General features: G+C 35.8%; 3 protein-coding genes across 5 annotated transcripts; 2 read left to right on the top strand and 1 right to left on the bottom strand.

Annotated features, from left to right (window-relative positions):
* Positions 1 to 2,320: 2,320 nt before the first annotated feature.
* IFT74 (intraflagellar transport 74) lies at positions 2,321 to 83,150 on the bottom strand. 3 transcript variants are annotated; one of them, XM_033123038.1, is made up of 20 exons: positions 83,092 to 83,150; positions 76,721 to 76,850; positions 73,291 to 73,426; positions 71,476 to 71,524; positions 66,955 to 67,053; positions 66,733 to 66,793; positions 64,677 to 64,736; positions 63,421 to 63,482; positions 47,195 to 47,333; positions 46,229 to 46,291; positions 34,913 to 35,056; positions 33,086 to 33,126; positions 31,046 to 31,125; positions 18,316 to 18,369; positions 16,912 to 17,009; positions 15,949 to 16,075; positions 8,289 to 8,452; positions 7,380 to 7,505; positions 3,871 to 3,931; positions 2,321 to 2,539 (listed from the first exon to the last, which is right to left on the bottom strand). In XM_033123038.1, the coding sequence occupies exons 2-20, from the start codon at positions 76,838 to 76,840 to the stop codon at positions 2,421 to 2,423; spliced, it is 1,803 nt and encodes a 600-aa protein (XP_032978929.1). In that variant the 5' UTR covers positions 76,841 to 76,850; positions 83,092 to 83,150; the 3' UTR covers positions 2,321 to 2,420. The 3 variants fall into 3 exon arrangements, with proteins under 3 accessions (XP_032978929.1, XP_032978928.1, XP_032978927.1); XM_033123037.1 differs by lacking the exon at positions 83,092 to 83,150 and adding an exon at positions 80,018 to 80,176; XM_033123036.1 differs by lacking the exon at positions 83,092 to 83,150 and adding an exon at positions 79,890 to 80,096.
* On the top strand, positions 49,600 to 58,661 carry LRRC19 (leucine rich repeat containing 19). The gene is made up of 5 exons (XM_033123039.1): positions 49,600 to 49,699; positions 54,867 to 54,956; positions 56,176 to 56,689; positions 57,359 to 57,547; positions 58,064 to 58,661. Exons 2-5 carry the CDS (start codon positions 54,876 to 54,878, stop codon positions 58,390 to 58,392), a joined length of 1,113 nt encoding a protein of 370 aa, XP_032978930.1. The 5' UTR covers positions 49,600 to 49,699; positions 54,867 to 54,875; the 3' UTR covers positions 58,393 to 58,661.
* On the top strand, positions 81,953 to 119,518 carry PLAA (phospholipase A2 activating protein). The gene is made up of 14 exons (XM_033123035.1): positions 81,953 to 82,599; positions 89,066 to 89,259; positions 92,154 to 92,254; positions 92,343 to 92,463; positions 94,335 to 94,502; positions 94,921 to 95,056; positions 97,599 to 97,768; positions 101,542 to 101,699; positions 102,388 to 102,607; positions 104,867 to 104,938; positions 112,795 to 112,863; positions 115,737 to 115,838; positions 117,403 to 117,567; positions 118,776 to 119,518. The coding sequence occupies exons 1-14, from the start codon at positions 82,451 to 82,453 to the stop codon at positions 119,339 to 119,341; spliced, it is 2,391 nt and encodes a 796-aa protein (XP_032978926.1). The 5' UTR covers positions 81,953 to 82,450; the 3' UTR covers positions 119,342 to 119,518.
* Positions 119,519 to 122,793: the final 3,275 nt, after the last annotated feature.

Genomic DNA, 122,793 nt, shown 5'->3' on the forward strand with positions numbered 1-122,793 from the left:
GGAATTCAGGAGCGGATGAACACATTTTAGGAATACCACCTGAGTTAATCACTGACCCGGATCTTCAGCCATATTTGTAATCCGGAGTTTACCAAACTCCACAACCTAACCTCACCTAAACTCACACAGACTAAAGGTGAATAATTTACAGTGATAACTATTTACTTCAAGAAAGCAACATGCAGGGGTGGCCGGATGGCTCAGCTGGCTAAAACAAGAGCTATTAACAACAGGGTGGCCAGTTCAATTCCTACCTGGGCCAGTGAGCTGCGCCCTCCACAACTAGATTGAAAACACCAGCTTGAGCTTGGAGCTAAGCCCCCAGTGGGTGGCCAGTTTGCTCAGCGGTTAGAGCGCAGTGCTCACAACACCAAGGGTCGCTGGTTCGATTCCCACATGGGACAGTGAGCTGTGCCCTCCACAACTACCCTGTTTCCTCAAAATAAGACCTAGACGGACAATCAGCTCTAATGTATCTTTTGGAGCAAAAATTAATATAAGACCTGGTATTATTATATTTATCATATCATATTGTGGGGACAGAGCCCCAAAAAGCAGTTTCCAGGCTCTCGGCCTCACATAGAAAGGTGCTGGCTCAGGTAGTAAATGGCCATCGACTGTGATCAAATGGCCATCAGCTGTGGCTAGTTGGCCGTCAGCTGTAACCAGTGAGCCATTAGCCATGAATATAACTGCCGTGGCTATGCTAGTAGAAAATGGGGGCTAGCAAGAAGGTGGTGGTTGAGCCTGCAGGCGGCGCAGTGAGGGTCTAGAATTGTATGGCTCCTGGTTCCTGTGTCTCCAACCCAGCTGCCAGTGACAGTATAGTAGTATGACTCCCCTACCTATGGCTCCGTGGGTGTTCCTTTTTGGCCTCACCATGTCCTGCGTTCTTGTGTGGGGAGTGGGACCAGAGACCCCGCCGGACACCCCACATGACACTTGGCGTAGTCCGCAGGATCCCCTGCACGACACATATCATATCATATATCATATCATATCATATCAGACCCAGTCGTACAGTAATAAGACCGAGTCTTACATTAATTTTTGCTCCAAAAGGCGCATTAGAGCTGACTGTCTAGCTAACTCTTATTTTTGGGGAAACACGATAGATTGAAGACAACGAGCTGCCACTGAGCTTCCTTCCGGAGGGGCAGCTGGATGGCTCAGCTGGTTAGAGCGCGAGCTTTCAACAACAAGGCTGCCGGTTCACTGACGACTGGACTTGGAGCTGGGCTGCGCCCTCCACAACTAGATTGAAGGACAACCACCTGGAGCTGATGGGCCCGGGAGAAACACACAGTTTCCCAATATTCCCCAATAAAATTTATAAAACAAAAAGCAACATTCATGGGTAATTTTGTAATATGTAAACTGTATCTCAATAAAGCCTTGTTTTATTTTAAAGAAACCAATATTCTCGTGTTTCACGAATACTGAGGGTAACCTGAGAAACACGAGAAATAGGAGATCAGAGTGAAAAACAAGGATACTTATAAGGAATATTTTATGAGGACCAAAGTGACTCATTTCTGCCCACAAAGGAGGATACATCTTTAGTTATAATGATGCATCCAAAATCCATACTTCACAATTATATCTCTTCTAGCTTTTCCTTTCAAATGTCCTGGCAATGTTTAGAAACCAATCTACTTAAGTACTGCTACAGTACGAAAGAGGAAATGCTTATACCATGGTGGAAATGAACAGCAGCCATAGTCCAAAAGAGCCCATCATAAGTCAGCATTCCTTCTAAAAAGTTCATGTTTTCCTAGCATATACAGGTGAGAAAATATTTTTAAAATGCAAAGGTCAAAAGTTTTAATTCCAAATCTTTAGGAATAAATGATATACAAAGAATATGTGTTATTTACTTGTGACTTTATATGCCTTAAAACACATCAAATACACCCTATTTGAGAAGTAAAGTTCAAAGCGAAACACCTCCTATTCTTACCATCTTTTGCTAGAAGCAAAAATTGACAAGGTTGATGTAAGCACTGAAACAGAATCACACTATCCATGCATCCCTCTAGAGCTGGCACATGAAAGGTCTCATTTGCTGCCATAGAGGGAGTATACCAGCTAAATGAGTCTCAGTGCCCACTTTCAGCTTGTGTATCTCAGTTCTTTGAGACATTTTTATCACTCACACAAAACAAAAATATCATAAAAGGAGATGATACTTTTCGTATGTAAACTATTTATTAAACTATTATACTATTTAAAATATCACTCATTATACTATTTCACAAAATATCACACATTATACTATTTAGAATATCAAAGAGGCCACAAAAATTACAGCATTCAACAATTTTAGGTAAGACTTCAGGGTAAGCTATTTTATTCAGTCAGCTTGTCTCAAGTGTAACAGCAACAGGATACTTCTATGGAGACTCGCAGTTGGTTTGGACTCAGGTCCTGCTCATGCTATGTAGAGCATCCATGATGCTTTTATTGTAGTCTGCAATCTGCTTGGTCACGTTGTTCATAATTAGCTGGTAATCACTCTCTTGACTCTTGGTTTCAATGACTAATTACATGAGTTAAGGGGGAACACCGTCAATAAAAATACTAATCTAACTGCGGCTCAGAAAGGAACCAAATCATACTAGTATTTTTCTTATAGGAAACTGAAGATGGCACAGAAAAAGCACAATTAGAATATTTTTTAAAAACAATATTTTAACAGATTAAGCATCAATTGAAACCTAAAAGGTCAAGCAAAGCAGATTTCAAAAAAGTTCACTTACAATATAAAGCATTTTTATAGTTAATATGTTATGCATCTCAATCTGATTCTTAGATTGTCTTAGAACAACTGGATGTTCAAAAGAACCATGTTCTCTAGAGTACCATAAACAATTTTAGGCAAGTCGCTAGACTTCACTCTATTTCAAAATCACCTACTTGTTGCTGCACAAACTAGAGTGCTGGACGTTCGCATACTGTGAATGGGAGCCTTTTGCTTTTAAGCAAAGTTGCATGACCACTAGGAATAGAGGCTCTAATGCATGTCATTTGGAGGTAAGCTGTGGTCCATGCTGCTGAGGTGAAGTTCAGCTGTGTCCCAGAGCAGAACCTATGCTATAATGAGTCAGGATCTAATTCTCCAAGCAGAGACGTCCTTGAATGGGTCAAAGAAGAGAACAGAAAACTACTTTGGGGAAATGTTTCTTACAAGCCCACAATCCATGTTCTCAGCAGCTGCTTCTTCCTGTAGTCACACAAAAAGATGAGCAAGAACATGGGACATAGGTACCATCTTGGTAGAAATAAGATTAAGTTGAATTGGCTGAAACACAGAAGAGCTTGAAGGTCCAATTTCTCATGACACTACTTGGTTGATCTCCCTTTGCTGCCCAGATATCCAAGGTACAGCATTAAAAACAGTAATAAACAACTATACAAATATACCTACATATATATTATATATATGGTTATATATAATTCTCCCAACAACTCTATGAGGATACATTAACTGCATTTGAGATGATAAAATTGAGGCTTAAACAAATTAAGTAAATTGTCCAAAATCCATGACCTGTAAGTAGTCAAGTCAAGATTTAAAATTAGATCTACAGACTCCATATCCTGTGCACTTAGTCACTTTGCCACACTATGACTTTGCATACTCTGCTTTCTATTAGTTACTTTGACACACACACACACACACACACACACACACACACAAACTTGGAGAGTGGAAATTCTTATTCTTTTATTCCCCAGGTAGTTTAGCTCAGTGTTTTGTACATATTAGGTATTCAGTAAGTGTGCTGAATTGAATTTCTTCAGTCTGTAAAGAAATCCCCAGGAAAAAAAAATCACTTGGTTACATTCATCTGCAGCTTTAAAGGATACATTCTTTCATCACAAAATTATTTTGCTCATGGTGTTGCCACTTCCTCTCCAAATTTGTAAGCTAAAAACACAAAAGAAAAATGTTGACCAGTGCCCATATTCAAAACAATTATTACATATCCTTTTAAGAGGATAAGGAACAAAAAACAAAACAAAAAAACCCTCAATTTTAAATCTTATCAAATCCTCGCATTTTATTGAGATAAAGCTATGGTAGACGAAAAAGAAATTTAGGAAATACTAAACAATATACTACAAAATACAATGTTGAATTTGACAACAGGTTTTACTCTGTTTATTTTAATAGAAAAATATTAAAAATATTTATTATACCAATGAACATGCCAACTGAAAGACAATTTATGATTTTTCCCTTTCCTAAAAGAAATTAAAAAAGAATGGGACATGATGTGAATCTCTCCTTGAAATCTGGAAGTCTAATGCCACAAATATATATATTCTAACACTGTTGAAGGTTCAGCTATATAGGACAAACTTCCTTATTTCCAGGGCTACATTTCCTGTCTAATTCCACAAGCTGTGATAAGAACAGCGCTGCAGTGTGAAGATTATAAGAGGCCTGGTAAAAAGCTGGCACTGTTACAATAATTTCTGCATCAACAGGAAGCTAATGTGGATATTATATTGATGGTTGCTTCCTCAGAAGACAATTTTACTGTTATAGAATTAAATTGTTTTTCTGATTTAATTAACCTTGTAACTCTAGGTTACGGTCTTTCTTTTTTAAGATGCACATAGTTTTTTCCTAAGCAAAGGACCACCTGAAAAATGACATAAAATGTTTTGTCTTGGCATTTCCAAGAAGTAACGATCATTTTCAAAAATCTGATCATTTGAATCAGCTTTAATAGTGTTTCTTCATACTCGCATGTTAAAATTATTTTCAGGGCATAAGTTCAGGCTTAATGCAGCATCCATCCTATTGTTTCCTCCAAAGAGACAAATGTAGATAGTAGGACGAATCATAACTAATGAATTACGTGGACTTTTTGTGTTGAGTTAACATTACTAAATCAGATCGTGCTCCCCCAGATAGGACCTTGAAATCAATGTGAACATAAGGAAGCAGTCAGCACTTTTTGACAATAAATCTCTAATAACCTTTTGCAAAGTCAAGTACCAAACTTGTCCCCCTTTGTTCCATACAGAGGTGGCCTTCTTACAAAGCAGCAGACCTCTTAAGTGCTACACGAATAACGCTATAAAAGCAACTCTGTGTCACATGGTCAAATTCCTTCTATATTATACATGTGTATTAGAGACTTGCCTTTAAACCTCTGAGGATATTATGAAGTGTAAATCTGTTTGTTCCCTGCAACTTATTTAAAACATCTGTTATAAGTCTTTACATATTGTGGATATTAACCCCTTATCAGATACATGATTTACAACTATTTCCTCCCATTCCATAAGTTGCTTTTACACTTTGTTAATTGTTTCTTTTGCTGCGCAGAAACTTGTTAGTTTGATGTAAGCTCACTTATTTATTTTTGCCTTTGTTGCTTGTGCTTTTGGTGTCATACCAAAAAATCATTGCCAAAACTCTTGTCAAGGAGCTTTTTCCCTAGGTTTTCTTCTAGGAGTTTTATAGTTTGTTCCAATATAAATGTTTAAATGATTTCAAACAGCTAATAGCCACCATTCAAAAACAGTCTGTTATCTAAAATTATTTACAGATGTCAAAAACTAGTTTTCCATAAAGTAGTTGCAAAAGGGAGAGATCGGGATTTGATTTGACCAGCTGGGATTACCAGAAGTCAACAAACAATACAGAGAAGGATTATACACTGTAGCTTATGTTATGAATTCCTGTTTTCAGTTCATGGGCTTAAGAATATGATTAGCTCTTAATGTGGAAATAAACAAGGTAGCCATTGAAGTTGTGTTTGTCAAGTGTTTTCCTTCTTAAATCATCTATTCAGTGGAAAAGGAAGGCCAATATTCCATAAGAAATGTCAATATTTTTCCCTAAGGACCATTTAAGACGATGACCCCATAAACATGTTTTAGGTTTCTTCTCCAGTACCCATCTCTACTCTAAACAGCTGAGGATAATTTTACCACTTATCAGTCTATACCTAGGTTTGCATATTATGAAGTAGAGACAGAATAACTGACTGATACATTTGAATTACATAAATGAGTTATTATTAAGCTTTTAATAGTTGTGGCAAACTCTGATGAGACTCTCCCCCTTTCAAGAAGAATATAAGATATATCTTTTTGTTTTAAATGTTACATCCATACAATGAAATAGCTGATGTCATAAAAATGTCATCAAAAAAGAGCTTGAAAATATTTAAGAAAATAAATGCTTAAACACTGCATGCATACAGTGATTTCGTTTTTTATAAATACAATGTAATTAACATGGGTGTATAATTACACATGGGTGTATAATTACAAATTTTACAAAATGCTATACCAAAATGTTAACAATAATTGTCTATCATGATCATATTACTATATAAAAGAAGAAAAATTGTTAATGCATTTAGCATTAGTAAATCATAATTGCAAATTGTTAATATAGACTAATTAGATACGGGAATGACCACACATGACCCACATACTTCATTTAATGCTCCAACAAATACTTATTGAGCACCTATTATGTGCCACGCACTAGCACAGTGCTGGGGAGACAATGAATGGGACAGATGTGGTCATCTCTGCCCTCTTACAGTTCCCAATCTAGAAGACCTCAGACATTGCTCAGGTAATTATCAGTGGGATGGGTGACATGAAAAGGGGGTTTGTTTGTGCGTCCTACGTAAATCATCAGAAATTTAAATCAAGAAGTTCAAGGATAGGACTGCTTTTTACAGTATTATTTGAATAGTTTTAAAACTAGAAATAACCAAAATGTCCAATAACACAGATTGGTTCAGTAAATTATGCTAAATCCATGTAGTCCAATATTATAAAAAATATATCTATAGACAAGGGAAAGTACTTATAACGTATAGTTAATAATGAAAAGCTTTTAAAATAATATGTACAAAATGATATTATTTGTATAAATATATAAAAACAAATGTGTACTTATATATGGACACATAATATATACACATAGACTAGAAGGACCCACACAAAAATGATAAAAATGATCTCTTCTGGGTGGTGGGATATTAGTCATTAGGGTTTATTTTCTTTATTTGTAGATTCGGAATTAGAAAAGTTTCTGCATCCAAAATGCTTTACTTTTGAAAATTATAAAAGTAATGATCCTAATGGCTTTGCCCTGAACACTGCCTAGCACAGAGCAGGCCTTCAATATAGGTTTACAGAAGGCGAGAAAGCAGAAATAAATTATTTCTCCATGGAGATTGTACAGAAGCTGGCTATCTACAAGGCCAGAAAATCTGGAAGGTAAATAAAGCAGGTGGGGAAAAAAAGAAAGGATTATTTTAGGGTGAAAATACAGATTTAGAGAAGATGACAGACAGCCTAAAAATAAAAATGAATTTCAGAGTCTTTTTTTGTACCTGAGAATGTGTCTCATTTTCTTGCAACTCTGATTTTAGTGTTTCATATTCTATGTTTAGCTTCTCCATTATTTTCTTAAAGGCATTTCTGCGAGTTGATAATACTGTTCTCTCTTGATGCAATTTCTAGATAGATCCAAATAGAAGGAACAAGTGTTAGCAAATATCTAGTAAGCCCATTTAAATTGAATCTGACAAATACTTTCAATGATATTCTGATAAAATTCTACCAACGCCATAATTACTCTAAACCCCGGTCTGTAAAAATATCCTTTGAACTATAAGCTAAATTAATATTAACTGTATTAATAATTAACTGTATTAATAACTCTCTTAAGGCTGTCATATCTATTCCTACTCCACCACATTTATGTTAACGTACATGGCAATGAACAGTCACTGACAAGTCTTAAGTAGGGAAATATAATAAAATCTGCCTTTAACTAAGTTCCTAATTGTTGAAATGCTCTATCCCTTGCTTTTCAATTTTTGCCTTTGGTTTAAAACTTAAATCACTCTAAATTCCTATTATATATGCAAACATCTTTATCTTTCTAAACATATATTAAATAATCAATTGAAAATAAAAAGTTCTATAAACTATATATACCGGGGGTGCCAAAAAATGTAGGCAAGTGGACACTTTGGTCAACGTTGGTCAAGCAGTAGTTGGCCATAATCAGAAGTGTCTGGACACTGATGGTAACCACTTTGAACTCCTGTAACTGCAGGAGTCAAAAGTGACATATACTCATCTTTTGTTATCGGTATATACTGAGTATTACAATTTTAATACAGTTTTCCTTTTTTAAAATGTGTATACATTTGTTTTGGCATCCTCTGTATATTAAATTTGATCAAGAAAAAGCAATTTGAATTATAATTTTGTAATACTCTATTACTGTTTACCTTTTTCTTTTCTTCACCTGATGATTTTAAAGCTGGCAAATCATTAAATGTCTCCAGATCAGTCATCATTTGCTGAATTTTATTTTTTAGAGAATGCTGTTCCTCAATCATCTTACTTTCCAGAAGCTCCATTTTCTGTAGATCCAACTGTAAACGTTGACTATCTGAAACAGGAAATTCAAGTCCATAATTAGTCAAAACTTTATTCCTCTCACCAAAGGAAATGCAATGCAATGCAACCATTAAAAATCATGTTTTATAAGCATACTGGCAAAAGAAACATGTTCACTGCAACCAGTGAGACAATACAAACATAAATTAAGAAAAAAAAATACCCATCTCCCAGGTAACCAACATACCAGATGTATATTAGCCACCCTTGTCTCCATGCTCATATGAACATATATAAGAAGACAGGTTTTTTAAAATAATGTTAACATATATCCTGAGATAAAACCCATTATTTTTAGTAGGTGCATGACATATATACATAGTTATGTGGGGGTAAAGCAAGTTACAAAATATGGTAAAATTTTATAATTACATATACTGTCAATTCTCATTATTTGCGGTAGTTTATGAAGTCACCATAGCACTAAGTTAGCAAATACTGGACTACCGTTCCTAAGGGAAATACAGGGTTAGGTTCCTATGGGCCTTTGCATCAACCGACTAATATAAAACCGCGTTTTATGTGTTTCCGTTTAAACACACTGTATTTATTTGTTGATTCACTAACACTGAACTCACTGCCAATGTATGCCTGAACAAAGCTTATCTAACGCAGGTTTTCTCCATAAGGCACCTCACAGCCTTCTTGTGCCTAGGAAAACTAGTCAACACTTCTGCACTACACTTCGGGGTCATTTTAGATAGCAAAATCACCACAAAAAGCATAAAAATGCGGGGAAAATATACCACAAAAAGGACACATGTTTATGAGAACTAAAACAAGAAGGCAGAGTGTTGCCTTATTCGACCTCTGCTGCGAACACACGTCAGAAAATTCACAATTTTCACCCGTCTACACACGTGCACAAATGATCAAGAAAGTGCTGCAAGTATTGATTTTGGAGTTATAAATTAATTTTCGTGAATAGGTAAGTTCAGAAATACAGAATCCATGAATAATGGGGGCAGACTGTACATATGTTCGTGTTATGGAGCATCTACTATGTGCCAGGTGCTGAGGATATAACGGAAATCAACAGAGATGTTGCTTTTGCTCAAGGAGCTATATTGTAGAGGTAGAACCAGGTAATTAAATAAGCATTTCCAATAAACTGGATAGCTACAGTAGTCTCCTGTTATCTGAGGGGAATATGTCCCAGGACGCCAGTGGATGCCTGAAACCGAGGATAGTACCAAACCCTATATATACTACGCTTTTTTCCCCATAATACATACCTATGGTAAAGTTTAATTTATAAATTAATTTACAAACAATTAATAATAAAATAGAGTAATTTTAACAGGACAATAAGGGTCACTTGAACACAAGCACTGTGATACTAAGACAGTAGACCTGATAACCAAGGTGGCTACTAAGTGACTAATGGGTGGGTAGCATATACAGTGTGGAGACGCTGGACAAAGGGAGGATGCAGGTCCCAGACCGGATGAAGAGGGACAGTGCAGAACTACTCAGACCAGCACACAATTTAAAACTTAAGAAGTGTGTATTTCTGGAATTTTGCATTTAGTATTTTTGGACCATGGTTGACCATGGAAGGCAAAAATCGCAGTCTACTGTACTATGACAAGAGTAACACAGAATGCCATAAAAGCATGTGGTATTGGTCAAAAGAGTTCTCTAAAAATAATGCTTTTTAACTGAGGCCTAAAGATTAGGAATCAACCCAACAAAAGAGAAAGTAAAAATATTCCACAGAAAACAATCAAAATATGCAAAATCTAAAGGAAAGAAAGCACAGTACCTCTGAGCAAATATAAGTTTGATGTGACTAGAGCTCAAGAGTTCAAAGTAGGTGGTGGTAGGAGATAAAACTAAAAAAATTAGAAGGATTTCAGTTCAAAAAGAACTTTTTAAAGCAAGATAGGGCATTGGGACTTTATCCTAAGGGCTATAGCAAGTCATCAATGAGTTATATCAGTGTGGCAGATTTAAATTTTAGAAAGTTCACTCTGCTTGCAATGTGGATAATTAATGTGAATATTATACTATATGCAGGACAATCAGTTAAGTATTGATTCAGTGAAACATCTTAGACTGGTGTAATCACTTTGGGGAATTTTTTTTCATTAAACAATATTTATTAAATGCTTTCTATGTGCCAGGCAAACTTCTAGGCATGGGGGATATAGATACAGATGAAGTGTATGACTATATATATGAAATAAACAGTTATGTAGATGGAAATAAATGAGGAAACAATAGAGGAGAGATCTGGAGAGACTCAAGAGGTATTAGGGATTTGGAATTAATTAAACAGGCAACTAACTGGGCACAGTGCTTGAACAAGGAGTCAACGTTGAATCCCATTTCCAACTTGAGTAAATTAGTGGATAGTAGTGTAGGCAGAAGGAGATACAAACTTTTGTTTGGAGCAGGGAATGACATGATGGGTTGAAGTCCGTTTAAGATCTGTTGAGTTTGAGATACCAAACAGATACAAGTAAAGACTGCTTGAAATTGTCCCACGGGTCATTTAAACTCTTCACTTTTATTTCTTCTTCAAATAGGATAATTTCTATTGATTGATCTTCAAGTTCACCAACTTTTTTTTCTGTTGTCTTCAATCTTCAATTGTCATCCAGTAAATTTTTCACTTGACTAATATTTTCAATTCTAGAATTTTCACTTGATTCTTTATTCTAATTTCTATTTCTCTGTGGGATTCTATATCTGTTCATTTATTATGATTTTATTTTCCTTTAAGTCCTTAATGATGTTTATAAACTTCTAAAGTCCTTTTGTTTTCATTTCAACATCTGGATTATCTCAGGTTCAGTGTATAGTGACTGCTTTTCAACTGACTCACATTTCTCCATGTCTTCACATGTCTAGTAAGTTTTTATGATATGTTGCGGAAACTCTGGATTCTGCTGTGCTTTCAAGAATGATTTTTATTTTTAATGAGCAATAAACTTCACTGAAACGAAACTCTAAACTTTTCTCCTTTGGAGTGGGTAGAATCTGAAGTCTGTGTACTCAGGTCTTTCAACTTCTAGCTGCTGCTTTTTATTCAACGTATACACAGTTGAATAAAAGTTTATTCAACGTATACACAGTTCAGCATGCGCAGATCAGAATTTGAGTAGAGTTTATACAGGCATACTTTGGAGCTATTGCAGGTTTGGTTTCAAACCACTACAATAAAGCAAATCTCGCAATAAAGCAAGTCACACAAATTTTCTGGTTTCCCAGTATATATAAAAGTTATGTTTATACAGTACTATAGTCTATTAAGTGTGCAGTAGCATTGTGTAAAAAAAGCAATGTACATACCTTAATTAAAAAATACTTTATTGCTAAAAAAAAAAGCTAACCACCATTTGCACCTTCAGTGAGTCTTAATCCTTTTGCTGGTGGAGGATCTTGCCTCAATGTTGATAAAAACAGTATCTGAGAAGTACAATAAAGCAAGGTATGCCTGTACAAAGATTTTGGTATTCAGTCTTCTTCTGTGTCTGTCTAATATATAGACAGGCAATGATTAAGTTAGTTAGTTTCTTTATATAAGATTTAGCAAAATTTACCTGCAAGTAAGTTTTATTATCCACACATATTCTCTAATGGAAAAATCAAATACAAAACTGCTATTAAACCTTCCTCTTCTACCTATTAAACCAGAAAGATCATTAATTAAAATATACCTAACCAGTGAAGGTGACACTACAATAAAAAAAAACTCATTCAAGAATTGGGTGACTCTACTTATGAATATAACAATTATCACATATAGTATAAAATATCAAATAGTAAAAGTAAAATGCTTCAAAAGATAATTGATTTAAGAAAGAAGGTTGTTACCAACCAAATTTGTTTTAAGTTGCTATAATTAAACTTGAACGTTTCTTTCTGTCCCTTTAAGAGTCTGAAGACAACCATACTGACGTATGTTATTAAAAATATATGTATGTATATGGACTTAAATGTTATCGAGAGGGTTTTGTTTAGTTAGATTCATATCTCTACTAGGGTTCAAAATAATTAAGATAAGAATTAAAGTACTAAACAAGTTACTGAGGCTTATGGTTTCAATGCTCTAAAGAGGAAATGTACTTAGCTTGTATATTTTGACTGTTTGGTGAAAATAGTTATATAAATCTAACTACAAGTTTAATTGCAAGATATATTCAGGATATACATTTAGGAGCTATAGAAACTGCTTTTCCTAGAGAAAGGGAGAAAATGGTTGGTAAAGGGTAAAGTTTATCTTTCTTTAACAGCAGGTCCCTATGAAAAGCTAAAAGCTTCTCCAAGGGAAGAGACAGGAAGAGGATGCAGACTAGTTCCTTCTGATATGCTATGAAGTTGCAAAGTTTAACAAGCAGTGTGTACACAGTAGCAAAATCTCAGAAGGAACCACTTTGACCTGGGGAAATGTTTCTCAAATATTCTGCCATCAGCGCATTTGTTTATTCCCTGGAGTTTCCTTTCCAAAAATATAAATAAAAACTATTGCTGACATATTCCTTGCCTTTTTACTCATGCAGCACACCAGTGTTTCTTAATCTTTTTTTTTTTTGTTTAATTGTCCCCTTAAGGAGCCTTTTGTAGACTATTTTTCCCAATCGCCTCTCTCCTATAAAAATGTTGTATTACATATGTAATGTGTATCTGTTTATATACAGTGACCCTTTGGAGGGCTACAAACCATAATACCCAAGGTGTTTTTTACCCTCCCCCCAAGAAGTAATTTGCCCCCTTGTGAATTATATTGCCCCACTGAGAAAACAGTACACTAAGAAAATCAGGTTAAGTTCCAGTGATAACCTCATGGGCTGAGGGAGAGGCAATGCACAGAAGGGTAATCTATAATTCGTTATCTCTGAAAAGGGAACCAAAACATTATAAACCTCTTACCAGATACCATAAATTTCCTGTGGGGGATGGTATTAAGGAAAGAGAGGAAAGATAACTTAAATGATTGGTTTAAATTAACACTTAAACATAACTGAGTAAATGAAATTAATTGTAGGGTGTCGGAGAATTCAAACCTAAATAAGGAGAATTTACAGTAAAGTCTTTATCATAGTAATAAACTGGATTCTTACCGCCATTGAAGTCAGTTCTAATTCTTTTTCAACACTATATCTCTGGAGAAAATATAATGACTAGTTTTTAAAAGGAAATGTAAACACAAAGTATAAAAATATGAAAGGAATACAAGGTCCTAGTTATTGAATTCATTTCTGGTATTGATATTTACCTTTTAAAAAATGTATGTTTCTCAACAGCTATTACACAGACAGCTTAAAAGAGGCAAAAACTTGTTGAATTAATATTGACCTTCGATAAATGAAAAACTTAAAATTATCATCTAAAACACAAAGCAGAGGTTTCCTAGATGGAATAATTAAACATAAAATTCTTTAGCTTATAGCACAAAGAAAATGAAGACGTAAATATATTCATAGCTCTCTTAGATAGCCAAAAGAATTGAAAAGAGGATCTCAAAGAGATATTTGCATACCCGTGTTCATTGCAGCACGATTCACAATAGCTGAGAGGCAGAAACAAACTAAAGGTCCATCAATGAATAAATGAATAAAAAAATATAGTATGTACATACAATGGAATATTATTCAGCCTTAAAAAAGAAGGAAATCTTGTCACATGTTACAACATTGATGAACCTCGAGGACATTATGACAAGTAAATAAACCACTCACAAAAAGGCAACGATTGCAGGATTCCATTTATATAAGGTATCTCAAGTAGTCAAGCTCACAGGACTAGACAGAACTAGCAGGGGAAGGGGGAGAGGGGAGTTGTTGTTCAAAAGGCGTAAGTATCAGGTTTGCAAGATGCACAAGTTCTAGAGATCTGTGACACAACAATGTGCATGTAGTTAACACTACTCTACTGCACACTTAAAAATGGTTCAGACGGGAAATCTTATGTTGTGTTTTTTGATCACAATTAAGAAACACTTGTAGTCAAACCAATAGTAGGTAAAAATTAAATTTAGAATTATGCCCAAAAGCTGCTTGGCATATAACTCAGACATACAAATAAAACTATGGCAAATAAACTGAACAAATCTGGGAAGATAAAATATACTTACATGTGTAGAATAACAACAATTGTCCACTTATATCATCCACCTAAATTCAACTGTATATTAATAAGAGCATTCAGTGTGTATTTATAGGTCCATAATCCTTTAAGTAAAACTAGGCAGTTGTGTTTTAGAATGCAGACTTCTTCAGGTTTTAGAAAAGCAACATGCTGCATATATTGACTGTGCTATACTCCCACAGCAGGGTGTGAGGCAGCCTCCTGTCACCAAGCGCATCAACACAGCCACAGCAACAAGTCTGAACAGTCACACCAGGTAGGATGATTCAAGACTGTAAAGAGCTTCAAGTCATTTCAGGTCAGATTGGGTTTTGCTGCCAAGAGCTTTTCAGATTTGGGGATTCCAGATAAATGGATATCACGGATCCATTATTCCATTTCAAGAACCTTTCAACATTACTAAGTTAGCAAATACTAATTAAGTCTCATTCCCCACGATCTTGCTATCTGCCAGAGTAATTACAGGTAGACAAATAAAGACAGTTCATTCGACGACATCCACATGTGTTAAGCATAAACACCCACGGTTGAATCCACTAGTTCAAAAACCAAACATTCCATACAAATTTTTACGTGACTTTAGCCTAGGCTCTTTAAGCTCAATTCTGTATATTTGTTTTCTAATCACTGCCTGCATGATCCAAACGGCAGCCGCGAGTCACATGTCACTTTTGAGCATTTGAATGTCTAGTCCAAATTTAGATGGGTTGCGACCGTAAAATTTCATTGATCATTGTTATATTGATTACATGTTGAAGTGATAATATTTTGGATACACTGGGTTAAAGAAAATATATTATTAACATTCATCTGTCTCTTTTTACTTTTTTAACATGGCTACTAAGAAATTTTAAATTATGTATGTGGCTGGCATGACATTTCGATTGGACAGTGCTGCTCTTTTCTCATGTTAGTCATCATGGCTGCAGCTAATAATAATTAAAACATTACCTCCTCTAGGATCCCTCTCCAAACTACCCAAGACTGGGGTGGATATGAGCCCTGTGTACTTCCCCTGCTCCTGACTCTTCTAACATAACACTGTTTCAAAGTGTTTTAATTGTTTATTTGTCGCTGAACCAGGTTGATAGTTCCTTGAGAAAACAGACTGGATTGTTTTGAAAAAAACACGTCTAGATACCCAAGTTATAGCACAGGCATAGGGCATATTTTTAATAAAGGTTAAATCAATGAGAATCTCACAGTGAAATAGGATTAAGTTGATGTGAATGGTCACTGAAAATTCTGACACTATAAGAGACTGGAGCAATAGGCAATCATAAATTATATCCTCGGTCTTTCAAAACAAAAATCAAAGAGAATAACATTAGGAGACTTTAAAAGTCCCAATTTATTACAGAAAAAAAAAAAAGATGTAGGTTGTTTTCTTACCTGAGGTCAAATTTCTAGCTGTACTTTGTGATTTCTGCATTTCAGTAGATTTAAAATTGAGATCATCCTGCATTATCTTCAGTTCTTGATTGGTGATTGAAGATATTTGTTTCATACGATTTATATTCTGTATTTGCAGAGAAAAATGGAAAAAATTCCACTGCTTTAAGTCTCTAATAAAATTCTTGGAAAACACTGCTAAAAGACTAGATGCTTTGAATGGACATTCTTTTTTGAAATACATCATTCATTATATATGTTTTATAGAAGAATACAGTGAGATTTAAAGTTAGGTTTTCACAATAAGGAAAGACTAAATTAAAATTCAGAATTGTTTCTTTTAAATTTGCTTTATTTCATTGTATAAAAAAATTCAACTGCACTATTGAGGAACTGATTTGAGTCTTAAAACACTAAGAATATTGAAAAGAAACCATGTATTTTTCGTCCCGTGGAATCACACACTAGTAGCTGTTCAATAAACATTTACTGATAAATCAAGATACTCATAGGTATCTCCTTCTTGCAGATTATTACAAGAACAGAATTCCTTGTATTTATAATATAAATTACAGTATGTATAAAATAAATTAACAGTTTCCAGTACAATATATCCAGATTTTGAAGCTACCTGTGCAAATGCTGCTTCTACCAATTCTGATAGATTAACAAAGGAAGAAAATCTTAACCATTACTCTGACTTAGTCCCTCACTTGCTGCTGAATATTGATATTACACATGTGTCATCCTTTTTCCCTACCATCCAACAAATTAGCTGAATTTTGCTACAAAGATAAATATTACTAGCTTAATGAAATAAAATAACAAGCAAGGGGATTTCAAGGAAACAGTTTAAATGAGCAAAGGCAATAGTAACTACTGCATTTGTTGAGTTGTGTTTGGAAAAGGTAACCACAGGGAGAATGCTGCGGACACGGGACAGGTACAGGCACGTGTACTCACGCGACTACCGTGCTCCAGAAGTGCGACGATGCTGGCTTCTAGCTGAGCTTTCCGTTCCAGTTCCTGATGCTTAGTTTCCTCAAAAGTCTCAATAAAACCTGCCGATTGAAAAATATGCTGACAAACTACTGTGGACACAGTTAACAATTCTGATTTGTGGATATTAAGAGTACATTTTATAAATTCAAAGCAAATTTTAAACTGTTAGTATTTAATATTTTATTACCCCAACGATAATTAAATTGCTCAATAAGGACATTTCTACATACTTCCAAACTTTTCAAGCTTCATTGTTATGACCTTAATACAAAAAAACTAAAATTTACATAGGTCCAGAAGTAACAGTTGATAAAAAGGAGATCAGAAAAAATCTGTTTACATAGGATCTCCTTGACATAATTATTGTACACCTATATTTAGCCACTAACTTTACCCCTAAAAATATTACTAATGACCTATTTTATCTGAAAAGGAGTATTTTACTTATAATGCTGCATTAATCTCAACTAAGTTTAAAAATTTATTCAAATTATAAATATTCTAAGAAATCATCCTTTTTCTTGCTAATATAGAATTAGTACATAATTTGCTCTTATTTACATCCATAGTTCTATGGCTCCTCCAAAAATAAAAACTTATAATAACTTAAATTTACTGTTATCATGAAATAATGAATTAATTTTGAGATAATTTTTGGTACTTGCTGAGATTTTAAAGAAATCTTGAGATACTGCTAAATCAGAGTTGGAGTTACTGCTTTACAGCATGCTTCTCTGAAGGTAACTATAAAACTTCAGATTCTAACAAAATGATAATTTTTGAAGGAAAACAGTAATAAATAATATATATCAATTTTGAAAACTTTCTGAACGTACAATATAAGTTTAAGTGAAGATCTTTTACAAAGTCAAGTTAAGGTTTGTTTTTTTTTTAAAGTAAAAAGCTGCAACTGAAGGCTATCAGAGTTACAGTTAGTGACAGAATCAAGTAACAAGATCTGAGATGCGGGCTAATAAATAATGAAATAAATATTATAAAAAGGTAAGAAAGGTGAAAGATATTAAGGATGAACGCAGTGAAGCACGTAAACGAGAATATTCAAAATAAAATCAGGACATAGTCTATAGAATAGACTTTCTATGCAGACTATAAATAGGTACTAGAATTAGAATCTATCCCTTACAAACATTCATACACACATACACATGTGCAAAATCTTTTTAGAATTCTCTACCCATCCCTAAACAATGCTAGACATTTAGTACTTTAAGGCAAATGCTTTGAATGTCCACACTTCTGTGTTAATTAGCCATTATATCTTCCCAAAATGATATCTCTGATTTGGTATAAATGAATAGCTACCTGAGAATATAATATTTTCATTATTTATAAGAATTCACTTACTGTCCATATTTTCCTCCCTTTTTTTTAGCTCCTTGTACTTTTGATTCATTTCACCTGTAAGAGATACAAAATATAACATTAATTTCAAGACGTAGTGCTCTAAATTAGAACTATCTCCTACGTTCTCCATATACCATTCATTAGTCATTGATTATTCAATACTTTCAATTAGGTAAAATTCTTGTACATTGACCTGTAAAGTCTTTCAAAACAGCTATATATGCATGTTTGATTATTTGGAAAAATTAATCTCCTAACTGGAAAGGACTTTAAAGGCTTTCCAATGGTTCTCTATTTCAGTCCCAACCTAGAGCTATTCAACCTACACATGAACTCCTGGTGTTTATGGGAAACGTGCACTCCCAAGAAAGTACATTCCATCTCTGAATAGCTCCCAACAGCAAGCAAGGCAGCAGGGTTACATCCTCCACAGAGCTTAAAGTCTAGGGATTTCACAAGTCATTAAAATTAAAATGTACCAAGTGCTCTCATATGAAAAATAAAGGGTGCTCTAGAAGCACACAGCAAGGACAATTCATCTAGTTTGGGATTCAGGGAAATTTTTTCTAAAGAAGTAATATTTAGGCTACATTAGGAAGAATAAATGAGTAAGAGTTACGTGGAAAAAATGTACAAGAATGAGTTCATAGTCAAAGCATTACAAGTACAGAAATTTGAAGTGAGGGTGATTATGGAAGCACAAGAAACTGAAAGAGTCATATAGCTGAGGCAGAGAATGTAAGTGGAAAAAACATGAGGTAGATTATGAGATACCTTCTAAGAAACATGTTATAAAAGTTTGGACTTCCTTCTAAGGGCAATGGTAAAATTACTAAAGAATTTTAAGCAGGAGAATAATACAATCAGTTTGCATTTCTGAAAAAATATTTCTGGTCTGGAGATTAAAAGAGAAGTAAGATGGCGGTAGTAAGACCACTTAGGAGGCTGGCACAGTGATCTGGGTGAAAGATGAAGGCTGACTGAATAGAGTGATGGTAATTAGGATGTAAGGTTGTCAATACTTGTTTGAGACATTTGAGAGCTAGACTGAACAGATTTCGGTGAGGGTCCGACAGGGAGGAATCAAGTATGACTCCTAGGTGTCTGAGTTGGGTAACTGAGGACATGGTGGTATTAACTGAAAAGAAAAGCAAGTTGAGGCATAAGATGCGCACAGCAGTTTTGGACACGTTGCATTTAATATGACATGTTTAAAAGGGCAAATATCCAAGGCCCAGACACAGGTGGACGAAATCTGACATTTCAGCTGCATAAAGGGACCATCAGTAGAGGTAGATCGTAATTATTTTATGACAACAGGATTTTCAGTGTAACAAAAATTGAGTTTTGGAGATACATGGCTATTTTCTTGGACGAGTGAGACAGCTGCTGAGTGTTTCCAGGGCCCCAGGTAGAGAAAGTGGAATAAATTTGTGCTTGTTCCAATCTGCAGTTTCTTCACCGAAGTCAGTTAGTTCTTAGCATTCTGGAGAAACTAAGGAAGCTTTTTAAGATGACGCCTAGCAAGGATGGAGGGAGTAACAGGCTGGAGATTCCCCAGGGGGTTCCTGATAAGAAGCCAGCATCTAGAAGGGCTTTAGGAAGAAGAGTTTGAAGGAAATGGAGGAGACAACAGTTACAGAGGCTAAAACCTAATGGTGAGCGTGTGTGCCCTGTGTCCTGCTATATGAGGTAGACAGTTTTAACACGTACTGGCTATAGCAGCAATGAAGTTGGGGAGCAGAGGAAGATCATTGGGGTAGCGCTCCTAATTACCTGGAGGCGTGGATTTCCATTTGTATGTAGACTTGCTTGGTAGGAAGTGAGTTCTGAGGACACAAAGGTTAAGGCGAAGCCAGACACCTGGGTCGGCAGGCGGCTTTTTTGCTTTCCGGTCTGAAAATATTTTTTCCAAACTTATTGCAGACAGCCCTGATCCACAGGAAATCTTGTCAAGGCCCCCCCCAACAGGACTGTATGCAAAAAGCTGAAAGTGAATGCTACTGTCTAAGGACAGTATGTACCTAGTGGTCATGAATTCCTAGCCAGGGAACACCCAGAACCAACGGGAAACATTGGGTTCACTCAGGCTAAGGCTTTGGATGCATCAGCAACTTGATTCAACTGCTATTCAGTTGAAAAGATCAACCAGGGTCTCAGAGCATGCTGAAGCAGCATGATCAGTTGTGAAGGGGAGGAAAGAGAATTTGTTACTAATAACAAACTTTGTAAATGATTAAGTTTTAAAAAAATACATTATAGATGGATTAACATTAGTCCGCTAATAATGTCACTGTTCACTTACCTTACAGCAATGTATTTTGAGAATAAATAGAACAGAGAGAAAGAACGAGCGTTTACAGCACATGGGATCTGGAGCAGCCTCTGGAGGGTGGTGTGTATGTGTTACATAACCTATAGGAAGTAGCAGCAAAGCCAGTACCTGCCGACCCTGACCCTCGTGGCATGGCCGCGGTGTCTCAGACAGCCCTGGTTCCGTCGTGGCTGTCTGAGAAGCTGCAGTCGTGAGAGATTGGTCAGGCATTAAGGGATTAGGAGGAGGCCAGCAACCAAGGCTTCACAGGAATTTAAGTAATCTTATCTTTCCTCTTCTAAACTTAAAAGAAACTCCTACACACACTGTTTCCAGGTCCTCTCCTTGCTATTGGACCTCAAACCATCAAAATGAGGCTTCTCCTACAGCCGTTCCAATGAAATTATTCTCAATAAGATTATGTTTTTTTTTACTGATCAAATCCAAGGGACGGTTTCCAATTCTTATCTTACGCTGCAATATTTGACATTATTCATACATCCTTCTGCCTTTCAATTTTTTCCCATATGTTTTTTTTGGGGGATTGGGGTGGGGCTTTTCTGTTTTTTTTTTTCTTACTCCCAGATAATTCCTTCTCTGTCTTATCTTCATGGCTTTATTCTTTTGTCTTCATTTAAATTCTGGGTTCTTCTCTTAGTTAACTTTTAATGTTACATTATATCCAAAGAGATCCCACTTATTCTTATGGTTGAAGAGCTCTTAAATTTTCCCTAATTTTCAGATTGTTTTATCCAATTGCTTACCAGATATATTCATCTGGATATTTGTCAGGACATCCTAATACTAGCAGTATCCCCAAAAATAAACTCATCGGTCTTCCCTCTCAAAGTCTACAGCCCTCGGTATTCCTTATTACATTTGGAAGTCCTCACCATACTCTATCACCCAAGTCAGAAACCTGGGAGTTTCCTCCAGCCTGCTCCCCTCTAATCCATGCTCCTAGTCGCCACCAAATTGAGCTGGAAAACGTGTCTGGTCAGTATCTCCAGCTACACAGCTGGCCAGCTGGATTAGATAGGACAGAGCTGCCACATACCTCAGCAGATTCCCAAGCTTCATAAAACCTTCTCCCATATCACTGTTAAAAAGACAGGTCAGGGCACTAGTGAATGGCTCTACTTTGTGATTTCTCAGTTGGAGGATTACTACGTGAGCTATTTGCGAAAGGCAATGTACAGATGTGGGCAGTCCTAACTAAGGCAGGGTAAGATGGTAGGTTGTTACAAATCTACCCTTAGGTTTGTTATCACAGGAGAGGACATGGGGGAAGCTAATCGTGTATCAGACCTGAGGTGCAGAGCAGGTAAGTGAAAGGGTCTAATGTAGTAAAGTTAAGAATCAGGAGACTAAAGGAGGGGGAAAGGACACACTGATAAAATGGGAGTGATTTCAGAGCTGGCCTCAAAGTCTGAGCATTTGCTGTGATCATGGTTGCACATAATTTATTCCACATTTACTGAGTATTACTATGTGCCAGATAATGTAACAGGTGCTACAAATATCGAGATGGACAATGTAGTTACCAGTCTATACTAGAAAGGCTTATAATCTTTTTGGTGTACAAAAATAAAAAGTTACAATGCAACATAAGTGCTGTAACTGGGGTATGTATGAAGTACTAAGGTAACTAGGTGGGTGAAAAGAGTTCAGGAGGTTTTTACATAGAAAAGTATATCAGCAAGGCACTTTAATAGGTAACGCAGGAATCACAGAAATGAATAAGACCGTTTCCTTCAAGAAAAGTATACTAAAAAGTACCCCAAAACATACCCTATAAATTCAAGCCTTTTTTCCCTTACAGGGAGAAAAGAAAAAAATGGGAATGGACTGCGACTACAACTGGGATATTGTAGAAAGGACACCATTGCTCTCTGATACTCTGTGCGGTAGCTGCCAGTGGGGAGGGGACAGGACCTTCTGGCACTACCAACTCCTCACTGTCAGCACGTGCATCTGACTCTTTTATTGTTCTCCCATCAAATGGTGTTCTCTTAACTCAGGGCTTACAGAGCAATCTGGACTTTTATACTCTGAGAAGTAGTTACGACCTTAGAGAAGGCCTGACTGCCATTTTCCAGAACAGGTAGGTACCCCATCTTCCTCCTGATCAATACCCAACTGGCACGTGCCAGTGACTCCCCCAGCCTCAAAGCCAAGTTGGCAGGCCTACTGATTTAGGAGGTGAAAGGGTCGCAGAAAGCAAATAAAGTTAGAGAGGTGGGGCAAGAATAAACTCCAAAGGACTTTTACACATCCGGGTTCTTTCCTTTCCAGCACGTGGGGTCCTTCTGAGGGAAGCTACGTCTCCCAGTACTTCCGAGTGTTACTTATGTAGCATGGCTTCATTCTCTTTATCATTCTGTTCATTCTACTGAGTGCCAGTTCATCTTTATCCCTTTATCCTTTTATCTGTTTTAAAGTATGATGCCACAGAACTTAAGGTCTGATTCCGAGGAGACCATCACTTCCATAGTCTATATATTCATCTTTTTGATAATGCAAGCTAGGTTTGTACCTGTTCTGGAGGCTATATCACATTAATTCATAGTGAGCTGTTATCTAAACCCCCTCTAACACTTTCACATATTCTTAGTAAGTCAGGACACTTTCTTCTCTCCCGCTCCTGCTTCAATTTTCATTAATTTTGGGGTCCTATTAAATTTCACTCTTTTACATTCAGTTTCTCTCCCCCTACCACCTACTTTTCACATATCATTACAGAAGTAATAAACTAGTTTATTAACTACTGGTATATTAAAATGAGTACATATAAGATTAATGTTTTAAACTAACTTTTGTCTAGGCTTAATCCAACCTACCAATCATACATTCTCTGCAAAATGTTTTAAATTTTTTCAAGATCTGATCATTCTATTTCTATACACACTGGAGGCACTTTAAAAAGATATAATAATTCTCTAAATATGTAAAAGTTAAATTATTGCTAAAAGCCTCATAATTCCTAAAGAAAAGAGAAAGGACTATGCAGAAGTTTGTTTCAACAGAGTAATGTCAAGAATACCAGATGGTATAATGAGTAGTCCTTGACATGCACTAAACACAACATACAGTATTACTTCCTAGTGCAGTGGTTATCGAGCTGTGGCATGCATTTGCACCATTGGGACAGTTTGCTGAGACACAAATTGCTGAGACCTATCCCCAGGATTTCAACATTTAGTAGGTCTGGGGTGGAGCCCAACAATTTTTATTTCTAATAAGTTTCAGATGGTGCTGATACACCTGGTCTGGAGATAATACCATCGTTCTAATGAAAGATATAAAGTGTAGTGTAACCAATCTCCAAATTAAATAAGCAATGATTCATTCTTCCTCATAGAATGCATATTGAGAAACTATGGAATAGCAACATATATACACCATTTGAAATCTCAGATACCAGAAGATAAACCACATTGAAATTAAGTAGATTATTTTGTATATCCTGGAGGAAATGCTAATGGAAAAATACTTCCCAAAATATGTTTTGGGAAAATTGCTGGAAAGTTATTCAAGTTTTAGTTTATAAATTAATAGCATTAATAACAACAATTGATAACATTTATGTACACTTTTTAAAATACATGCTATTCCGAGTCTCTCTCTCTCTCTCTCTCTCTCTCTTTCTCTCCATTCATCTAATTCTCACAATAACCCTAAGAGGTAGGTAGGTACTGTTATTATCTCCATTGTAAAGATGAGGAAACTAAGGTACAGAAAGGTCAAGTAGCAATTCTAAGATCAGTCAGTAAAATATCACAGCCCAGATTTGAATCCAGGCATTCTGGTTGCAGAACCTGTGCTCTAAACAAAATTATTCTGTCTTTATAAATTCTACTGTATCTGACATAACCAAAGAATGAAAGCTTCTAACTTAGGCCCTGGAACTCTGAGTATGAAGAAGTATCCTACAGACAAACCAATGAAAAGTGTTATGTTTTATAGTTTTACTACTCTTGATAGAAACATATAAATTATGGAGTAAATTGCAGAGTTTAGGTCAGTAACCCAATGATCCTATAGCACATTACGTATACTTCTATTATGATACATATTTATCATATTGTAGCAGTTAGATATTTAGAAAATTATGATATGTTGTATTAATAATCACGATATTCGGTTTTACAACTTAATCTTTAGGAAGATACTGTAGTCTTAAGATTGAAGGAATAATTTGTAGTAAGCAATAACGCCCAAAAGTCTTGGGGAGGTATATGATTATATTTTGTTAACTGTATTCATCAAACTTAGTCTGTGTACGTAGACATCCAGAAAATTAGCCCCACCTTGTGGATTATGGTAGTACTACAAATTCAGGCCTTTGAGAACAGTGAATTGTCAGGAAAGTACGTATTACCTTGACTGGAAAAAACTAAAACTGTTAACAACGAGCACTGGTAAGGAAACACTCTCATATACTGTTGTTGGTACAACCTTTTCTAGAAAGAAATTTGCAAAAACAACCAAAATTGTGAACATAAGTGACATTCTATTCAAAATTTCACTTCTAGAATTAAAAAAAAATTTTTTTTCAATTGCAGTTGACAAACAGTATTATATTAGTTTCAAGTATACAATCTAGGTATTAGACATTTATATAACTTAAGAAATGATCACCCCAGTAAGTCCAGTATGCATCGGACACCGTACATAGTTATTACAATATTTTTTACTATACTCCCTATGCTGTACTTTACATCTCTATGACTGTTTTTATAACTGTCAATTTGCACATCTTATTTATCCATTAGAAATACAGACATTAACAAACATGTAGGCTGCAAGGTTGTTTACTGCAGCACTGCTCTTGGTAGTGAAAAATTAGAAACAACCTAAATGTCAACGTGGATACAGCAAATACTATATAACAACAATAACAACAATGGCAGCAGCTAATAGTTGTTGCAAGTGCTTAATATGTGCAGGCACCTTTCTTAGTCTGGCTTTAAAACCCTGACCACTATACTATACTTTTTAGAATGAAGTACATACATCCTCATATGGAAGAATGTACATGATATATAATTAAGTGAAAAGACTCAGTTCAGAGGAACTATTATACATATATTTCAAAAATACATGCTTGCAGATATATAGAAAAAAGTCTAAAAGGCTAAACATCAAACTGTAAACAATGATTACCTCTGAAGATTGTGGTGAGTCTGAGAAGAAAGAAGACGACTTTTTACTTTACATACTTTGTACTGCTTAAATGTTTCACGTTAAGTACATACCAGATTGATATATAAAAAGCACACAACTTAAAAAGTGAATTAATCAGAGTCTTCAAAAGTTGTTAAAAATTTTAAAAAGCAGGAAGGGTCAACCTACATGCTGAGGCTAATTGTACTGTTAATGAAAGCACATGAGAATAGTCATTTGAGGTTAAAACACACACATACAAAAGGAAGTACATTCAAGGTGATTAAAACTAGAAATTCTGGGTAAGTGAAGTTTATTAACTGGTAATTTCTTGATAAAGATCATAGGTTGAACATGCACATCTAATGTAATTCCAATTTCAATCCCCCCATGTCACCCATCCAAAACTCCACTAAAACTATAGTAAGAAGAACTTTTAAAGGTAAAACTCAGCAATGAGGAATATAGAAGAGGAAACAACAGTAATCAAGTTTTTGAAGCTGGAAGCAGATGGACAAGTGGTAGAAATCCTAAACCTAAGCCAGCATTATTGGATAAAGCTGAGAATCAACCCACCTTCAAAAGGCTCTCAGGAATGTTGCATAGATGACTGATCACTGATTATGTGCTCTTACCCCATGAATGGCTTTGTCATATCTTAAAATAATAACACTGTTCTCTTTAGAATTTAACATAAAATAGTGAAAGTAAGTAAGGGCCTGATTTGAGTTCAGTGGACCAAGAAACATTTACTTTGAGAGACCTTTCAATGAGATATATAAACTCTCAACTATTAATTTGTGGTGAGAATAAAAACTTTCTTAGTCAACAATTACCTTCTTAAAAACAAATTACTCGGCTATATAAATAAGTAAACCTTGAGGTAAAAGGATTCTCGTTAAAAATGATGTCCTGTGTTGAGTGAGAATATAGGCTATTATCTATTTTTTATTGTCTTCTTTACCCAGAGGAACAATGCTTTTTCTATTACTTTCCCTTTCTCATACAGAAGCAGCATTTTAAAAAGCAACAATTAAGCAAATATTGAATGGTTGGCAGTTCAGTTGAGAAAGGAGAAATCAGGGTGGGTTTGGGCTTTTCTGAAAAGCAGCATGGCATCTGCTAATAATGCTCTGCTTTAATAAAGATGTAGTTTGTAGAAAAATTCTGACCATATAACAACTTTCAACGGAGTGATTTCTCATTGCTTCCAGTTAGCAAAAATAATAACAACTCCTTCCCCATGAAAATAAGCGCAGTATACACATTTAAACCTAAATATTTTTAGGACCCATATAACAAAATTACTTGATGCATCAATAGAGTAAAACTACTATATGGGTGAAGCCTAGCAAATATGTAACATGATAGAATCAAATCCCCAGGAGTTTAAAAAAAAAGGTAATAATCTTATTACAACAAATATTTTCTGTTATGAGATTATTTTATTTTTTTAAATTACGATACAAAAACTAAGTAAAGATCTGAGAGCGAAGAAGCTCATCTAGAATTGGTCAAAAGTTTAACTGTACTATGAGGATTTTTTTCTGTTTTACTCCAGATTGTCACAGAAACTGAAAACGCAGCATCAAGGAACGATGAATCTTTTCATAGACTAGTCAAATAACAGTTATCTGATTTTATTTAGTTAACTTTGAGACATAACTGCTCAGTGTAACTTTTGTAAATTACAACTTTAAAGACTTATTAAAATGAATAAATATAATGCACTTGAGGAAGTTATTAGATTACAAGGCCACCATTAATACCGAGCAGAGAATATAACTGTACCTTACCCAGTATCTAAGGATGTCTTTGAAATTAGAATGAATTATGCAAACCGTTTTAAAGTATATTTGAAAACTGAAAGGTTGGAGCAACTACTAACAAAGTCAGACATGTATAAACATCATTTATGGTATCATGCTATTTCGCCAGAACTCCTACAAGGCAAAAGGTAGCCCAGCTGGACTATACATAGGTGCCATAAATGGAAGAAGTCAGGTGGCATCTAAGAAATTAATAAAATGGCCAGAGGCAATAAAACTAGAGGCAGAGATACGTATGGACCAGAAAGTCAAAATATTAGGTTGGAGCAAAAGTAATTGTGGTTTAACAGGTTAAAAATAATTGCAAAAACTGCCATTACGTTTGCATCAACCTAATAAATTAATTATCCTTCTCCACATCTTCAGGAGTAGATTACCCACAATTTTGAGTCGAGGACCTCTGAGGATGCAGATGTCAACAAGAAGCCACTACTTTACCTGGAAATCATCAATCCAAGGTAGGAATCCTCTACAAAGTGATGAAACCTTTGCTCACTAATCAAGCTCTCTGGATAAGAGCGCATACGTACATTCAACATAAAGGGCCCAAGTGACTAGAGCCCAACTTTCACTTCAGTTCATTCAACAACTCTTTCCCTGTTTAGTTCACTCCACAAATATGTATTGAGTGTTTATTTTCCCAGACAGTATGTTGATGAAAGAGGTTACCAAAGTGAGTAAGAGACAGCCCCTGTAGAGGACTTACAGCCTAACGGGAGAGACAAGCAGCTGAGTAGAGACGCTAACATAATGTGGTCCATGCAGTGATGCATTCATGCACAATGTGCGCTGATAATGGAGGAGGCACTCACAGAGCCCAGCCCAGAAACAGGATGGGGAGGGAAGTCAGGGTTATTAGGCTGGATAAAGGATATCTAAGCTAGATCCTAAAAGATAGGAAGTTAGTAATGTAAGTAACGCAAGAACATTCAAGACAAGGGAACAGATAGCAGGAGCAAAGGACTGAGTAGGAAACAGTCTGATGTACGGTAAAAGGGGTGAGGTGTGCGGTACCACAAGTACATTGTAATTATTAAAATGTAAGGAGAGAGATGATGAAGGGTGGGGGAGGAGTCTGACAACGTATAGGCCACAATGTAGAGGGACTAGAATGACATGCACAAATTCTTAAATTTCATCCTATAGGTCATGGGGAACTAAGAGGGGCAAGACTGAGGTGCGGAGACCAGTTAGGAGGCTACTGCAAAAGTTCAGGCAAGAAATAATAAGGCTCTAAACTAACCAGGAACCTTCTAATAGGTGACCTTCTAAAACCCCCTTTGCTGTTGTACCAATAATACAGGACGATTACAGGGTAGCAGAAGAATAAAAAACGAATGCATTGATATATTTTATATATATATATACATATATATATATGTGTATACATACATATTTGTATATCACATATATTTTATATACGGGACATGCCAAAAAAATGTATACAAGTAGACACTTTGGTCAACGTTGCTCAAGCAGTAGTTCACCGTAATCAGAAGTGTCTGGACACTGATGGTAACCACTTTGAGCACCTCTTGTAATTGCAGAAGTCAAATGTGACTTGTATTCATTTTTCGTTATCGGTATATATTGAATATTACCATTTAAATAGCTTTTGCCTTTCTTAAAATATGTATACATGTTTTTGGCACCCCTGGTATACTTACATACAAATGTTTTTTGCTACTATTACATTATAGATCGTCTTTTTCTACATTAATCAAAAAGGACAAAGAAGGTTACAAAACAAAAATGAAAATGGAAGCTCAAATTCAAAGCATTCCATTTATCTTAGAACTAGCAATTAATAATAAATTGTTACCTCCATAATGAGTTATTTTACTGGAAAAATCAATTTAATGTTGCTAGAAATTTAAATTTAGAAAGAGGAAAATTATTTAAAATGTATCCTCTAAAGTATCTAAAATCAAGAACATTATCAAATTTCTTAGAATAATTTAAGATATCAATAAAGAAAATCTAGAATACTAAATCTACATAAATTAAAAGCAATAAAATAATTTAATAAAGGAAATGACATGATCATAGTCTTAACAATTTATTGTAAATGTAACTTGCATGTATACCATTTAATATTCACAAACCTTAGCAAGGTAAGACCATTATATTCATTTTGCAGATGAGAAAATGAAAGCTCAGGTAAGTTTACTTCCCTAATAACTGGGCTTTAAAGTTTGTCTGCCTTATGATGCCTCATTTATATAAATAAATAAATTAAAACTATGTAATAAATATAAATAAAACTATGTAAGCATTTCATAAGAATAATTTTAGTTTACAAATGCAGAACTTCGTATCAGAAAGCCAAGATTAGGCTTGGGCAACAGAATGAAAACTTCACGGTGAAAGAGAACTTGATTTAATTATAGACTTGACCCCTTTACTAGCTGTGGGAATTTGAGTAACTTCTCTGAGCTTCAACAAGTACGAGTATAAAAGGGTTTACAGGCTCCAAAGGTTCTTGCAAAGATCAGGCAAATAATCAATAGTAGCTAAAGTTATTATTCATAAATCAAGAAAATGTATAAATAAAACTAATATATTGCATTTAAAAGTCAAGTAAAAAAACAGGAGTAGCGCATGCTGTTTCCCTGCTAGCAGTGTTTCTTCAGCCATAACAGGTACACATACGAGTACACATGCAGACTGTTTACAATACCATACCTAACTCAAAGAATATGTATTATCAATTGTTGATAATCCAACAGCATATTAACTGGTTTGCAATTAACCTGTGATTAAAGTGCCACGAGATTCCCACCCTTCTCTATTTCATTAGAGAGAAGCTGGTTAGGAAACTGTAATACCCAAACTCTTCCCCCGACCACACTTAACTCACAAATCCCCAAGACAGAGTTCCTACCGCTGTAGAACCCAGGCTTCCCCAAGTGTTCTGGTTCCTGCCTTGGCTCTTCAAATCTCACTGCTAGGAAGAGTTGGGAGAGGACCAGAAAAATCAGTACTTGCTACCACTGGGCCCTCTAGAAAATTATTTCTTTCTGGGTTATTTGTGATATTTGTGACATGATCCTCCCCCCTCTCCCCAACTCTACTAGTTACTCCAGTTAATTAATAATTGACCATACTTAGGAAGTATAATTTCGAAATTGCTAACAACTTGAAATCATTTTACTTTATTTTTAAAAAATTGCTTTGCCAAATAAATTCTTATCATTATATAATCATTTTAAGTTATTTCAAGTTTTTCAATCAGCTTAAATAATTTACTATTAATTGTAATATTTAGTACTATAATACTTTGGTATTTTAGTAAAGTTAGTGATATCATAAAGAATTAAATACTAAATCCAAGGTAAATAGTCACTGAGGCCAAAATTAATACTGTATCAATACTGTTATATAACTGTTAATATACCAATAAAAATACCAGCAAAATTACCTTGGTGTTCTTCTAAATCCATGTCAAGTTGCCTTATTTCTTCATTAAATTGATTTATTTTTTCTTTTAAATCTGTCAACCTGTTGAAAATATTACTTTACAAATTTATGACAGATAACACAGGTATTGAATAAAAACATTTAATGATGAGGTTAAGAAATCTTAAATCTTTTCTAAGCTACCTAAACAATATCTAGAAATAACATGCCCTATTCTGAGGATAATACTACAGGTCTAGAAAGATCTAAAAATCTTTTCTAGGTCCTTTTACATGATTCACATTTCGAATGCAAGTATGTTCTGAACATGTTAGGTTGCCTGACTTCAAAAGCAGACTTTCCCAGTCTTCTTTTGAGCTTTACTTACATTAAAAAAGTGAAAAATCTTTAGACAATTTTAGAAAAAATCTTTCTTTCTGTAGGTTTGTATAAACTGAACTAAGTTGGTAAATCAGTATCAAAAAATTAGAAAATTTATCATTGATAGAAGATTATATGGGTTACCATTCTAGCAAAAAGCAGTTGTACTTACTACAAAGCTACAGTAATCAAGACAGTGTGGCACTGGAATTAGATATATATAGCAATGGAATAGAACTGTGAGTCCAGAAAAAAGACCCTGTAGCTACATATAATTGATTTTTTGACAAAGGTGCAAGACAACTAAATGGAAAAATAATATTAAATAATATTTGTTGAAAGAATATTTCAACAAATGGTGTTGGGACAACTGGATATACACAAGTAAAATAATGTAACTGGACTCCTACCTTATACCATATACAAAAGACAACTCAAAATGGATCATAGATATAGATGTAAGAGCTAAACTAAAACTCTTAGAATAAAACATAGGCATGAATCTCCGTGACTTTGGATTAGGTGCTGGTTTCTTAGATATAACACCAAAAGCACAAGCAACAAAAGAAAAAAGTAGATAAATGGCATCATCACAATTTAAAACTTTTATGCTTCAAAGGACACCATTAAGAGAGTGAAAAGACCACCCACAGATTGCAAATCATTTATCTGGTAAGAGACTCATATCCAGAATACATGAAGAACTCTTATAATTCAGTGATAAAAAGATAAATAACACAATCAAAAAATGGACAAAGCATCTGAACAGACATTTCTCCAAAGATAATATACATATAGCCAATAAATATAAGAGAAGAAGCTCAATATCATTAGTCACCAGGGAAATGCAATCAAAACCATGAGATACTGCTTCACACCTGCCCAGTATAGCGAAGAAAGACAGATAGTAATAAATGATGGTGAAGATATGGAGCAATGGGAACTCTCGTACACTGCTGGTAGAAATGTAAAATGGTGCAACTGCTTTGGAAAATAGTCTGGCAATTCCTCAAACAGTTAAATATAGAGTTACTATATAAGCCATCAATTCTACTCCTAGGTATATACCCAAGAGAAGTAAAAACATATGTCCACACAAAAACTTGTACATGAATATCATACCAGCATTATCCATCATAGCAAAAAAAATGGAAACAATCTAAATGTCCACCAATGGATGAACAGATAAATATGACATATCCACATAATGGAATATTAGTTGGCAATAAAATGAAATACTGATACATTCTACAACACACATGAACTTTGAAAAGTTCAAGACTCCAGCCATATATGACCACATGTTATATGACTGCATTTATATGAAATGTCCAGGATAGGCCAATCCACAGAGACAGAACACAAGAGTGGCTATCTAGGGCTGGGGTGGGGGGATGAAAGCGGTGATGGTTAAAAGGTGAGGGGGATAAGGGTGGGGGGGGGGTGACTGAACTGACCTAAAACTGACTGAGGTGAGAGTTGCACAACTCTGAATGTACTAAAAATCTCTGAACTGCGCACTTTAAATATGTGAATTGTATGGTATGTGGTTGAAAATAAGATTGACTGTGGCATCCATATTATCAATGTGAACCACTGAAAACTTACTGTAACAATATGCACCTCTGGTACATTTACAAGGAGAAAAGGATGTAAAACATCCTAGTATAAATGTACTTACTGTCGCTCCATGCTGGCTATTTCCTGATTATCTTCTTTAACCTATAAAGACATAAAAAGAAAATAGTATTGAAGAATTACTCATTGTTAGGCTATCTTAAAGAGAAATTCCTTCAAGGTATGTTATACTAAAATGTCAAATATCACCTCTGTCTTGAAACTTCTTAAAATTCAACCTTTAAGTTAAAAGGAATATAACTAAAGAATTATTCACAAATTTTTCTTTCTTCCTCAAAGAAAGGATGGTGACTGATATTTCCATACCAACCCACAAGGCCCCATGAGGTTAACACATCTTGAGGCCTGAATCAATTTACATAAATATCTGTGATTTCTGAGACTGTCTCTACCCTGTGGCCCCAAGCCCAACACACAAAGTAGGGTTAACAGATTTAGCAATCCTGTTACATCTGATGTTACATCTGAATTTCAGATAAATAATAAATAACCTTTAAGGTACGTATAGACCATGGAATATTTGAAATATACTTATCCTTATTTATTTATTTATTTATTTTTTTAAAGATTTTATTGGGGAAGGAGAACAGGACTTTATTGGGAACAGGACTTTTTCCAAGTCAAGTTGTTGTCCTTTCAATCTTAGTTGTGGAGGGCGCAGCTCAGCTGTAGGTCCAGTTGCTGTTGTTAGTTGCAGGGGGCGCAGCCCACCATCCCTTGGAGGGAGTCGAACTGGCAACCTTGTGGTTGAGAGGATGCACTCCAACTAACTGAACCATCCGAGAGCTCAGCGGCAGCTCAGCTCAAGGTGCTGTGTTCAATCTTAGTTGCAGGAGGCGCAGCCCACCATTCCTTGCGGGAGTCGACGAATCGAACTGGCAACCTTGTGGTTGAGAGCCCACTGGCCCATGTGGGAATCGAACCAGCAGCCTTTGGAGTTAGGCGCATGGAGCTCCAACCGCCTGAGCCACCAGGCTGGCCCACTTTTCCTTACATTTACATGCTTATTCTAAAAAATAATTCTCCGCTTATCTGAAATTTAAGTTTAACTAGTCGTTCTGTATTGTATCTGGCAATCCTGTTCCAAGATCACTCCTCCCCTGCCTCCAATGATCTCTTTCCAAGGAACTTCAGAGATTCTAGATTTTAATACCTTTCTGGAATGATCCTAATACTTAAATATCTCATTACTTGATCCCTAAGTTTCTTCCAAACACACTGGTTTCAATCTAAGACCACAAAAATCTAATTTGTAGGCTCTTGACTAGAGCTGTTTCAAATATACACATGTAGTTCTCCTAAGGGCCCTATAGTTATGGAGTCTCAGCATAAATAATAGGCTAATTACAATTTAGTACTAAATAAAAGCCAGCCTTGGGGTTTTAAGAAAGCTACTGAATACATATGACATGATCTTGTGACATGTTGTGACTTCATAGGACATTTTAATTCCATTCACTTCATTAAAGCACTGAAAATAACAACCACAAAAAAAAGCATTAGCCTTGGGGCACTTCATTTTCTAAAGCCCAAAACAAATAATAGAACAGATCTTTAGTAAGATTATCTAATTATTTACTGACCAATAAAGAAGAGCTTCAAGCTTTCCTTATAAGAATCCAAACCATGAAAAAAAATGGCCAAAATATGCATGAAGACCATATAAAATTAAGATTTATGTCAAAAAAGTTTGTGAGAAATCACTTTTACCTAGACTTTCTTGGTCGAGTAGTTCATATCAATTTAGGTGAAGCTCACTTCTCAGTTTTTTAAGACAATAAACTTAATGATTTCTTCTCTATTTATATGCCTTACATAAAGCATTTACCAAATCCTGACATATTAAAATGAGCATGTTTGTTTTTGCTACCTGCTTAAGCAATCTCTCTCTCTCTTCCATTGGAGAGCACACACTTTTATCTTCTGCAGTCATTTGATCTCGATGGGACTCTAACTCATCAAGTTTTTCATACAGCAATACAGCCTCCTGCTTTACCTGGGAGTGTGCTATTTCCTAAACGGAACAAAAAAAGGAAAAATTTATTATTTTATCAAAAATTATTTTCAAATAAGAATATTTGAAAATATGTATTTTCAAACAAATATTCCTAAGAATAAGGACAAATTTAAACCACCATCATCTTTAAATAACACTCTTAAGTATTACAGTATTCAATAATGCTATGAAGCACATTTCTAAACTGGAAGAATAAAAATAAATCTCTATACTTTCATAAGCTATTTTCACTCTAAGAGTCACAAGAAGATGGTACCTTTTATTTTATTTTCTAAATATAACACCTGAAAAAAGATAAGGGCAATGGGGAGATAATAGAGTCACAATGTATATACAACTTAAACCGCAATATCCAATTCAAAGACCAAAGAACTGATCTCTGGAGGGAAAATATTTTCCCCTGAACAGGTCATATATATGGTTTCCCACAATGTTATCGGTTGAATTGTATTCCCCAAGAAGATATACTGAAGCCCTCATCTCCAGTACTTGTGAATTTGAACAAGTTTGGAAATGGCGTTTTTGCAGATTTAGTCAAGTTAAGATGAGGTCATTAGGGTGGACCTTAATCCAGTATGACTAGTGTCCTTAAAGGAAGACGAAAGGTACAGGCAGAGACACATAAAGAGAATGCCGGAGGACGTCATAGGAATGGCGGCAGCAGGGCGCACTTTCTGAGTTCTCCTCCGGATCTTGTTGCAAACGGGAACTATAACCCATCGAGGAAATTTTCGCTCACCACACAATATAGTGGAGAGATTCGTGGATTGCTTGAAGCTAAGAAATTCTTGGGGGTAAGCTAACTGGACGGAGCAAGGAGAGGAGGAGGAGAAACGGCGTGGGAGCGCCCGGCCGGCAGCGGCGGGAGAGCCCAGCCCCCAGCGGAGCCTCAGCTGGCGGGGGCGAAAACCGAAAACCACGGAGCCGGGCAGGCGCGGGATCCCAGGCGGAACGGAGAGCGCAGAGACCGGGGGTAGGCCCTTTCCCTGCTCCCACGGCTGATTTCTCCCGCCGGGAAGGCGGCGCGCCCTGCGGCGGTCGGGGGCGCAGTCTCCATACCTGGGCCCCTCCCCCCCCTGCTCTCCCAATCCTACCCCGCCCTTCCAGAGACTGGGACTGGAAACCGCGGTGCAGCCCCGCGGTGCCGGGCGCGCACAGGCAGAGCGGAGAGCGCAGAGACCGGGAGGCGGCTCTTTCCCTGCGTCCCGCGGCTGATTTCTCCAGCCGGGAAGGCGGCGCGCCCTGCGGCGGTCGGGGGCGCAGTCTCCATACCTGGGCCCCTCCCCCCAGCCCTGCTCTCCCAATCCTACCCCGCCCTTCCAGAGACTTAAACCGGCCCCTGAACCGAGAAGTGGTATCAAAAGCTCACGCTTTGGGAAGCCTGACGGGCAGCCCTGACCCAGGCAGTCTGGGCAGTGTGCGTGATTTTGGCTGCGCTAGGAGAGAAGAGACGCCTCCACCCCCAGCCACCACCTTTTCTGGCCTGCGGGAAGAGGGCGACACACGGCTGGGCTGGGAGAGTGAAGACCCCTCCATCTCCAGCCCCCACCCTTCCTGGCTTGCCTAGGGTGGGGTGGGTGCAGCGGCCGAGACACACCCGGAGATCAGCAGTGAGGCAGGCGCAGCTCTGGGCTTTCAGCAGATCAGAAATCTCCTGCCCGCACTCACACACACACACTGAAGAGGTGCCTTAAGACTCAAGAGTTTTGGTCACATATCTGGTGGTGCCACTCTCAGTGTGCATTTGTGCAGGCAAGGGCAGAAACTGCACTGATATTGTAAAAACTATCATCCAGACCCCTCAGGCCCACGCTTTTAAGTCTGCAGTCCCAAAGTCTCTCTGGGCAGCAGGTGACCGGCTCTGCCTGCGCAATAAGCAGGGGGCTCCTTGGTACAGCAGAGAACAACCTGGACATTGCTTGGTGGGCTTAGGCCGAGACTGTCGCTGCTTTTTGTATTGCTTTGTTTTGTCTTGTTTTGCTTTGTCTTTATATCTTTGATATCTTTGCCTCTGTCGAGTGGGGTTATCAGGTGGTTTTTGCATATGAACGTATTTGATATTTTTCTTTGTTGTTGTTGTGGTTGTTGTGCTTGGTGATTTGCTTTGTTCTGAAACTGCCCTGCCGGGGCCCAGCTTGTGAGGCACGGTCAGCAGATCAGAAATCTCCCGCCCGCACCCATACACACACACTGAAGGAGTGCCCTAGGACTCACGAGCTCTGGACAAAGGACTGGTGGTGCTCCTCTCGGTGTGCATACGTGCGGACAAGGGCAGAAGCTGCACTGACTTTGTGGAGACTATCATCCAGACCCCTCAGGCCCACGCTTTTAAGTCTGCAGTCCCAAAGTCTCTCTGAGCACCAGGTGACCGGCTCTGCCTGCGCAATAAGCAGGGGGCTCTTTGGTACAGCAGAGGACAACCTGGTCATTGCTTGATGGGCTCAGGCCGAGACGGTCGCTGCTTTTTGTTTTGCTTTGTTTTGCTTTGCTTGGTTTTGTTTTGCTTTATCTTGTATCTTTGATATCTTTGCCTGTGTCGAGCGGGGGTTATCGGCTGTTTTTTTTTTTTTTTTTTTTTTTTTTTCTTCTTTGCTGTTGTCGTTGCTGCTGTGCTTGGTGATTTGCCTTGTTCTGGGACTTCCCTGCCGGGGCCCAGCTTGGGTGGCACGGGACTCGGCATATCTGGGGGCCAACTCCAGACCAAATCGGAGTGCAGCCGGGGTTGACCTGCAGGTCACATACCTAGAGGGGGTTCTCGGCAGGCTCTGGAGCCCATAGAGGCCAAACCACATTGGGGTGGTCAACCCTCACGCAGCAGAGTGCCCTGCGGGGGGCAGAGCCAAGTCTCACGGCAGGTCAGCCCAGGAGTTGACCCCACCTGCTCATTAGCGGGAAGCAATTAAAGATCTTCTTGAACGGGACAGTGTACACAACACAAGACTCACCTTTGGAGCACACGCAGAGGAGGACGACGTGGTGCGAGTCAAATATAAAGGACACATACTACACAAGATAACCTAGCAAGAACTAAGAACTCTAGGGGATCTACCTAATATATCAAAATAAACACAGTCAGCCAGAATGGGGAAACAAAGATACACGTCCCAAATAAAAGAACAGAAGAAGCTTCCACAACTGGAACCAAATGAAGCAGACGTAACCAACCTCTCAGAGACAGAGTTCAGAACACTGGTGATAAGAATGTTTAAGGAGCTTAGAGAAGACATAAAGAAGGATGTAGAAATCATAACAAACGAGCTTAGAGAAAACATAAAGAAGGATGTAGAAATCATAACGAAAAACCAGTTGGAAATAAAGAACACAATTACCGAAATTAAGAACTCACTTGAAGGAATTACCAGCAGGCTAGATGAAGCAGAGGATCGAATCAGCGACTTAGAAGACAAGGTAGCAGAGATCACCCAAACGGAACAACAAAAAGAAAAAAGAATAAAAAACAATGAAGATGGCCTAAGAGACCTCTGGGATAACATCAAGCGCAACAACATGCGCATCATAGGAATACCAGAAGGTGAAGAGAGCAAGCAAGGGATTGAGAACATATTTGAAGTAATAATGTCTGAAAACTTCCCCAACCTGATGAAGGAAACCAACATACAAGTCCAGGAAGTGCAGAGAGTTCCAACCAGGATTAACCCAAACAGGTCCACACCAAGACACATTATAGTTAAAATGGCAAAGCTTAAAGACAAAGAGAGAATCCTAAAAGCAGCAAGAGAAAGACGGAGGGTTACATACAAGGGAACTCCCATAAGACTATCAAATGATTTTTCTACAGAAACATTGAAGGCCAGGAGGGAGTGGCAGGAGATACTTAAAGTGATGGAAAACAAAGGCCTACAACCTAGATTGCTTTATCCAGCAAGGCTATCATTTAAAGTTGATGGAGAGATAAAGAGCTTTCCAGAAAAAAATAAGCTAAAGGAATTTATTACCACCAAGCCAGCATTGCAAGAAATACTAAAAGGTCTTCTGTAAATAGAAGAAAGATCAAAACAACCTAACTACAAATTTAAAAATGGCAATATCTATGTACCTATCAATAATCACTTTAAATGTAAATGGATTAAATGCTCCAATCAAAAGACATAGGGTGGCTGACTGGATAAGACAGCAAGACCCTTGTATATGCTGTATACAAGAGACTCACCTCAGAACAAAAGACACACACAGGCTGAAAGTGAAGGGTTGGAGTAAGATATTTCATGCAAATGGAAACGAGAAAAAAGCTGGAGTTGCAATACTTATTTCTGACAAAATAGACTTTAAAATGAAGAACATACTAAAAGATAAAGATGGGCACTATATAATAATAAAGGGATCGATCCGACAAGAGGACATAACCCTAGTAAACATCTATGCACCCAACATAGGAGCACCTAAATATATAAAACAGGTACTGACTGACATAAAGGCAGAGATCAACAGTAACACTATTATAGTCGGGGACTTCAACACACCTCTGACCACAAGGGACAGGTCTTCCAGACAGAAAATCAATATGGAAACAACAGCCTTAAATGATACATTGGACCACTTGGATTTAATCGATATTTTCAGAACATTTCACCCCAATGCTGCAAAATACACCTTCTTCTCAAGCGCACATGGAACATTTTCCAAGATAGATCATATGTTAGGCCACAAAACAAGTCTTGATAAATTTAAGAAAATTGAAATCATACCAATTGTCTTCTCTGATCACAATGCTATGAAATTAGAAATGAACTACAGGAAAAAAACGGGAAGACACACCAATTCATGGAGGCTGAATAACTTATTACTAAATAATGAATGGGTCAAGCAGGAGATCAAGGAAGAAATCAAAAGATATTTCGAGATAAATGAAAATGAAAACACGACGACCCAAAATCTTTGGGATGCCGCGAAAGCAGTCCTAAGAGGGAAATTCATAGCTTTGCAGGCCTACCTAAAGAAACAAGAAACATCACTAATCAACAGTTTATCTTCACATTTAAGGGATCTGGAAAAAGAACAGCAAAATAAGCCCAAAGGGAACACAAGGAAGGAGATAATAAAGATCAGAGCAGAATTAAATGAAATAGAAACCAGAAAAACAATACAAAAGATCAATGAATCCAAGAGTTGGTTCTTAGAGAAGATAAACAAAATCGACAAACCATTAGCCAGACTCATTAAAAAAAAGAGAGAGAGGACCCAAATTAATAAAATCAGAAACGAAAGAGGAGAAGTGACAACGGACACTGCAGAAATACAAAGAGTTTTAAGAAGTTACTATGAGCAACTATATGCCAACAAATTTGACAATTTGGAAGAAATGGACAATTTTCTAGAGGCGTACAACCTTCCAAGGCTAACTCAAGAAGAAACAGAAAACCTGAATAGACTGATTACCACCACGGAAATTGAATCAGTAATCAACAGTCTCCCAACAAACAAAAGCCCTGGACCAGATGGCTTTACAGGTGAATTTTACAAAGCGTTCAAAAAAGAATTATCACCAATTCTCCTCAAGCTCTTCCAAAAAATCCAGAAGGAGGGAAGACTCCCAAACACTTTTTACGAAGCCACTATCACCCTGATCCCAAAATTAGACAAAGACACCACAAAAAAAGAAAACTACAGGCCGATATCTTTAATGAACATAGATGCAAAAATCCTCAACAAAATATTAGCAAACAGAATTCAGCAATACATTAAAAAGATCATTCACCACGATCAAGTGGGATTCATTCCTGGTATGCAGGGGTGGTTCAACATCCGCAAATCTATTAATGTGATACACCACATTAACAAAATGAAAAATAAAAATCACATGATCATATCAATAGATGCAGAAAAAGCATTTGATAAAATCCAACAGCCATTTATGATAAAAACCCTTAAGAAAGTGGGAATAGAGGGATCTTATCTCAACATAATAAAGGCCATATATGACAAACCCACAGCTAACATCATACTCAATGGGGAAAAGCTAAAACCATTCCCCCTAAGATCAGGAACAAGGCAAGGATGCCCATTATCTCCGCTTCTATTCAACATAGTTCTGGAAGTTCTTGCCACAGCAATCAGACAAGAAAAAGAAATAAAAGGCATCCAGATTGGTAAGGAGGAAGTAAAGTTATCATTGTATGCAGATGATATGATACTATATATAGAGAACCCTAAAGACTCCACCAAGAAGCTATTAGAGCTGATAGATGAATTTAGTAAAGTGGCAGGATACAAAATTAATATTCAGAAATCAGTTGCATTTGTATATACCAATAATAAAACATCAGAAGGAGAAATTAAAAAAACAATCCCATTTACAATCGCTCCAAAGACTATAAAATACCTGGGAATAAATTTAACCAAAGAAGTAAAAGATCTATACTCAGAAAATTATAAGACACTGATGAAAGGAATGAAGGAAGATATAAATAGATGGAAACACATATCATGTTCATGGATAGGAAGAATTAATATAGTTAAAATGTCCATACTGCCTAAGGCAATATACATATTCAATGCAATTCCTATCAAACTGCCAACGTCGTTTTTCACAGAAATAGAACATATAATCCTAAAATTTATATGGGACCATAAAAGACCCCGAATAGCAAAGGCAATCTTGAGAAATAAGAACAAAGTGGGAGGTATAACAATACCTGACTTCAGATTATACTACAAGGCTACAGTAATCAAAACAGCATGGTACTGGCATAAAAACAGACACATAGATCAATGGAACAGAATAGAGAGTCCAGAAATAAATCCACGCCTATATGGCCATTTAATCTACGACAATGGAAGCAAGAATGTACGATGGAGTAATGACAGTCTATTCAATAAATGGTGCTGGGAAACCTGGACAGACACATGCAAAAAAATGAAGTTGGACCACCTCCTTACACCATATACAAAAATAAATTCAAAATGGCTTAAAGACTTAAATGTAAGGTCTGAAACCATAAAATACCTAGAAGAAAACATAGGAAGAAACTTCTCAGACATTACCCGGAGTAAGATTTTTACTGATATACACCCTCGCGCGAGGGAACTAAGAGAAAGAATAAACATGTGGGATTATATCAAACTAAAAAGTTTTTTCACAGCAAAGGAAACCATCAATAAAACAAGAAGGGATCCTACTGAATGGGAAAAGATATTTGCCAGTGATATATCTGATAAGGGATTAATATCACAAATCTATGGAAAACTTACTCAACCCAACTCCAAAAAAACAAACGATCCAATTAAAAAATGGGCAGAGGACTTGAAGAGACATTTTTCTGAAAAGGACATACAGATGGCAAACAGACATATGAAGAAATGCTCAACCTCACTAACCATCAGAGAAATGCAAATAAAAACCACAATGAGATACCACCTCACCCCAGTCAGAATGGCTATCATCAATAAATCAACAAACAACAAGTGCTGGCGCGGATGTGGAGAAAAGGGAACGCTTGTGCACTGTTGGTGGGATTGCAGACTGGTGCAGCCGCTATGGAAAACAGTATGGAGGTATCTCAAAATTCTGAAAATGGAACTACCTTATGATCCAGTAATTCCACTCCTAGGTATCTATCCGGAGAAATCCAGAACTTCAATTCAAAAATCTCTATGCACTCCTATGTTTATTGCAGCACTATACACAATAGCTAAGACATGGAAACAACCAAAATGCCCATCGGTAGATGACTGGATTAAGAAACTGTGGTACATTTATACAATGGAGTATTATGCAGCCATAAGGAAGAAAGAAATCTTACCATTTGCAACAACATGGATGGATCTAGAGAACATTATGTTAAGTGAAATAAGTCAGACAGAGAAAGATAAGTTCCATATGATCTCACTTATTTGCGGATTCTAAAGAAAAGAATAAGTGAATGAACTAATCAGAAACTGTTTGGGAGACAATGAGGAAAAACTGAGGGTTGCTAGATGGGCGGGGGGAGTGGGGGGTGGGGGGGAGGGTGAGGGGATTGGAGGGCAGTCGGTGACCACAGGATGGCCACGGGGTTTGAAAATTAATCTGGGGAACGTAATTTGGTGGTTACCAGAGCGTAAGGGGGTTGGGGGGTGGGGGATGAGGGTGAGGGGGATCAAATGTACGGTGATGGAAGGGGAGCTGACTCTGGGTGGTGAACACACAGTGTGATTTATGGATGATGTGATTCAGAATTGCACAACTGAAATCTATGTAATTCTACTAACAATTGTCACCCCAATAAATTAAAAAAAAAAAAAAAAAAAAAAAAAAGAGAATGCCATGTGATGACACAGGCCGAGACTGGAGCGACGCAGCTGTAAGTCAAAGAACGAACACCAAGGACTGACAGCCACCACCAGAAGCTAGTAGGGAAGGAGAATCCAGAGTCTCAGAGTGAGCTTGGCTCTGCTGAAACCTTGTTTTTAACTTCTAGCCTCCAGAACTGTGAGAAAATTTCTGCTGTTTTAAACCACCCTGCAGCACTAGGAAACTAATACAAACAAGCAGAATAGGTGTTGTGTATTCATTACTGTTCTGCTGTTCACAAAGAGAAAATAAGGGATGTGATAATTTTATTAGATGACTAAAATAACTAGAGGTGGTAGTGGTGTTATTGGTGGTGGTGGTGGTGGTGGTCATGATGATGATGATGAAGAAAAGGACATCTGAAGCTGTTATTTATTGAGCACTTGTTCTGTCTATGCCAGGAACTGTACTCCATGTTCTTTATACACTATTTCTAATACTCACAGCAACTCTGTAAGATAGTGCTATCGTATCTGTTTTATAGAATTTTTCTAAGATAACAGAAATAAAAGTTAATGATGGTATCTGAAACCATGAACAAGACCAAATTTTTAAGAGGGAAGACCACATATTTTTTTTTTTTTTTGAAAGCAAAAGAGAAGGAATCTTAAAAAAAAAAAAAAGTGAACGGGAAATGTTTGAAAATCCACGGGCAAAAGTTTACATATGCCGGTCAAGTAATGGATTAGCCACAGGTGAAAAGGCATGACCATAAAATACAGATAGAAGAAATGCAGATATTTTGAGGTATCCCTTTTCATAATATCTTCCTTTTCCTTTTGCTTAACCATCCTATAGATTTGTTCAAATTGCACCAATAAGACTATTCCTGAAGACTCAAGCTTATGTTGATCCTTCACCTGATTTTTCAAACTTCTGTGAACTGAATAAGTAATAATACTTGAACAATAGTAAGCATGCAGTAGATATTCAATAAATACTAGTTGATTGATATTTGACATGTTTTCTAGAAGAACAAGTAAAAAAACACAAGGAACCTGGAAAAGGTTAAATAGAATTAGTGACTTAACATTTTCTTGGTTTGAGAATCCTGTAAATTATTTAAAACTCCTGTTATTTTGGGCATACGTGTACTGATGTCAAAGAAGACTGGCATCAATACAAACACTAAGTCCAAGGTTATAGCTTACACCTTTTCCTGTGGAAACTAAATTTGCCAAGAGCATTTGACTCTCTTCCATATGCCCTAAAAAAATATTGAGGAATTGTGAAAGCTGGCTGTGTTAATACTAAATATTGTTCTTATTCCTTGAAGCATATCTCTATTACCACAGAGATCCAAGAAAATAAAAATTATGTGTACCCACATATAGACCATCTGATATAAAAACAAAAGTTAATATTTTTAAGCAAACTGTTTTTTATAGCAAATTTCCAAAACAATGATTACAAAATACTCAAGCTTATTTCTTTTGCAAGCTAGGTAACAGCAATCTCGTCAATCTACAATGTTACTAATCTTATCATCACATCTACCTGAATCCATAAGGAAAGGCAGGCAAAGTCTGAGGTATAGACAGTATACTAACGAGCAAAGGACATGAAAAGGTAGTTCACAGAAAAAAAATACATTGGCCAAAAGTATGTATAAAGAGATACTCAACTTCATGGATAAATAAATGAAAATTAAAACAAGATAGTAAGTTTTACCCATTAAACTAGCAAAAATGGAAAAGGTGGATAATGCTCGCTGTACAAACAGGCACTCTTATATGTTAGGGAAAGGAGTAGAAAATGGAACAATCTTTTTGGAAGCCAACTTGGTAATATCACAACATTTAAAAGTGTATAATTATTGACCCACTGCAATAAATTTATCTTAAGATATACTCATGTAACAGCATAAAATGTATGTATTCAGTGCAGAATTATTTATAATTCAAAAAAATATAAACAATCTATCCATCTATAAGACTGTGTTATAGTCATACAGTGTAATGCAATGCGGTAATCTAAAAATAATGAAAGCTGATGTGAATAAATATTTGAGAGAGAATGTTAGGTAAAAAAAACTGAAAACTGCAGACAGCATAGCAAGTGTGAATGCCACGTGAGGTTTATCCACAACAATAAAACCAAGTCAGGATTATAGGATTGTTGTGAAGATTAAATGACAATGCTAGTGATAAATGTCAAGAAATCAAAAAAGCACACAGTAAGCACTCAATAAATGTAAGAGTAACATACAAGAAGCGGAGTACAGCAATTAGGAATAGAGACAGTGGAAATGTAATGGCTGTGTGCGATGTCAGAGGGAAAGTGGACTGAGGGGTTGACACAGTGTGGGGGATCTAAATGATCAATGTCTAAAACTGCTTTGATTTGTGCACCTGAAATTAATTAAAAACACAAAAACAAAACAAAAAAAACCTGCATCAGTGAACCTAAACAAAAAAATAAAATAAAATAAATGTAAGAGTAGTTCTGTCTGGAAAAAGGGGAAAAAACAGGAACTTTTACTTTCATCTTAAAATTTTTTTTTACCACAAACATAGTCTGTGAATTAAAATTGCTTTAAATAAACAAATAAGAAAATGAATGCAAGCTTTTACATCTTTAGTGATGAACTGATCTCTCCTCCCCTTCATATTTTTTTCAGTCTCTTGTTCATGTGTTTAAATTACCACTAGATTTTGAGTTTCCAAGCATACTAAATGACTTTTTTAGTACACAGCAAGTGCCCAACAATTGAATCTAATTTTTTACCAAACTAGGATATTTATGGTCCTGAGTGGAAAAAAGTTATTATACTCCTGTGGGTGAATTGCTAAATAAATATATACTGAATGAGTTATATTTAGCTGAATTATCTTTTGTAGCTGAGTAATATAGGAACCCTTATTTGATTTTATACTTACAGCTTCCAGACTCTCTTTTTTCATGTTCAGTAAATCTAGTTGCTGTTGAAGTGTATCTAACTCCTAAAAAGAAGGGAGAAAAGCATATACATATGCAAGTCACATTATGAATAAATTTGTTTCTTTGCTTCTCAACATTTCAAATATAGATGTGATAAATTTTATAAATATCTTCAACATGTACCTTGTGATTTTACCAGAATTTAACATTCATTATTTCTATTTTTGCCAACTTCTTTCATTATTCCTAAAACCTTTTCCATGATCCACCTCTAAAAATACTTTATAAGCTTGTAAAGGTAGCCAGACCTTTTCACAGTGAATCATCGTATCACTGTAGTCATCATATTAAATATCAGAACCCTTCAAATTGATGTCATTGTTTAAAGTTATTTTTAATTTTAATTTTTTAACCGTGTTTTCTTATCTTTTGCCTAATTCCTTTTTTAAAATTAATTTTTAAATTTTATTTTATTGTAGTAAGAACACTTAACATGTACTTAATTTCTTTTAGGGCCAAGATCTATATAGCAATTTACATGGCTCACTCCTAAGGATAAGACCTTAGCATTGATTCCTGTGCAGGATTAACTATATTTTGATAGCATTCTGGCATTTCTGTAATACTTTTTCTTCAATGTTTCATTGTATCTTATAAATCCTGTCTAAAGTATAAGTTACATTGAACTGTCAATGAAGGACTATGTGGACAAAGTAGAACTACTTTCATTATTGGCATTTGTGGGAACTAATTCTCTGTCACTGGCTAAGGGATACCTGGGCATGAAAGAACACTAACTTGCAAATCTGAGTCTCCACCACAATTGAATGCTGGGAGGACCTTGTTAAAAGTGAAGACTGATCAGCAGCAGGTCTAGTCAAACTCTCAGGGAATGCCGCTGCTGCCCGTATTTTTGGTAGCAAGATGGCTATATGCCTGGTATAAAAAGTAGTGATGAGTATTACCTGCAACAATTTCTCATTTGTGGTTTTCATCTCTATGTACTTGACTTGTTTTTCAGGAGACATATTTTTGATAATGCCATCTGCTGCTTGTTTTTCCTGTTCAATTTCTTCTTCTACACTTCTAATTTGTTTCTCCTTCCTGAAATCAAAATTATGCAATATTCCTTATCATATCAAGAGAAAAAAAATCAGTTAATTTTACTCAGGTCCTGATTTCAATGAAATAGGGTACTTAAATTTATTCAACCATAGTTCATGATCATTTCAGTCATTTCAGATGTACAAAAAAATTTTATTGGACCTGTACAAAATTTGGCCCCATCACACAGACTTATTTTGCATCTTTCTCTTTGCAACCCCCCAAATGCTTCTATTTCCTTACTTTCCATTTTATTTTACCTTCTTATAAGAAAACAGAAGGATTATCATGGAAAATCGTTAAAGCCTTCTACATATGAGGATGCATTTACATTTTTTGTTACCATACCCTCAAGACAAATAAGGTAAATTTTAGAATAATGGTTTTCACATATCTTTTAGCTACAGAATTCTTTGACTAAATGAAACCTTGTATGGAGGCTTAATACGTAAATCATATAAAGTAACACAGTTTTGATAAACTCGTAGTAGGGAGACCTATAGTGGAATTTAAAAAATGCATAGCTTTGTATTAATATGTTTTGCTTAAATTCTCTTTTATCTACTGCTTTAATTAAAATAGGTATTCCACAAATTATCAACTATATTTTAGATCTGCAAAACAATGTTAATTTCCCTAAAAAGAAAACAGGAACATTACAAGTGTAATCATATAAAGTCGCGAAATTAACTACAAACAATAATAAGCTTTATCGTATAACCACAAGAAATACCAGTGATGTGCCACTTATTATCTATGCAAGGCCAATTATCAACAGAGAAAAATTCTGAAAAAATAGAGGTTAAGATACTAGTTATCATGTAAATACTTCAAGATATACATATAGTTTTCTTGAAGATAAATTTTAGTCCCAATATCATAGATTTCTATTTTAAGTTTCAAAATATGATTATCCTACTATTTATTCTCTTTCATGTGTAGATATTAACTTCTACAGTTTTCCCAATTCCTAGCTAAGCCCAGCAGACCCACATATCGCCCCACATTTTTTATACACCCATACTCTATTATAAGATAATCCAAACTCAGAAGTTTGCTAAATATCCTCTCCCATTCGGTTGGTTGACTTCTGTTTTGTTAATGGTTTCTTTCGCTGTGCAGAAGCTCTTAAGTTTGATATAGTTCCATTCATTTATTTTTGCTTTTACTTCCCTTGCCTTTGAGGTGAAATTCACAAAATCGTCTCTGAAACCAAAGTCCATAACTTTAGCACCTACGTTTTCCTCTATGGGGGGGAGATTTCACTTTGGGTGAACACACAATGCAATATACAGATGATGTATTACAGAAATGTACCCTTGAAACCTATATAATTTTATTAACCAATACCACCCCTATAAATTTAAAAATAAATAAAAATAAACTCAGAAATTTTCCTAAAAACATACCATAATAACCAAATAAATGATGAACCTAATGAAACAGACAACCTGGAATTTTTATTTATTTTTGTCTCACTTTAGAACAGGGAGTGATGTCTATCTTTAAGCCTTAATTACTATAGTATAACAAATGTTTGCTGCTGCTACAATTTATATGGGTATATGGGCTCAGAGAACTTTCAAGCAGAAATGCTCATGTATTTCAACCTTTTTATTTCATAGATTAAGGATGCTGAGTCCCAAAGGAGTTAACTTTTTGGAACTAACTCATTCTGAACTACATGACTACTCACTACCAATAATGAATTTTAACCATGTTTTTGCCTGATGTGTCTACTGTAGTAGATAGCAACTAATGTTGTACAGTATTGCATTTTACAGAGGGGAAGTTACAGCAAAAGGAAAGTAACTGATTTTCTGAGGGCCACATAATGGCCAAGTGTTAAGTGTTTTAATGTTTTGAGCACTTTGCTCCTGCTATAACTTGGCAGTAAAACCACCAATGACGGTGTCATAAAAATGAGTTAATAACAAAGTTGAAACTCAGTGGAATACTAAACTTGGTGGTATCTTTTCAATTTCAATCTTTCTAAATACAAAATACCTCTAGGACTAACACTTAAACCACTTTAGCTATATATCTTTCAAAATATGCATTTTTGAAATTATATACTTAACTCACAAAATAAATTTGTTAATATTTAAATTTGTTAAGAGTAATACACAAGCCACCTTACTTGTTAAAGAAATCAAAGATGACTTTAAGAAATTATTCTTCTAGTCAATCTTTTGCTAAGGAAGTCTAGCCTTTGCTGCCTTTTTTTAAATCACCTGTTCATTGGGTACAAAGGTTAAAACAAAGTGAAATGCAATCATATGACATACTTTTCTTTTTAATGGCGGAGAAGAAACAGAATAGATTCCGTAGCACACCAGTGTCAGAGACAAAAGAAAAAAGTAAAGGTAAGATCTTACATATTTACAGGTTTGGTGGCTGCTGCTGCATTTTTTTTAAGAAATCGGTTTGTTAAGTTTGTACAAAAATCCTTGCCTTTAATAAGTGATGAGAGAGCAGAAAGTATGACTGTATTTTCACAGTCTACGGTAGAAATATTAACCTGAGATTGGCCAAAAAAAAATCTTTCCCAAAGAAAGTTATAATGTAAGAAAATTAATTATTTTTCTGACTAAAAAAGGTTTCACCTATCCAAATTTTTAAGATCTTTTTATTTTGAAATATGTTAATCTCAGAGCATTCTGAAGTGACATTAATTTAAAAGCAAATTTGTAAGATGAAAACGACTGGCCACCAGTTTGCAATTGTTGAAATTGGGTGATAACTATTCTCCTTACTTAGAGGATTTTTTTTCCTTGAAATTTTCCATTATAAAAGTTTTTAAGTCTGTAATGGTTGATTACAAGAGTGAAGTTAATTGTAAATTAACATCTTACTCCAAATACACTGAATTCTGGCATAAATATCTAAAATATTTAATGGCAAAATTATATACACATTTAACAAAACATCAACAATTGCATCATCTTTTTATTTTGTGGTATATAATAGTCATGTAAAGCAAGTAACGAAAAACTAAGAAAACTGTACTTAAGAACTGCAGTAAGGACATTATTTATTTTTGAATATTTACCATTTCCCTTTGTGTAAAGCTTTTTTCTTTATTGTAGGTATGTAAAAGGACGCTTACTTTTGTGAAATAATTAAAAGAAAGTGATATTCTATTTGTTCTCTATTTTTTAATCACTAAATTTAAACCCAAATATCACTTCAAAGTAAATTTCAAATTGAGAAAACAATCTTACAGGGAGAATACGGTGATAACAATTGTCTTCTTTTTAAATTAACTTTTTAAATAGGGTAAATTGATTCAAGGACAATTTCTGCGTAATCTACTGGCTAGTTTTTCTGCCAATCAATTTTTTCAAAATAGCCAATAATGCTAGTAACAAATGCTTTAGTCTAGGGATTTATCTATTCAGTGTCGTGATGGTCAACATCTACTCCCTCTCTCAATCTTTCCCCTCTCAAAAGACACACAAATACGACATGAAAAGCTCCATAGACCATGGGTCTCAATCGATGCATTTCATAGCTTTAGACCTAACAATGCTTTACTTTGTTGAATGCTTTCTTGTACAGAATCTGCCTTAAGCTCTGAGCATACCGTGTTTCCCCGAAAATAAGACCTAGCCAGACCATCAGCTCTAATGTGTCTTTTGGAGCAAAAATTAATATAAGACCCGGTCTTACTTTAATATGACACCGGGTCTTATATAATACAATATAAAATAAAATAAAGTAATATAAAATAATACCGGGTCTGATGTAATATTATGTCATATAATACCTGGTCTTATATTAATTTTTGCTCCAAAAGACGCATTAGAACTGATGGTCCGACTAAGTCTTATTTTTGGGGAAACACGGTATACTGCTTCTAACTCTAAAATTAATCAAATAGAAAGAAAAAAAGATTTCTAATCCTTATAATTTTATTTCCTTTAGCACACTGGAGAGAACAATTATTAGTATTAAACAGAAGATAAAGATAAATAAAAGATGACCCTATCTTCATTTTCACATAGGCTCACGGTCCGGCCTGACCTCCATTACTTTCTTCAGCTGCTTCTGGTCCATATCAATTCTTCACTTAATTTTCTTGGTAGCCTATTTGCTGCCTTGAATGACCCCTATCCTACTTATTTCTGAAAAAATAGCCCTTCTCATCATTACCGTAGTCAAATCTGAATCCTACCAGAGACATCAGTAAGAACTTCACTACTCCACTGAGAAATACTGAAACAAGCCAGTGCAGGGGCTGCACACTTATTCCTAGAGATCACTAAACATGGGTAAAATACCTTTTATACATAGGAGTATGATTTAGGGATCCCCTTTTTGTGGGTTATGGTCTGGAATAAGTGATAACTTGATTCTAAAAGGGAAATCTAGGAGGAACAGGGGCTTTTTTCTAACAAATTTGATTTAACTACAGAAAGGGAGAAAGTAGAAGGGGAATAATCATATGACAAAGAGGAGATTATTTAGACTAGACCAGTATCAAAATAATGAAATACCCCATTGTAAGGAGGTAGCAGACTTCAGTAATTTAAAATGAGTCTTGCTCATGCTGAGTAGTTTTCTACTCCCTGCTCTGAGGGAATAAACTTACACTTAAAAATCGTAAGTAACTAATTACAACATATGCTGTAAAAAGGTTCAAAAGAAAAATAGGACCCATATTTTAGAAAACCACTAAGGATGATAATAACAGGATATATTCATATCTTTCAGCATAGTTTTAAACTTGCAGCATAGTTTTTAAAGTTGGCTTTAAGAAAACAGATAACAAGAAATATCAAGGTCATGAATAAAATGACTAAATGAAAGTACAGAGGGTGTCAAAAAATGTATACACATTTTAAGAAATGAAAAAATTGAATGATGCTAGAATTCATTTGATTAACGCCATCTTTTGAGCGAACGTCATACTACACATTGCTACTGCAATTCAATTCAACTTCGAAAAGTAATACATAGATAACATCTCTTAAAATGTGTACATTTTTTTGGCACCCCTGGTATTTAGCAAGAAGAATTTACTCAAGTAAATGGCAATTTCCAGTTACAGATGGCATGTTGAATGTACCCAGTAACTTTGACTCCTGCCCCAAACCTGACTACAATGAAAATAAAAGGTAGTAAGGACTATAAACTCAGAAGGACAAAAAAGAATGGAAGAGGAGGCAATAGCGATAAAACTTGGAAACTAGAAAGTTAATAGTTAAGTGGAAGCTGACTGGGAAAGCAATTTTCCCAATCCAGCAGCGTGGAAAGCTGAGAAGTCATTTGATTTATAATGCAGAATGCCTAATGGCGCAGAAATCAACAGCATCAGGCATTCTGGAAATGGAGAAGGGGGTTAAAATATAGTTGAAAGTCTTCGGCCCTGCCTCTTCCCAGTCAGGTAAAGCTCTTTTCCTATATAAACAGAAAATTGAGGCTTTTTTTCCCCTCAGGGAGAATAGGACAAAGGGGATCTGGGTACTAGGCACCAGTGAGTACAGGACCATTATGCTGAAAACAGAGAAAGTTCAAGTTTACACACAATTATTGAGATAAATTACAAACCAATTACTGAGATAAATCTACCCTTCAACACTCAGCTCTCAGAATGCTGGCCACCTGGCCTTATTTGTTCAAGCAGATTAGAAAAGTCATTTTGGGGAATCCAACTAGCCCAAGAGGAAAGATCTAAAGATAATGACATTTAGAAAACAGTCCAGCAAGTTTACCCTACAGTAAGGTTTACAGTTCATGAGACCCATATAAATGCAGTTTCCAATCAGCTTCCTCATTTCCCACTCTTACATGGAAGCCCCAAACTAAATATTAACAGATACAGGAAGAGAGAAAGTCTCTAATATAAAGAATAGTGACCAAAATAAACTGAAAAAGCATAACATGAGGACACAGAGGCTATTCAAGGAAAAAGAAAACAACACAGATACAAGACACAATAAGAAAAGATAATACATTCATGCCACAGGATATTATTAAAGAAAACTTTCATAGAACAAAAAGAGCTCTCAGAATTAAAAAAAACACAGGAAAAAAAAAAGCAACAACTTTTAATAGAAGAGTTTGAAGATATCTCCCAGGAAGCAGAGCAAAAACACACAGAAATAAAATGTATAGGAGAGTAAAGACAAAAAACTAGAAAATCCTTATAGGAGGTCCAATACCCAATTAAAGTAGTAGAAAAAGAAATGAGATTTAAAAAAAAAAGTGGAAGAAAATAATCATCAGTGAAATAACTCAGAAAATTTCGCAGAATTTTGGGGACAGCTTCCAGATTGAAACCATCCACCAACTACCCAGTTTCATGAATGAAAACACTCTTGTAAAGAATAATGTAATTTCAGAATATTGATTTTAAAAGCTTTGGCAGTTAAGAGGCAAGTAAACATAAAATGAGAATTAGAATGACATAGCATCACAGTTCTTAACAGTAACACTAGACACCCAAAGCAATGGGACAATACTTCCCCTCAACATTTTGAGGGAAAATTATTTCCTACTTAGGATTCTATTTTTAGACAAACTATCTTTCAAAGTCTAAAAAAAATTTCCCTCTTACATCCCTCTATGAAGCTATTCAAGGAAGCTCCATTAGAAAAAAAGGCACTACTCCAAGACAGGCATTCTAGAAAACAGCAATCCAGTAATAAAGACAAAAGGTAATCTCTACGATGAGGATGGAGGGAAAGCGGAAGTCAACAGCCATGTACAGGGCCTAGTGATCTGCTCACCTCGTTTGCAGCACGGGAGCAGGCTCTGGGGGAGAGTTCTTTAAGGAGACGAAACATATTAAATATCTACTATGCAAAAACTATTGAGTAATTTGCTAGGAAAAAGTTTGGGTATAAATTTATGAAAAAAGGAAACAAAGCACATGATAAAAACAGTACAATTAATTTAGCGAAAGAATGTGAATAGGAACAGAAAAATAATCTTGTTACATAGGTCCATCAGACAGCATTTATACATTCATAACATTATAAACAGGGAATGCGCATCTAACCAAAATTAGAACTATGTTTGAAGAATGAAGAGACAGGAAGTATATATTTGACGTGTCAAGCTGAAGGTAGGGAGTGTTTGAAAGGGAGCAGAAGACTCATCTCCCACAATTGTTAAGTCAATGGATAATACCCATACATGGCAACTAAAATAGAAAAATCAAGAAGTAGCAATATAAGAATACACAGAAATACACACACATATATAAATATATATCCTTCTGGACTTTCTTTTGTGTACATATATTAAAATTTTAAAGTGTGCAAGTACTTCAATTGTTTTGAAGTTCCTTTCAATAAATCTAGGCACTACTGAGACACCCTAAAAAATACTGTCTTCCATTCCTCATAGGAGCTTTCCAGTTTCTTTAGAGTGCAGGGAGGGTGAAGGAAAATGTAGTTGTTTCACATTTTACGTATTTTAAGAAAAATACTGATTTAAAAGGAGAAAAAAGAAAATCAAAATGTCCTCAATAATCTCTGAAGTTCTAGTCTCCTATTGAGATGAAAATAGTCTCTTTTCTATCAGGCCCGCGATATGAAAACCACATGCATCCTGATCTTGTTTTGGCCTCTCTACATGTCATTATTAACAGATGAAAGCCAGACTTCTAAAACAGTAAGTTTTGCAAAAATCAAGCTAGTAAAATTATTTTCAAATGGTCACTTTTTTTTTATATTTAGCGAAATATTCCAAGGCAATAAAGGGAAGCAGGAACAAACAAAACAAAAATCCAAGCTACCAAAACTAACTCTTTTGGTAGCTATGTATATTCAAAATCTGTGATCTCTGAGCCAGATTCTAATCTGCCAAAAGCATCTTCATTTTTTTTTAAACTGAGTTCTTCAAAAGTTGACAAAAGAAGAAAACTATAAATTCTTCCTATAAAATCAGAGATTAGTTTCAAGACATAAAAATCACACTTTAAAATGTAGGAAACCTTTTTAAAACCACATATTTTTGAGAAAAATTAATTGTTGTTACATTATGATTATTGCGGGGATATTTCAATGGCAAAAACAGTCAAAACAAGAACCATTTCTTTGGATCTATAGCCACGTACGGAAAGTACTTCTCCATGTTGCCTGGCTCTTTAAATTCAATACATGGTTCAATTCCTGCTATATTTTCTTTTAAAACACCAAACTTTGAGCTGTTCAGCCTATACAGTTATATAATGAGTATTATTTCTTAATTAAGAAATGATAAACATAGGGTTGGTAGCCCTGCTGATTTTTAAAAAATTACATATTTTAAACTATGTAAGGTGTCAAACAAGCACTAAACTTATCGGGGTGATCAATTCATAAGTTATATATATAAATGTCTAATCACTATTGTACACCTGAAACTAATATAATATTGTATGTCAACCTTAATTGAAAAATAAAAATATATATAAAGAATATAGTAATACTAGAGTTAAAAAAACTACGTTTTAAAATATTTTCCTCATTATAAATGTCAATCTTGCACAATGAAATACTAAATAAGTTAACTGAATTATTATTCATTTTGTATTTCCAAATAAATAAATGGGAATATACCAATATTCTTTAATGATTATGTAACAACAGTTGGAAAATACCTGTATGACAAACTACAATCTCCTTGCTCAATTATAAATATCAGAATTTCCTGAATCTTCAGTATTGCATTCCAATAAAGAAAGAAAAGAATTTGCTTTTCCTTTTTCACACTATAACACCAAAAAATTAGATAGATTTTTTTTCTAAGTTATTTACTTCCAATGTCTAATTGCCTGGATATAAAAATATTTTAATTCTTTTAACATTTTTTTCTGACTAATGCATTTCTAATTGTTTTTCTCTTTTAGGAAGTCAAATGTAATTTCACTGAAAAGAATTATTCCTTGATTCCAGCAGATATCAATAAAGATGTTACTATACTTGATCTCAGTTATAACCAAATTACTCTGAATATTAGAGACATAAGTGTTCTACAGAGGTATTTGTTACTCACTGAGCTCTATTTGATTGAGAATAACGTCGTTATCTTACATAAAAATAGTTTTGGTAACCTCTTCAATCTGAAAATTTTAAATATCTGTAGAAACTCCATCCGCGTAATTCAACAGGGTGCATTTATCGGCTTAAATAAACTAAAAGAGTTATATCTTTGCCAAAACAAAATATTACAACTGAATCCTGATATATTTGTGCCTCTAAAAATCCTGAAACTTTTGAATCTGCAAGGCAATTTGATAAGCTATTTTGATGCACCTCCACTGTTGCATCTGGAATTAATCATTTTATATGGAAACCCATGGAACTGCTCTTGTGGTCTATTGAATTTGCAGAACTGGTTGAACACATCAAATGTGATACTAGGTAAGCAATCATAATTTAAGTTAATCAAAACCAAAATGTGATGGATTTTTGGTTGTTTTTCCCCAGAAAAATCTCTCATTTCATTTTTTTAAAAAAAGGAAACTAATTTTGTTTAAAGGAAATAGAAACACTGAAAAGTAATTGTTACATAGGTGCTTTCCCTCTTGCCTCTCCAGAAAGCAAATGAAGAAAAAAAGAAATTTAAGTGTTCTATAGATGTCTGATGATACTGTCACTTCATGTATTAGGTTTGCATTTTCAATACCCGACTAATTTCTTAAGTACTTCCTTTTCTTAGGTTATCCTGCTAGAGAGTAGATGAAAACCAGAGCCTACTTTCTTAAGTGCATATCATGCTCTGTCTGAGATCCAGATTTTCACCACAATCTTTATCAAGACATCTTTACTAACACAGACAAACTAAACAATAAACACTTAAAACTATATTCCGCACTTAAACTATATTCAAAAAATAACTTAGTAAACAGGAATGTGCATCTTTCCCTCATGTTGCCAGGCAATACAAGAGTTTCTTATAATATCTAACAATCACATAAATATGTCAAAAATTCTAGATAAAAGTAATTATGAAATGTTAACCATAATAATTTATTAACCATAATAATTTCATTTTCCATGAAAATCTTAATTTATTCTTTGATTTCCTAGAAAATGAGAACATCACCATGTGCAGCTACCCAGATATCCTGAAGAGCTACAGTATCAAAACAGTACCTTATAATGCTGAGTGCTACTCAAAATTTCCTTCACCTATAACTGAAGATCTTTATATTAATTTTCAGTCCATTAGCAATTCAACATTTAATAGCTCTTTGAACAACTTAACACGAAACTCAGGTAATATACTGGTTTTGAATATTAATATTGCTGAAGGTAACATACTAACTAAACTAAGGTAGTTCTCATTATTTTTCTGCATTTTAAGTTTCTAGAAACAATGTAAAAGAACAATTCCTCATCTCAACAAAAGATTGACAAAATCCTGGGTGTCCAAACTAGGTTCTGCTAGTTACCAGCCAATAGTTTGCCACTAGGCTTTAGTTTTCTTGGCTTTAGTTTTAAGTAGTCAAGTCACAATTCTTAACAGGTATAAATCAATAATCCTCCTGGGTAAATGAATAAACAATAGCTGCAAAGACAGGAGTTATTTTGAAAAAAGGTATTCTTTCACCACACTATGAAATATCTTTATTTATTGTAGTTTTAGTAAGTTTTGCTTAAAGAAAATTATAATGTACATTGATTTCTAATACTGATATTGGGGAGTAACATTAAGACATGTAATTATTAATATTTTTTGCCAATTTAACAAAATATCTCCTCTCTTTCTCTATTCTCGGTATTGCATTTAAGAACATGAACCTCTTGGAAAAAGCTGGGCTTTTCTCGTTGGTGTTGTAGTCACTGTACTGATTACTTCACTCATCATTTTTTTTGCTATCAAATGCCCAATATGGTATAATTTTCTGCTTAGTTATAATCATCATCACCTGGAAGAGCACGAAGCAGACGCTTATGAAGATGATTTTACTGGATATGCAAGTTCTATTTCACAGATATCAGATATAAACTCTGAAGAAACTACAGTAATATTTGAACAACTACATTCATTTGTGGAAGACGATGATGGGTTTATTGAAGACAAATATATAGACAGTCATGAATTACACGAAGAAAATTAACTTCTTTCAATGTTTGAATCTTTAAAAAAGGTTATCAGTTCACGCAATGTAGACAGGGAGATTTTGATATGTGACATACCAAACTATAGTTAGTAGACCTTCATATTAATTGCAACACAGATAAATCTTGTAAAATAATGTTTTTATCATTGGTATTGAGAAAGTCGGTCCAGATACAGTAACTGACACTTCTTGGTAGCTAAGTTACAATACTAGTATTACTATTCTCGGCAGTATTCAGGAGACCATACTCGTATATATTAGTTAAAAAAAAGTCTAATGTAAATTATTCATTAATTAAAATGAACTAATTCTCACATTAACTCAGATATTTGTTATAACACACATTAAATTATATTAAAGTTTTACTGGTTAGAATCAGTAGAGAAATAAAGGTTTTGGATTTATATCATGACTCAGAGCAATTGGAAAATATTTTTTTAAATGCTTCCTGAATTAGCACAACAAATATCCTAAAAATGTAGTAGCAATTTAAAGCACGGGCACAATTACCAGGCACAATACCTAATAAGTTACTACTGTTTCTGGTTATATATAACGAAAGATTGTCACCATAACACAAGATCCGTTACAATTGAATAGTACGGTGGCTTCCAAAGTGGGCATCACAATCAGCTATAAATCTTATTTAAAGAAAGACACATTTCTGCCTCTCTTTGGGAGATTTTTATTCAAATGAGTCTGTGCTGGCAGCGAGAAATCTGCAGTTGGTCCATGGACAGCTGCTATTTAGGATCCTGTAGATAGAGGAATGTTTCCCAAATTGTTTTCTTAAACATTAATGTCCAGAGAGACATTCCAAAGTATTTACAAGGGCAAAAAAAAAAAAAGGCACATGGTCAATACTACAGAATTACTACAGGAAATACTGGGTTTAATAAGTGAAACAATATTCTTTACTATAGGACTCATCCACGATTTTACTAAGCAAAACTGTTCTCTGCTCTTCAAAAGCAAATATCAAGATTTTCCAAACTACTTGACGTTAAAACCTTTTCTTTGAGGTATGCTTACTAAGAACTCATAAGCACAATAAAGGTCCAAAGAACAAAGTTTGAAAAACACTGGCCTTGAGACTATCATAGGAAGAGTCTAAAGTGAATTAGTTGCCAATTCCTTATAATCAATTGGCTGTAATCATAATTTTAATAACTTAATGCAAACAGTGGCATTAAACGCTGTAACAAATTATCATTTTTATCTTCCATATATGGGAAAGTTAAATGTATTAATCTGTATCTTTTAGAGGAAAATGTCTTTAAAACACTGAAATATATTTATGAATGAAATGATATGATTTCATCCATAGAAGAAATCATATTAGATTTTCACCATAATTCAGAAAAGGGAACAGTGGCTAGAAGTATGGATGGAACAGGGTTGAGTATGAGCTGATGGACCTGGAACAAGGGTACAAAGGAGCAGAGTACACTATTTTATTTTTGTGTATGTTCATATTTCTCTGTAATAAAGTTTTTAAAATGTGTATTTACTTGGTAGTTTCTTAGGAAAAAGATACTAGTATGTTGCATTCTGCAGAATAGTCATCTTAAAGGATATATCAATAGTAAATTCAGTTCAAATGTCTACTGAGGAAAATAAAAACTGTTTAGGATGATTTACCCTGTGAAATACAAGACAAACTCATTTATCATGCATATTTGCTTGTGTTTATAGAAACATGCTTTCAATAAAGGATATAAATGCTTTACATGTAATATTTCCTAATAGGTAATATCAGTTATACTTTAATGTTTTCAACCTCAAATATGAGTGAGGCAATAGAAACACGCATCATTTTCTAAATAATCTATCATTTTACCAAAATATCATTTCCTAATTTGAGAGGCAAATATTAATATTGGAGAAATAGAGTAAAATGAAATATAATTATGAATCAGCAAAGACTATATTAATCTCTTATATTGAAAAGCCTCTTATAATTGGATATGGGGTATTCAATAAATATCTGACTTACCAGACATAATGGTTTAAAATTATAATTACATATGCTTTTAAAAGATAACTGATTTTGACTAATAGAAAGCTATAGACATCAGAACTGGAAGAGAATCATTAGTTCAAGCAGCCATGTGAAACTGAATTAAAGCCACATGTCTAACTATTGCAATATTTTGAGGGAATATATTATAACCAACTTATTATGCATAAATGTTCCCTAATAAACCAGATGGTCATAACACACTAAATTGTGGTGCTAAAATAGAAGAGAATGAAACAGAAGTTTTTTACACCTGCCTTCTCAAGGTATAACATTTACTGCTCCCTTTGACTGAGGAGTATCAAAGTAGATCTTTGTGTTATTGAGATGTTGGCCCTCAGATTAACACATGAAATAAACTATTCTCCTTGCACATAAAAGTAAATTTCATAAAAACAAGTTTTGTTCTTAATTGAAATTTCTGCTTAAAAGGGTCAGAAGAATTTATTTCACTCAGTCTCAATTATAAACTATAGATACTAAGTTTTGAAACTGCTGACATTTTCAGGACAAATTGCCATATTTTAAGAACTTTTTCCATTGTGTATATGTACCACATCTACTCATACGTGGGATCTAAAACTGAAAGCAACAAAGGAACAAGACAAACAAACAAAGAAACAAAAACTCATAGACATAAACAACAGTTTGGTGGTTTAGAGGATAAAGGGACACGGGGGAGATGGTAGAAGAGGGAAAAGAGGGTCAAATATATAGTGATGGAAGGAGAGCTGACTCTGGGTGGTAAACACACAATGCAATATATAGATGATGTATTATAGAAATGTACACTTGAAACCTACGTAATTTTACTAACCACTGTCATTCCAATAAATTTAACAAATAAATTTTAAAAAATTGAAAAAATATTTTTCCTTAACCAAATGAACCAAACAGACATAAAATCCTATGACAGTCTTAAATTTATAATCTGGGAGTTATCACTTTGGATATAGTATCTATAAAACATTTATATATTAATATTTATAAATCTGACCAGGGTATTAAATCACTCTGTAGATAAATAAAATAAATGAGAACCTAAATGTTCTAAATGCTACAAGGTCTTCAACAGGTTTATTATTCTTATTCTTTAGGTACCTCAGAGAGCATTTTATATACAATAAGTGATAAATATTTACACTGAATGGTTTAAAACTAGAACACCAAAAAGGCAAGTTTTTAAAGTAAGAGCTTGTTCACCATAAATATGGACTTTTCTATGTAAAAGGGAAGAGACTTCCACTACCATTTTTAAGATAGCACTTTACAAGCAGCATAAAATGACAGATGGAGGAAAAAAGAGATTTGTTTTTAATAAACAGATGAATTATATATTTATCTTTGAAAGGTTTTATTATATTTTAACATCTTATTCTTCATCAAATATTTACTGTACAAACAGAGGTAACATGACAGTGTATTTGTTACAGAATTTTGGTAATTTTGGTTAATTATTATCCTTGCTCTCAAAGAGATTAATATTAATAAATTTCTGGGACAAAATGTATGTATGTACAAAATAGATCATCTTCTGTTTGCATATCCTTGGACAATATTTAATTAAGGTGAAGAAGTTGATGAAGAATAATTATGTTAACCACTGCTATTGTCTAAGTATTTGCATCCCTCTAAAATTCATGTTGAAATCCTAATCCCTAAAGGTAATGGTATTAGAGGGTGGGGCCTTTGAGAGGTGATTAGGTCATGAGGATGGAGCCCTCATGAATGGGATTAGAGCCCTTATAAAAGAGACCCCAGAGAATTCTCTAGACCCTTCCTCCATGTGAGGACACAGCAAGAAAGTGCCAGGTATGAAACAAGATGAGGGCCTTTGCCAGAATGGGACCATGCTGGTGCCTTGATCTTGGACTTCCAGCGTCCAGAACTCTGAGCAACAAATTCCCGTTGCTTGTAAGATACGCAGTGTATGATATTTTGTTATAGCAGCCAAATAGATTCAGACAACTGCATCACATCTACTTACTATCTTTCTAGGCATTACTGTCATGGCCACAGTTACCATGTTATTAAAGTCAAAGTTACTCGGTATTTGGTCTTTGACCAGATTATACATTAAGATGCACATATAATGCATACCTATGATATAGATTACAAATAAAACCATTAATTATCAATTAATAATTGGATAATGTAAGAAATAATAAAATACTGTAAATAGCCCACTAATAATACACCTTTCATTAGGCTGGGGATTAAATCTCATAATTCAAATTAGTTAAAAAGCCCAGGCTAAAATTACAAATGGCAGACATGAAGATGTTCTTATCCGTCTCAGATTTAAACGTCTAGAAGTAAAAATTTTATTTATCTAATCTATGTAGTAATTTTATTTGTACAGGATGTGGGTGCTTAGCAGTAAAGATAATAAATGTGTATAAAATAATATTTGTGTTGCAAATATTCAATACTTTTTAAATTAAAAAATGCAACAGGGAAAAACATTTTAAAAATTTCATAAGGAAATAAATGACTCAGAAGTTAAACTACCGGGCGTGGACAGGTGGCTCAGTTGGTTACAGCACAAGCTCTGGGAAGCAGGCTGCCAGTTTGATTTCCATGTGGGCCAGCGAGCTGTGCCCTCTGCAACTAGAATGAAGTCAACGAGCTCCCACTGAGCTCCCCGGTTTCCAGATGGCTCAGTTGGTTGGAGCACGTGCTCTCAACCACAAGGTTGCTGGTTAGACTCCTGCAAGGGATGGTGGGCTGCGCCTCCTGCAACTAACAATGGCGACTGGACCTGGAGCTGAACTGCACCCTCCACAACTAAGACTGAAAGGACAACAACTTGACTTGGATGGAGCTGATAAGTCCTGGGAAATACACACTACTATCCCCCAATAAGAAGTCCTGGAAATACACACTTGTCCCCCAAGAAAGTCCTGTTCCCCTTCCCCAATAAAATCTAAAAAAAAAGAACAAGTTAAACTACCTAATACAGTTCGCTTATAAATTGATTTCATTTCTAAATGGATTGTACTTACGCTTGTCTTTCAGTAAATATTATATCCATACTTTGTGTTTCTCGATCATTTTGAGCTTTAAGCTGAATAGAGAGATAACACAGAAGTTACTGATAAGAAATTACCATTAAAACAAATTATTGTTTTAAGATTTATTTATTCTGGTTATGAACTAATTGAGAGATTATTATAAGAATCCTAATGCCACATGCAAAGTGTAAAAAAAATAGTGTTTGCTTCAATTAACAAACCAGATAAAAAGAAACTCTTTTATACAGTCATTGTAATCTCACACCAAAATATTCATTGTTTTGTAGTGATTTGTCAAACAATCCAATGTAAACTTTATGTAAACCAAATTTCAAGGATTTATTAGGTGTTTAACAGTTGGTAATAATATGTTGAATTTATACCAAGTTTTATTCTTAAATAATTCAGTTTTACCTGAGTACTGCTGGTTGACTCTACCTGTACATTCAGCTCAGAATTTGGACCTACCCCAAATAACTGACAAAACACATAATTAAGTTTTTACTTTTTATACCTTGCATTAAAAATAGTTTTCAAATTGGGAATTTTCCTATGTTCTTAAAGCTAAGAAAAAATTCACTATATTAGCATGCTTTTAGAACCCCAATTCAGAAGAATCATTTTATAAATTTTATTCTTTCATAGAATAGTCTATGATTTTGCAAATAAAATATAAGGTATGCAAGTTATAAGTTGTATGTGATTTTCTTCCAAGTATTTATAAACAAAATAAGCTAGCTACTAACATTTTATTATTTTCTACCAAATAATGTAAGAATGTTGAACACAAAATATCATTTATCAATCAAAAGTAGCATTATGTCTGGCATCTTATGATAATTATTAATTTTTCTCCCTTTCTTATAAAATTCTGTAAAGGTGCTATAGTATCTCCAATGAGTACTCAGCTTCATTTGTGCAAATATTAAACCGGAAGTATTACAAACTAATTTATATACAAGGGAATGAAGATAGGGCTCCCTAAGTAATGCTGAGTACAAGACCAGTTCAAACATAACCTTTAGAAAGACACTCAAGTATCCACTTGAGAGAGCCAAACAACAAGAAGAAATTTTAAAAAGGGCAATGAAGGGAACTCCAGACTAATAGTGGTATTTAGAATCAGAGTAATACCTATTTCCAATATCCAGTCAGTCTATAAAGTTGTATGAAACTATTTCTAGATATAAATGTTTTGTTTTGGAGGATATGATCTTTGTAGATCCATTGTTTATACATTTTCTTACCATGTCGTAATCATTCATTACTTCTTCCATTTCAGTATTGGTATTAAGTTTATCGACCAACTAAAAACAAAAATACAAAAGAAAACACCACCACAAGCTATTAGTCTTTATATAAAATTTTCTCTATAATTCATAATATACATATTCATTCTTACAAATAATGAATAGTCATTTAAGTATTAAGTATTAATACTTCCAAGTATTTTGTCTTCTAGGATTAAGAAAAAAAATCTGAGCTACCTAAGTAAGTATACACTGTGCGATTGGCCAATCAATAAACTGTATTTTGAGGAATGTAAAAAAGTGAGCAGTAATGAACAACTCTTCCTGTACATTGTACCTTGAAGATAGCTCTCTTCTCTGAGATGTCTGAGCTTATAAAGAAGGGCCTAAAGAAGATAAAAGTTGGGGGAAGACCTTTCTTTCTTTCTCTTTTTTCAGGGAAGATGGGTGTTAACAGAGTTACAAATTTATACCAGTGAAAATATAAAATGATTTTCTTGGTTTTCTAAAAAGAAAAAATGAAAAACAGGATAAGGCACAAACAAACACTTATAAGCCTACTTCAAAAAGCAAGGCGATGACAGCAACAGCTAACATATTTACCTTGTGCTAAACACTGTTTTAAGTGTGTTATATGTATTATTTCACGTAATTTTCTTAATTTTCTATGAAATAGATATTATTGTCCATATTTTGCAGATAAAGAAATTTAGTAAGTTGTGGAGCCAGAATTTGAACAGGAAGGCTACTAAAAGCAAACTATTCGAATGTAATTGAATTTAAAAGATTAAGCTTTATTAATGTAACATATACTAGTACATATCACATTTTTACTTGTGATATAAATAATAAGTGCTAATAAGACCTAATATTTACTTCATGCTTACTATACACTAGAAACTTGGCTAAGTGCTTTTTCTGTATCAGACGTTAGCTCATTAAATCTATAAACAGGCTATTTTACACATTATGAATACTTTTATACTAAGTAATTTACCTAATGCATTCTAGTACAACTAAAATCCCTTTCATCTAATGTCATTTCATATTTTATAAAAATCTTCTCTCATATTTAGAACAAAGCATTTACTAAAAAATTTGCACTGAGTATTAAGCCAAAAAAATTTGCACTGAATATCAAGCCATACAAAATTTGCACTGAATATTAAGCCATTGTTATGGATTATATAGTCCAACAAATTTAAAAATTACAATATATTATATTAGGCAAAGTTTTGTTTATAAGTACAATATAACAATATCCAATAGGTATATCAGAATATACCTGCCCATTATAATAGAATGTTTCTTATTTTGTATATAACACTATTTTTAATAGTGAAATAAAAGTTTTTCTCTTTCATTAAGTCCAGACACCAATGCTGCCTAAATCACCTACGGAGTTGGAAGGAAGAAAATTCTGACACTAGAAATTTTCATGGGGCCAAGATCACCCTAAAGATCGGGGCAGTTCTCAACACTGCTTAAGAGGATTATTTCTTCTGAAAGTCCACATTAGGAAGCACCCTTGGTGGAGCTACGTTTATGTTATATACTCTATTTTGACAGAAGGCTAATACTGTATTTTGAATGAAACATATGGATAGAGGTAAACTGCATACTAAATAATTAAATTTTTAAAATTTCATGATGACAACACTCCATAGAAAGATAAAATGTTTTAAAGCAGTGACATTGTTAGTATCCAATACATTTTAGCTACTTTTAAAATTATTACTTTAACACTGTTGGGGGGAAAAAAAGTGTGTGCTCCCATATTTTTTAAGTAAATGTATTTTTTTAAAAAAGACTGGAAGAATATGTATCAATGTGCTAAGCCAAATTATTTCTGGGGAGGGATATGAGGGAAAAAGCACTATAATCTCTACACTTTCTATGTTTTTAATCGGTCACAATAAGCATGTATTCATGTATTACTTGGTATTTACAATAACATATTTTAATATGCATTTTAAATTATATATATTTAAATATATCAAGCTAAAAGGCAATGAAAATATTCAAAGAAAATTCTCTAAGAAAAAGCAAATACCATGTTGTAGTCTGCTAGTTGTCCTTGCAACTCTTTGATTTCAACAGCTAAAGTCTCAGCTCTGCAAGCATAAAATAAATCCATTCATAAACAACAAATAAGCAAATGAACAATATGAACATTACCAATAACTACAAATTCAGTATTAAACTCTTCAAATGCATTACATTAAATGTTACTAATAAAAAAGATCGTGTATATTTTAACTGAAAAATTACTCACCTCTTTTCATATGATAAATATACTGAATTTTCTTGATTGTACATTTCTATTTCTTTCTGAAGTTTATTAATTTCGGATGTAAGTTCACTTATTTTACTTCTAAATTAAAAGAAATGAGAAAATCAGCAATACTTCTAATCCAGAAAAGACTTTCTAGTCAACTGAAACAAACTTTTCATAAATGTGTAACAGTAATATATAAATGGTTTTGTGAAATGTCACTAAAATAAGAAAAACAATTTAAGTGGCTTATTTGATTAAGAATGAGGCTTATCCCAACTGATAAGAAACTGACATAGATTCTTTAATCATTAAAAAAGATGACACAGGGCCAGAATGGAAACCTAGTCAAACTGATACAATCTATATAGACAGAGTAGATGTCTAAGAGCTCCTGCTACCCTCTCTAGGACAGGGTACCTCAAGAGTGACATGATTGACATTTTAGGTCACTAAATCATACTTTGGTAGGGGGTTGAAGGGCTATCCTGTACACCATAGAGTATTTAATAGCATCCCTGGTCTGGACGCTATTAGCATAGCCTCCCAACCCCAGTTCTTATAAAAATGGGTCTAAAAATTGCCAAATGTTCCCTGAGGGGGCATAATCACCACCAATTGAGAACCAATGCCCTAGAGTCAAACAACTACACAAATAGTTAGAACTACTATTTGATGCAGAATCACAAATCCTGGAGAAGAGAGGCAATGCAATTAAGAGAAATATCTCCATTCTCTTTGCTTCTTTTGATTAAAAAGTGGCTGAATTTAGAGCTCCACAGAAATATACAACAAAGCTTATGAATTAATTAAAATTAGCCTACATTTGTATCAACTGACCAAATACTTACTTAGGTAAAACTGCACTAACTGTGAAGATAGCAAAGTAGGTAAACTCTGTGCTTGCCTCCTCTCACGACCACATCAAAATGACAACTAAAATACAGAAAAACTATTCAAAGTCCCCTGAAGTCTAGCTGAACATAAGTCCTATAACTAAGGACATACAGAAGAAGCCATGTCGAGCCGGGTAGGAGGGGTGGAGATGCAAAACAGGCGAGGCCCACACCCACATGTGGCAATTAAATATCGGGAGGGATATCTCGGTTGTGGAAGTCACCTCTGAGGAGCAAGGGGTCCCAGCCCCACAACAGACTCCCCAACCCCGAGTTCCCTGGGAAGAGAAGTCCCTATAACTTCAGGCTGTGGAAACCAGCGGAGACTGTGGCTGAGTGAGATGGAGGGCTGCTGGAATCCTAGGCGTCCCTTGTAAAGGGCCTGTTCATGGACTTACTTGCTGACAGAATCACTTGCTCTGAGCTCCAGGGTGAGGGGAGTGCCAGGAACATACAGGGAGGATCCAAATTGTCTGGCTACAAGGTGAGGGCTGGAGGGGCAGCTTTCTCCCCTGTTTCTTTGTTAAGCCCTACTCCCAAGTATTTGGTCAGTTGATACAAATGTAGCTTTGTTAAGCCCTGCATCAGCATGCAGATGTATCTGAGTCTCCAGCAACCTGGCTAAAACCATTTGCCCCATCCTGGTGACTCCCTGAGACCCCTTCCCACCCAACTTTCGGGCCCCTTCAAGCAGCCTCTAGCGGCTTTTCCATATAAATGGCCTGTCTTGACTCATGCTGCAAATGTTCTTAGAATCTCTCAAAGGTTCACAAAACCCAAACAAACAGCTTCTGGCCTAAACATGTCCCATACCTCTTGCTGAGCAGTGCCAAGCCCGGCATTAGTGACAGCCAGCCTCATTTTGCAGCTTAACCTCTCTCAGGCACCTCCAAGGCCAGCACAAGTGGCAACCATCTGCAGATCACTCTGTAGCTCACTCCAAGAGGCCCTGGTCAGGGTACAGGCAAGCTGACCTTGGCCTGCAACAGAGTTTCTTGGCCTCCCAAGAAACTCCAGAATGAACACACCAAGAGGCCAGCTTCAGATCACACCAGAGCACCACCCAACCACATCCATAAACAACACACCCAAAGGATAGATGGGAAGGCACCAGATCCCTGCTAAAGCCAAATCCTGCTTCATAGAATCAGCCTCTGTACAACAGCTCCTCCATTGTAGTCACAGCCAGTCCTCACAAATAATCAACCTGAGTGTCAGTCCCTCCTATTGACATATAAACAGTAACTAAGGCTCGACTACAACAGGAGAGAACACACAACCCACACAAGGGACACACCTGGAGCACGCAGCTCTGGTGACCAGGGAGACTGTGCCACTGGGTCCCACAGGACACCTATTACATAAGACCACTCTACTAACACCGAGAGACACAGCAGCTCTATCTAATACATAGAAACAAACACAGGGAGGCAGCCAAAATGGGAGACAAAGAAAACACGTCCCAATGAAAGAACAAAGCAAAGTTCCAGAAAAAGAACTAAACAAAATGAAGAAAATCTCTACAGCATGCACAGTTCAAAACATTGGTTATACGGCTGCTCAATGATCTTCAATAAAGAGACAGGAACATAAAATAGAGATAAAAATATAAAAAAGAAACAGTCCGAAATGAAAAGTACAGTGATGAAAATGAAGAATACATTAGAGAGATTCAACAGTAGATTAGATGAAGCAGAGAATCAAATCAGCGATTTGGAAGTAAGGTAGCAGAGAACACTCAACCAGAATGGCAAAAAAAAAAAGAATCCAAAAAATAAGGATAGTTTTAAGGGGCCTATGCAACACTGTCTAGCGTACCAACATTTGCATCGTAGAGGTACCAGAAGGACAAGGGAGAGACCTAGAAATTGAAAACGTATATGAAGAAATAATGACGGAAAACTCTTCTAATCTGGTAAAGGAAATAGACATCCAAGCCCAGGAAGTGCAGTCTCAAAAAGATGAACCCAAAGAGGCCCACACCAAGACACATTATAATTAAAATGCCAACAATGAAAGAAAAAGAAAGAATCTTAAAAGCAGCAAGAGAAAAGCAGTTATTTACCTATAAGGGGGCTACCAGAAGACTGTCAGCTGATTTCTCAAGATAAATTTTGCAAGCCAGTAGGGATTGGCACTCACCATTCAAAGTGATGAAAAGCAAGGACCTACAACCAAGATTACTCTACACAGCAAAGCTATTATTTAGACTCAAAGGACAGATAAAGAGCTTCCCAGACAAGAAAAAGCTAAAGGAGTTCATCACCACCAAACCAATATTACAAGGAATGTTAGAGGGACTTCCTTAAAATGGGGGGGAGATAAAAAATATGAATAATATAATGGCAATAACTACATACCTATCAACAATTACTTTCAATGTAAATAGATTAAATGCTCCAATCAAAAGACTTAGGATGGCTGATAAGAAAACAAGGACCATACATATGCTGCCTACAAGAGACTCACTTCAGATCGAAAGTCACACACAGACTGAAACTAAAGGGATGGAAAAAGATATTTCATGAAAATGCAAAAAAAAAAAAAAAGCTGGGGAAGCAATATTTATACTAGACGATACAGACTTTAAAACAAAGGCTATAACAAGAGACAAAGAAGGAGCCGGCAATTTCACTTCTGGGTATTTATCTGAAGAACAGTGCTATCGAAGGGACATGTGCATCCATACGTTCACTGCAGCATTGTTTACAATAGTTAAGTTATGGAGGCAACCTAGACGTCCATCAATAAATGAATGAATAAAGAAGAGGTGGTACATATATGCTATGGAATACTACTCGGCCATAAAAAAAAGAATGAAACTTTGCCATCTGTGACAACATGGATGGACCTAGAGGATATTGTGTTCAGTGGAGTAAGTCAGACAGAGAAAGACAAATGCCGTATGATTTCACTTATATGTGGAATCTGAAATACAAAACAAACAAACAAACAAAACGGAAACAAACTCATAGACACAGAGAACATTTTGATGGCTGCCAGATGGGAGGGGCGTTGGGGAGATGGGTGAAAAAGGGGAAGGGATTAAGAAGTATAAATTGGTACTTTCAAAACAATCGTGGGGATGCAAAGTATAGCATAAGAAATACAGTCAATAATATTGTAATAAGTATGTATGGTGTCAGATGGGCACTAATCAGGGTGATCACTTTGTCAGTCTAATCACTATGTTATGTGCCTGAAACAAATATAATATTGTAAGTAAACTTTGATTAAAAAATAAAAAGTTATTTAAAAAATGTGCACTGATTAATGTTCATAAATAACTACATACATATTCCCTTTTATTAGATGTACTGGGGATATTTCAATAGTATGAGTAATATATTTTGGAATAATTAGTGAAAGAAACATAAAAGGTTATTCTCATTTGATTTTTAAAAAGTGATCTTGAAATATGTAGTTCACAAACATGGAAACACATAAAATTTAAAATCTCAGCGTGACTGCATATACATCTATTTTGCAGTACAGACAAATTATGCAAAACTTACGTTAGAATACAAAATAATTCTCAGAAATCAACAGACACCAAATTACATTAAGAAGCATCACAGTTAAAACTCAGTGATTAGGCATAGAAAAAAATGTTTATTTAACATACCGAAGAAGTCCAAGATAGTAAGATTTGTCTAAAATTTGCCTCTGGGGACCTAAAAAAATTTTTAAAAATATTAGTGTTCAGTTTGGAAATGTCACCAAAACAGGAAATCCAAATCACAATCAGAATTACACTCCAGAATTCTCTGATAGTCCTCATGAATGCCCCAATAAATTTGATAATCAAGAAGAATTATTGAAATGAAAAAGAGAACTCCTATCTTAGCATCATAAAATAATGGAAGCTTGAATTAAGACCACAAAGATGGGACTACAAATGGGGCTTGTTCAGACACAGACTCTACAGGTCAGGTTGCCTGAATGGAATCTGGGGCTATAGGAGTCTAGAACAGTGCTATCCAAGAGACCATCCCGCAACAATGGAAATATTCTACATCAGCACCATCCAGTAAATGAGCTACATGGGATTACTGAGCACTTGAAATATGGCTGGTGCTACTGGAGAACTGAATTTTTATTTTAATTAATTTAAATTTAAATAGCTGCATGTAGCAACTTGCTATCATAATGGACAGTGCAGATTTAGACTGCATTTCTCAATGCAAGCAAGAGATTATGATTTTTCATAATTTGTTTCAGAGACGTTTTTAGTAACATGATCCTAGATTTCAGAAGGACTAAGAAAGTACTCCTAAGTTAAATGTCCCAATACTTGTGAGTGGTAAGGGTATGGAGTGTGAGGTCTATGCTGAGAAGAGGGAGAGAACGTCTTATTCGAATGGGAAATGGGGCACTAGGGTAAGTAAGAACAAAAGTCACAGCAAGTAGTGGTGTATCATGGTAACAGTCAGAATTCTTTCATGTAAGGCTTTGAAGTATATTGGTAAAAACTGACTATCTTAAATGATATTGGTTCTGTTTTGAAGGAGAAATTAATACAGTAATAAATAAGCAGTGAATCCTTTATAGAATTTCAGTATGTTTCTACCCCTAATGTTTGTAATAAGTAATATTAAACACACAAGCATTTCCATGAATATATCTTTAAAGACTAAACAACTATATAATTTTGCCTCATTTTTCACAGTATTGACAATTATTAAGCAAGTATTTCTAAATGGTTGATTTTTATTATTTAGTGAGCTAAGTGTATAACAATACAATTAAGAAAATTTAAATCTCCTGAAAGGTATGATATATTATAAAAGGTAGTATGCTATCTTATAATTAACTTTGCACCAGTAGAATATCTTCATCTCTGATAAGTCATTTGCCACAAATACAGAAGATAAAATACTCATTATAAAACAGTTCACCATGCTTTATGTATATAACAGATCGATTTTTTTAAATCATAACATATGGTGTATTGTTATGCCTTTCTAAACACATACTGAGGCATAATGACATGTTAGCTCGTTTCCTTATGTATTATAATGGAGTATTAATTATCAGAAAAAGTAACCCTTCTTGACTTCTCATAAATACACAAGTATCTCAATAGTGTCATTTTGATATAGAAACAATCAAACAGTATTTCAGAACATTTCCATATAGTACTAGAAATAGTTTCCATTCCTGAGCTTTTCTTCAAATTATTTCAAATTTCTTCAAGTTGCAGCAAAGCTCCATGTTCAGAAAAATGCAGATCAAAATAGCTCATATATGTATTATATATCTCTCTAGGTCACAATGTATTTTCACATTCATTCTCTTATTTACCCTTCACAACAGTTTTGTGCATCAAGAAGTAAGAACTGAGTACAATAGCCTCTTTCATCTATAATTCTGTTTAGTATAATAATATGGAATTATAATACTTCTTATACAAAATATACTCATTTCTGAAAATAGATACCTTTAATTCCAGTTTTCATTCCACTCAAGCCTTGCTGTGTTACAGGACGATCCGCAACTTTAATTTGAGAAGACAGAACTCCTCCTGTCCCTATGGCACCACCACGGGAGCCTGGTCTTGCTGTTCCAGGTGGCATCTACATAACAAGATTTCAGTTTCCGTAAACTAGAAAAACACTGTATCTCTACTGTTGTTAAGATTTCACCAACAAATGTCACCCCGATAAATTTAACAAAAATTTAAAAAGACTGCAAAGAGAGTATTAAAATTTTTTTAATTCGATATAATTTGGAAAATATTCCTTATATTTTTGAATATTTGAAGTGTGAAATATTATTAAATAAAATTCTTTAAAATTTAAAATTCTATGTATAGACATTATTTATACTACCCCAAAACTGGAAAGGAGCTAAATGTCCACAGTTGTCCTCATTTAACCATAAACCCATAAACTGTAGTATGTAACAAAACAGTTTACAAAACAGTATTTATAATTTTATTTTTGTAAAACAAAAAGTCTGGAGGATTATGTAAAAAATAGTAACAATGTTTATCTCTATATAATGACACAGTTCATTTTTCCTTTGCCCTTTTATATAACTTGATGTTTTCGGCATTATCATAATAAATACATATTACCTTTAAAATCAGGAAAAAAATAAAGAAATTTTCATTTTGAAAGAAGACTAGCTACAATTCCATCACAAGATAACCATGTAAGTATTAAAGAGCTTGCATCATTCAGCAAACATTCATATTATTACTTCACATGATTCTCTTTTTCAGGTCTGCAAAATCCAATATAATATTATACACCCTGAGAAAAGGACAAAAGACTCCTTTCTTGTACAGCCATGGGAAGGTATAAAAGACAACCTGAAGCTGTTCCAAGATATCCTTCTGTTTATCTTCCTTTCCCTCTTTTCTTCTCCCCGCCCTTCCAAAGAGTAAAGTAGTAGATTAAATATGTAGCAGGAATTTTAGACAGGGGTTGGCTTTAACCATTGTCAGTCATTATGTTTGTTTTTAATTCTCTTAGCTGGTAGCCTCTAATCCTATCAGCTAACATAGTTCTTGAGTGATTCTGAGAATTACTTGGTAATTATTTTTGAGTATGGGGACCAGTAACAGTAATCCACTCCGGAGAGTATATTGTACACAGGACCGCTGTCAACTACAAATTCAAACGAAATAAGTTTAGGGTTTTCCTGAGTGAACCTTGTAAGAGAATGCTAAATCTCTCCCTTTGTAAACTTTTAGATTAATTTTCTATTTGACTTTATGCAAGAATAATTATGACAGCGACTCAAATAACTATGCTACTTTTAAAAAAAACTATCCGAATGAAATGTAGAAGAAAAGTATGAATTAAAACTGCTCACATTAAAAAGAATAAAGTAGATATATATGCATTCACATGGAAATACATTTTACAATATATTACTGACAGTAAAGGACAAGATAAATAAGAATGCATACAATATTATCTTCTTTTTGGAAAATGCTAAAACCATACAATTACATGTGCATGTGTTAGTGTTTGTAAATAGACAGAAAAAAGTCTGGAGGGATACATGTTACACTGTTGACAGTGGCTATATCTGAATAGAAGGAAAGAACTCTGACATTTCCCCTTTGTTTGCATGTTTTACAATGAGCATTACTATTTTAAAACCGCAAACATTAAATAGGTAAAGTACCTGGCAAATAGTAAATGGCCAATAAACGCCAGATTCCTTTTATAAATATTTAATTAAGAAGCATAAATTCTTACTAGAATAGTAAAGATACCCTAGCTTAGTATCGTATATTTTTGAAGACTTTAGAAAAATCATTTCAGTATAAGTTGGTGATCATGTTGATAATATTACCTCAAACTCTACAAAAATCACAAAAATTTAAGAAAATCAACTTTAACAAAATTATTTTCTCCAAAAATTGCTGCTTTTTTTATGAATTAAACACAGGACCCAACATTATCTCTAGTTTGCAGTTAGCCTATTGTCTTAGCTTAAGTACCTCCTATGCACTTTATGAGGTAGTCAAAAACCACCTGTTGTGAGCATCAGAGAAATTACTATGACTATTTTGGTGTATTCATTTCTTTCCTCGTACATATAAATGTACACTTCATGTTCAATTGACACCACACTGCTTTTTTAATTTATTATATAGTAATATAATAAATAAAAGGTATTATAAAGATATATTATTTCCTCAAATATTCTTTAAAATAATTTTTAATGGCTATCTAATACTCTATTATAGGGATAGACAAATATCATAATTATTTATGACACACCTGTTGTAAGGTCCTTTAGGTTGTTTTCACATTTCACTATTATAATTATAATGACAATGCAATAATTATCTTTATAGGATATTATTCTACTTGGAATTATCAGTTTATAAAGTTTATCCATTTTTTTCTAATGTAAGTATTTTTCTTTTACTGATTCACTGATTTATGATACTATCTTACATTAAACTCCTAACATTTACTAGAGTTTGTTTCTAGGCTGCTGTGGCAACAACATTGTTTTACTTATTATTATAATATATTTTTATATTGGAGTATAGTACTTCTTCTTATTTTTGCTATGTGATTGTTTTGGGTAAATTTTAGAATGGTTTTATAATGATATTCACCCCACTGTCCCCAGAAGAAATCTCATGGAATTTAGTTGGACATAGGATTTATAGCATTAACATAGAAAGAGCTCTTGCAAATTAGTAAAGTTTCCTTTCTCATTTTAAGATTCTGAACTGTATGTATGACATATGTATTGCAAATATTTTTACCAGTTTGTCATTTTTCTTTTAAATTTTTAATGATGTTTTCAAGTTCTGTAAATTAAAATATAAAAATACTTTTCTGTATTTGGTGTTTGTGTAATTTTACAAAAGCCTAGCTCACCCAAGTATATATGAAATACTTGTTTATATTTTCTCTTAGTACATTTATCATTTTGTTTTTTAAATATGAAGTTTTAAAAATATCTAGAATTCTGTGTGAGGGAGGGATTAATTTCTTAAAACAATGGTTTACTTGAATGCACTACTGAATACTACATGCTTTTCTAACTAATTTGAAATGCTACCTTAATCATTAATTAAATTCTTACGTACTCATATGTCTGATTCTGTTTCTGGGCTACTTCATTTCATTTGATTTTGGCACCAATATACTGTACCACTTAAATAACTGTAGCCTTAAAATACATTTGAGTATCAACATAAGCAGGCGTCTTCTCTCTATAGTGTCTTTCAGACATTCTCCCATATCTACACTTCTCAATGTTTTCCAAGAAACAAACACAGATGACAGAATACTCACGGAAGAAAGAACAAAAAATAATCTCTTATTATAGACAGGATTTCCAACTTCTACCAAGATAGATGCCCAAGAATTCATTTGTTTTAAACTTACTCCAGTTGCCACTCGAATATTTCCTGATGGGGGTCGTATTCCAGAAAGAGGCCTTCCTGCGAACCCAATTCCACCTCTTGAAACAGGACGAGCTGCTGAAGGTTTGTGATTACTGGCCATTGTCTGTTCACTGTTTGGAAACAAAGAATAGTTTAATTCTCCTTTGATATATTGTATAGTAAGACACTAGTGACCCACATACCCTTGCTGCAAACATTTAATCCATGATGACTTTCCCTGCAAATTACTAGGTACCAATACAAGGCTAACCATGCTTTAATTTTGTTCAAACTTGACAGTAATGTTCCATTTAGAACCACAAAATCATTTACTACAACATGCTTTCCTCGTTTCCCTATTATCAAAATGCAAGCCCCTCTAGTAATCTATGTCTCCTGTGTTCTCATTCCATATTCTAGTAAGTTTTCTCTCTCCTGACATATAGGGCATCTTTCTTCTCTCCCAATCTTTGCTCTGTGTTTTCTGGTCCATGGTTCACTCCCTTATATTCCAAATTCTGATATCAAATACTTCCTATTACTCTTTGTTTTAAGAGAATGCTGGCTTCCTCCCAAAACACTTTTGGGAGCGAAGGCTGTTTCAGCTTCCTCTCCCACAATTCCAAAGCAAAGAAGAGTGTATGGCACTCTCCTTGCTCCCTACTGTCACTTTAAAAACATTATTCTTTCGAGTCTTTAAAAGAAAGAAACAGGATTCTCTTCCTTTGGAGATCAGGGAATGCAACCATATCACCTTGGTCTTTACTGGTTGCTTCTATCTAGGGACCTCTTTTATACCTAGTTCAGTCTCTATTCCAGTCACACTGACATTCTGATGACTTCCATATGGATACTGGACTCAATATCTAAATTCTAGCTTCACCATTTCCTGACCTAAATTTCAGTAACCATCTCAACTCCATTTCAGTCATTAATAGCCATGGCGAGACCTAGGGCTTGTCATCATCTAGAATTACTTCATCTCAGATATCTTAAATGAAATATTTTATTCTTTGATCTTAAGCTCTCCTCTACTGTTTTCTCATCTTAGTCTCACTACACTACTTCCTTTAAACACCTAAGTGTATTATCATGTTCAGTTCTTTCCTAACCTTAAAACTTAATTTCTTGATCATGAAATCACTTTTAACTCTGTCCCATATATCTTTTTCCTAGGCAGCCAAACTCTAAAGAATAGCTTACATCCACCATCCTCCACTTTTTCAATTTCCACTATCTCCTTGATTCCTACTATTCCATTCAAATGGACCCTGACAATACAACTAGGGATATAAATGTCATGTTACTGGTATCCACTCCCACATGAAATCATTTCCACGACACTCCCCTTCTGGTTCTCCTTTTTCAGTCCTTTCCTTTTTCAGCTCTTGCTCTTGGTAGCAACTCCTAGTCACACAAGTCAGAAATTTAGTCCTTGATTTCTCCCTCTACTTCATTTCCCGTAGTTAATCACATAGTCCTACTGATTTTATTCCTAAATGTTAACATGTACTTCCTCTCTATTACTACAGTATTATCCAGGGCCTCATGGACTCAAGCGGATTATTATCTTGGTCTGCCTAACTGCTCCCCTTGCTAACACACATCTTGTCAGTTCTCTTTCCTAGGAACTCTTCCATACGGGTCTATAACCACCCCTTCTTCAATTTGAGGTGATACGCATGTCCTGTACACCACTATGCATCCTGGGCACATCTCTATTCCAGTACTTATCACACCAACTGAAATGATTTGTTCAATTATTTCTCTCTCTTGAGGGCAAGTACTGGATCTTATTCAGTTTATGTCGCCAGCACCTATCTTAGTGCCAGGCAAACCTTTTTCTTTTTTGTACCTTCTGAATTTCTCCCACATGAAAGCGTTACCAATTACAGAAATTTACTAAATTATTAAAAGTGAAAAAAAAAAAACATTTCTTAAACTAAAATGGTTTTCTCAGTTTCTATATTCCACACCCACTCCTTGCATTGCTTTTCTTCTATCTTTCATTCTTTTCTTATAACTCCAACTTTGTTGACGCATCAGTCAACGTCTCCAGGTCTGTCCTTTAAACTGGGCATGAATTTTAAGTTTTCAAGTGTTATTGGAAATTTCTATTTAGATTTCCCATTACCACTTTATACTGAATATGTTCACACGAAACTTAAAATCTTTCCATTCCAACTAGCTCTGTGATTCTATGTACTTGCCATTTTGAACTCAGTGGACAAAGCAATGGGATTATTACTATTATTATCATTTCAAATGGAAGAGTTTCATGAAATGACTTTTTGGGGGCAGATAAGGTCTATGATCTAAACAGTTTCTCCCAAAGAAAGCTAATACAATAAACCTTTGTTTCCAGAAGAATTAGTCAATATTATTCTAGCTTTCCTGATAACTAGAAGAAAATGTACACTATATCAAATTTCCACCTGCTTTTCTTTGCCACTGCTTTCCTACAGTGAAAAAAGCTTAGCATTACAGTTGTCCTAGGGGGTAAAAGGGTGAGGCAGTAACAAATATACCACTAACTCAGGGGTTATTCACTAAATATTCACACAATCCCTGGAGATTATTCACACATACTCAGAGAGGCAGCCTGGCCTTTGGTTCCGGGAAGACGAGGGATACAAACTAGTTCTGACAGTTTACCAGCTACATAATCCCTTCTGGGTGTGTTTCCTCATCTGTAAAACAGAAGTGTGCCAATGATCTTTACCTGGCAGACCTGCCGTGAAGATTATAGAAGAGTATACATAAAACATCCGGCTCCTAATTATTGTTACTATCATTATCCGCCCCGAACCAGTGATTTTTAACATATATAAAATAGTGGAAAGTTGTTAAGTCCCTCCTGCTTTGACCAACAGACAGAAATCTATCATTATTTTGAGTCAACTCCCTCCGCCAACAGTGAATTGTGCGGCCCTTGGATTCCTCGCCTTTCGTCTCGCCTTGGCAGGTTTACTCAAGGAACTGTTTGAGGTCTCAGCGCAGGCTTTGCGGACTAGAGTTGGGAGTTGGGAGTTGGGACTTCCCTGGCCTGGCGATGGGCCGGAGGAGACCAGCTAAGAGCCGAAGAATTCGCATCTGTTTTGTTTGGAGCGCATCAGCATCTCCAAGGCTCCGGAGGGAGGGAGGAAAGGATGGGGTCTGGGATTTCTCACCTCCGCCGGCGCGGAAGGAGTGAGGCAGGTCACAGCGCTCAGGTTCACCACTACAGCTGAGCTCCCCAGTCAGCCCCGCTCTCGGATTCGCTCACTCTCGACTCCCCGCACACTCGCACGCAGCTTACCTGGGCCCTCAGGCCTAACCACTAGAGGCTGCGCGCTGCCCTGTATCCCGGCAACGGCGGCGTGGCAAGAGAGGCCCCTCCTCTTCATTGGCCAATCCTGGGCTTCAACTCCTCGCCACCACCAGCGAAGCGAGAGTGAAATGCTCTCGCGAGATTTGAGGACGTGTTTTCTCAGTATCTCGGGGCTTTTCTGGAAGGGGTGGAGAAACGGCGAGTTTGTTCGACAGGAACGTTTTATTTGAAAACTTTGGTTTCTCTATAATCAGAGCAAACTCTGATTGTGTGCCTGACCTGAACTCACTTCTACCGAGTTTTATCATGTCGCTATGTAATCTCACTTCTGCTACCGTGTAATACGTTGTTTTTAGTAAGAACTGTTTGAAGTTATTCCGTGGTGGTAGGGAGCGTTGTACATACAGCCTTTTTACTTCTAATCAGTGGTAGTTTTCCTTCCGGTTAAGACAGCGTCAGCGTTCACAATACAACATTAAGTATGAGAGCGATTCTGGTGACATCTGTTCCTCCTCCTTTCGTAGAAATCTTTGTATCTTTACGCTTCCTTTCAGAGTTCTTTTGATTCAAATTTGTGAGAAAGACTGAATTAAATGGAAAGTGGTCTTAAAAAGATTTTTAAATCAGTGTTTAAAAAACAACATAGGAACTACTTCGTCTCAAATTCCACCTCTAATAAAGTAACTTGCAGTTTGTTTTCTTCCTGTCTTCCTATAGACAGAACTTAAATGTTACTGCAGTTATAATCATTATACATACGTATTGGACTCTTAACATTTTTCACATTATTTCCAACTTTCATATATTATTTATATCCAGACTTATTCTCTTATTTGCTTTCCAGTAACTTAAAATCAATACAATACAGAAGGGAATAATGTTATGTGGCTTATTTCTCAAAGTTTGTAAAAACTTTTTCATGTAATTGTTCATTTGAACCCAAACCTATTTGTAATGGTCATTGTTATCCTTTCGTCGCTATAGTGAAGGTAGAATTTGCCACCCCAAAATATGACACTTGGTCTAATGATTATTTGAGCTGAAGGAAACTGACCACCTCCCCCCACCAAAAAAAAAAAAAAAAGAAAAAAAACATAAGAAAAGCTCTTTACCATTCGTCTATTTGTTTAGAAGAGGACATCGTTTTCAAAGGTTTCCTTCTTGCCTCTCTACCAGTAAGGACAAAAGTAATCACAGGAGACAACTTTAGACTTAGCCTGGAGACTACACTGGAGGGACCTGCATAACAAACTTTACTAACTGTCCTATCTCTACCATTAGTTCCCATATATTTGCCTTCCCATAATTTGCTACCTCTAAAGACCTAAGGGTCCTTTTCTTTTGTTACTTCTGTAAACATTAGGTTTTTTTCTTTAAGATGCTATATAAGCCCAAACCTAGCTACCTCTGTGATACCATCCTTGAGTTTTCCCTTGTACATATGATATACTTCTTTGTTTTTCTCTTGTTAATCTTTTCTTATAGAGCTCCAGCAGAAAACCTAGAAGGGTAGAAAGAAAAAGATATCTCTTCCCCTACAACCTTTAATGATTCACCTATTCCATACATTGTCTCCAAGAGAAGTTCCTGACATTATGCAGATTTCCCTCAGTGCTTTTAGGAGAGGGAGTCGGCATTTGCCATTTGTATACAGATGTGACAGTTTAAGTATTTATTTTAAATCTTTGAAATGAACACATAAAATATTATACTTTTATATAAGTACCAAGAATCCAGTTTAGTGTTCAGAGAATTTAAGGCAAGCGATTATTTCCAATTTGGCCGTAAGCTCTCTTGTTTTAATTAAAACGTTTAACTTCAGATTGCAGAGAAGGACTGGCAAAATCGGAGTAAAGCCGCCCTAACAGAACTCTAAGTAGCCTTACCAACCACAAGGCAGCTCGCAGCAAGGCTGAACAAGATTTAAAATAGCCGGATTCCGCGCGCCAGCGGCTCACGCCCCACTGCGCGTGGCATTGTGGGATTTGTAGTCTCGCACCTCATCTCCTATTACAATAAACAGTTCAGCCAGGGCTTGTTAAGGACTCGGGCTGCGAAAGGAGCCGAATTCGGGCGCTTGGGCAGAAGGGCCGGGCATCACTATCTTTTCCTCGATCGGTGGTCCAGAGCGCAGGAGGGAAGAGCGCCTCAGTTCCACGTTGGCCTCAGCAGTCCCGACGCACACGCTCTGCGTCATGGCGGGCTGAGGCCGATGATGAATTCCGGTGTGCATGTCAGGGTTGCTGTGTCACTCGGCCCACTCGGCGCGCCCCTTCCCTGCCGCCCTTCCGCACCGGCTCTCGGCTCTTCCGGTCTCCAGCCGCCCCTCACCTGCAGGCCCCTCTCCCACCGTGATCCGACCTCCCCTGCGGAGTGATCGCGCGCGGTGCCCGGGCACCGGGCGCCGGGCGAACAAGAACCATGGCGAGCGGCGCCGGCAGGTATCGGCTGAGCTGCTCGCTCTCAGGCCACGAGCTGGACGTGCGGGGCCTGGTGTGCTGCCTCTATCCGCCGGGGGCCTTTGTGTCCGTGTCCCGAGACCGCACCACCCGCCTCTGGGTCCCGGATAGGTGAGCGCTGAGAGCCCGGCAGCCCCCCGGCTTCCTACCGCCTGTTGCAAGCTTCCTACCGCGTGTGGGAAGAGAGTGACCCTTCTCTGCTCTATCCTGCCCTCTCCCTCCCTTCCCGGCCTTCCCTCCGGTCTGCGCTCCCTCCCAGTTCTGAGAGCGCTGGCACTCTGGGCGCGCTGTGTAAGAAACCGACGCGATTTGGTGGAAAGAGCAGCGGATCGGGGGAATAGAGACTGACTTCCTCGTGCTAACTTGACCACTAAGCGAGGGTGACCTTGGACGAACTCTTACCTTTTGGGGCGTCAGTTTTTGGACGACGATTTCCCATGTTAGATTTGAAAATTTATTGATGCCAGGTGCACCCTCCTAAATGAGGCAGTGTGGAAGCGTTTGCCATGTAGTTGAACTAGTCCATACCCCCTCCCGCCTGCTAGAATTTGCTCTCTAGTCTTTCCTTCAAATTTGATGAGGACCTTGGTTCTCAAAACTTACATTGCAGAAAGTTGCTTTGCCTCTTCTCGTTGTCCAAGTCAGAGTTTCTGTGTCGGGCTTGGGTGGAGGGGATGAAACCTCTCAAATGTTGATGGATGTGTGGGGAGGAGCTGTTTTTTGAGGAGAGTACGTCCATTGCTTTCTAAAGATTGTCTTGTCAGAGAGAGTAACCAAAAAAAAAGAAAAAGATTGAGGAACAGAAGGTTAAGCTCCAGTCCAAAACAAGTTCAAGGGTTCATCTCTGATTTGGCTGCTTGTAACAAGAAATTAATGACCTGGAAGATATTTCAGTTTAGAAAGAGAACTGGGGTAAGTTACTTTGTTAGCCTCCCATCAGGAGAGGTTTCACTCAGTTTGAGACACCATCCATAAATTCAGGTGATAATTACTGATTGAGGTCCTCCTATTTGGGATCCTGAAGAAGAATAGGAGGACAGGCAAGTTCTCTCTGTTTATAGAGCTTTCTTACAGCGTGGGAGGCGTGATGGATCAAAAAACAAGCAAGTAAATAATTACATATTGGCATGTGTACCATGAAGAAAACAAATATTGATATAGAATCCAGTGGAGAGAGGTTAAAGAAGGAAGCCTCTCCGAGGAAGTGGGTATCTTTTTTTTTTTAATTTGTTTGTTTGAATGATTTTTTAAGTCAGACACTGAGACGGAGCTGGTGGTGGGAGCAAGGAATGAGAAAGGTTGATTGGAAGAGTACTGTAGGCAGTAGGAGGAGCACACGGAAGACCTGGAATAAGAAAGAGGAAAGTCCATGTGTGCTGTGAGGTGAGGGCAAGTTTTAGAGGCTAGCAGGAGCCAGATCACGCCTTGGTAAGAGGGCTAAGGAAGGTAGGTGCAAGCCTAAGACTTTCAAGCAGGGAGCAGCATGATTTCATTTACCTGTTCAGAAATTTCTGTGAGACGCTGATGGAGATTGGATTGCAAAGTGGTAAATATGGAAGTAGATCTGTTTGGAGGCTTTTTCAGGAGGCAGCCAAGACATGATGGTAGACTATGGATATTGTAAAGCAAACTCCTGTATTGACTTGGATGAGATGACCTCTAAAGGTCTCTTTTAACTCTAAGATTTTGTGATATTCCAAATCATTTAGTGACAGTAATACATAACTTTTTAGGTATTTGCATACAATAATGGATTAAGCTTGTACATTTAAAATTGAGTTCAGTAGAAGCGTGTGTCCAGTGGGATATAAACATTGCAGTAAGGCGTATGTAAAGAGAATGCTTGTTGTCATAATTGAATCCTGTCATTGAACTTTTACATGTTGTGTGTGAGTGTGCTAGGTCGACAAGAACTTAAATCCCTGGAGTGGTTGCATTTACCAGGAATTTGAGGAACTTTGGGCTGAAATGATCCTCTACCTGAAAACTGGTTCTTTTCATTTAACTCATGTTGTTTTTTGGTGTTTTTCAAAATTCATTCGTGTATTTATTCCCCTAACATGGATTGAAACCCTGCATTGTGCCAGTCACAGGGCGGGATGGTAGGTGATTGGTGAGATAAGATCGTTTTACCTCATTTCCAATTGCTCAGGGTAGAGCATCTCATAGTCACTGGGTGATGAACCTCTCTTATACGTAGAGTTTCTCAACTATAAAAGTGTCCTCAAGGTTGGCATCCTGACAGTTTCTATTTCATGGTATTTTTAATAAAGTTAAAGAAATGCTGTAAAATGTTTGGAGCCAAGTCGTAAATGAGAATTGTTTTCCATAGGGTTCTGGATCAGGGTAGTTAGTGTGGGTTGGACTGGGAATAATGGGGAAATTTTATTTCAGGGAGTTCTATCCTGGGGTGAACTAAACCAGGTACCTCGTCTTGCACAAAAGCCCATTGAAAACCCAGAAAGTCTCTGGGCCTTCTCAAGACCCTTCAGAAAGGAGATATTTTTGGGGTGGGGCAGGAGAGTTGTACAGGAAGCTTAACCAGTCAGCATGCCATTGTTTGAGACTGCTTCAGGCCTCTTCAAGCCCACTTTAAATTCAACTGGATTTCCCAAGTCTGGCACTACATACTGCTTTGCCTTTTAAAAACGACCCATATTTGAAAGGTGCAACTTCAGATTTAACATCATGCATGAAATCTTCCTTGAGCATGCCAAGGCTGAAGTGACTTCTCCCTTATGGAAATACTCAGCACTTTGGGTCCTTAGTCACACAGTTCTATGGGGTTTGTTAAGAAACCAAAGCCATTCCGTTCCACCCCCTATTTCCTTTCCTTGGAGGCAAAATTTTCATTTCTTTTAACTGATAATTTTTGTATTTTACTTCCATGTCTGTATATAAAGTGCTATACAGTCCTACGTGCTGCTTAACGAGAGGGATATGTTCTGAGAAATACGTCATTAGGTGATTTCTTCGTCATGCGAACATCATAGAGTACACTTAAACAAACCTAGGTGGCGTATGCGACTGCACACCTAAGCTCTGTGGTGTAGCCTGTTGCTCCTCGGCTACAAGCCTGTACTGCATGTTACTGTACAAAAAACATGAGATTAAATCAAGTGTGAAAGAAAATAGGTAATCAGAAGACACAGTAAACGAGATGTATGAGACTGCTGCCAGAGTAACCTGGCATTCTGTTTTAACAGCAATTTTTTTTTTTATAAGTAGAAAGTACACATTTAAATAATGATGAAAAGTATAGTATAGTAAATACGTAAACCAGTAATGTCATTTATTATTGTTAGCGAGTAGTATGTACTGTACATAATTGTATGTGCTGTACTTATATACAGTTGGCAGTGCGGTAGGTTCATTTATACCAGCATCACCACAAACACGTAATGCATTGTGCTAAGACCTTAACCATGGCTATAGGAATATTTCAGCTCCTCTGTAATCCTATGGACCTTATATGCAGTCTGTCCTTGACCGGAATGTTATGTGGCACATGACTTGTTTTGCTATTTTTTAAAAATTATTTTACTTCAGATTATTTTCTGTGTGTTAGTATGGAATATGAGATTTTGCTTTCTTTCTACCCTTTGCCAACCCCCATCTCATACGCATTCTTTGTATACCATGATCCTTATAATAATATAGATTAACTGAATTTAAACTGAGTCAGGATTGTGTGACTATAGAGTCTGTCTACACCTGAGCTGTGGAATAAGCTATGGTAACTTCAACAATTTTGTGATCACCTGATAGCTACTAATTGCTTTGTTTTGGGGTTTTATTTGCCTAATTTTTTATATATTTATCACTAATTCAACTTCAAATTATTTGCTAGTTGTCTAACTCCTCTCAAGACCTTTAGACACATTGGATATTTTACAGTTTCATCTTTCTGACAATGAAAACTTTCTGACCTGGTATTTCTTGCCTGATACACAACTAATCCTGGGATCTCCCTTTCCTGCCATCTCTGCATTCCATTTTGGACCTCTTATGCTGATTTTCTGTTATCAATATCCTTTCACTTTCCGTTTTTTGGATTCTTTGATGCCTTATTGGAGCGTATCCTCCAGAAGCTTCCAGAAATACAGTGCATGGATAATGTACTAAGACCTTGCAAGTCTGAAAATTATTTTATTCTTACATGTTACTAGAATAATAATTTAAATGTTTGGCATTCTAATTTCCAAACAATTTTCCTCAAGGATTTCGAAGCCATTGCCCCATTGTATTCTAGCTTCTAGTGTTACAGTCCGAAGCCATTCTGATTCTTAACCAATTATTTTTTTCTCTCTGGAAGGCAGCCAGTATTCATGTATTGCTCAGGGCCATTAGTGGACTCTTTTATGAAAATACACATTCATAAATTCTGGGACGTTTTCTTAAATTAATTCTTTGGTTTTGTCCTCTCCATTTTCTCTGTCTTCTTTTCTGGAACTTTTCATTCAGATACTGGTCTTGTTTCTAAAATTTCTTCTCTCTTCCCCACCCCGTCACTATACTTTCTCAGCAATTGCCTTAACCTTTTGTGAAATTATGTCCTTGTTTCATGGTTACAATATCTTTTCTAGTATCTCTAAGGATAGTAATGGTGATTTTAAAAAATGTTTATTTTCTCCTTGGTGGTCTGTTTCCTCCAAATTGGTCTTTTCCCCTCCCTATTTGATTTGAAGACTATGTTTTCCTGCTGGAGGCAGCTTTCCCCAGGTGTCTGGTAATCCTTGTTCTGTGCTCAGTGTTGCGTTTGGAGGACCAGAAAGCTGCTGGGAAGCTCTGCTCATGTGTGGGGCTTGCTGGCTCTGAGATCACTGTAGGGTGGTCTGGCTGGACCAGTTCACTACTGGGCTGATCTTCGGCCTGGAAGATGACTGACTGGCCCCTGGGTTTTGCCTTGGACTCCGTTATAAATGTACATGTTCTTCATAACCCAGTGCTCAACTGTGCTTTGTGTCCCCCCAGTAAAGACTTTCATGTTTCTAAAGAAGCTCCAGACTCTTGCTGGGTTCAAGAGGGGCAGTTGTCTGGCTGGGGTATCTAGCTGCCCTTTTTTTTTTTCCGTAATAACTTCAAGTATTTTTTATTAATTCAAGAAATACTTAATCCTTCCCATGTAGAATATTGTGCTAGGATTTTGGGGAGATAAAAAGAAGAACAAGGTCTGGTCTGGACTCCACCATAACAACTTGACAAACCAAACCAGTGCAGAAGATGCACGTAAACATTTATACTGGGAAGTGCTAAGGGACACACTCAGGTCGATTTAGCGATTTGCATAGTACACCTTTTAAAACACGTCCTAGCTTCTAAATTTGTTTGGGCTTATTGATAAAGTGGTTTCTAGAAACACTTTTTGGTAAAGTGGTTTTTATAAGCACTTAAAAAAAACCCCACCAAAATAAAGCAGACAAGTTTTAAATATAACTTAAAAATAGCTACTACCAAAATCTTCCTTTGAAGATTTTTTTCATATGATTCAGCTTCTGACTGATTCTGATGACTTTCAGCTAGTCTTCCTTATTTTAGTTCTTACCTTTTTTTTGGCCCATTTCTAGAGGTACATGTTACCGCTAATTCTTGAGCCTTTTGGGGATTCACTGATAAGTTGGTTCTCTACTTTTCCTGCTACCTATGTAGGTAGGTAGGTAGATAGATAGATGTGGGTATATATTAATATATAGGTATGTGTGTGTGTGTGTGTGTGTGTGTGTGTGTGTAAAAGCATAAACCCACAAGTCAAGGAAGACAGGAAAAGAACAAGATTATAACTTTGAATATTGAAACTGACAGAAAGCAGTAAAGGTCTTAAGAGACATGAGAAAAATGAGTTCTAAGCCAGTGGCAGGGATATACATAATTCTTTATCTCTCTCTCAGCAGCTAACTTACTGCCTTCCACATACTATATCATAATCTGTTATGATATGACTTGTTATGTAAGACAGTGTAAGGCTAAGTGACTGACGTGTACAACAAATTGGTAATCATTCTAATCCAAGGCAGTTAATGTGCTGTGTCCCAAGAGCAATCATTTATCTATCGCTATATTAGGTCCTTTAGTTTCCATATTGAGAATGATTGATATTCTATTTAGATACACATAGTGTACTAATAGGTACTAAGTTAATGCTTCACAGTATGAAAATGTCCCCCCTATGGTTAAGGCTTATTGATAGTGGGTCTCATTATCCTAATTGCGTGAATGTTTCACTTCACCAGGGATTTCTTAGGGTAACAATTACTGATGAGTAGAAATGAAGATAGAGCATGAGGAAAAGCCACTTAAGATATTGGTTTCCCTCTTTCTTTCCTTGTTTTTCCTGTTAATTAACATACTATTATCAATTAAAACCTAATTCAACTTCTCCTAATCTGATGTAAACCTTTGTAGTAGTTGTTGTAAATTATCTATTGAACATTTAATTTAAAACAATAGATACTTAAAGTAGTATGTACTCTATAAAATTCAACCTAGACACTAAATAAAAATGAGTACTTTGACGACTTATGTACTAGGCTAAGTCAGGGGACCAATATATGTCTTATTAATTATCATGTCCTTCCAGCCCTAACAGGGGTTTTACAGAAATGCATTGTATGAGTGGCCACTCCAATTTCGTATCTTGCGTGTGCATCATACCTTCAAGTGACGTATACCCTCATGGACTAATTGCCACTGGAGGAAATGACCACAATATTTGCATTTTCTCACTGGAGAGTCCAGCACCACTTTATATACTAAAAGGTCACAAAAATACTGGTGAGTGTAATGTTTTGGTAGTTTTCAATTTGAAAAGTTTCATCCTTTTGAAAGTAAAGTTCACATATCCATTTTCTCTCGTTTTTATTATGTTATTTTACCTATAGCTAAAAAGCTTGATAGTAAAAACCTTTTTGGATCATCATTGTTCTATGAATTCTGTTGTTACAGATTTACTGTTGTCATCAGTAAAGGCTGACATGCTTATATATTTAAAAAGTAAAGTGTTCAGTTATAAAAGGCAGAGGCTGTATAATTTTAATACACTGTGATATCAGTTTTTCAACTATTTTGTGCAAGGAATTCATTTACTCAGGAAAACTAAGAATATATCTTTATCTTTTGACTATTATGTCTCTGTGCAGCAAATTGACTGTGTTTAGAGCGCTGGTATCATTAAAAAGTATTTAATACTTTTGAGTATCGTTTCCTGTGATTTGTGTATATTTCTGATTCTCTTATAATCCTGGATTTGTGTATGGCTTCACAGCTCTTATAAAATGATATGCTTAATCAGTGCAGTATGTATACTTATTTTTTATGTATCTGGAATAGTTTGGCACATTTTAAAGAAAATAGTATGGCCCATAAACACTTAAAACTTAATTCCTTCAAAGAGTTTGTAAAATGTTTGCGTGTCAAAATAGAGTGATGCAGATTTATTAACTTAATTATAAGAAATCTTCAAATGTATACAAAAGTAGAGATAGTAACTTACATTGCATTGTACACAAACATATATAAACGGGAGTAATGATCTCTTCTAGCCATGTATTTTACATAGTTTCAAGGATTATCAACACATGGCCTATCTTGTTTCATCTTCAGCCTCTTCCACAACGTTATTTAAAAGGAAATTTCCAGTATACTATTTCATTTGTAAATGCTTCAACAATATGTAGCTCTAAAGTAGGGTTTGGCAAACTTTTTCTGTAAAGGGCCTGATAGTAAATATTTTAGGCTTTATAGGCCATATGGTCGCTTTCATAGCTACTCAGCTCTGGTGTTGTATACAAAAGTAGCCACTGATAATAAATAAATGAATGAGTATGTCTGTGTTTCAATAAATCTTTATCAGTGGACACTGAAATTTGGATGTTAATAAATTTTCACATGTCAAGAAGTATCTTGATATTTTTTTCCCAACCACTTAAGATGTAAAAAAAGCATTCTTAGTTTGTGCACTGTACAAAAACAGATGGCCTACAGGCCATAGTTCGCTGACCCCTCTAAAAGGTAAGGATTCTTTCTCTTCTTTAAACAATATTATCATCCCTAAAACAAAACTTAATTTTTTATTACCAAATATTTAGTGAATATTCAGATGTATGCAATTGTCTCATAAATGTTTTGTACAGTTTGTTTAAATTGTAACCCAAACAGCGTCCACATGTCTTTCTATCAATTTATTTTCTTTTCCCCTCTATTTGAAACCAGATTATTTTTCCTGTAGAATTTCCTGCATTCTGAACTTTTTTGATTAAATTTTTGTTCCTCCCTTTAACATGTTCCTCAATCCCCAGTAAGCTATTAGTTAAATCTAGAAGCTTGATCAGATTCAGATGCAAGTTTTTGACAAGAACATTTCATAGGTAGTATAGTGTACTTGCTGTTGTAGCACGTCAAGAGGCACATGATGTCTCTTTTTGTGATGTTAAGGTTGATCAAGCGTTGTATCATCCATTCCTCATAAAATTCCCATCAGCCTATTTTATATAATGGTTGTACCATCTATTCCTGGTCATTGCCTAGATCCAATATTTCATTAAAATTTACAAAATGATTATACTCTACTTCAACAATTATTTCTGCATTTAATAGCTAGCATTTTTAACTTTCTAGCTATGTATAACTTTCCCACATCAACTTTTTGATTACCATGTGAAACTTTTATACAAAGAAGGCAAGATAAATGCTTGTCTTGCCCCCTCTCCCACCTTTTTTTAACTGGATTTCAAAGTGGATTGATTCCCTAACATTTTTTTTTTCTTTTTGATTCTCAAAATGTCCCATATTTGGCCAATGGAAATAATTGGCAAAATTGGCTCCTGAGCCAGAGAATGAGTCTCCAGTGTCCTGCAGTGGGTGAGGATGCACTTTCCTGACGCTGGAGGCTGAGAGGAGAGATCTAATGTTTCACTGTGTTGTATGCAGACTTGCAATCACTCTTCTCAGTTTTCTAGTCCTCTGCTTAGCCCCATACTCCATGGAACCAAGTGGCTGGATACTGAGTCTCATGTGGTGGGGCCAGTCACTCTGCTTCTAATCCCTCTCTGGGGTTGTTTAGATCATAACGTTCTCTAGTTTGCTAAATCAGTTATGTTATTTTCAGCCTTCTTTGTCCTTGTAAATTAATACCATTTATAGCATTACTGTGGACAATCTGCCATTTTCAATCAGAATTCTGTCTTATTTTATTTCCATGTTTTTAGATGATTTTTATATTTATAATTTTTAGCCTGTATAATTTTACATCAATAAGACATTTAATTAACCATTCCATTACTATTGAGCATTTAGCTTGGTTACAGTTTTTGTCACTTTAACTAAAGCGATCCTTAATATCTATCTAAACAGCATTGCAAATCATTTGCATTGTATCCCTATGTAGTTTCTTAGAACTGGAAGGGATTGCGCTTCCCACTTAATCCTGCTTCCTCATTTTACAGAGGAGGGGTGTGAGGTTAAGTAATACCTCTGCCATTAGACAGCTAGGACTTGGACCCTGGCAGTCTGACACCAGTCTGTGCTCTCAACCACTGCTCCCTTCTGCATCCCCATTGAGTTAAGCCTTATTGGCTAAGATACTGTCACTTCACAAGCTTTGATAACTAACAAAGTTGAGCATTTTTTTGGTATGAAAATGCATTAACCAATGCCCTTTTTCCTTTTAGTTTGTAGTCTTTCATCTGGAAAATTTGGAACATTACTTAGTGGCTCATGGGACACTACTGCTAAAGTCTGGCTGAATGACAAATGCATGATGACCTTACAGGTATAAGTAGTTCTGTGTGAACATTCTAGATAATAATTAAATACATTGATTCTGTGGCAACTTAAATTAATACCCGTTTTGCTCACAGGGTCATACAGCTGCAGTCTGGGCGGTAAAGATCTTACCTGAGCAGGGCTTAATGTTAACTGGATCTGCAGACAAGACTATTAAACTGTGGAAAGCTGGAAGATGTGAGCGGACTTTTTCGGGTAAGATGAGAGTGACAACTTTTATATTCTCATCACTTCATATTTACTGAGATGGTCTTTCTCTCAAATATTTAGAAGCTTGAAAATGATATCTGAAAAACGCCACCGTATAGCTTTTTAAAGGATATAATGACACTTCTCGTTAAACCAGATGTGGACTAATGTAGCTAACAGGCTGTGTGTGTTTCTATGAATTATATGTACGTATGTAATTTTTGGTACGCAGTTATGTTTTTGCTTGTCATTTGAACATGTTCAGTCTGAAACTTCCAAGCATCAGCCTTATTGATGGTGGATCAGTGGTGTTATCTTTATATATGAAGGAAAACATGAGTACTTTTATTAATATTGAAGCACACTGCTTAATAATAAATTTTAGACTCTGATTATGTGGTGGTTTAGGTGGGTAGTCTTTTTATATCAGTTATTCAATAACTCTCATGCTGAGGCATCTGCTGTGTAATATTAGTATTGCTGATGCATTTGTGGGGTACTTATATGTGGGTATTTGTGGGGTACTTATTTGTTGTGAAATATTTTTTTTGTTTTTTTTCTGTTGCTTTCTTTTAAAAAGTTGATCACCACCCTGGTTAATACTGCAGTAAGTCCCTTTGTGCAGATAAAACTGTAGATGGAAAATGGACAATGAGTTTCAATAAACATCTCTTTTTCTATACATACATACAGAGGGTTCCAAAAAAATGTATACACATTTTAAGAAAGGAAAAACTGTATTAAAATTGTAATACTCAATGTATATTGATAACAAAGGAGGAATACAGGTCATGTGTATTCATTTTTTTGGCACCCCCGGTACATGTATCAAGTTGTTAATAATCTGTGATAACTAATGTACATTAGCAAATGTTAAGCATTGGACAAGTTTTGACTTCTGATGTGTATTATTAGATCACAAGCTTCAGAGAATATTTTGTCCTTAAAAAAAATTATAGTGATATCTTCTATAAGACTTCAATTAATATTGAAAGAAATTGAATTTTATGAAGCTTTTTGAAAACGTAATATAGTTTGATAAGTGGAATATATATATTTTCCATATATACCTGCAGTTGTATAATGAAGAATATTATGCAAGAAGTTTATTCCATAAATTCTTGCCATTTAAAAAAAAACAATAATCATTAATTGTCATTTTATTTTAATACTTGCATTTACATAAAGTGTTAAATGTTTCCGTTGATAAATCAGCAATGTTTTGGCTCTATATTTGCAGTTTGGTTGAATCAAAAGGTAGGATTATGAGACAGGAAACTTGAATTCTTGTTTTAGCTTTGGCACTAATTGCATGGTTTTAGAAAAATTAATCGGTCTCAACCTATTCCTGCGTATTTTAATGAAGTTTATTATTTTTTGATGGTTTTATGTCAAACTCAAATGGAATCTTTTGTAATCTTAGTTTTTTCTTTATTTCCTCTGAAGCTTTATAAATATTAATTTCAATATTGTGTGGTGAGAAACTTAAGGGATATTTATTCCTTGTTATATATTTCTGTTACAGTTGAATATTGTGTATGTTATGAATTACTCTTGTTACTGGGGAAGAAAAGCTGAAATTGTCAGGTAAAATAGGAGAATTGTAGGGATAAGAATCCTGTTTCTGGAAGGTTTTAAGAAATAATTTGGAGAAGATATGATAAATATAATTTTCCAAGACTGGTAATAAAAAAGATGTTGCCAAACTTAAAATAAAAATTTTGGTTATGAGGCTTTTCTAAAGAAAAATGAATTTCTCAAACTTGAAATTCAGTTTTTACTACTCTCTGATGTGTTTTATAACGTTAGTGAAATACATACAGCTATCTACCAAATGATCCATTTTATTAATTTGCATTATTCTTTTTTTAATACAGGGCATGAAGACTGTGTAAGAGGTTTGGCAATTTTGAGTGAAACAGAATTTCTTTCCTGTGCAAATGATGCCAGTATTAGAAGGTGGCAAATCACTGGCGAGTGTCTTGAAGTATATTATGGACATACAAATTATATTTATAGCATATCTGTCTTTCCAAATTGTAAAGGTAAGATGATCTTATGCCACGTGTTTAAAATTTTGTATTGGCCATGGTTCCATCACATTCTTGAGGTGAGGGAAAGAGGACTGATGACTTAAATCAATTTACTAACTGTAACTTGAGTAATTTAGAAACTTTATTTCATAAGTATTTTTTCCTAAAGGAAAGAATTATATGATCATCTTTATATTAATTCAGGTTTACTTTGTATAATTTATTGGTGTAAAGTATAGCATGTAAGATGTGAAATGTATAAAAATGTGATTTTTGAAGTTGTGTATAAGAGACAAATACATAACATTTAAAACTGTAATTTTAAAATACTTTGGGGTTAAAAAAATCAGCCTGCCTGGAAAGATGGTATGTATAAATGTACTTAATTTTATTTATTCAAGCTAATTGTTCCTCTGTTCGTTAATATTAGATTTTGTGACAACAGCAGAAGACAGATCTCTGAGAATCTGGAAACATGGGGAATGTGCTCAAACAATCCGACTTCCAGCTCAATCTATATGGTGCTGCTGTGTGCTAGATAATGGTGACATTGTGGTTGGTGCAAGGTATTTATATTCTAGTCAATCAATAAATAATATGTGTCTAGGCATTAGAGTGCACAGAGATAAGCAATAAGGAATTTCAGATGAATTGGAGTATCTAACAGTCCATATACCAACAGTAGTAGGTATAACGCTAATGATGCAGGATATATTACACCAGTATTGTATTACAAGTGTGTGGCTGAAACACTGAAAGCAAAAAAAGGTCGAGATTGATGTGGGAAAACTTTCTGGAGAAGAAGAAATTAGGATGGGATTTTGAAAGATAGTGAGTAAGAACGGAAGTGAGAATTTTTATCAAAAGCAACAGATGAGTCAAGGTGTGGCATGAGAATGAAAGTGATCATGTAGGAGATGAAGGAATATGACGGAGGACTAATACTGGGGAAAAGTTGGTCAGACGTAAGGCAGATCTTCATTATGGACAACCTTGAATGTCAGGCATTTTAAAAATTAAGTGTTTGGGGTTAATTGGTTGTAGCTATTGAGGAAGAAGTTATATGATTAAAGCAGAACTTGTGAATTATTATATATTGATTTAACTAGTGGGACCATGGGAAGGAAAGCAAATTAGAAAGCAGTTACAGTAATAAGGGTGTGAAGTTGTGAAATATTGGCCCTATAGTGCAAATGGATAAGAGACCAAAAGTGAGATAATGCAAAGAAAAAAGGATTAGAAAGCGATGAAAGAAAAGAATAAAACTTCAAACTTGGTGATTGAAAGACCACAATAAGTAAAAGGGGGACATGGGAGAATGGTTTGATGCAGAAGGTGATGACTTTGGTTTTAGGCTTTGTGACGTTCAAGTGGTAGTTAGCCCCCCTCATGCCAGTAGATTATGGGCATTTGGACTGCAGCCTGACAACTGTGACTGAAGATAAAGATTTGCACAAAACTGCCAAAAGTCAAGTGATGGACCACTTTTCTCTGAGGGAAGAAGCATAGTGGGGAAGAAATAGAAAACTGAAGACTGAATCTTGTGATATACTGTTGGGTGAAGAAAGAGAAGCCAGTAGGTTAAGCAGATAAAGGAATCCAGAGGTTGAAATTCAGAGATGAAAAGGAGAGATTTGGAAGGAAGATCATGATCAGTGTCAATGTATATACAAGTTAAGGAATGGAAAGTTGGAAAAGCTTTTGGATCTGGTTTGCAAGATGTTAATAAGTAACTTTTTTGATGCCACATTTTGCTAGAAAATGATAGAAGAAGGTAAATAAGAGGAGACAGACAAAGAGTTTTGAGGCAGTAGATGAAGGAAAGGATTATGGACTATGCTGGCATTGAGGCAAGAAGAAACAGCTGCAAGGGACAGAGGGTCTAACAAACTAGAGGTGTTTTTACACTCTGGCTGGGCCAGGGGTTAGTTTTTTCTCCCCTAAGCACATTTAAAGTTGAAGAAAAAAAACAATAAAACTGAACGGGTGAAATTGCTGTTAGTGGAAGGTTAAGTAAGAAACTAAATTTTCTGTAGAATTGGGTAGGATTAGTACAGTTGAAAGTGGCTAACTTGCCCTCCCTACCCCAAATTTAGAATTGAGAAAGCATGGAAATGAAGACATTTTTCTGAGAACAGGGGTTGTGACTGCCATCTAGTACAAAGGCACGACCTCTTTCTTTCTTTCTTTCTTTCTTTCTTTCTTTCTTTCTTTCTTTCTTTCTTTCTTTCTTTCTTTCTTTCTTTCTTTCTTTCTTTCCTTCCTTCCTTCCTTCCTTCCTTCCTTCCTTCCTTCCTTCCTTCCTTCCTTCCTTCCTTCCTTCCTTCCTTCCTTCCTTCCTTCCTTCCTTCCTTCCTTCCTTCCTTCCTTCCTTCCTTCCTTCCTTCTCTTTTTAAATTTTTTTTGGGGGGGACAGGGGGAACATTGTGTTTCTCCAGGGCCCATCAGCTCCAAGTCGTTGTCCTTCAATCTAGTTGTGGAGGGCGCAGCTCAGCTCCAAGTCCAGTCGCTGTTTCAATCTTTAGTTGCAGGGGGCATAGCCCACCATCCCATGTGGGAATTGAACCGCCAACCCTGTTGTTCAGAGCTCACGCTCTAACCAACTGAGCCATCCAGCTGCCCGGCACGACTTTTTTCTTGATTGGGTTACATTGCTAGTTCATGGCAACTCCATGTTTCCCTAGTGAACAGATACCGAGCAGATATTTCTAAGCCTTATGGTGGTCACTTAAGCCCTCTATAAAGTAAACCAGCCTGACAGGCTTCTTTATACCATAATACCTATGTAATATTGACTTTGAAAGTTTACACTCTATCTAGATTTTTATGATGGTAAATATTTAACTTGGAATAAATTGTGTTAAATACATATTTCTCTGTCCTTTGCCAGTAATTTTTCCCTAGTCTTTTTCCACCCTATGCATTGCTTTAGAGAATAATAGAGGGTAGTGTGTGCTGATGTCAGCATAGTACGATACTCAGCAATAAATACATAGTAATGTTTCTCATATTCACAAATACAGATTAGTTTTGCTTTGGAACATGCGTGTTGTGATGATGTTTATACACAATGGCAGTGACTTAAAATCAGTTTATTTTTCCTTATAGTGATGGTATTATTAGAGTGTTTACAGAATCAGAGGATCGGACAGCAAGTGCTGAGGAAATCAAGGCTTTTGAGAAAGAACTGTCTCAGGCGACCATTGATTCCAAAACTGGTGATTTAGGGGACATTAACGCAGAGCAGCTTCCTGGGAGGGAACATCTGAATGAACCTGGTAAATATTTCAGTGTATCTAGTAGTAAAAATTGTTGTTTGCCTTCTGGAATAATTAAAGTGGTAAATAAAAAAGGTGGTTTTTCTAATCATTCGGTGTTATTCTCATTGACAGATACTGGTATTTTTTAGGATTTTTACTATTATGCATGAGAATCACTATGAAAAATCGTATTCTTCCCTTTTCTCATCGTTTTAAAAACTTTGAGCTAAGCGCCCTATAAATACTTTTGTTCTTTAAAATAAATCTCTCAATGCTTAGCTCCTATATAGTAGGTACTCAAAAGTCACTTATTTTAACACCTTTTGGTTGATTGGATTCCCTAAGATTGTACAGACTAAAAATAAAAATGAGTGTATAAAAAGCAACGTCTGCTTAATGAATTGGGGATCATTTGGGTTTAAAATTGGAGGAGAGCTGTGTCTCAACTGAAATCTTGTTTTGGATATATCCCTGATCCATTATATGTGTGGTTCTCGGAACTTGGTCCATGGACGCCTGGGAATTCTGAGATCCTGTCAGGATGTCCACAGGGTCAAAACTAATTTTACAATTCTAAGGTGTTATTTGATTTTTACACTGTGTTAACGTTTACGGGACAGAAGCAATGGTGGGTAAAACTTAGTATACAAATCAAGGCTGTGGCATCAAAGTGTTCTGGTAGTCATTATGTTCATCACCAGCACACAATCATAGATAAAAATAAAATGCTATCTGCCCTCAAAAATGTCCTTGAGGAAACAAAAATTAATTTTATTACATCTTGACCCTTTAGTACTTTTTTTTTTTTAAATATTCTGAATGACAGAATGTAAATTACACGTAAAGTATACCAAAGCACTATGGTGTCTCTGGTGTCTCAAGGATAAGTACTTACACAGTCATTTAAGTTGCAGGCTGAACTATTCTCTTTTTTCATGGAATGCCACGCTTATGTCTAAGAACGACTAACTATGATTATTCAGGCTTGGGTATTTGGTAGGCATTTTTTGAAAATGAACAGTGAGCATGTCATTTTAAGAAAAACAACTGGCGAAGTTCAAAGATAAAGTTCAAACTCTCTCAAGTGCAAATTGAAATTCTGAAAAATTTGTATCTGCCACATGAGCTTGATAGTTTCCTAATACTTAAAAGACTATTCTAATGATATCAGTAGTAATATTAACAAATGTAATTTTTTTGATGTTGAATAAAATGTGTAAACATGTGGAAGATCCACATAGCTCATTTAATCAATATTTTCCAAATGACCAGTTCATGGTGTTATCAATCGTGAATGTAAAAAATCTGTTCAAAGTGTAAGATAGACCAATGGGTTTTAGTGTAATAGAGCATGAAAAAATTCATTGATATGGTTTCAGATTCTAAATTGTAACCTTTAAGGACCTACTTCATGTAGAATATTCACATTTTTCTGAAAGGGCTATTCAACTAGTCTTCTCTTTTTCAACTATATTATCTGTGACAGGCTGGATTTTCTTTATATACTTCATCCAAAACAGCAGATTGAATGCAGAGGCGGGGATGGTAAATCCAGCTGTCTTCTAGAGAGAGTAAAATGATTTACAAATATGGAAAACAATGCTAGTATTCTCACTAAACTTCTAAAAATTATACTTACTTTTTATTAAATATCATTAATTCAATATGTAATGGATCTATTGTTGTTTTCCATGAAGTAGATATATTTTTTTACCTTCCTCATTTTTAATTTCAAATCCAATAAATCAGTTGGTATAACTCACATTAAAAAAAGCTCTTTGGGCTTCTGAATAACTTTTATGACTGTAAGAGATATTGAAACCAAAGCTTGAAGAACTACTGCATTAATATCATGTTTTTGATATTTTTTACAAGTCTTTACAAAATGTGTGTGTAAACACATACTGTGTTTCCCCGAAAATAAGACCTAACTGGAAAATAAGCCCTAGCCTGATTTTTCAGGATGACATCCCCTGAACATACTGCGTGCGTCTTTTGGAGCAAAAATTAATATAAGACTCGGTCTTATTTTTGGGGAAACATGGTACATACATACTCCGGGGAGTGCCAAAAAAAATGTATACACATGACTTGTATTCATATTTTGTTCTCGATATATATAGAGTATTACAATTTTAATATAGTCATACTAAAAATATATATACAGTTTTTCAGTTTTTGGGCATCCTTTGTGTGTGTGCATGTGCATGTGTACACATAGGCACACACACACACACAAAATAAAGTATTTACTAAGTGCCTAATATGTGCCAGGCATTGTTCTAATCTCTGGGGAGTACAGCAGATAACAAAAGAGACAAAAATCTCTGTTCTCACAAATTTATGTTCTACAGGAAGAGACATAATTAAAAAGTAAATATGTAAGTGTCAGATAATGATAAGTACTATGGAAAATACAAATAATTGGGGCTGTTTCATCATTTTAAATACAATAGTCAGGGAATGGATAGCACTAGCTGCTGAAACAGATAAACCCTAAAATTTCAGTGGTTGAACACAAGAAAAGTTTATTTTTTTGCACATTTAAAGTTCAGTTGATGGCAGCATACGCTGGAGCATGTTTATAGACTAAATTTGCTCCGCATGGTCATTCAAGCTGATGGCAACCGCCATCTTTAAAATGTGACTTCTAAGGTTACTTTTGAATATAGACATTCATCCTCCAGACAGGGTACAAGTGCAGGGTAGAGGATGAGGAAGTTGGCCTAGAAATGGCCTATATCGTACCCATCCCGACGCCACTGACGATTATTCAGTGTGTAACATCTAGGGACTGGAAGATGTGACGGGTCTGAATAATTTAATCTGACTAGACAGCCACAGCTCTACTGTGTGAACTTGGAGCATGAATCTCTAGAGGACAGCTAGCTTTGCTGAGAAGGCCTTGCTGAGAATGTGACATTCAAGTGAAGTCCTAAAGGAGAGAAGGGAGCAAATCCTGCCAACACCTGTGTGAAGAGTATCATAGGCAGAATAAACAGTTGGGGCAAAGACTGCATGGCTGCAGTGGGGTGATGGGATGAGGGGAGGAAGAGTGGAGGATGAGGTCAGAAGAGAATGGCAAGGGCAGAGTATACTTGGCCTTGTGCATCAGTCACTCCAATGACCTGGGTTTTAATCAAGGGTGAGATGGGACGTCACTGAAGGGTCTCCAGCAGAGAAGTGTCTGGAGCTCCTTAAACTTTGGAAAGAAGTTCTGTGGCAGCTTGACATTAGGGGACCCCTGGGCAGGAGTAGAAGGCCATTGAATCATTCCAGTTGAGAAACGGCGAAATGATGATGTCTTGACCAACGGGTAGCAGTAGAGATGGTGCGAAGAGGTAGTTTTTCTAGATATATTTTAAAGATAGACCAGATAGAATTTGCTGAAAGGTTAGCTGTGAGGTTGAGAGAAAGAGGAATCAGACTCTTCTGCTCTTTTTGGCCTGAGCGGCTAGAAGAGCAGAGAGGCATTTACTAAAATGAAAGTGTTGTCAGAGGATATACAGTAATAAAACTTGTTTTACTTTTGATGGGCAAACTACTTCCTGGTAGAATCACATTTTTTAAACCTTTATTTAATAAAGTTTCCTTTTAACCATTATTTTCTTTTTGGTCACTTTCCGGTAGGATTGATTATATTTTAAAATCTTTTGTTTGATACAATTTTCTATTAAACTAAAATGTAGATTCTTTTTTATGTATAAATTTTAATGTTAAAAATTTTATATGTAAATGTTTGAATTTTACTCTGCCATTCTACCTTTGATTCTCAAAATTTTTATTTTAAGGTACTAGAGAAGGACAGACTCGTCTAATCAGAGATGAGGATAAAGTCGAAGCCTATCAATGGAGTGTTAGTGAAGGGAGGTGGATAAAAATCGGTGATGTCGTTGGCTCATCTGGTGCTAATCAGCAAACATCTGGAAAAGTTTTATATGAGGGGAAAGTATGTTGACTTCTACGTTCTAATGACCAATATCGTAAAGCATTCCACACATTAAAGGTTTTCTTTACCCTTTTTTTCATGCTAATAAAATTTTCTTTGGTATTTGAACATTTAGAAATACATTTCTATGGGGAAATTCTCTCTTTTCCCTGACTTAAAATAAATTTTTTAAGACTCTCTGTCCATGTAGAGAGAGCTGTATTTCATAGGCATTATTTGTCTTTTAGTAGTTTCCCTTCGTAAGATATTCCCAACAATTTTGGATTAGGAGCTTCTGTGCCACCTTTCATCTAATGTTTCATGCCTATATTTAACTTGACAAGACGTGAGGGACCCTGCAGGGCAGTGCTTATAATGCCAGCATGTTTTGGTTAGTGGGGCATGGTAACAGCTAATACTTTTGGCCTTGAGATCAGCCAACTAACTAGAAAGTTTCCTTTGGCCTTAGAATTAAAACGTAGTCGTAATCCATCTCCCACTTCCCAGTGAAATTCTTTTCTCACAGCACATGCAGTGGTTGCTACTAATCGTTATATGCCAAGTGGGAGATTTTAACATTGCCCTTTAGAGAAAGTTTAAGTACTATAATTACTAAAATAAAGAACATAACATTGCATTATATATGTCATTAATATATATAAACAGATAAGTTAGTAATCATTATCTCCTTTTTATATTCCTATTAAAGGAATTTGATTATGTTTTCTCAATTGATGTCAATGAAGGTGGACCATCATATAAATTGCCATACAACATCAATGATGACCCCTGGTTAACTGCATACAACTTCTTGCAGAAGAATGATTTGAATCCCATGTTTTTGGATCAAGTGGCTAAATTTATTATTGATAACACAAAAGGTCAAATGTTGGGACTTGGGAACACCAGTTTTTCAGATCCGTTTACAGGTAATTTAGGGTTTGTATTAAGTTTTAATGTATTTCTATCATTTTTGGTTGATTTTCATTTTTTTTGACGTGTTTAAAAGCCCATAATGATTAGCTGTTTAAATAAAAACCAAGATCTATAGTAGATTTTTACTTCAAATTCATATTTGTAAGCCTCAAATTATATAGTAATTCTGTATTCATAAAAATGATTGTAAATTGTTCTCTTTCAAAAATACAGCCACACTGTAAATAAAATTAAGAAACGTTTTTGGTTCAAATAAACTCTTATAAAAATTTAAGAAAAAGTTCAACTTTAATTTCGTCATTTTAAATGAAAAGAGACTTCTATGTTTCTTTTACATAGTTGCTTCTTTTTAAAAATATATGTTGTGGAAGGATGTTGGTACTAAGGGGGAATATGGCTGCCATGCCTTCCAGTGCTTTGACAAAACCTCAGATGCCTGGCTTGTGGCATCTGCAATTTCATGTTGTTGGAGCAATCATTGTATGGGGGTCGGGGGGAGGTGCAGCTTTCTAGAAGTTTGCTGTGGCTGAACCAAGGAAAAAGGCATACTCAGATTTCTACAGAAATTATGATTCCATGAAAGATTTTGAGGAGATGAGGAAGGCTGGTATCTTTCAGAGTGCAAAGTGGTTTCGGAGTGTAAAGAATTTCTTTGAGTTGACTTCCATGGAAGTTTGTCACTGACCTATGTTCCTGAGCTATGAAACATCGACATTTGGGCTAAGAAATAGTTCCTTTTAATAAATAAACAATTAACAAATGTTGTGGAAAGTAGGAAAAAACAGAAACAAATAAAAATATATTTTGTGGTGAAATTTAGTAAATAGAAATTCTTTTTTTACATGAGGATAAATTGGCGAGTTGTGCATCAAATCTAGGACTGAACTGTGGGTGATTTGTATTCCATGTCTTCATTTTACGTCAGTTGTTTGAACGTAGTATATACAGTGCCTACAATGTTGTAAAATGAGATGATGTTTTCATGCCAGCCCATAAATTATAATCCCAGTAGTATTGGCCTGAGTCCTGGGTCCTGGGAACTGAAGTCATGGTACAGGAGGAAATAAAATGCTTCCTCTCTTCTTAGGTGTAGAGCAAGCTCTAAATAAAATTTCGAAATTGGTACTGTAGTAACGTTTTACTGTTTTCAGTTTTGACTCCATTTTTCACACGCCAGTGCTTTTGTTTTACAAGATCCCATACGCTCCCGATCTCAAGTCCTTAAACAGATCTTTTTTCCTTCCCCGACAGGTACTTCATGTTCCAAATTATCTCCTCTTTCTAGTTCAAAATTCCAATGCCAGTTAACATAATAAAGCTAATCTCATCTGCGTGTTAACTTAAACAGAATTATCAGACTGATTCAATACTGAACTATAAATGTTGTAACCTTCCCAATAGTTGTACTTGACGAAAACAGAGAGAAAAGTATTTTCATTACCAGGACGTTTTGGTTGGTGGAATTTCATACTACAGTGCAAAAGAGTGAACACATGATTGCAGTATTGTATAAGCTATTTTGTGGGACTGGCTCCATCTGGAAATCTAACTATTTGGCTCCTCTGACACTTTAACTTTATAAGAATCCTTACATATATCTTTTTGTAGATGCCTCTGATTATTTCCTTAGAGGTACTGACAAAACCTGTCCTCACACACAGGGCACATTTGTAAATGTAGAAATGGAAATCTGTTTCTTCTGTAGCACTCATCCCGGATTTGTAATTCTCTTTTCCAGTAGGTTATAAGCTTCAGTGAATACAAGCAATCATGTTCTCTGCTGGATCCCCAGCACTGAATGCACTGTTTGTCACATGAATTAATGAACCCAGGGGTTCTCTAAAAGATTAACATTTGATGCCTGTGGTTTTGATAGCAACTGCAACAGCAGGAATTCTAGTGAATTTGTATAGGAGCAGGAACTGATTGTATGTATGTATTATTTAGGTCAGAGACCACCTGCAATTTCTCTTATATTTGAATTCCTAGTTATTTTAATATTTAAATGTGAGAGCTAAGGTATAATAAAGTATTAAAGATAAGAAAACAAAACTTGGAGAATCACTGAAATTTTAGTTTCTTACGAGTCTTTCCGACTATAAGACTTTTGACTATAACTTCTGTTATTCTCTCATGTGACAGCCTAGCCCTTCTGTTTTTCTCCAAGCTTAGTTTTCTAATATGAGCATTATGCTGTTTATGAAATTCAAGTTTTTGGTGTACTTCAGCTTTTCCTTTGTTTGCATGCACAGGTGGTGGTCGGTATGTTCCAGGCTCTTCATCAGGGTCTTCTAACACACTGCCTGCAGCAGATCCTTTTACAGGTGAGGTGCAATTTTGATTAATATGTCTTCACTAAATGTATTTGTAGCATTTTACATTATATGGCTTTACATTTTGGAGATATCCCATACCTGGTAATTCCCTCATCTACATATCCCAATTTTGATGGATCTCCTTTTCTTGAACGTGTAATTTTTGCTTCTTTCTGGAGTACTTTTGTGACTTACCTCATGACTTTTAAATACAATATTATTATAGCTCATCATTTTCTCCAGTGGTCCTTCCTGCAAGGAGAGTCATTAAGAGTGTAGGTTTTAGAGCCAGACAGACCTTGTTTCAGAATTTGGCTGTACCACTTACTTGTGAAGCAAGTAAGTGGCCAAAATAACTCTCCAGAAAATCCACCAAAAGAACGGTTTATTCTAGAAAAGAAAAAGAAACGAGGTCACCCCAGTAGTGGGTGAGCACGCTTCCAACTGGCACGCCAACCGGCCGCACACGTGCAAAAAGCCCCGATTCCAAGAAGGCTTCTCCATTTATTAGCATCCCTCCCCCAGAAGTGACCACAAAGTTTAACAGGAAGTCAGGACTAGAGAGTTAACAGAGGGCTCAGCTCCACCCATAGTCCTCCCAGCTCTTAAGATACCATTTCACTTTTATCATTCCCTCCTCTTGATCAAGGTTTTTTCTCTAAAAGATCATTGATCAACAGTCAGGTCTTCTAGTCTCAGGTTTTCCAGTGTCCAGCCTTTTGTCCTTTGGTGTCTGTTCAGCCTTTTGTCCCTTGATGTCAGAAGGGCCTCTTCTGGTGTCATTTCTTAGATCATGGGGAAGAGTGCATGGATCGGGGAACAGCTGGTGTCCAGTGTCGACTGGCATCAGAAGCAGAGCTTAAATAGATCAAAGTTAAAGGTAGAATTAGAACAACATAGCAACCTAGCTTATGTGGCAGACATAGACCAAGAACTCAAGCTCCTTAGAGGTCATCTACCTTAAATTTTGACAGCTTTAGGTTCAGGTCACCAGACTATGTGCTTTTCCAGTCAGGGTTTGGTGCCTTCTATAGGTGTGACATGTGTATTCAAGAGTCTACTCCCTGCAGTTTGGCAGCACAGGGGTTAGTCAACAGTACCTGGTAAGGGCCCTTCCAGCGTGGTTGGAGTGAATCTTCTTTTAGATGTCTTTTCCAATGAACAAAATCTCCAGGTTGTAGAGTATGAGTTTTTAGTTTTTCATTTTCCTGGTGAAATGATTGTTTGACTAAAGCATGAATATTGTTGATAGACTCAATTAAGCCTTTACAATAATGAAGTATGTCTCCTTTCATCCAACGTGGATCAAGAGAGGCAGGGGCCAAATGCATAGGGCGGCCTGGTAATTATCTCAAAGGGTGAGAGCTTATGAAGCCCAAAGGGGTAGATTTGAGATTTAGAAAGACTAATGGCAATGTTTTTGGCCAAGGTATTTGAAGAGTTTCTGTAAAATTTGCCAATTGAGTCTTAATAATACCATTAGTGCATTCAACCAATTCTGAAGATTGAGGATGGTGAGCGCAGTGAAAATGTTGTAGGACTGGCCAAACAACACAGACTTGCTTTAGGACCTGCCCAGTGAAATGGCTTCCTCGATCACTGTGGAGTTCAAGAAGAGTTCCCCAAGTAGGAATAATCTTCTCTAACAGTACTTTAGCCACTGCAGATGCATTAGCATGTCTGCAAGGGAAAGCTTCCGTCCTGTGAGAAAACATACATTATGACTAAAACATATTTGTATCCATAAGATGAGGAAGCTATATGAAGTCTAGTTGCCAGACCTCAAAGGGAGGTAAGGAAACCACATTGTTTCCATAGCATTCCAAAGTCATGGGCTACCACAAACTCATATCTGCTGTCAGTATAAATGTTGACAGCTTTACCGTTTGCTAAAATGCAAGCTCAAGTGAGGGCATATAATTCAGCCTGCTGTGCTGAAGTGGCCAGAGGCGAAGGTGCTGCCTCGATGACTTCAGGAGTTACAACAGCATAACCAGCACAGTACTCACCACTGTCATTTTTTAAGTACAAAACATCGATAAACCATGAGAAATCAGCTTTACCCGGAGGAGTCTTCTGCAAATCCTCACGAGGAGTCAGAAGGTGATGTTAATTTCAGGCAGTCGTGAGGGGCATCTTCAGTCTCACAAGGAAGGAAATCCAGCATGATACTTCTCTAAGAAGTCTCTGCCTAATAAATGGGTAGGGGCAGAAGAACTAAGGAGAAAATGATGTTAATGTTCTTCTCTTAAGGGACCTAGACAAATAGATTCAGATACGTAAACCTGTCGGGGAAGGACTGGAAAAAGCCCCTGTAATTCCTTGGAGCCCTGGTTATTAGGAAGGCCTGAACGAGACTGGTTAGTAGGCAGAGAGCGTCTTGTACGCTTCAACTTATGGCAATCCCTTTTCCAATGTCCTTGCTCCTTGCAGTAATGGCAAAAAGTTGGAATTCTCTGATTTCCCACAGGGTCTCCCATTTGCCACGGCTGAAAGTCAAAAGTCTTTGCAATTTTAGTTCTATGTGGCTCGTCTAGGGTACTTGGTAAATTAGCCAAATTTACCAAGTCTACGGTAGGCATAGTTCCCCATTGCATCCTGGATCCTCCTAACCAGGAGGGAAAGGTTTTTATTTTGCCCATTGACAAACAAATAATAATTAAGTTACATGTGTGGTGTCAATATCTGAAGGAAGACCAGAATTTTCCTTAAAAACTACCTGAAACCTATTATAATAATCATGAACAGATTTGTTAGGCCTTTGTGAGCAAGTGTGAATTTTGCTCCAATCGATAGACCTTGGGAAGGCTTTCGGATTGCTTGATAAAGCTTTCGATCAAGTTCTCTGGCTTCCTCCCAATAATTGGAGGTTTGCTTTTCTAAATACCTTTCAGGATACTCCCATCTGACAATCCTCATCCAACCAACATATGGATTAGCTGGTACAAATCAGAAAACCCAGGCTGATGGCATTGAATAGTAATATCAAATTCCTCAGCAAACTTATTAGAATTTCATTTACCTTAGGAAATTCCTTTGCAATGGCTCGTGACTCAGCTTTAGTCTAGGGTACGTAGGAAATGTGGGGCTTATTAGGATCTCCAGAAGGTTTAATCTTTTTTTTTAAAATTTTTTGTTGGGGAACAGTGTTTTTCTCCAGGGCCCATCAGCTCCAAGTCGTTGTCCTTCACTCTAGTTGTGGAGGGTGCAGCTCAGCCCCAAGTCTAGTCACCATTTTCAATCTTAGGTACAGGGGGCACAGCCCACCATCCCATGCGGGAATTGAACCGGCAACTTTGTTGTTAAGAGCTCATGCTCTAACCAACTGAGCCATCTAGCTGCCCCAGGAGGGTTTAATCTTAAGTGGAAAAGTACTAATAAGTTCTAAGAAAGAAGAGAGAGGCGGAGATTTCAAGAGAAGTTGCGCTGGGGGCTGAGTTGAAAGTGGAGGAGGCCACGAGGAGGAGCAAGGTGGTATCAGAGGTGGAGTTTGAGACAGAGGAGCAGTGGGGGGAAGGGAAGGCAGTATAGTGGAGGCAGGACACGAGGTTTCCAGCGCCATTCTCTTTTAGAATTTTTAACAGTCTTCACTCACTTTGAGACTTTATTTTGTAAAAAGACAACTTTAGATTTACAGTCTTGTTTGGCAGCCTCAATGTAACATAGGCATAGCCTCAATATATCCAAACAGGCATTCCATCCCTCTTTCTCAGTTACAGTGCTACTACTATCCAATTTAGTTTTAAGAAAATCAAGTTTGAGAATCGCAAAAGTTCCCCAAAGTGGCCACTGATTTTTAAAATTACTCTTAGTCAGATCTGTCCATTTAGTTAAATATGTGCACGAAAATTCCCCATGGGTTTTAAACATATATTCGGCTGGTATCCCTGGATGAGGGACAGTTTAGAAGGCTTAGAAATCAAAGATCCCATTTTTAATACTGGGCCCCAAACAGTTCACAGCTCGAATAACCTACAGGTCTTCAGCTCGCCTCACTCTCACTCTGGAATAGTCTGATCACTGCAGATGAGACTGAAGGCTAGATTAGAGCCAGTTCCAGGCCAGTAACCAACTCGCAGGCAGTTGAGTTACCGGCTCAGCTTGTGGTACTCCGTTAACTTTCTCAATGACACAGCACAATCTAAAACAGGCTAAAACTGACCAATTTCAGTAGAAATAATCTCTTATCCCCAAAGGGGCGAAGGCCAGTTTTTTTGTCTCAAAGAACAGCTTGCTTTCCAAAGAATTCAAGCCGACGTGCTATGAGTACTCAGACAACAGAAAGAAATAGGCCTTAACGCATTCACACATGCACAGCAACTAACAAAAAATTTTAAAAGAACTCCCAAATAAAACCTGGAGAATGCCAGACAGAAAAGCCTGTTGGCTCAGATCCAGGAGAGAAACTCATCTGAGGCTTCTAAGCCAGGGAGCAAAGAATCGAGCCGAACCAGCTCAGTCAGGCACCTAGTTTGCTCACTGGTCAGAAGCCGTTAGAGTTCCGTTCCTCTCTGGATTCCGGACAAGCCCCTAAAATGTTAACTGACCAAAATAACTCTCTAGAAAATCCACCAAAGAGCAGTTTATTTGGGAAAAGAAAAAGAAACGAGGTCACCCCAGTAGTGTGTGAATGCACATTTCTGACGAGCACCCCAACCCACCGTAAACGTGCAAAAACCCCGATTCCAAGATAGCTTCTCTATTTATTAGCATCCCTCCCTGTAAGTCACCACAAAATTTAACAGGAAGTCAGGACTAGAGAGTTAACAAGGGGCCCAACTCCACCCATAGTCCTCTGAGCTCTATGGTTAAGCATCTTAAGATGCCAGTTCACTTTTATCATTGGCAAGTTACTTAACCTGTCTGAGCCTATTTTTTTTATCTGTGAAATTAGATAATAGGGGAGCCCACCAACCAAGACACAGCATGAGTGCCGTCACTGGCGAGATGCTACCGATCATGAGCAGAGGAGCCATGTGAGTCCCTGATATTGGATGGAACAGTACTGTCACGAAGTCTGCCCAGACATATTTGCCTTAGTGTGGAAGGAGGCAGTCCAGCAGCCACGCAGGATTAGTCTTCCTAATCTAAGTTATTAATTGCCTCCATGAAGCCCTGAAATTGTTGGTGTGTCTCTTCAAAGTGACTTTATTTACCAAGGTATGCAGACCTCAGCATCAACGCTACTGGAAAAAAATGGCCAGACGTGAACTTGAACGCAGCTGAAAAAGTCTGTTTTCAGAATCTTTTTTTTTTTTTTAAAGGCTTTTCTTTACATGTTAGAACAGGCACCACTTTTTTTTTTTCTTTTTAATTTTATTGGGGAAGGGGAACAGGACTTTATTGGGGAACAGTGTGTACTTCCAGGACTTTTTTCCAAGTCAAGTTGTTGTCCTTTCAATCTTCGTTGTGGAGGGTGCCGTTCAACTTCAAGTTGTTGTCCTTTCAGTCTTAGTTGTGGAGGGCGCATCTCAGCTCCAGGTCCAGTTGCCGTTGCAAGTCTCAGGGGGCACAGCCCAACATCCCTTGCGGGAGTCGAACCGGCAACCTTGTGGTTGAGAGGACGCGCTCCAACCAACTGAGCCATCCGGGAGCTCAGCGGCAGCTCAGCTCAAGGTGCCGTGTTCAATCTTAGTTGCAGGGGGCGCTGCCCACCATCCCTTGCGGGACTCAAGTAGTTGAACTGGCAACCTTGTGGTTGAGAGCCCACTGACCCATGTGGGAATCGAACCGGCAGCCTTCGGATTTAGGAGCACAGAGCTCCAACCGCCTGAGCCACATGGCCGACCCCAGAATCCTTTTTGATGTATTTTATGATGCTGTTTTTGGATCTTCAGCCAGAGCTCCTGGACAATATATTAAATTTGGGAAGAGATTCATAGCGTTTCTGGTATCCATTGACCTTGGCAGCATACAATCCTGGCTAAATCATAGATTAGACCAACACACACCCGTGGGGCAGTGCCATGAAGTTGTGAAATGTTCTCTGTGAGCTTTCTTTCTCTTCTGAAGGAATACATGCAAATACCCGCACCCTGTGCATTGATAACTAGTGTACGACAGTCACCGACTATCAAGCTACATGTTGTGATGGCACAATGGCTGTTAGGAAGTCTTTGATGGCATAATACAATTTGAAAAGGAAGTAAAGATCTGAAGAGTAGATAAGAGGATGGTTTCAGCATATTCAATCACAGTAATGCCTTGAAACCTAGAACATCAGAGTTCCCGAATCTCACTGGAAGATCTTTTTTGAAACAAAGAACAAACATACCGAGCTTCAAACAACACCAACAAAATCAAGAGAACTTTGTCAGAACTGGTGCAGGTCTCGCTGTGGCCCAATGTCAATAACTCAGAAGATGCAGTGCTTATGGAGATGTGCAAGCTAGCATACTGAACGTCCAGGGGAATTACGGAATTACTAGGATAATTGACCACACTGTTACAAAAAAATAAATAACAGTATCTACCTACCACATTGAGATATTATGAAAATTAAATCATACGTACATGTATGGTGTTTAGCAAAATGCCTAGAGTATATTTAAGCCCTCAGTATGTATTAGCTATTGCTATTGTTGCTATTGTTCCCCAGTTTTACCAATAGCACTGGGACCAAAAGATTTGCCCATCTGGCTTACAATTTACGATCCATCTTAATTCTTTTTTCTTTTCCTTATTTTTGTAATTCTCAAACTACTAATGTTAATTAGAATCATCTGGGACGCTTGTTTAAATGACTTATCACAAGGTCTTATCCAGAGATTCGGACACAGTAGGTTAGTAAGGTTAAAAATACTCATGCCCTGATACCTCACCCATGGATTCTGATTCAATGGTCTTGGGTGTGGTTTGCCATTGGGTAGCTGGAAAGTGAAGCCACTTTGGAGGCCCACTAGGTTAGTATGGGTGGACCCTGGGCACCTGCATATTGAACAGGTGACCAAATGTCAGAGAAACACGTTTATGAAAGTGTAGGACTGCACTCTGCTACATAATACCTTAGGCAAGTTATTCAGTTTTCCTATAATAAAGTATTACAAATAATAATGGCATCTAATTAATACTTAAGTGAGTTTATGAATATAAGATGCTTAGCGTGCTAGTTGGCATATAGTAAAAACTCAGTAAATCCCCTTATTCTGTGTTCTTCATTATTTTAATTAATGCTGTTTACATCTGTGGGTTTTTTTAGTTCTTTAGTTTTGTTTGTTTTTTCTGTATCTGTTACATCAGTTATATAAACTCCTTGATAATAAACTCGGAGGGGCTAGAACAATAGCTCATCTTTCTTCTTCCCATAAAGGCTGATCTAGGACTGAACTTTTCCAAATTCTTCTAATTCTCTCTCTACACATGTTTTACATGTTCCTTTTTATTTCTATTTTCAGTGAGACAGCCACAAGTATAATCTCAAATGTGAGACTGGGCTATTGTCATAGCATATGTAACTATTACTTAGTCTCTTTTCTGTTTGTTTTATGTGCCAGATTAATCCTATTTCTCTATTTCAATAGAACAGTGTTCACATTTCATTATGGAAAGCTTTTAATTTATTTCTCCAATCCACTAATACTTTTGTAATCATTAAAGGTCTATAATTATAATGCATAAAGCATCTAATGTTTATTTTATAACTTGAGAATTACTTTTCTGGCTAACATTTGTTGGGCACTAACTACATGCAGGCACTGTTCTAAGCATTTTTCTGTATTAAATTTATAGCCCATTTATTATACATTAAGGTGCCATTCCAAAGTATGACTAATAATGAAAATAAGTTATTCTGTGTAGAGAAGCGGCTGTTTGAGCTTTATAATTTGCACTTACCTTTGCTTACTAGGAGTATTATTGCATTTTAGGTGGTGGTCGTTATGTGCCTGGGTCTGCAAGTGTGGGAACTACCATGGCTGGAGTTGATCCTTTTACAGGTATGCACTTTTCATTTCTTTCTCTCGTTTTTTTTGTTTGTTTTGTTTTGTTTTGTTTGTTTTTTAAGATTTTTAAAGTTCATTGAAACTCCTGTTTAATGAAAGATTAAGAAAATAGGTGTCTCGGGCGGCCGGATGGCTCAGTTGGTTAGAGCGCGAGCTCTCAACAGCAAGGTTCCTGATTCAATTCCCGCATGGGATGGTGGGCTGCGTCCCCTGCAACTAAAGATTGAAAATGGCAACTGGACTTGGAGCTGAGCTGCACCCTCCACAACTAGATTGAAGAATAACGACTTGGAGCTGATGGGCCCTGGAGAAACACACAGTTCCCCAATAAAATTAAAAAAAAAAAAAAAACCTTTGGGGGAAAAAAAAGAAAATAGGTGTCTTTTTCTTGCTGGAGAACTTTTTATACAGTAAATCAAAATCAAAATTCTTGACCTGGCTTTTAGAGTGTTCTCGGAATTGTCATCACTGCACATTATTTAGAGTCATCTGGGGAGCTTTATAAAAGTACTTCAGACTCATCTCAAGAGATGTTCACTTGGTCTAGTATCGCTCTGGATTGGGGCCTTGGCAAGGCTAGTTTTATAATCTTCCAGGCTGATTCTAATGGGCAGCCAGGATTGAAAACTGCTGTTCTACTTCAGTTCTCTGCGGCTGTTTGCCTCTGTACCCTGACAAAAATCTGAGTTTTTTCTAGTCTCTCCTTTGTTCTTAATGTGTTGAAAATGTTATTCACTACATTACACATTGTTCCCTTTAAGGAGACTGAAAAGAATTTGCTTTTTGAATTAGGCCTGGAATATTTGGCCTTCTTCTGAACAGCTAATTTTGTTTTTATCCTTAGTATCTAGCTTAGAGTCTGACACATCTTACTTGTTCACCGTTCTTGAATATATGCAAGCATGTTTTCTTCTGTATTGGCTGCCAATAAGATGCAGAGCTAAGTTTGTGGTTCAACTCTTTCAAATTTAATAGATCTCTTGGCATATATTTTTCCCCTACTTAATATATTATAGAAGAGAGTATGTGTGACATATGTTATTGAGTATAATAAAATGCATCCCCATAAACTCATCGTTCTATTTAAGAACTCCCTTGGTATGCGATTTTGTATTTTTTCATTGTGAAAGTAACACTGGCTGGCATTATTGAACATAGTAATTAAGATTAAGGACTCCAGAGTGTGGAATGCTTAAGAGGCAACTCTCAGTTCCTTCCATTACTTGTTATCTGTTTGACCTTGAGAAAGGCATTCTGTTTCTGTGTCTGTTTTTCCCATTTGTAAAGTTGAGATAATACCTGTCTCCTAGAGCTTTTAAGAACTTTAAACTACAAAACATGTGTAAATTACTTTTCATTGAGTGTTTAGTAATTGTTAGCTATACCTGTTGAATTTACAAAAGAATCTGAAGTTAACAGTGTTTCTTCCCATTTTCCAGAAGTTTTTAATAGGTTAGTGTGTATACTGGACCTTTATGTACCTTAGTCCAAGCTATTGTCATCTCTCACCTACACTAAAGAAATAATAGCCTCCAAATTGGTCTCTCCATGGTCCATACTTTTTATAGTCTAACTTGTTTATACTCCTTCCTTGATTAAAACCGTTACATGACTTCCCACTGAATATATCCTCTTGCCCTTCCATCACACTCCTGCTTTTGTTCTGCCTAGCCACACTGACCCACGTCAGTTTCTTGAGCATGCCAGGCTATTTTCTACTTCAGAAGTTTGTATACGCCGTTTTCTTTTGGAATACTAGGGCCCTTTGTTTTGTTATTTATACCACAGCTTATTGCGTTTTGGGTTTTTTTCCTCCTTTTTAAATTTAATTTGGAAATATAGTATTTATTAAATAAACTCAGTGAAACCTTCCTGGACACTCAAATATGCTCCTTGCTGGATCACCTACTCTCAAAGCTCGCATTGTACCCTGTATTCTTCCTTCAGAGAACTTTTTATTGTGCTTAAATGTTTGGGCCGTATTTGATTTGTATTCTCCTTACCACAACTAGGAGTACAGGCAATGTCTGTATAGCTCATCTTTGATCATGTCAATGAATATTTTATTTTTTTTATTGGCAATTAGAATTAATTTTGTGCACTTATCTCATTATTTGCTTTATCTTTATTTACCTTCCTCCCATCTATTTCTAATATACTCGGAATATTAAAATGTTTTCTTCATCCTTTTGCAAAATACCTTAATTTCAGAGTGGACAAAAAAATGTATAAATTAATTAAGATTTGCAATGTAAGATGTAAAATAGATATAAATTATACTTCAGTTGAAGTAGCTTTATTCACTGTGTATGAATTTTCATTCTGTGCCAGTTTTTTATCATCAGATACGGAGTTTCAGTTACTATAATAGGGACTTAAGAAATAAAACTGTATAAAAGACTAAAACCTTTGTCTTCCAAGAACTTACAACTTAGGGGGATTTATAAAAATGCTATAGAAAATGACTGTCTACCACATCATTTGGAATAAGCAATAAAAGACAAGAGACGAAACAGATGAATATTCCTTAGAGAAGATGAGAATGGAAAATTTCATATTTGTTTTGTATTCTTGATCTTTTAAAAATTTATAATTTTGGGTGAATCTTAAAAATATGAGAAAAGTAGAAACTATGAAATAAAAAGTCTGTTTTACATTTAAGCTCCCATCCCAAAACCGAAAATTTATTATTATAACAAACAGTATATGAAAGCTTACAAATAATTTTTTTTTCTGAGGTTGCTTATTTTAGTGCATGAGCTGAGTAATTGAATATCTTAATTGTGAAAACAAAGTAATACTATTAGAAAAAAATCTCATTTTTGACCATTCCTTATGTTTTTTATCCTCATCTGTTCTGTAAATAGGGAACAGTGCCTACCGATCGGCTGCATCTAAAACGCTGAATATTTATTTCCCTAAAAAAGAGGCTGTCACTTTTGACCAAGCAAACCCTACGCAAATATTAGGTAAGTGTATTTGAATTAGTTTTCTCGCATATCCACGGCCTCTTTGCCATGCATTCAAGGCCATTTCTCCTTTTAACATGGGCTGGGAACTGGATGCTTCTATGATAGAGACTTCTATTGTGCTATTACACAACTGTGTGGACCACAACTGCACAATCTGATAATGGACCCTTAATACTTTGTAAGAAGTCTTATGCAAATATCAGTAAATGCTTTCTGATCTGATGACTTTAATGAGAAGAAAACGAAAGGGTAAAAATGTAAATCCGTTTCCCTAAGCTCCTAATGTTTTCAAAATAAATAAAAGAATGAGTAAAGCATTTAATAAATAAAAATCTTGTTTTTAAAAAATTAATAGCCCTTAGAAATAATAAAAGGCTGTATAAATTTCCCATTAACAATGGAACTTCTCAGTTGACTTGGATTGCTTTTTCTGCTAATTCGTTTTTCTCAAACCAAAATGAAAGATTGGGTTTTTTTGTTTGTTTGTTTGTTTGGAGTAAGAATACTAGCTCTGTTTTGCCACAAAGACTGTGAGAGATTATTTGAGATACATACATACCTGAATATAAGACAGGGTTGTTTTTTTTTTGGTCAGAATTGTCCTTTGTACTATCTTTATAAAAATCATTCATGTGTTTTCCTAATTGCTTTATTTTGGACAATAAAGAAGTATATGTGTACTTATAGACAACTTGACATTTTTTCAACTCTTGTACAAATACAAGAGGTCTCTTTTTGCATTTTTTTTTTTTTTGCATTTCTTAAATAAACTTTGTTTTTCACTATTCTGTTAAAACTTTCAATACCAAAGAATAGTAAAACAGGCCCAAGTTTCTAGTTACGATTGATAAAAATTTGTAAATTTGGACAATTTATCTTAAACTTTTTGTTATGGGAATTTGGGCATTTTTATCCTTGGAGAAAAGTTTTTGAGGAATCAGTGTTGGATGACTCAAAGTAGCATGAGTGATGACAAGCAGACTGATACTGAAGATGTGTATGAAGAGTGTAAAAGAAATTGTTTCATGCAATATGCATATGGTGGGAAAAGGCAGTATTTCCATTAAATGTGTTTAAAGTGATATGATATCAAAGGTGCATATGGAGCTAAGTCAATAATTTAAATATTATAAATAGACATTTAAGTTTTCGACCATTTTATTAACAATCATAGAAGTTGATATAAGTTGGCTAAAAGCTGTTATAATTTTTTTCATTGTGAAAATAGATGATTGACTTATATGGAGTGGATATAACATATGATATTGCTTTGAAAACCATTCAAAATGATTACAGATAGACTTTAAAACTTACTCAAAGCAGAAAGCTTCAAAAGATCTTAGAAAATAACAGGTAAAATAAAAATCACAGTAACCTTTTTCTATACTGTGTCTGGCTTAAAAATACTCATAGGCCTTATTTATGGTCTTTAATAATTGCCATTAAAAGTCTTACCTCCCCATAGTGTATGATAGCATACTCTATTGAAAACTTTGCATTTATGTATCTTATCTGGCTGATTACAGTTAGAGAATTTTGAAGGTTTGGTTTTGGGTTCCAGGTAAACTGAAAGAACTTAATGGAACGGCACCTGAAGAGAAGAAGTTAACTGAGGATGACCTGATACTTCTTGAAAAGATACTGTCTCTAATATGTAATAGTTCTTCAGAAAAACCCACAACCCAGCAACTTCAGATTTTGTGGAAAGCTATTAACTGGCCTGAAGGTACAGAAACACTCCTTAAAATGTAACTAGAAAGCAGGAAGTATGTATTTTCATTTTTATCAATATTACTGGTGTTTCTAAAGTAAGTAAAAGTTAACCTGTAATTCATATTATAAAAACCTTCACAAGAATTCATTGCACTACTGTAATTCAGTCTTGTTTTGGTCTCATACCTTATGAGAATCTGAAGGTAATGTAATGAGCCCCATACATGTACCATTTTGTATACTATTTCAGAGCATCCCCTGCAAGCCATCCAAGAAACTCTTTGTGACCTATTAAACCTAGGCTATAAACATTTGCTATTTAAGAATTTATTTTTTTTGGTAAATTCACTTAATTTTTATTTTTAAAATTTTAAAATTTTATTCATTTTTTATTGCGGTAACATTGATTTATAACATAATTTGATAATCTGTATACATTATAGCATGTTCACCCCCGAAAGTCTAGTTTCCATTCTTTACCATACATTTAATTTTTAATTCTAAAATGTCCTCTTATTTTTTTGCATTATTGATTTATTGGAGAAAAAAGTTATTTCTCCCATATTGTTGATTTGGCTGATCACTTAGTATGTTCCTCTGTCTCTATAGTACCTGCTAGACATAATTAGATTCTGGTTCAGTTAGTTTTTTAAGACGAATATTCTTTATAAACGATGCTACATACTGCATTTATATCACAGGGCACAACATTTGTGATTTCCTCACTTTAATGAGTCTAAGATTATTTAGTGCATTCGTTCTGATGGTGTCTACCCATCCCCTGGAATGTAAAGCTCTCCACCAACCTATAAGAATCCTATTAGCATTTTGTCAACTGGACTTCTTCTATAAAGGACTTCCTCTCTTGAACTCTTTGGTCTTGTTAAGGATTTTTAAAAGCACAGTTCCCATCCCATTCATTCCACAAGGACTTACTGAATACTCACTGTGTCAGGCTGTTTGATAACCCAAGAGAGTTACCGTATTTTTAAAGCATATATGATCTTGTAACAATAAGTCCATTCTCTATAAATATCAAAAACCAATTAACGCAAATTTTAGAAATATACACATTTTCAAGCAGGCATATAATTTTTAACATTTTTCTTAAATGCTGATGTGTTAATTTTGTAACAGGAACTAAAATCCTTAAAAATTGAGTAATAATCATAGGAATTTTCTGGATCTTCATAAACATTAATAAAGTTTTCTTTTTAATAGATATTGTCTTTCCTGCTCTTGACATTCTTCGGCTGTCCATTAAACATCCCAGTGTGAATGAGAACTTCTGCAATGAGAAGGAAGGGGATCAGTTCAGCAGTCATCTTATCGGTCTTCTGAATCCTAAAGGAAAGCCAGCAAACCAGCTGCTTGCTCTGAGGACTTTTTGCAATTGTTTTGTTGGCCAGGCAGGACAAAAGCTCATGATGTCCCAGAGGGAATCACTAATGTCCCATGCAATAGAACTGAAAGCAGGGAGCAATAAGAACATCCACATTGCTCTGGCTACACTGACCCTGAACTATTCTGTTTGTTTTCATAAAGACCATAACATTGAAGGGAAAGCTCAATGCTTGTCAGTAATTAGCACAGTCTTGGAAGTTGTGCAAGACCTGGAAGCCACTTTTAGACTTCTTGTGGCTCTTGGAACACTGATCAGTGATGATTCAAACGCTGTACAATTAGCCAAGTCTTTAGGTGTTGATTCTCAAATAAAAAAGTATGCCTCAGTATCAGAACCAGCTAAAGTAAGTGAATGCTGTAGACTTATCTTAAACTTGCTGTAAAAATTGGGAAGGGAGATCAGATTTTAAATTGATTATTGTTTTTTTTTTCTCTCTTACATTTCACATTGTCTGATTACAGATGATAAAAAAAAGAATGCTGTGGATTAAGTAAAATTTCAGATCTTGTAAAGTGGGGGAGGAAGGGAAACAGGAGAAATAAAATTTTTGCACTGGTGACTGTGAGATTTTCCTGTGTAATGTGGGTAGGTTTGCAAGAGTTCAGAAACAAATTAAGAATGAGCGATAATTGATCACAACTACAGTGGCGTACTTTCTGTACCTTAGCCGCAAAGAAGAAGACAAGATTTTATTTGTATAATCTGCTATTACTACTTACACGTCCCAAATTGTTAATTGTTGGTTGGTTGTCTTGTGTTGAATTTCTGCTCTACTCATTTTCATTGCTGGATTCTTTCAACAGCACTGATACCTTTTAAGGTCTAGTTTGGCATAACTACTTCCGAATTTTTGAACATTAAGATTGTTGTAAACTATTTCATATATTGAAAAGATATAAAATAATTTATTCATTTAAGTCATTTGTAAATAGAAAGTGAATTTGTTTAATCGTACATTTTTAGATGAAGTAAAAGCAAATTACTAAGCTATGTTAGGTTTGAATCAGTTCAGACAGATGAGGCCCCAAGTTAACTCTAGGCTTATGATCCACTTTCTTTTGCCCTATTCGAGGTAACTTCATCATTCATTCCAGTTTTGATATTTGATTGGTTTATGTCTTTTTTTGGGGTGGGGGGGGCGTGTTGGTCATTTCCATTATCTCAAAGGGAATTTGGAATGCAATGCTCTGAATTTTTTCAGGCAATTATGCAAGCAAGAGTACATCAAACCATGTTGTTTGCAAGTCCAGAGTCTGTGGTGTGAAGGTAGTATTTTTGAGCCCAGGTACTGTGCTAACTACTTTGATAGGTAATTCCCAAAACCCCTTAAATGGATTGTGATGTTATTTCTAGTTTCAGAAATAAAAATAATGGTATGAATCATAACAGGAGAGAAAAAAAGAAAAGTGCATACTATGCTCTGCTTCCTAGAGAGGAGGTCACCAATTTGTCTCTGAACATCCTAGCAACTAACACAAAGAAGGAACCCTCCCATTTAATTGCATAATTGTATCTAAGAGAACTTCAATTAAGAGAAGTGTAACTATTCTTATTTTAAAAATATCTTTTCATAAAGAGGACTTTGCCTAAAATAGTGAGCAGCATTCTCCATTTATGACACACAAAACCATGAATTTTCCTGGCTTAATGCCAAATTGCATTAAGTCAAGGAGGAATAATTCTTTCCTAATAGGGGAGAAAAAGATTCTGATCATCTAGACTAATCCAAGGAAAAACTTGGGATGTCAAAAGAGGATGGGTAAAATATAAATAGACGGGATGTGTATTTTGCTAAGAATTATTAGGTTGGTGCAAAAGTAATTGCAGTTTAAAAGGTTAAAAATAAATGCAAAAACGGCAATAACTTTTGCACGAGTCTAATAAATTTCAATTTTCTGGTGTGTACCCAGACTTTATTTGCTGGTTCCATTGGGACCCTGTGCTTTCCTTTTTGTTGAATTGAAATTTAGGGGGTTATGGTAAAGTTAAGAGTTTAAACCATGTCAGCCTGGTTCCATTACATTATAGTACTTTGTTAACGTGCCGTCTAGCATATTACAAACAATCTACAATATTTTTAAATACTAGGAACCATTGGAAATAGTCTTGGTTAAGAATATGAGTTTACTCTTCAAAATGTGAGGGGTGGAAAACTAAACACTGTTTGCCTCCTATTAGTGTATAAGTCTTTTAATAACATTTTATTATACCATTATTTCTTGTTTATTGAAGAAAAGTTACAAAATACAGTTTAGCAAAAGGAAAAATAAATCCCACTTGAAAGATAAGTGTTAAATGGTGGTTTAGTGATATTTTAAAGATTTTTTTTTCTTTTTCAGTTAAAGTTTTTTTCCATGATTTCCTTAATATTTTTTTCAGAATATAAAAATACGTATTTGTTGACTAAGACACACACATAAATAAAAATTTCCTGTAATCCCACCACCCAGAAAGAACCATTCTTAATGTCATACGGCATATTAATAGATATGTAAACATGTTTTATATTTTTTTAAAAGGAATGGCATACATTGTTCAATAACCTGATTTTTAAACTTGACATATATAGTATGCATACTTCCACCTTAATAAATATTATATGGTATACCCATTTCCTATTATCTGACATTGTTTCCAGTTTTCATCTATCAAGCAGTGCTCGGACAACTTTCACAAGTGTCTTGGGAGTTCTTTAGGATACATTTCACCCATGGCATTGGTGGGTCAAGTTAATGCATTTTGTAGATTTGATGCATATTGCTAAATCACCTCCAGATGGTAAAAGTCTTGGAGTTAATGTCCTTCATATATTTAAAACACTGTTGCCTGCAAATGAGTTATCACTGTCTCTTTCATAACTGCATTATCTTCCGTCTCAGCATTCCATTGTTAAAATGATCATGTTACTATTGTAACTGTTTCTTTCATGATTAGCTGGGTTTATAACTAGCAATGCAATTTTTTTTTGTAAATCTACCTCATAATCTTAAATGTTGGAAGAAGCATAGCTAAAAGTAGATTCTTCACAAAGATAATTCTGGGGCTAAGACTGGGATAGTTTCCTTAGCAGTTAGCATTCTAGTATTTTGTAGGGAAATAATGTAGAGGATCATTTGTGATATATCACACTTCCTACAGGTCTTGAGATATAAACTACCCACCAGATTAGGAAAGGTTATTTGTTTTTAAAAACTAATCTCTAATTGTTCTAATTTCTAATGTGTTTTTCTATAGAAAATTATACAGTGTCTTTATCTGGGCTGCTACAACAGAAATACTATAGGCTGGATGCCTTACGCAACAAACATTTATTACAGTTCTGGAGGCTGGGGAGATGAAAAGTGCTGGCATATTTGGTATTTGGTGAGGGCTCACCTCCTGGTTCCTAGATGCTGTCTTCTCCCTGTGTCCTTATATGACAGAAGAGTAGGGAGCTCTCTGGGGTCTCCCTATTCATGAGGCTCTACCCTCATGATCTAATCACCTCCCAAAAGCCCCACCTCCAAACATCACACTGGGGATTTGGTTTCAACATATGAATTTGGGGGAGGACACAAACATTCAGTCTACCACACCATGTTGTGATTATAAGTGCAGTTTTGAAAGACTTTACATCATTTTCCATGTTTCCCTTCAATTTTTTTAATGAAAATGTTCATAGGTATAGAAAAAGTGAAAGAAGTACAGTGAACACTTGGTGACTTGCCAACTAGGTTCTACAAACATGATTTCTTTTGAAATTATTTAAAAATAAATTATAGCCATCATTCTTATCAACTAACTACCTCAATATGTATCTTCTAAGAATAAGGACGTTTTGAAAACTAATTTATA

The sequence above is a fragment of the Rhinolophus ferrumequinum genome, chromosome 12 (assembly GCF_004115265.2).
Source record: "Rhinolophus ferrumequinum isolate MPI-CBG mRhiFer1 chromosome 12, mRhiFer1_v1.p, whole genome shotgun sequence".
Classification (NCBI taxonomy): Eukaryota; Metazoa; Chordata; class Mammalia; order Chiroptera; family Rhinolophidae; genus Rhinolophus; species Rhinolophus ferrumequinum.

Bases quoted from the DNA above. Each gene is read 5' to 3' on its own strand.
- LRRC19 (XM_033123039.1), top strand. From the start codon at position 54,876: ATGAAAACCACATGCATCCTGATCTTGTTTTGGCCTCTCTACATGTCA. The intron at 54,957-56,175 runs GTAAGTTTTGCA...TTTCTCTTTTAG, and splicing joins AAAGCCAGACTTCTAAAACA to GAAGTCAAATGTAATTTCAC. The intron at 56,690-57,358 runs GTAAGCAATCAT...TTGATTTCCTAG, and splicing joins CACATCAAATGTGATACTAG to AAAATGAGAACATCACCATG.
- IFT74 (XM_033123038.1), bottom strand. From the start codon at position 76,840: ATGGCCAGTAATCACAAACCTTCAGCAGCTCGTCCTGTTTCAAGAGGT. The intron at 71,525-73,290 runs GTATCTATTTTC...AAATTTTTTTAG, and splicing joins AATGAAAACTGGAATTAAAG to GTCCCCAGAGGCAAATTTTA. The intron at 18,370-31,045 runs GTAATTTTGCTG...TATCTCTTACAG, and splicing joins GGATTTAGAAGAACACCAAG to GTGAAATGAATCAAAAGTAC.
- PLAA (XM_033123035.1), top strand. From the start codon at position 82,451: ATGGCGAGCGGCGCCGGCAGGTATCGGCTGAGCTGCTCGCTCTCAGGC. The intron at 82,600-89,065 runs GTGAGCGCTGAG...ATGTCCTTCCAG, and splicing joins CGCCTCTGGGTCCCGGATAG to CCCTAACAGGGGTTTTACAG. The intron at 92,464-94,334 runs GTAAGATGAGAG...TTTTTAATACAG, and splicing joins ATGTGAGCGGACTTTTTCGG to GGCATGAAGACTGTGTAAGA.